Source organism: Nomascus leucogenys, chromosome 11, assembly GCF_006542625.1.
Source record: "Nomascus leucogenys isolate Asia chromosome 11, Asia_NLE_v1, whole genome shotgun sequence".
Lineage (NCBI taxonomy): Eukaryota > Metazoa > Chordata > Mammalia > Primates > Hylobatidae > Nomascus > Nomascus leucogenys.
This window is the reverse complement of record NC_044391.1, coordinates 44,413,107-44,533,049: the sequence shown is the minus strand read 5'-3', so window position 1 is coordinate 44,533,049 and position 119,943 is coordinate 44,413,107. Positions and strand designations below refer to the sequence as shown.

The following is a 119,943-nucleotide window of genomic DNA, read 5'->3' as shown; positions in this document are numbered from 1 at the left end:
AACCATTGCTTACATTTGTTAGCATCTGGCATTTCTTTTGTAAAACCCAAAGACAAATTGAATACTTCTAGTAAGAGTGAAAGATTTAAATTTTAGCCTCTATGACATATATGTTGTTTCAGAGATTCTTCTATTCTGAAACAAGAAGAATTCTGTACAAGGAAAAGCTGAACTAAAAATCAAAAGTCTTGCTTTAATTTTTAAAGTGCTTATTCATTAATCAAATAAATTATGCTCATATGCAAGATTTTTTTTTCTTTTCTTTTTTTTTTTAAACGAGATAGGGCCTTGCTCTGCTGCCAAGGCTGGAGTGCAGTAGTGCAATCTTAGTGTTGCAGCCTCAATCTCCTGGACTTACGCGATCCTCCTACTTCAGCCTCCTGAGTAGCTGGAACTATAGGCACATGCACAGGCACATGTCCAGCTAAATTTAAAAATTTCTGTAGAGGTGAAGTTTCACTGTGTTGCTCAGGCTGATCTCAAACTCCTGAGCTCAAGCAATTCTCCAGATTTGGCCTCCTAAAGTGCTGGGATTACAGGTGTGAACCACTATGACCAGCTGAATTTTTTTTTTGAAATAAAAATTTGAGTAGCAATTGTATAGACTCAGAGTCAATTACATTTAATGTGTTTTTTTTTTTTTTGCTAGTCCCAAACCATTAAGGACCAATGAGATAAACTAATATACATCACGCTGAGGTGTAGAAGTTTTTCTTTATGCCGAGGAGCTAATGTTCTGGATCCAATGACCCAATGAGAACGTCTAGCTTACTTTTTAGCATCCATATCCCAAGGAGGGTTTGTCAATGCAAACTCCTTTTCATATATAAAATCACTCTGAAGAGGTCTTTTGTTTCTAAATGTTCACCAATTACGTGGGTGGATATTTTAAAGCTGTCTAATTTGTACTGGGAAGGTTGGCATGGGAAGCTCATTTTATGAGCCAGCATTACCTTAATATTGAAACCAGACAAAATAATTACAGGTAAAAAAAACTACAGACTGATATCCTACATAAACATAGACCCCAAAATGCTCAAGAAAATGTTAGCAACTTAGATGCAGCAATATATAAAAAGGATAATGCATCATGACTAAGTGGGATTAATTCTAGGAAGGCAAGGTGGCTCAATATTTAAATCTAAATTAATGTAATTCATTATATCAATAGATAAAATAAGAAAAATTATAGGATCATCCCAATAGATGCAGAAAAAGCACTTAACAAAATTCAATATTCATTCATGATAAAAACTGTAAGAAAATATCCTCAACTTAACAAGGGACATTTATGAAAATCCTATGGCTGACATCATTCTTAATGGTTGTCCTAGTTAGTTTGGTCTGTGATATAGTTTGGCTGTGTCCCCACCCAAATCTCATCTTCAATTCCCATGAGTTGTGGGAGGGACCCAGTGGGAGGTAATTGAATCATGGGGACAGGTCTTTCTCATGCTGTTCTTGTGATAGCAAATAAGTCTCATGAGATCTGATGGTATTATAAGGGGGAGTTTCCCTGCACAAGCTGCCTTTTTGCCTGCTGCCATCCATGTTAGACGTGACTTGCTCCTTCTTGCTGTCCACCATGATTGTGAGGACTCCCCAGCCACATGGAACTGTAAGTCCATTAAACCTCTTTTTCTTTCCAGTCTCAGGTATGTCTTTATTAGCATGTGAAAATGGACTAATACAGTCTGCTGTAACAGAATACAGATTGAGTAGCTTAAACAATAGACATTTATTTTTCACAGTCTGGAGTCCCAGAAGTCCAAGATCAAGGTCCCAGCAGATCTGGTGTCTGGCAAAGGCACTCTTCCTTGTTTGCAGATGGCTGTCTTCTCATTGAATTCTCACATGGCCAAGAGAATGGTGAAAGACTAAGTGCTTTCCCCTAAGCTCAGGAATAAGTGAAAATTGTCTGCTCTCACCACTGCTATCACCTTACCAGAGGTCATAGACAGGGCAATAAGGAAAGAAAGAGAAAAGACAGATATTTAAAATGAAGAAATAAAACTGTTGCTTTCTATAGATGAGAATTTGTAACATAAGAAATCCCCAAAGAATATACAAAATGGCTACTGGAATTTATAAGAGAGTTTAGCCAGGTTGTGGGATACAAGCTGAATATTCATAAATCAGTTGTATTTATATATATTCGTAATAAAAAAGGACATTAAAATTAAAAATCACTTTGCAACGGCACTCAAATTATTAATTACTTAGGTGTAAGTCTAACAAAATATGTGCAAAATATGCTGAAAATTAAAATATTGATGATAGAATCACAATCTTTAAAGAAAGAAGTATCTGTGTTCATGGATTGGAAGACTCAATATTGTTAGGGTGCCAGTTATTCCCAAGTTGATTATAGATTCAGTGCAATCCTAATAAAAATTTTAGCAGACTTTTTCTTTTATAGAAACCAGCAAATGACCGAGCACAGTGGCTCACACCTGTAATCCCAGCACTTTGGAAGGCCAAGGCCAGCAGATCATGAGGTCAAAAGATCAAGAGCATCCTGGCCAACATGGTGAAACCTCGTCTCTACTAAAAATACAAAAATTAGTCAAGCGTGGTGGCACGCACCTGTAGTCCCAGCTACTCAGGAGGCTGAGGCAGGAGAATTGCTTGAACTCGGGAGGTAGAGGTGGCAGTGAGCCAAGATCGTGCCACTGCACTTCAGCCTGGTGACAGAGCGAGACTCCATCTAAAAAAAAAAAAAAAAAAAGAAACCAGCAAACATACCCTACATTTATATGGGAAAGCAAAAGATAGTCAAAACATTTTGCAAAAGAAAAAAGTTGGAAGAATCAACACTGCTAACTAATTTCAAATCTTACAAGCCACAGTAATCAAGCCAGTATGGTACTGGTCAAAGGATAGACACAGATTAATGGAGCACACAAGAGCAGGAGTTGTCAAACTGTGGCCTCCAGGACTAATCTCACTGGCCGTTTCTGTAAATAATATTTTATTGAAATAAAATAATACTTTATTAAAATACAGCTATGCTCACTTATTTACATGTTGTCTATGGCTGCTGTTGTACTATAATGGTAGAATTGAGTAATTGTGACAGAGACTGTATGGCCTGCAAAGCCTAAAATCTTACTTATCTGTCCCCTTAGAGGAAAAGCTGGTGAACACTTCAAATGGAATCCAGACATAGAACAACATATACATGGTTAAATGACTTTTTTTTTTTTTTGAGATGGAGTTTCACTCTTGTCCAGGCTGGAGTACAGTGGCATAATCTTGGCTCATTGCAGCCTCCGATTCCCGGGTTTAAGTGATTCTCCTGCCTCAGCCGCCTGAGTAGCTGAGATTACAGGTGCGCGCCACCATGCTGGCTAATTTTTGTATTTTTAGTAGAGATGGGGTTTCACCATGTTAGTCAGGCTGGTCTCAAACTCCTGACCTCACGTGATCCACCCAACTGGGCCTCCCAAAGTGCTGGGATTACAGGCATGAGCCACCACGCTCAGGCTGTTAATTGACTTTTGACAAACATATGGAGGTAATTTAATGTAGAAAGGATAGGCTTTTAAAAAATGCTGCTGGAACAATTAAACATATATATGTAAAAATATGTACCTCAATGCATACCTCACACTGTGTTCAAAACTTAACTCAGAATGGATCTGAGATCTAAGTGTAAAACCTAAAACTATAAAACTTCTAGAAGAAAACACGTGAAAATCTTTGTGAGCTTGGGTTAGGCACAAATTTCTTAGCATCCAAAAAGCACAAATCAGGAAAACAAAGTTGACAAATTGGAATTAATCAAAATCAGAAACATCCAGTCTTCAAAGGACACTGTTAAGAAAATGAAAGAGAAGCCACAGTCTGAAAGAAATGTTTGTAAAACACTGTATAATAAAATACTGATATCCTTAATATGTAAAGAACTCAATAGTAAGAAAACAGGCAGGGCACAATGACTCACACCTGTAATCCCAGCAGTTTGGGAAGCCGAGGTGGGCAGATCACTTGAGCTCAGGAGTTCTAGGCCAGCCTAGGCAACATGGCAAAACCCTGTCTCTATAAAAAAAAATACAAAATTAGCTGGGTGTGATGACACATGCCCGTGGTCCCAGTTGAGGCAGGAGGATCGTTTGAGCCTGGGAGGTGGAGGTTGTAGTGAGCCGAGATAGCACTACTGCAGTCTAGCCTGGGTGCAGAGTGAGATCTTGTCAAAAAAGAAAGAAAGAAAGAAAAGAAGGAGGGAAGGGAAGGGAAGGGAAGGGAAGGGACGGGAAGGGAGGGGAGGGGAGGGGAGGGGAGGGAGGGAAGGGAAGGGAAGGGAAAAAGCAAGCAAGAAAGAACGAAAGGAGGGAGGGAAGGAGGGAGGGAAGGAAGGAAGGACAGACAGAAAAGAAAAGAAAGCAGCCTGGGTGACAGAGTGAGACAAAGAAAGAAAGAAAGAAGAAAGAAAGAAAGAAAAGAAAGAAAGAAAGAAAGAGAAAAGAGAAGGGAAGGAAGGAAAGAGGGAAGGAAGAAAGGAAAGATAGAAAAGAAAAGAAAGCAGCCTAGATGACAGAGTGAGACAAAAGAAAAGAGAAAGAAAAAAAGAAAGAAGGGAAGGGAAGGAAGGAAAGAGGGAAGGAAGGAAGGGAAGATAGAAAAGAAAAGAAAGCAGCCTGGGTGACAGAGTGAGACAAAAGAAAAGAGAAAGAAAAAAGAAAGAAAGAAGGGAAGGAAGTAAAGAGGGAAGGAAAGAAAGATAGAAAAGAAAAGAAAGCAGCCTGGGTGGCAGAGTGAGACAAAAGAAAAGAGAAAAAGAAAGAAAGAAAGAAAGAGAAGGCAGCCAAGCCCATTTAAAAAATGGACAAAATATTTGAACGTTTTATGAAGTGCAAATGCCACATAAACAATGAAAAGATCATTAGTCATCAGAGAAATGAAAATTAAAACCACAAAGAGATATCACTACACATCCATTAGTGCTGATGAGTATGCTGTGCCAATGGAACTCTCATACACTTTGGGGTGGAATGTAACAATGCAGCAACTTTGAAAAACAGTGTGACAATTTCTCATAAAGTTAAACATGTACTTACTAGATGACCCAACTCATCTTTTAGATTTTTACCCAAAAGAAATAAAAACATACACAAAGATCTACATATGAATATTTATAACAGTTTTCACCAAAAAACTGTAAACAACCTAAATGTTCATCAGTTTGTGAAGGGATAAACCAACTGTGGTATATCCATACTGCATACAGGTAGATTCCACATGATAGAATTTCATACAGTACAGTACTACGAAGCGATAAAAAGAACAAATTTCAAATACACCATGCTAACTGAAAGAAGGCAAATTTATAAAGCCACATAGGATATGTTTGAATTTATATGACACTCTGGAAAAGTTAAAACCACAGTGAGAGTCCTGGACTGGGGATTAACCACAGCGGACATGTGGGAACTTTCTGGCATGGTAGAAATGTTCTGTATTTTAATTGTGATGGTAATTGTGTACCTGGATGTGTTTGTCAGGATTCCCAAAATTATGGGTATGTCTAAAAAGGGTGAACTTCACTCTGGAAATTATAGCTCAATAAACCTGACTTTAAAAAATGGCCAAATCAGGGAAAGATTCTGAGTAAAAGTAGAAAACCTCCCTGACTTGTATTGGGAGGAAACCCAGAATTTGAGAAATAATTTAGGAGAAATTCAGAAGCCCATATAAACATTTTTATGTTCAAATATTTGTGTCTATGAAGTCTCAGGGCATCTACCTTGTGAATATCAAGGGTCTATAGCAGACACAGTGAAACACAAGCATCTAATAAGAATCTATTTTCACATAGGAGATCTATGGGTATTTAAGGGAGGAAGTAGATAATTCTGCCTGAAGGCCCAGCCAGGCCAGTCCTAACAGAGGTAGTGATATTACCTATAGAGTAGCTTCTTGGTGGATGAACGGAAGATTAAATTGAAGAGAAAATCATTCTGGACAGAAGGAACAATGTAAGGTCCTAAGATTTGAGGTAGTAAAGTGCATTCTAGGAAAGATAAGTATTTTTGAAAGATTGAAGCACAGTTATTCATTTTATTACTAACTTTTCTTATGCTTAATTTGTTTTCTTCATTCATTTCACATATTCTTGAGTGCCTACTTTGTGCCAGGTATTAGGTAAGGCTTAAGGAGGTAAAAATAAGCCTGGGAAATATGGCAAGATCCCAACTCTACTAAAAAAAAAAAATAGCCAAGTGTGTGGTGCACCTGTAGTCCCCAGCTACTCAGGAGGCTGAGGCAGGAGGATTGCTTGAGCCTGAAAAATCAAGGCTGCAGTGAGTTATGATGACACCACCGCACTCTAGCCTGGGTGACATAGCGAGATCCTGTCTCAAAAACAACAACAACAAAATAAATAAATAAATAAATTTTAAGTAAGTAAATACATAAGCCATTATTTCTGTTCTCCAGGAGATCATGGGCTAGTAGGGGAGTCCCAGCATGTGCATGCTTGTGTACACACAATAATTACTCTTGAGTATCATAAAATTTCTAAATAAGGTATTAGCATGCACATGCAAGTTGCTCAGAGAATAGAGGGTCTAACTCAATATAATGGTTGTGAGCAACTAGAGACAGGGCAAATTGCACAAAAGAAGGACATGTGAGATGAGTCTTGAAGTATGAGCAAGGTTTGTCAAGTGCACAGGGGACAGACGTCTTGCAAGACAGAGGGAATAGCATACACAAAAGCATAGCAGCAGAAGAGAACATGGCACTTGGAGAAAATGACAGGTTGTTTAGCAGTATGACTAGAGGGCACAGGACAAGGTGCGTATGAATACACAAAGAGTAGATGTGATTTAGAAAAGTGGATAAAGGAAAATCATAAGGTGTTTATGTGACATGCTAAGGAATTTGGACTTCCATAGACGGTTGGGATCTACTGAAATATTTTACTTAGAGTAATGACATGATCAGATTTGCATGTTAAAATGGTCATTTTGCCAGCATTCTTGAATATGATTTGAGGAAGGAAGAGACTAGAGATAGGGAGACTAGTTTAATGATTGCTGCAGAAATTGAAATATGGCATGCTGGGGACTTGACCTGAGGCAGTGACCATGAAAGTATAGTTTAAGGGGGCCGAATGCAGTGGCTCATGCCTATAATCCCAGCATTTTGGGAGCCCAGGCAGGTGGATCACTTGAGGTCAGAAGTTTGAGACCAGCCTGGCCAACATTGTGAAACCCTATTTCTACTAAAAATACAAAAATTAGCCAGGCACGGTGGCACATGCTGTAATCCCAGCTACTTGGGAGGCTGAGGCAGGAGAATCACTTGAACATGGGAGGCAGAGGTTGCAGTGAGCTGAGATGGCACCACTGCACTCCAGCCTGGGCAACAGAGGGAGACACCATCTCAAAACATAACAAAACAAACAAAGTATAGTTTAAGGGACATTCTTAAGGGATATCTGAGACATGGAACTAATACGCTTGGTAATCGATTGAAAGTGTATGGGAAGAGGCCTACTGAGGGGAATCCAGGGACTGAATGTATCTACCAAAGTTCTGATTAGGGTAACTGGATGTTGAATATTACAGGAGAAGAGCTGTTATTACAGGAGAAAGAGCAGATTTTAAACACAGTTGGCTAATAAGAATCTATTTTTCACGTAAGAGACCTAAAGCAGCACAAACTTAAATTAGAGAAAGATGTCAATTAAAAATATATTACAGATCTATGCTGGGTGCAGTGGCTCACTCCTCTAATCCCAGCACTTTGGGAGGCCGAGGCAGGTGGATCACCTGAGGTCAGGAGTTCAAGACCAGCCTGGCCAACATGGTGAAACTCTGTCTCTATTAAAAATTAAAAATTTAGCCAGGAATGGTGGCACACACCTGTAGTCCCACCTACTCGGGAGGCTGAGGCACAAGAATCACTTGAACCTGAGAGGTGGAGGTGAGCTGAGATGGTGCCACTACACTCCAGCCTGGGCGACAGAGCAAGACTCTGTCTCGAAAATCCGTATGAGATACAAGAAAAAAAAATATATCTATATATATGTATTTTTTTCTTGTATCTCATATGGATTTTGAGATATATATATCTCATACGGACACACACACACACACACACACACACACACACACACAATCTAGATTCCATTCTCCTCTTTCCCAGCCAGGGACATATATAGATAGAGATATATATATCTGTCGCCCAGGCTGGAGTGCATATATATATTTGCTACTTCTCATTCAGACAAAAACAAAATGGAATTAGAGACCTTTCAGACTCTGTCCAATTTACGCCTGAACTGTTTCACCGGTGATACAATGGTTACCTTAGAAATGAGCTAAATAGAAAGTTGTTTCCTTTTGTGTTTGGAATAATTGTCTTGTTGCCTAGGAAGATACATTCGAACCTTAGGCTCTCTGTGAAAGGTTACCACCTCTTCCTCTCTGTTAGTTTATTTCAATTCTGCTTTGAGATTTCCACTGAAATCTTAAGACATGTTGTTCCAGGTTTGTTTGAAATGCCTCTATCTTTAATAGCTTCTACAATTATAACAATAGTTATCAAGTGTCTGCTATGCACCAGGCACTGTGCTAGGTGATTTAGTGATGTGATTTCTTTTCTTTTAATTCTCAGAGTCCGTATGAGATACAAGTTAGTTCGGTCATTTTGAAGATAAGAAGTAGAAGCTCTGTTAGCTTAAGAGTCTTGCACCAGGTCTCCTAACCAGTTAGTGAAAAAAAAAAACAGTATGTATATATTAGGTCCACCTGACTCCAAAGACCTGGAAATTTCCAGAGTCATATTGATTAGAGTCACACATAAAAAAATAAAAATTTTTAATGAAAAAATTTAAACATAAACCAAAGGGGAGAGAATAGTATAATAAATCCCCACGTACGTTCACTCAGCTTCTGCAATTATTTAACTCATAGCCAATCTCGTTTCATCTTTGCCTTCTACTATTTCCTCCCTCCTTCCCCTACTATTAGATTATTTTGTAGCAAATCCTAGACAGTATATCATTTTATTTGTAAATATTTCTCTATGTAGCTTTAAAAGATAAATATTCTTTCTAAAAACCCACTAATCATAATACTATTATTGCACCAAAAGATAGGCAATAAATTCCTTAATATCATCAAATATATATAGTTAGTGTTCATATTTTCCTGGTTGTGTTATACATTCTTTTTACAGTTGGTTGTTTGAATTAGGATAATTAGAGCTAATTTTTACTTGAGGCACATTGTTTAAATTAGTTAAACCTCGTCTCAGTTCAATCTATTTATCGTTGTATTCGCATGCATAAAAGCTAGGAAAAACTCAGCGACAAACTGTGAATAAATTACTGAATCAGTGAGTGAGCAGTCTGTCTCTATTTTTGATGTAGACCAGGACAGACAAGGTAGTCAGTCCCAGTGGTGATCTGTGTGAAGTAAATAATCACATTGGTTCCTTAACCAACGTGCAAAGTTTCACAGTGTTTGACCAGCTATGACACATCAGATTATTGTGGTTTCCTTGGCTAACTGAGATCAGCAGGGACTCCCTTTTTGGGACCTGTGGACCACACCCCCAAGCATAAAAAAATTTTTCAAAACCTTAAATTCCTTCAAAAAAATTTCAGGACCTAGCTAGCCCCCAAAAGTAAAAACAATAAACGACAACAACAAAATAACGACAGCTTAAAACAATAGCCCCCAAAATAAAAATCACAGGATGTTTGTTTCTCTATAAAAAAAAAAAACATAACAACTTAATGTATGTCCCTGTCATCTTCAGAAACCCAGACCCCCACCAAACAAATCCACTGGCACATAAACTTCAAATTAAACAAAACAAAACAAACAAAAAGAAACAAAACCAAACAAAAACAAAAAAAAAAGGACTAAACTCTGACTGCCATTCTTTGTTCTAAATTTCTTCCTCAGGGCCCTATAAAAAGTCACACCCATAAGCCAGAGCTAACATTCTTTTGTGTTGACCCAAATTTTATTTTTATTTCTATTTTTTATTTTTTATTATACTTTAAGTTCTAGGGTACATGTGCACAATGTGCAGGTTTGTTACATATGTATACATGTGCCATGTTGGTGTGCTGCACCCATTAACTCGTCATTTACATTAGGTATATCTCCTAATGCTATCCCTTCCTCCTCCCCCCACCTCACGATAGGCCCTGGTGTGTGATGCTCCCCTTCCTGTGTCCAAGTGTTCTCATTGTTCAATTCCCACCTATGAGTGAGAACATGTGGTGTTTAGTTTTCTGTCCTTGCGATAGTTTGCTGAGAATGGTGGTTTCCAGTTTCATCCATGTCCCTACAAAGGACATGAACTCATCCTTTTTTATGGCTGCATAGTATTCCATGGTGTATATCTGCCACATTTTCTTAATCCAGTCTATCATTGATGGACATTTGGGTTGGTTCCAAGTCTTTGCTATTGTGAATAGTGCCGCAATAAACATACATGTGCATGTGTCTTTATAGCAGCATGATTTATAATCCTTTGGGTAGATACCCAGTAATGGGATGGCTGGGTCAAATGGTATTTCTAGTTCTAGATCCTTGAGGAATTGCCACACTGTCTTCCACAATGGTTGAACTAGTTTACAATCCCACCAACAGTGTAAAAGTGTTCCTATTTCTCCACATCCTCTCCAGCACCTGTTGTTTCCTGATTTTTTAATGATGGCCATTCTAACTGGTGTGAGATGGTATCTCATTGTGGTTTTGATTTGCGTTTCTCTGATGGCCAGTGCTGATGAGCATTTTTTCATGTGTCTGTTGGCTGCATAAATGTCTTCTTTTGAGAAGTGGCTGTTCATGTCCTTTGCCCACTTTTTGATGGGGTTGTTTGTTTTTTTCTTGTATATTTGTTTGAGTTTTTTGTAGATTCTGGATATTAGCCCTTTGTCAGATGAGTAGATTGCAAAAATTTTCTCCCATTCTGTAGGTTGCCTGTTCACTCTGATGGTAGTTTCTTTTGCTGTGCAGAAGCTCTTTAGTTTAATTAGATCCCATTTGTCAATTTTGGCTTTTGTTGCCATTGCTTTTGGTGTTTTAGACATGAAGTCCTTGCCCATGCCTATGTCCTGAATGGTATTGCCTAGGTTTTCTTCTAGAGTTTTTATGGTTTCAGGTCTAACATTTAAGTCTTTAATCCATCTTGAATTAATTTTTGTATAAGGTATAAGGAAGGGATCCAATTTCAGCTTTCTACATATGGCTAGCCAGTTTTCCCAGCACCATTTATTAAATAGAGAATCCTTTCCCCATTTCTTCTTGTTGTCAGGTTTGTCAAAGATCAGATGGTTGTAGATGTGTGGTATTATTTCTGAGGGCTCTGTTCTGTTCCATTGGTCTATATATATATCTGTTTTGGTACCAGTACCATGGTGTTTTGGTTACCGTAGCCTTGCAGTATAGTTTGAAGTCAGGTAGCGTGATGCCTCCAGCTTTGTTCTTTTGGCTTAGGATTGTCTTGGCAATGCGGGCTCTTAAAGTAGTTTTTTCCAATTCTGTGAAGAAAGTCATTGGTAGCTTGATGGAGATGGCATTGAATCTATAAATTACCTTGGGCAGTATGGCCATTTTCACAATATTGATTCTTCCTATCCATGAGCATGGAATGTTCTTCCATTTGTTTGTGTCCTCTTTTATTTCGTTGAGCAGTGGTTTGTAGTTCTCCTTGAAGAGATCCTTCACATCCCTTGTAAGTTGGATTCCTAGGTGTTTTATTCTCTTTGAAGCAATTATGAATGGGAGTTCACTCATGATTTGGCTCTCTGTTTGTCTGTTATTGGTGTATAAGAATGCTTGTGATTTTTGCACATTGATTTTGTATCCTGAGACTTTGCTGAAGTTGCTTATCAGCTTAAGGAGATTTTGGGCTGAGATGATGGGGTTTTCTAAATATACAATCATGGTGTTGACCCAAAATTTTAAACAGAGCTTCTCTTCCTTAACTAATTGCAAATCAGAAAATCTCAAAATATCCTTAGGACCTGTAAGCCCCCACATCAAGATGTTCTATCCTTTTTAGGTCAAACCAATATTTAACCTTCATATATTAATTGATAATTGTTGCCTATAACTTCTGCTTTCCTAAAATTTACCCCTGCCTTTAAAAACTCTTACTTGCGGCTAGGCATGGTGGCTCATGCCTGTGATCCCAGCACTTTGGGAGGCCAAGGCGGGCAGATCACGAGGTCAGGAGATTGAGACCATCCTGGCTAACATGGTGAAACCCTGTCTCTACTAAAAATACAAAAATTAGCCAGCGTGGTGGTGCATGTCTGTATTCCCAGCTACTCAGGAGGCTGAGGCAGGAGAATCCCTTGAACCGGGAAGGTGGGGGTTGCAGTGAGCCGAGATCGTGCCACTGCATTCCAGCCTGGGCGACAGAGTAAGACTCCACCTCAAAAACCAACAAGCAAAGAAACAAAAACCCTTACTTGCCAGCCACTGGGGAGACAGGGTCTTAAATGTGAGTTGCCTGATTCTCCTTGCTTGGTGCCCTGCAAATAAACATCCTTTGTCTGGCTGCAAACCTTGGTATAGATTTTTGGCCTTACTGCGCCAGGCTAGTGGACCCCAGTTCGTTTCAATTACAACTGCTTCCAAAACAAATTAAAGACTTAATGAGCCCAGAATTTGAATGTAGATCTATGAGATTAAAATGTCACATGATTAAAAATATAAGAGCTGCATATATTTAGTTTCTACACAACACCAAGTCATGCCTGGGTGTCAAAATCCATTTAATGGTGCTCAAGTTTTTTTTTTTTTTTTTTTTTTTTTTTGAGACGGAGTCTCGCTCTGTCACCCGGGCTGGAGTGCAGTGGCGCAATCTCGGCTCACTGCAAGCTCCGCCTCCCGGGTTCACGCCATTCTCCTGCCTCAGCCTCTCCGAGTAGCTGGGACTACAGGCGCCCGCCACCACGCCCGGCTAATTTTTTTGTATTTTTAGTAGAGACAGGGTTTCACCGTGTTCTCAATCTCCTGACCTCGTGATCCGCCCGCCTCGGCCTCCCAAAGTGCTGGGATTACAAGCGTGAGCCACCGCGCCCGGCTGGTGCTCAAGTTTTTGAAGCAGGTAATGCTTGTCTCTAATGCCCTCCCTCTCCCTTTACTTCTTTCCCTGCTCCATTGTGGCTGGGGTCCATGTTTCCCTGTCTTCCTGGAGTTCCCTTCTAGAACACTTATTTAAGACTGGTCCGACTCCAAATTCACACCTTTTCCAAAATTGGTCATTCTGTACCTCACCCTCCAACCAAAACCCCTTTCTGTCAGGACAAGCTAACGTGGTGGAAAGCTTATGTTCTCTGGAGCCCAAAAAGTATGGGGTGGAATCTCTTCTCCACCACTGTGTGACCTTGATCAAGTTGTTTAACTTCTCTAAGCATCGGTTTGCTGACTTGTAAAATAATAAAATTACCTGTCCAGGCGCAGTGGCTCACGCCTGTAATCCCAGCACTTTGGGAGGCCGAGGAGGGAGAATCACGAGGTCAAGAGATTGAGACCATCCTGGCTAACCAACATGGTGAAACCCCTTCTCTACTAAAAATGCAAAAATTAGCTGGGCATAGTGGCGCACAACTGTAGTCCCAGGTACTCGGGAGGCTGAGGCAGGAGAATCGCTTGAACCCGGGAGGCAGAGGTTGCAGTGAGCAAGATCATGCCATTGTACTCCAGCCTAGTCAACAAGAGGGAACCTCCATCTTAAAAAAAAAAAAAAAAAAAAAAAAAAGTAGAAAAGACTGCTCAGAATTAGCCTCTCTGGGAGTTGGAGAAGAACCTTCTTCTAAATTTCCACAGTTAATTGGTGTTTCATAGCATGGTCATGGGCAAGCGGAGGTAGATCCAGGACTTCCTGGGTGGAGTTGAGTGTTGCATGAATTCAGCAGATTGTTCTGGGGGCCTTTCCATCACGTTTGAAATGTGACTTCTCTTGGCAGCCAGTCAGTGAGACAATGACGTTCTCTAGTCATTGAGAGGCAGATTTAAAATGGTACTTTGGGGAGGGGTGTGGTGGCTGATGCCTGTAATCCCAGCATTTTGGGAGGCCGAGGCAGGTGGATCACTTGAGGTCAGGAGTTTGAGACCAGCCTGGGCAACATGGCAAAACCCCATCTCAACTAAAAAAATAAAAAAATAAGCCAGGCATGGTGGTACACACCTGTAATCCCAGCTACTTGGGAGACTGAGGCAGGGGAATCACTTGAATTCGGGAGGCGGGGGTTGCAGTGAGCCAAGATCATGCCACTGACTCCAGCCTGGGTGACAGAGATAAAATAAAGTAAAATAAAATGGTGCTTGGGAAGCCTGGGGTTCCGATAATGATGGAGAAGGAATAGGAGAGCAGAGGGGCTTGAGGCCCTCTTTGCTCCACTTCAGATCTGTCAGGTTGGCTTTGTTTGGTGTCATTTGTTACTGTGAAGGAAACTTCATTTGGAAAAAGAACAAAAAGCTTTGCTCCTAAACACACACACACACCCACACACGCACACACACACATGCACGCGTGCCAGCAAACCACTATCTTGGATATTCTGCTCAAGGAGAAGTTAAAGAGGAATCATGGGGAGAGAGAGCAGGTGGGCAGAAAACAGTAAGGCCTTATGTGTACTATAATACTGTATTACTAGTAACAGGTATTCCCAGTGAAGTTCAAAATATATGTGTTCAAGTGTGGTTGGTAGAACCTTTGGATGAGTGATTCTCAACCCTGGCTGCACATTGTAATCACCTAGGGAGTGTTAAAAAAATCCTAGGGCCTACGTTTCATCCCATAGTCTCAAGATCCTTGGTTATTAACCCAGCTCTGGTTGCTAGTAATTAAAAACATATATCAATACAGTAGCAATAGAATAATTATATATTATATAAATACACATATAGGCATAAAATAAACGTACAAAAATTGTAGGGAAGTAGCATAATTATAGAGTTGAATTATTAAGAATGTCTACAAATAATGGCATCTTGGGATATCTTCTCAATTTTATGTTCTTCTTTGCTCATGAAGACACAAGATAAATGGCCATCAGCCTTCCTGGTGTTGTGTCAGATAAACAGATATCATAAAACAAACGTTTATAATTATGTCTATATTAACCAGAGAAATAATGACATACATTCATCTTCATGATCTATTACTGGCTCTTAGTTACAATAAAGAAAATTTTAAAGTGTTATCCTTCAGGTAAATTATCTGATGTTAAATACTTGCTCCAAAATGTGACTATAAGAGGGTATTGGTCATGGTATTGGAAAACACAAGGCCATAAATGTCCACTCTGCTTGAATAACGTTACAAGAAAGAATAAGCGTTAAATAACTTCAGAAACCATTTATTTTAAATTTACTCCAAAGTGTGTTATTTTTCAAGATGACAAAATTTAATAGCCCACAACCAACTATAATATTAAAATCTACATTAGGGCCAGGTGCAGTGGCTCACGCCTGTAATCCCAGCACTTTGGGAGGCTGAAGTGGGTGGATCACCTGAGGTCAGGAGTTTGAGACCAGCCTGGCCAACATGGCGAAACCCCATCTCTACTAAAAGTACAAAAATTAGCCGGGTGTGGTGGTAGTCACCTGTAATCCCAGCCACTCAGGAGGCTGAGGCAGGAGAATCCCTTGAACCTGGGATATGGCAGTTGCAGTGAGCTGAGATCATGCCACTGCACTCCAGCCTGGGTGACAAGAGCAAGACTCCATCTCAAAGAAAAAAAAAGCTATATATTTTTTATATTATATATAATATATAAGATATAAGAGTAATAGAAATATAAGAGTAATTTTATAACATTAAAATAAAAAAATAGGAGCTTCTTTCTTTTTTTTTTTTTTTGAAACGGAGTCTCACTCTGTTGCCCAGGCTAGAGTGCAATGTTGTGGTCTCTGCAACCTCCACCTCCCGGGTTCAAACAACTCTCCTGCCTCTGCCTCCCAAGTAGCTGGGATTACAGGCACCCGCCACCAAGCCTGGCTAATTTTTTTGTGTATTTTTAGTAGAGATGAGGTTTCACCATGTTGGCCAGGCTGGTATCGAACTCCTGAGCTCGTGATCCTCCCGCCTCAGCCTCCCAAAGTCCTAGGATTACAGGTGTGAGCCACCACGCCCAGCTGGAACTTCTTACTTTTCAAGCATTTGAAATGGATGTTTCCTAATTTTCCTGCTTTTCAGCATTAGAAATGGTATGATGATAGAACCATAAAATAAATTGTCCTAAAAAGTCCACCAAAACCCATGGATGTGAAACATGGAATATTTAGAACACACACCCTTCTGAGTTCATAGGGTGAAATTCTTCCTCCTTGATGCAACTGCTTTGAAGGGAGCATTCTTTCCTTCGGAACCATGGCCTTTGTTGTTATGGACCAAATAGCTTTCCTGAAACTTCATCTGTGGGTGCTGGTACCCCCTTCATCATGGGAGCACGGTCTGTGAAAGTGAAGATCAGACTCCTTACCCCATACAGACTGTTTCATTTTGAGAGTAACACAGGTTAAGATGGGCACTTCTGGCCGGGAGTGGTGGCTCACGCCTGTAATCCCCGCACCCTGGGAGGCCAAGGCAGGCAGATCACGAGGTCAAGAGATCAAGACCATCCTGGCTAAGACGGTGAAACCCCATCTCTACTAAAAATACAAAAAATTAGCCGGGCATGGTGGCGGGCGCCTGTAATCCCAGCTACTCGCGAGGCTGAGGCAGGAGAATGGCGTGAACCCGGGAGGCGGAGCTTGCAGTGAGCCGAGATCGCACCACTGCACTCCAGTCTGGGCGACAGAGCTAGACTCTGTCTCAAAAAAAAAAAAAAAAAAAAAAAAAAAGATGGGCACTTCTGAAATTTGAAAATGGTCTTCCAGATTCAAATGTGGACCATGTGCATCCCATTTGAAAAAGCCTCTAAGAAATGATGGTTGGGAGAGGGTGGCTATGGGGAGGTTGATGGAAGGTACTAGAGTGTTCTTGTACTGGACAAAGTCACCCGTCTGTATTCTTAGGTCTAGAAAAGTTTTAGCCAAGAAGATTCAGGCAGAATTTTTCCATTCCTAGTGGTACTTAGTAAGGTCATTTATAAATGCAAATATTTATTTTGAGAAACAAATAAATGTTACAAAATATTTCCCTCTTGTGCATCAAATAACATTTTCCATAGGGCAATAGGCAGGGGAAGAAATGAACATTTATTGAATACCTATTGTGGTCCACACACTATATAAATTATTTTTATATGTTTTATCTCCTTTAATCCTCCTTTAATGCCAGGTAAAAAATGTTATTCTATGGATTACAAATTAAAGTTTCAGAGAAGATAACTTACCCAAAGTCATCAATCAGAGGAATAGTGATGCCAAGATTCAAATTATAGCCTGAATTCAAAGTTCACATTCTTTAATTTCACCAAACTGCTTTTTTTCTTTTTCTTTTTTTTTTTTTTTATTTGAGACGGAGTCTTGCTCTGTCTCCCAGGCTGGAGTGCACTGGCGGGATCTCGGCTCACTGTAAGCTCGGCCTCCCGAGTTCACGCCATTCTCCTGCCTCAGCCTCTGGAGCAGCTGGGACTACAGGCACCCGCCACCGCGCCCGGCTAATTTTTTGTATTTTTAGTAGAGACGGGGTTTCACCGTGTTAGCCAGGATGGTCTCTATCTCCTGACCTTGTGGTCCGCCCGCCTCGGCCTCCCAAAGTGCTGGGATTACAGGCTTGAGCCACCGCGCCTGGCCTTTTTTTCTAAAAGGTATAATGAACTAAACCACATGAAAGCAAATGAATGACAGAATCAGAGTTTGTTGGAGGTTGGGGAGGGGGCTACAGTATAGTGTAGTGAGTAAGTAAATGGACTTGGGAGTCAGACAGACCTGAATCCCAGATTCTTCACTCAGCAGCCCACTGAGTTTGGGCAAGTTATATCCTTCACAGGAACTATTCTAAGTATTAAATGACAGAGTGATAAATAAAATCTTTGGCAGATACCATCACAAAGAAGATGAGAAAAAAAATATTTGGCAGAGCATGGCACATAGTAAGTGCATGATAAATGCTGGCTATAATTGTTTCCATTTTTAGAAATGTGAATACTCTGTTCCAACACTCTTATGAAATAAAAGCTGAGGTCCGGAGAGTCTAAGTGAATTTCTCAAAGACACAAGATGAACCACTGACATAACTAGAATTGGAATTCAGCTATTTTGTGTCCTGGCATATTCTCAGTATCTTTCTAAGACATTGTGCTTCACAGGAGGATTTCAAGAGCTTTGGAGATAGTCATCTTTTTTTCTTTTCTTTCTTTTTTTTTTTGAGACTGAATTTCGCTCTTGTTACCCAGGCTGGAGTGCAGTGGCATGATCTTGGCTCACAGCAACCTCCACCTCCCAGGTTCAAGTGATTCTCATGCCGCAGCCTCCTGAGTAGCAGGGATTACAGGTGCCTGCCACCATGCCCGGCTAATTTTTTGTGTTTTTAGTAGAGATGGTGTTTCTCCATGTTGGTCAGGCTGATCTCAAACTCCCGACCTCAGATGATCTGCCCACCTCGGCCTCCCGAAGTGTTGGAATTACAAGCGTGAGCCACCGTGTCCGGCCGAGATAGTCAACCTAATGGCCATGTTTTGCCAACCACATGAAACAGAATATTTGAAACTAATACTATTCTTGAAAAATCCAGGATGCGAACACTGTTATGAGTTCAATAAACATAACTTCTCCTTCTTCCTTTCTAACAGAACCTCAATTTTATCCATGTATCCACTCCTTCTCCATCTCTAGAAGTAAATTCTGTTTAGTCTGAAACAGTAGTCCTCAGACTATATAATACATGGAGGACTTGTTAAAACTCAGATTGCTGGACCCCACCCTCAGCATTTCTGATTCTGTAGATGTTCATTTCTAACAGGTTTCCAGGTTCCCAGCAGCTTAAACTGCTGCTCTGAGGACCATGTTTTGAGAATCAAGGGTTTAGGACCATCAGTGGCAGCTCCGTGTTCTAGGGACAGGCAAGTGTAGTAAGTTGGCCCAATCAGACTAAAGGCAAAGATTTGTGTTCCTTGGTGGGAGGATTTCCTCTCTGCTGTTGTAGATGAATAGTGAACAATATTGCTCCAGTCCTTGCAATTGGCCATCTTATCACCATGAGGAGAGAACTAGCTTCAGTAAAAAGCCAGCACTGTAGATGGAAGAGCAGAGAGATGGATAGAGCCCAAGCATTTGATGACATCATTGAGCCAGTGAATCAGCTAAGCCGGAGGCTTGATCTTCCTCTGTACCTTCTGGTATGAGAGGTTGTGCAAATGTTCTAGTTTAAGCTAGATCAAATCAGAACTTCTGTTATTTTGGCCACACTTAACTACCTAAAGTCAGGTAAATTCTTAAGACAATAAAATGAAAACTTGTATTTGAAAATAAGAAATATTTTAACTTAATGCCAGCTTTTTTTCATCCAAATAGCTGGCAACTGTAGCTTTCATTAATGAGATAATACACACTTAAATACAAATCTATTTCTGTGCTTTACCTCACAGAAAGTGCTCAATAAAAGCACAGCCCTATTCTTAATGTTTTCTTGATATACTGTGGGCAGGAAAAACAATTGTCTTTCAAAAGACTCACTGTGATTAGTTAGTAGTTGTCAGTGAGAAACGTACTTCAGGATATTACTAAATTAGGAAACACTTGAAATTCTTAGACAAGATAAATTCATTTTATGTCAGTTGATCCACATAATCTTAACTATTGCCAGCTTTTTAGAGCCTCTATTCTGTTTTATAAATATAGGTAGGAGTAAATAAGTTAATCCAACTCCTTTATGTTATCATATTGTTACTGTAAATAGCTGCAACTGTGGTAAGGATATTAAAAAGAAAAAAATGATGAAATAACATACTAGGTCCTCCTAACATCACAGAACTGGAATATATATATATATATATTTACCCAGTCCATTTCTGATACAATTCCATTTAAGGCTTCTCTGTGTAAAGGTCATTTTATTGTGGCATAAGTATTTGGTTCTCTTTCAGAAAATATATATTACCTGAGGACAGAGCTGATCTAAATCTTTACATCATTTGGAAGGGGACCAATAACAAAGTTTGAGCTTTTCTGTTTCCCCTACACCAAAGAACAGGGTGAGTAGTAGTAACAGCATTTGTTGCTACTTTGCTCTGCTTCAGACATTGTGCTAAGTGCTTCACGGTAACTTTTGTTTCATTCGATCATTAATTCATTCAACATATATTTTTGGAACACCTAACATTTGCCAGTCTACTGTGTCAGAATGTTCTATAGAACGTTTTCTGCTAGAATGTTCATCAGGGTGAAAAAGAAGAGCAGTCTAATTTTGGATTCCAGGGCAAGAGTCATATTGCCCAGGACATAGGAGATGAAGAAGATAAGAATCGTGTTTCCCTCCTTTTTATTTCCTGAGTTTCTGCTCCCAGCATGATATACTGTGTTTCTCAAAGGGTATTCATTGTAATTTCAACAAGATAATGATAATAGATGTTATTTTAAAAGTTGTCATGGCTAAAATTTTGAGGAAGAAACAGGAGTTCAACCATTAAACAGGATTCTTGCTACAGAAGTTCTCAGTGCCTTTAGTAAGCTTTGGGGAACTCCAAGAAGGAGGCACATTTTGCACTATTTCTCAAACTTATTTGACCATAACCTCTGCACCCACCAAGCCCCATGGGAGGGGCTTACAGTGTCAGGGCTTCATGGTACACACTTCAGGAAAGGGCTCATCCAAGCTATTTTTGCTTTTAAAAGTTTGTCATTTCTCCTTCCACTTCTAAACTCTTTCATGCTCTGAAATCTCAGGGTTTTATTCTCCACTACTGCAAACTCATCACCTTCCTGCCAACCTTTCACATCTTCAACCTATCTAGTTGAACCTCACAGATATTTCTAGTCAGACCTCACAGACATTTCTAGTCACATTTGGGATATCTATAATAGACATTTAGCTATGATGCAGGAGATGCAGAGCAACAGAGTGAGGAGGAGAGAATCTCAGGGACCACAGCAAGTGAGGATCTCAGGAGGAAATGAAGAATAACCAGGCCTCCTTTGTCACACTGGGTAACAACTGGTAACAACTTTGAACAAGACTCCTATGCTCAATGAACAGAACATTTTACTTTCAGATCAGAGTCCGATCCCTTCATTTTACAGATAAGAAAACTGAGAACACACATCTTACAAGAGCTATGTGAGCTTTCAGCTCAAGCCTGACTTCTGGTTCAAGGCTCTTTCCATTCTCCCACTCTGCATCTTTTATAATCTCTCTGGGTCTTCTCATTATCTTACTTCAGCCTCAAAATTCCACTTGCTCAGATCTCTGGTATCTCCTAGGCAAGGAAAAAGAGGGATGAAGATTTCCTCTGCAGGCACACATAGGCTGCCAACACTAGGCTATTCATCCGAATAAGGAAAACATTCTCAGTTTCTGCAAACACAAGATGCAAATTGCACAGGAATAAAAACAAGCTTATATTAAAGCCTGGCTATGTCTTTGGCTGAGCTGGATGGATCTGAAGAACTGGCTCACCAGGAGAGGTCAACTTGATCCATCCAACTATGCTACAGCTATTCTGTGTGGAAATCTCAATAGGTGATGGAAGTGGCCAAAATTAGGTTCTATTAGGGTTAGTGGTGGCTTGGGCCACCTGAGGAATGTAGGGCACTTAAGGATTCCATGCTTCAGGGCCAGCCTTGGGGAAACTGGGAATTGACTGACCTTTCTTTTAAGTGACCTCATACCCACACCTTCTTCCAAGGTTCCTTCCTCTCCTTCCATCTCTAAGCCCTGGCTTAGCCTGGAGCCACTCTCTTTCCTTTTGAATGAGGCTTCATTGAATGTGGTCCCACATTTCAGACTGTCCTTGGCCCTCTGCTCAGTTGAGGCTTAACTATCCTTTAGGGTTTCCCTTTCAGTGAGATTTCTGCAGGGGATCTGGTGTCTAACTGTTCAGGGTGGCTACTTAGTGTGTAATGTGTTACCCTTCCCAAGTACTTTCCCCATTTTCTCACTCTTGGCTACTCTCTCCACATTTACAATATCTCAGTGTGATAAATAGACCCTGTGATGGAATGTTCATATACTCCAGTCAGCCTGTAACGCAGGCAGCAAGGGAACACACACCTAGCATCCCCTCTTGGTTAAGATGCACAGGAAGGCAATTCAGAGCCTCTTTTTCTGAAACAGAAGGAGCTTCCCATTGGCCACTGTTGCGTCTTTGGACAAAACTCTGACAGATGGGATTTGAGGTTAAGTAAACCTGTCTTTGTCCCTCAACAATCATCATGTTACCAGAGGTTCATCCACATTTTCAGAGAACCTGATTTTTCCATGAGTTATTCAGAGAAAGATCTTTCTGGGAGATTTTTATTTCACAGTATCATCAAACAACTGTTATAGTTCACTTTTCCCTTGTTTATAAGGACTAGTGTTATCTGTAGCAGTATTAAACATTATCCTATTTTATGGCTGATAGGTTAAATTATGTAGTAGTAGATACTGTCATCAACTATTCCTAAGCCAGAAAGCTTGAAAATCCAGCTGGTTTTCATTCTCTACACTCAACCCCATTCCTGCCCTCTACCCCCAGCCCTGCTGGGACATTCTCTTCCCAGAAGTGCTCTCTCCACAGTGTCAGTGATAATATATCCTAGAGCGAAACCAGCAGGACTGACCAGAAACCACTTAGTCCAGAAAAAAACTCTCTCACCACCACCTTCAGGCCAAGCACATGGAGGCATCTAATGTATGTAGACTCTGACTCACAGTAGGGACTTAATAAATGGTTGTTGATTTTAAATCTCAATACAGCTGAGGAACGATTTGCAATGAAACAGACAGGCAGAGTTGCTTTAAAATTGCAGAGCATGAAAAAGTCTGTGTGAGTCATCAGGGAAATGCAAATTAAAGCTACAATGAGATAGCACTACACACCCACCAGAATAGCTAGAATTTAAAAGACTGATAATACAAATATTGGCAAGGATGTGGAGCAACTGGAACTCTCATATTCCACTGGTGGGTGTGTAAGTGATACAATTACTTTGGAAAGTCATTTGGCAGTATTATATAAAGGAGAGCATATGCCTACCTTCCTCCCAACAATACCCCTCCTGGATATATACCACAGAAGAGTAAGTAGATGTGCACCAAGAGGCATGTACAAGAATACTCCAAATGGCATTCTTCATAATAGTCTTGACTGAAAAGAACCCAAATATCCATCAGCTGTGGGACTGTCAAACAAACCATGGCATATTCATATAGTAGAATACCTTACAGTAATGAAAATGAACAAACTACAATTCCAATAAGAAATATAGATGACTTCCTTCCTTCCTTCCCTCCTTCCTTTCTTCCTTTCCTTCCTTCTTTCTTCCTCCTCCTTCCTTCCTCCCTCCTTCCTCCTTCCTTCTCTTCTTCTTTCCTTTCCTTCCCTCCGTGGCCCAGGCTGCAATCTACTCAGCTCGCTGCTGCCCGCGCTGCGAACTGCCTGGGACTGCCGCCGCACGCCACCGCTGCCTGCTTTTTCTCCTTTGGCTGCAGGCGCGCGGTCGCCATGTTGGCCACGCTGCTCGCCAGCTCCTGACGCCGAGTGCTCTGCCCGCCTCAGCCTCCCGAGCCCCTGCCCGGCCACCGCCCCGTCTGGGACGTGGGGAGCACCTCTGCCCGGCCGCCCCGTCCGGGAAGAGGTGAGGGGCCTCTGCCCGGCCGCCCCGTCTGGGAAGTGAGGAGCACCTCTGCCCGGCCGCCCCGTCTGAGAAGTGAGGAGCGCCTCCGCCCGGCCGCCCCGTCCAGGAAGAAGTGAGGAGCGCCTCTGCCCGGCTGCCCCGTCTGGGAGGTGAGGAGAACCTCTGCCCAGCCACCCATCGTCTGGGAGGTGAGGAGCGCCTCTGCCCGGCCGCCGCGTCTGGGAAGTGAGGAGCGCCTCTGCCCGGCCGCCCCGTCTGGGAAGTGAGGAGCGCCTCTCCCCGGCCGCCCCGTCTGGGAAGTGAGGAGCGCCTCTGCCCGGCCGCCCGTCTGGGAAGTGAGGAGCGCCTCTGCCCGGCCACCCACCGTCTGGGAAGTGAGGAGCGCCTCTGCCCGGCCACCCACCGTCTGGGAAGTGAGGAGCGCCTCTGCCCGGCCACCCACCGTCTGGGAAGTGAGGAGCGCCTCTGCCCGGCCGCCCCGTCTGGGAAGTGAGGAGAGCCTCTGCCCGGCCACCCATCGTCTGGGAAGTGAGGAGCGCCTCTGCCCGGCCACCCATCGTCTGGGAAGTGAGGAGCGCCTCTGCCCGGCCACCCCGTCTGGGAAGTGAGGAGCGCCTCTGCCCGGCCACCTCATCTGTGAAATGAGGAGCGCCTCTGCCCGGCCACCTATCGTCTGGGAGGTGAGGAGCGCCTCTGCCCGGCCGCCCCGTCCGGGAAGAAGTGAGGAGCGCCTCTGCCCGGCCGCCCCGTCCGGGAAGAAGTGAGGAGCGCCTCTGCCCGGCCGCCCCGTCCGGGAAGAAGTGAGGAGCGCCTCTGCCCGGCCGCCCCGTCTGGGAAGTGAGGAGCGCCTCTGCCCGGCCGCCCCGTCCAGGAAGAAGTGAGGAGCGCCTCTGCCCGGCCGCCCCATCCGGGAAGAAGTGAGGAGCGCCTCTGCCCGGCCACCCCGTCCGGGAAGAAGTGAGGAGCGCCTCTGCCCGGCCGCCCCGTCCGGGAAGAAGTGAGGAGCGCCTCTGCCCGGCCGCCCCTTCCGGGAAGAAGTGAGGAGCGCCTCTGCCCGGCCGCCCCGTCTGGGAAGTGAGGAGCGCCTCTGCCCGGCCGCCCCGTCCGGGAAGAAGTGAGGAGCGCCTCTGCCCGGCCGCCCCATCTGGGAAGAAGTGAGGAGCGCCTCTGCCCGGCTGCCCCGTCTGGGAAGTGAGGAGCGCCTCTGCCCGGCCACCCACCGTCTGGGAAGTGAGGAGCGCCTCTGCCCGGCCACCCCGTCTGGGAAGTGAGGAGCGCCTCTGCCCGGCCGCCCTGTCTGGGAAGTGAGGAGCGCCTCTGCCCGGCCGCCCCGTCTAGGAAGTGAGGAGAGCCTCTGCCCGGCCACCCATTGTCTGGGAAGTGAGGAGCGCCTCTGCCCGGCCGCCCCGTGTCTGGGAAGAAGTGAGGAGTGCCTCTGCCCGGCCCCTCCGTCTGGGAGGTCTACCACGGAGGCCAGAAGCAATGTGGGGGCTGGACCTGGTGGCTCACGCTGTGGTCCCGGCACTCTGGGGGGCGAGGCGGGTTGATCACTTCGGGCTAGGAGTTCGAGACCAGTCTGGCCAACTTGGCGAAACATGAAAAATACAACAGACAAACCAACCAACCAACTCAGTGACAACAAAACAGGTCTACCCTGGAGTCATACTCTAATTTTTTCTATTTTCCTCCCCTTCTGATCCTTTATCCCACTTTCTTTTTCTTCCTCTTCCTTCTCCCTCTTCTTTGTCAAATAGAGGATTGAGTTATTATCACTGATCCACATAAAGTCCCTCTCTACCTTATTTTAACTCCCACCCCCCATTTCTATTCCCCGACTTCCCATGTGTAACCTTCCTAATATGTTTGATACGCATCTTTTTGTTTGTATGTATTTTTAGAAAATGTTTATTGTTTTTGTGTGCAAAAAAAAATTAATAAAAAAAAGAAATATAGATGGACTCCACAAACACAAAATTTATAGAGAAAAACCAGACACACAAGCATATATCCCATATGATTCCACTTACATGAAATTTAGCAGGCATAGATGAACTAAAGCATCATGAGTCAAAACAGATGTTGTCTTTGAGAATAAGAGACAGGATGATGATTGGCAGGGGGTCCAAGGGAGCTCCTGGATTGCATCAATATTCTTTTTCTTGACCCGGTTGCAGTGTTTGCCTGTAAAAATCCACTGAACTAATCATATTTTTGTTATCTCTACTTTCCTATATGTATATTATACTTCGATTTTTTTTTACATAAGTTCCAGTTGCAGAGCTTGTAGGACTGATCCAGGTCAACATAGCCTGCCCTCTTTGACCCTTTAGATTCATCTTATTTCCTTGAACAGTTGCTTTGATTCTTCTCAGCCCTGGTTGTGTCTTACTGTTCATGGTCCCCAGAGCTTGAGTCCTTCCTGGATACTGTTCCAGGCTCAGATATCTACATTTCCTCCCACTGCCCTCCCCATTTTTTTCCCCTAAAGCCCCACACTTTCTTAGAGACCTAACCAATTAATCTTAGCTAAGTTGCTGATGACTAATGTGGCTTCTCCTCCTGGTGTAACTCAACTTTGAAAAACACCCTCAAGAGTGCTTTAAAGGTTAGTATCATGGTCCAACCCACAGGGGTAGAGGTTTTTTGGATGATGCCCTTTCAATGACAGGGTAGCTGGCCCTGGACATGTCTATGCTGAGGACTTGCTTCAGGTAAGCAGAGAAGATGAGAGAATGGGTGCTTTGCCTCTGCCAGGATAACGGGGGTTTTGATAATGGGATGGGTCACTTCCACATGGTGGTAGAGGAAATGGAAGCCACACTTGTTCTTATTGAACATTGGTGATGTACTCTCTTGCTGAATTTTTTTTTTTTTTGGCATAAGTATCAGGGTGTGGTGCTGATGACTAAGTAGATGAGAACAAAATTGAAAAAATGGAAGTATTACTCATATATTGGACTCCCTTAGCACAGAGTTACAAACCAGCGAGAGTCAGCTGGCAAAACTTTTGGGGGGTATGCCTCTTTCTGGCATTTCATCCCTCCTCTTGCAGCTGGGCCGAGTTCCCAAACTCACCCTCCCTTCATCCAGTGCTTGTGCTTGTTGAATTGCTTTGTGGGAACCACTTAGCAAAGAAACCAAGGAAGTGTGTGCCTTGATTGCTGCCTCTGCTCTCTGGGTGAGGGGTTAGCACATGGGAAATGATTTTGGAAAGATAAAAGGTGATACACAATGAAGTGTTAAACTGAATACAATTGAAATTCACTGCATCTAACGAATGTAGCCAGTGGTCAGAAACGGGAGAAGTCACATTTTCCCATCCTTGGCCTGTATGCTCGGGGACAGCTGTGTAAATCTGAAAAAGATTCAAACCCAACCAATATAAGATGGAGGAGGAAAATGGCCATCTTTTCATGTGCTCCTTTAACCTGTCTTTTTGAAGGTCCTCCACTGGCCAAGCACTATACTATTGCAGGGGGTCCAAAGATGACAAAAAAAGTTCAGCCTCTTCTGGGGGAGTCAGTTTATCGCATTTACCTACGTATTTTCCCCATGTTATTTTCTGTTCTCTGGGCCACCATTTGTCAGAGAAAATCTGTATACAAGTTCATGCTTCTATACTAAATACTCATTAGCAAGGTCTTTTGCTTGTCAGCAATAACCAGAGCTTCTCTGTGGAATTTATGAGAACATTTTAAGAATTTTGCATAATGCATTAGCTAAAAGTGAAAGGAAGAATGTTTAACTGAGGTTCACTTAGGCAGAATTAACAATAAGCAAGGTACAATCTGCTGTCTCTTCATCTGAAGAAATAATGTGCACTTCTGCTTTTTTTTTTTTTTTAAGACAGAGTCTCACTCTGTTGCCAGGCTGGAGTGCAGTGGCACGATCTTGGCTCACTGCAACTTGTGTCTCCCGGGTTCAAGCGATTCTCCTGCCTCAGCCTCCTAGTAGCTGGCACTACAGGTGCCCGCTACCATGCCCGGCTAGCTTTTCGTATTTTTGTAGAGATGGGGTTTCACCATGTTGGCCAGGATGGTCTTGATTTCCTGACCTCTTGATCTGCCTGCCTCGGCCTCCCAAAGTACGGAATTACATGCGTGAGCCACTGTGCCCGGCCACACTTCTGTTTTTTTTTTGTTTGTTTTTTTTTAATAAAACCAACACTTGTTTATTATAGAACATTTGGTAATTTGAAAACATGTATGAAGAAGAAGATAAAATTCACTTATGATTTCTCCATGCTTATACATTGCTGATATATCCTCCTGACATGAACACTTGCCAGATTGTGACCATGTCATGTACTGTACAGTTTGTAAACGTCTGTTTCATCTAACGTGATGAAAGAAATGTCTTTTTCCCATGTCATCAAATATTTTTCAAAAACATGATATATAAAAGCTGCATAATAATCCTCTTCTGACAGGAATTCTTCTAGAAGACATTGGTTAATAAAATGTCTCAGAAGATAAATGTGGATATTTTTCATTTCCAGTCATGTGAGGGTAGCAGTTAGTCACTATGTTTTCCACTCCTATCTATACGACTTGCTCGTAAATATGAACCAGGTTGGTGCAGCTATTAAAAGACAAGAGAAAGGAGACTTTTTCCCCTTAAAATATAACATTATAAAGTTTTAATTTATGTCTTCTTTTTTAAGATGCAAAGAATGTTTTCTTCTTTTGAGAGATGTTATTCCTAGAAAAACCTGTAACCAATCTTAAAGGATAAAATTCTCTTCACAAAATTCAGTTGGTCTAGCTTCTTTCACTGAATGCATGATTCTGGAAGTCTACGTATTGGTTTACACAGAGGTGAAAGGTACAACCATTTACTTAGAATAGGTGATGGAGATGGGAATTTTGGGGACTCTGGGAACAGCTGCAGTTGGACCTCACAGATGTTGAATGCAAACACTGGGAAATGGAGCAATTCAGTGCAGCTGCAGGAAATGGATTATCTCATTGTCCTTTCGACAACAGGACCTCATTGATCCCCATCTTTGTTACGGTGACTCATTCCACTGTCTCTACTTCTGCCGCTCCTTTGTTACCTATTACTTCACCATCCACTTTGTACGTCTTGACGCTACCTAATGGCTTCAGTTTACTGAAAACTTGCCCTTTTTATAGCTTCTCCGGGCTTCTTTCTACTGATTGATTTTTTTAGCTTCTGCTTCCACCACATGATTTTCTCTTCCTATTTCCAGTTCAAATTCTTGAAAGAGAGTGGGTGTTCATGTCAGGTCACCTCTTGAGGTTGGCTGCCCTTGGGTTATACAGTTCATGAAGGGGGTTGTATGGTATAGATCATGGCTCAGGTTGCTGCCTCAGCTGGGTCCACTGGCTGGGGTAGTTCCCTTAAAAAGGGAATCTGATATAGCAAGCCCTTAAATGACCTCTCAGGCACACCCTTTTTGTTTTGACTTCATTTCTTTGATTTTTTTTTTCTTAAAGTATGTTTAACATACCACAAAAGCAACATTTTGACATATTTTTCATGTTTTTTTAAGCAAATTCTTTTTAATTTAAAATAATCATGTTATCTATTTTAACTGTTTTAACAATAGTTGTTGTCCAGTTGACATTAATAGAAATATATAATATTTGAACTAGGCCGGGCATGGTGGCTCATGCCTATAATCCTAGCGCTTTGGGAGGCCAAAGTGGGTGGATCACTTGAGGCCAAGTTTGAGACCAGCCTGGCCAACATGGTGAAACTGTGTTTCTACCAAAAAAATACAAAAAGTAACCAGGCATGGTGGCACACGCCTGTAGCCCCAGCAAGTCAGGAGGCTGAGGCACGAGAATCGCTTGAACCCAGGAGGTGGAGGTTACAGTGAGCTAAGATGGTGCCACTGCACTCCAGCCTGGGTGACAGAATGAGACTCTGTCTCAAAAACAAAACAAAACAAAGAAAGAAAAAGAAAAAGAAAAAAAGAGAAAAATATTTGAACTAAATTTTTCTTAAAGTTCCTGAAATTTAATGTCATAGGGAAAATGTTTATGTTTATAATGTTCAACTGGCACTTTTATACAGTTATTTGCAAGAAGATAAATGCATTTTAATAGTTTAGAATTATGCATGTGGATATCAGAGACTAGCAAAGATGAGCAGGAAAGATCTGGAATATGTTGACTTTTATAAAGTAGGTTAAAAGCATTTTCCTTTTGAAACAGAATGTTCTCAGGCATTTTTTTCTGGTGCTTTGCGATTAAAATATAAATGGTTATGTGTAAAACTTAACTGCAGACTGTTATTGTTGGAAATTATTTTTGTATGCACAAATTGTGATGGAAAGGAGAGTAGACTGGAAACATAAATTTGTGCTTTTGTTTTACTCTGACTTAGAGGGAAGACAACTTAAATTGCCTTCTATACTACCTTACCACTGCAAAATGGGAAGTGAAGTCAGGCAGTAAACTGCTTCCTGTCTTCTTGCAGGAAGGAAACAAATTATATATAAATATACATAGCCAAACTTCAGTTTCTCTCCACTCAATCTATCCTATGCACGGCCCTGATTTGGCACTAGTAAAATGTTATATTATTTCCCTTTTGTCAACCTTGGGTGTATATTAGAACCACTTGGGAAGCTTTTTTAGAAACCCAATGACTAGCCTCACACACCAATTTTTTGATTTATTTAATGTGGGGTGTGGTTTGAGTACTGATAATTTTGAAAGGCATCCTAAGTGATTCTAATGAGCAAACAGGAAGCCACAAGGCAAAACGAGAAAATCTGAACAACTGAGCTTGCCTTCAAGGTATTCTATTATCTATCTGCAACCTAGCTTGCCAGGCTTGGCTGACCCAAGTTGCCTCCCATGCCCTCTGAACATTGCTTGTGCTTCCCCTCTTGTGTTATTTCTGCAGGCATTCTAGGAGTTACTTTCTCACCATTTTATCTGGTTCAAATTCCTCCCCATTTTTCTAGACCCAGCCCATTTTGCGTTTTTCATGAAGCCTTCCCTGACTGCCCTTGACTGCAATGCTTGCATCCTCCTCTGAAAACACAGCGGTTATTGCCTAGAAAATCATTTGAACAATGAATCAATTATGTACTGCCTTATGTCACTTATCTCCACTGCTGCATTAAATAATTAATCTTTGCTTAATCTTTCATCTGTTTGTTATCCAGCTACCTATACTATAAGCAAGCTTCTAGCATTCATCTATATCCTTGACAAGCCACGTGCCTTGTATAGTACAGGAAGTCAATAATATTTACCTCTCCCTTCCATCCTGACTTCCACAGGTTTGGTTTGAGATTCTCTCCTGGAATCTTGTCCTGGTCTTGGCTGGGCTTCCTGCCACCAGTAACTTTGGCTCTTCAAATCAGGTCAACACATTACTGGCACACATGGCCAATGACCAGTAAAACTGATGGTGTGTGTGTGTGTGTGTGTGTGCGCGCACGCAGGTGTGCACTCTTTTGCCCACTCTTGTTTCTCTCTATCTTATGATCTGGCTGACTGGGTTTCTTTCCTTCCTTGGTCCCTCACTCTCCTACTCAATGGGACTTGATGGCAGAATTCAATGTCTCAAGTTTTGACTGCTTGTGTTCTCTAAGATGAATAACATGCTGCCTGGATCTTCCTGTCCCTATTTCTTTGAGTAAACACTTGTCCTGAGCAGGCTCTGGCCAAGGGGGCCTAAAATTAAGTCAGTCTGATCTGTTAAGAGTTTCCTCTCTACCCTGTTTTTTTTTGTTTTGTTTTGTTTTGTTTTGTTTTTTTTTTTGATTCTCACCATTTAAAGGAAACCTGATTGCATTGTCCACATGATTAAAAGCTGTTGTTGGTCCCTCATTGCCTTTAGAAGAAAATCTAAACCTGAGCTATCCAATATGGGAGTTGTTAAAGTTAAAATTAAAAATTAATGCCAGACATGGTGGTTCACACCTGTAATCCCAGCACTTTGGGAGGCTGAGGTGGGAGGATCACTTAAGCACTGTAAATAAATACATTGAGCCCTTCAGTCACACCATATTTCAAGTATTTGATAGCCACATGTGGCTAATGGCTACTATTTTGGACAACACAAATATAGAACATTTTCACCAGGGCAGAAAGCTCTGCTGGACAGTGCTTTTCTGAATATCTTAGTGTAGCTTGTGAGGTCTTTTACAATCTTACCTCAACCTTTTGCTCCAGCCCAATTTTTGGTTGTTCCTCATCATTTAACCCCATCTATCTTCTCAATGTTCCACAATGGCTCTGTGCCCTTTCACAGCTCCATGCCTTTGAACATGGTGTTCTCCCTTTCTGAAATACCCTTTGACTTTCTTCTCTGGCAAACTCCTATTTACCTTTTAAGATCCAACTCAAACATCACCTTCCTTGTGGAGTTCACTGACTTTCCTAAAGAGTCATTTCTTGTCCTCTGTTTCCATTGCTCATTGAACCAATCTCTATTGTCCTTATCACTGTAGTTTGTTATTATTTACTCATTAATCTGATCCTCCCTTTGGAGGGGGGATCCTATCTGTTTTAGCAATCTGCCCTAATAATTACCTGAAATTGTTTGCTTGATACCCTTTTGATATCAGGTAATATATCTTCTTATTTATGTGCTTGTTATTTATGAGTTCAGCATGTTTGAAAAGTTCACTTAGTGTTTCTGGAGAAATCCTGCCCGTTTCTAGTGTAAAGCTAAAATGAACTTCCTGTCTTCTAGGGTGGAGGCCAGTTTTTCTTCTAATTAATCCTGACCAGACTTGAGAAGGATGTGGTAGGAGGGGTTTACAAGGTCAAAAACAGCAGGATTGTCTGCAGGAGCAGCTTCAGGTGTTCTCAAGTTCCAGTTGTTATACAAAATATTTAGTATATGTTCAGAGAAAAAGTAGGGAGGAATGATGGAAAAAATAAAAACAACCCCCATGGAAAGAAAACTGAGGCATCGTATTTGATTTTTTCCAGGCTAAGCCCAAAAGCAATGATGTGGTGAGGGGGAAGTTTGTATTTCCATTTTGCAGAAACGTAATTTTTTTTTCCTCTCGGGATTTGATAAGATTTTGATAAATTTTTGTGAATTTAATTACAGGGAAGTAAATCCTACTGATTAGTAAATTATCAATTTTTTTCTCTTTTCTCACAAAAAAGAAACAAATTGATAGACTTCACATCACCCGGTAAGGCTTATTTTTTTCTGAGAAGGCCATAAGCCCTAACGGCTCAGAATCTAAGAGACCTTCGCTGATTGTCATCGCCTAGCGGCAACCGCAAACCTTACAAGTCAATCATCTTCCCTCGGACGCCCGGATCACGCCCATTGCTCAGACCACACCCACTCAAGTCGCCTCATGGCTCCGCCCCAGGCCCAGCAGAAGAAGATTCTCATTGGTGGAGAAGTTGTTCTGATCCCGCCCCGGACGACGGCGATAGACTGAACTGGAGTGGGGCGGTGGTGGTTGGCTGCTTGAGGACGGGTCCCTGGTCGTGCCTGTCAGAGAGGCTGGCGGCAGTGGCGGCTCTCCTGGCTGGGTTGTCAGTCAGTGAGAGGAGGGGGAAGATGGCTCGCCGGGACCCGTTCTGCTAGGAAGAAGGGGAGCAGGTGGTGCTGCCACTCGGGAGGAAGCAGAGCAGCCGCCGTCGCTGTCGCTGAGAGTCTCACGAGTCGAGGTCCTGCAGGTGGAGCTCCGATAGCCGCTCTGGTGAGTCCAGCCGAGAGACCCACGCCGGGCCCCCAGGGCGTCCGGCAACCGATAACTTTTTTTTGTCAGGGAGGAGCCGGGGCGAGGCGGCGGCGAGGACAGGACCGGGACTTTGTCCCCGGGGCTGCGGCTCCACTGGGGGTAACGGCTCCCGCGCGAGGCGCCACGGGTGGGCGCGAGGGGCGTCTGGCGGGCGGGTGGGCTGCGGCCGGGGGCTGCTCGCCCCGAAGTTGGGCGCAGCCTGCCCGCTGCCTGGAGGGCGGCAGCTTTGTGCGCGCGACTCGGGTCTTTCCTTCCCGGCGAGGAGCAGTACATCCTCCTGCCGTGACCCGGGTGCCGCCGCCTGGCCCCACCGGCCGCCTCTCTGCCGGGTGGGCCTGGGGCGGGAGTCCCCCGTCCCCTCCCTGCCGCGACGGATGCTCCGGCCTCTGCCTCCTCTCCCTCCCGCGCCCTCTACTCCGGCGAGGCCGCCACTGTCTGTCCGGTCTGGTGGCCACAATGGTCACTGTCGACCCCCCGCCCCCGCCCCTTGGAGAGCAGCGTTGGCCTGAGTCGTTCTTTGGTCCCCTGCAGGGCGGAGAGGTTCAGACAGCAGCCACGCTTCCTTCCTTGGTTATTACGCTGAAGATCTCTTCTTGAGCTCTTGCCCCTTCTTTCTATGAGTTATTCCTCCCCTGAGGCTCATTTTAACATACTCGGGAATCCTCGGGGGTTTGGCTGAAAATGGTTGCATTAAAACACCCCCAAGTTTGTACGCTTCAGCGAAATTTGCCGTCCGCCCGTCAGCTTGCACATGTGTGCTTTGTGAGTTTAGACATTCCTGAAAGATTTTAATTTTGCCTAAGTGGTTTAGTACTGCACAGAATCTGTTCTCTGAGAAATACACGATCACAAGCCTGGCAGCCACGGCGCTCTTCAGGTAGGGGGAATTTGTTCCACCGGCAGCTACTCCTTATCTCAGAGACTGCACTACAGGCAGTAGAGCCAAGCTGACCTTTTGCAAATTATTTATCCTTGGATCACACAGTAGTTTTTGGAGCAGGTGGGCCACCTCTTTGGTTCATGTAACACTTTACAGTTTGAGGTTTTCAGCTTTCAAATCTTATTAGCGTAAAGTCAGAAAGACTGGGAGGCTTGTTTTCCATGAGAACATTCTACTGCTAACATCCACAGGCACCCCACCTCCCCCGACATTTCTAAGTATTTTTTTTCTTTAGGTGAATACATTTTAAGGTTTACAGGATGAATAGTAGTCTAAACCACCATATTTCTGAAGTGCAGGCAAAGGCAAGGAAGGAAAAACATTTAAGATCTGCTTGGCCAATAGTAGCTTCAAAGTCAGCTATTCAAATCAGTTCAATCAAACCAAGTGGCAAGGGGGAAAAGCATCACATATTTAGGAAACAAATTCTGGATTTGGCTCGTTTATCCTTATTCGATTTATTGAAATTACCATGAGGGATTAGAAGGATTAGAAACCTTCTTAGTCATCGGCATTAGCAGTACCTGGATACAGACACCCGATAACGCATTAGCTGGGTCAGCGTTTATCCTTGTCTACTTCCTTTCTTTGTTGTATTTCTGTTTTATGAAATTTGCTCTGGGTTGTATTTTTTAGACTGGTGTCTTTTTGACAATGAGTTTAAATATATGTACTGTTTTATTCAGCATCCTGTTGCCTAATATTTATTTTATAATGGATCTTAAGAAATTTTAAGAAATCTTAGTATTCAAGACCTATTTTGTGGTATCGTTTATATTTTATAACTAATTGAAATTATGTCAAACGTAAATTTATTTTTTCTCCCTTCCAGGGTGAGTAGGTACTAGGGATACAGAAATGAATGTCATGCCCTTGTCTTCAAGGAATTTACTATCTAATGTACAAGATGTTAGTAACATTACAGTAAATTAACAATTATAATACTATGTAGTCAGTGGGAATAGAGATATGCCTAGTGTAGTAGGAGAGTTTAGAGTAGGAGATAGTTAACTTCCCTTGAGTGTAGGTGGAGTTGGGAGCACACAGCCAAGTTGTGAAGGATGATATAATTTTGCCAAGTGCAGGAGGTAAGTAACTTCCCAAGGAGGCCTGAGAAACTGTGGCAATTTAGATAAGTCATTGACAATGACAAGTCAGTGTCCATTGACATTGGCAGTTGACAAAGTCAATAACATTGACATTGATATGGCTTGAATGCAGGGGTTAGTAGGGAAATGGTGCCAGATGAAGATAGTGAGGGTGGTAGAGGGCCAGATCAGGGAATGGTATCCTTAGCTAAAGGGATTGGATTGAACGTTCTAGATGAGAAGCCATTTATTGGATTTGTATTTTAGACCTTTACTGTGGCAGAGTGAGGGAAAAACTAACAGGTCCTAATCACCTATGAGAAGAAAGGAGGACTCAGGACTCTGAAGGTTTGACTTGGGGTTCTGTTGATTGGAAATGAGGAACACAAAAATGGAAGGAGGACGATAAATTCTGTTTTGGCTATTTTGAATTTGAGGAAGCAGTGGAACTTCAGGTGACGATATAGACAGAGGTTTGTTTCTATGGATGTGAAAATCAGGATTAGAGAGATGATTGGGGGTTGAATTGAAGCTATATTGATTTGATTGTGATGAAATGACTCAGGGAAAGCCTTTAGCCTGATGAAAGTGGCAGCTAGAGAACAGACTCTCATAAATAGCAGAAGTAGGGAGAAGAATAGCCTGAAAGTTAGAGGAATAGTAGCTAGCAAGGTAGGAGGACCATCAGGAAAGATGCCAAGGGTGGGGAGATTTTCCAATGGAGGAGGAACAGGTTAACAATTTTGAATGCTGTAAGGAGGTGTCAAGTTAGGAGAGGGCCCCAGTGACGACTGAATTTGTCAGGAGTCCATAGGTAACTTTAACAAGAACAGTTTTAACTGAGTGGTGGTTCAGAAACCAGGCTTCAGAAGATTGAGAAAGAATGGGTGTGATAAAGTAGACATGCTTAAGTGAGACTTTTCAAGAGAACTGAAATAAAGAAGGGAGAAAATGATAGCTATAGCTTTTATTGAGTAGTGGTTCTCAATCTTGACCGTGCATTTACAATAATGTAATAATAATTTACAATAATCTCAGGAGCTTTAAAGAATTTTGTTTTCCAGAGGGAATCCCTATACCAATTTGGTGTGGGGGGATGTTGAACCCAGATATCAATATTTATTTCAACAGCTTTTCTATTGAAGTATAATTGACATATACTACATATATTTAAAGTGTACAATTTGATATTTGACATATGTTTATACTTGCAAAACCATCACCATAATCAAAATAATATTCACCTCCAAAAGTTTCCTATGTGCCTTTATAATCTTTTCCTCTTATCCCCAGGAAACCACTGTCTACTTTGTGTCATTATTGATTACTTGCATTGATACTTTTTTGTAGTTCCTTAAGTAATTCCAGTGTGCAGCCATGGTTGAAAACCATTGCAGAGTGATATTGTTTGAGGGAATGTTATGTTTGTTTGTTTACACGCATAAGGAAAGAGTGAGTAGAGACAAGTAGGAAGAGATTCTTAAGCAATTCAGGAAAGGTGAGATAATTATTGGAACTAAGACCCTAAGGAGATAGAAGTGAATGGAATTCAGAACTTTGACTAGTATGAAAGGAAGACATTTCTGGAAGTGACATCTCTAAGAATATAATGTTAAAGACAGTATATTTCTTTGTTATCGTCACCAAAGTTGGCATATAGTATCCAAATTGGTTCCCTGAAGTACTTCTGAAGTACTTAAAAAAATTAGAGAGCATCTTAATATTGTGAAAATGGATACCCCTCAGAACAATTCCTTAAATGGAGCCCGAGATCCCTGGCATCATCATGTAACGCTTTGTCATTTTTTGGAGGGGAGCAGATGGAATTAGCAGTTTGACTATTGCTTATTGTTGAGAGCCAAGTCCTGCCAGAGTCTTTTTGGTCTTCTCAGAGTTAGGCTGCATATCTGCACTAAGGAAAAAGAACATTTAACACTTGAAAATCTCCTATTTAAAGTATATTTGCTCAGAAGAAATCTTGTTTGCTTGCCCTTTGGATATATACCTTTTAAATACACTGGAGGATAAAATCATTCCTCTGTCTCCTAAATGAGACAGAGAAGAGTTGTGACTAGAAGTTCTCAAAGGCCCACATTTTCTATCTTGAGGGAAGGTAATACCTATCCTCACCTCACCACTTTTTTTTTTTTCTTTTTAAAATTTCTGGCTCAGGATTTAGATATAGGTAAAATCTGAGTCCTGCTGGTTCTGAAGTCCAGGGCTTGTTCCTCAGCCTTGACTCTTAGCTTTCATAGGGGCTGAAAACAGAATAGCTTATCCAAATATTATTTGGCGTTGTAACTTGGTCATAAATAAAGAGGAAGTGAAAAGTTTTGGCTGATTGTCTTCTAGAGTTCTGAAAATTTCTTTCATTGTGATTAAAGAATTAAAGTATGATTCTTTTCTAGAAAGGAAAGGCATCCCTAATTTTGGTGCAGCCTAAAAGAGTAGAAATATCAATGTTAGCATGATTTTGGTTATTATTATTGTTGTCACAGCCATATTGTAAACATTCTATATTTTCTTAGTTACTAATATAATAATCATTGTAGGAAATTTGAAAAATTCAGGAAAGCATAAATGGTAAATAACACTTATAATGTCTCCACCCAGAGATACTTATTTCTTTTGTGAAATACCTATTAGTGTCCTTTGTCTATTATAATACTGGAGATTTTTAGAAACTAAGTTATGAGAGCTCTTTGTATATACAAACTATTAGGCCTTTGTCAAATTACATTGCAAATAATTTCCCTAGTTTGTCATTTTTATCTTAATTTTGTTTTTGATGTGAATTTTCTTTTTAAACAGATTGCTAACATTTTAATGTGTTTAAACCTATCAAATTTTTCTTTTATGATACCTCGCCACTTAGAAAGGGCTTGCATTCCCAAATTATATGACTATTCACCTCCATTTCCTTATATTAATTTCACAGTTTTAAAAAAAATTTACATCTTTAGTCTGTTTGCGGTGTATTTTAACGTAGAGTGATGGTTGTTATTTTAATGCTATTTGTTAAACAATTATCTTCTTCAGAGGTTTTAAATACCAAATCATGTGTGTATACTCTGTCTATAGATATGGATATATGACTTTTTCTAGGTTTTTCTATTTAGTTTAATTGGGCTATTTCTTTTTGCTCTAGTAATTCCAAACTGTCTTAATTATTGTGAGTTTTTAATGTATTTCACTAAATGGTTGTGTGAACACCTATTATTGTCTTTGTCAAAACATTTTCAGCATTTCTCATATATTTCTTTATTCATGTTACATTAAAGGCAGTTAAGATCCTAAAAGAACCTCACTGGAATATCTGAGTTAATTTTCTAGAGAAAGTTGTACTATATTAATACAATGTTATCACTTATTGAAGTCATCTTTTATGACTCAAAGATGTAGTTTTGAGTTTTCTTCATATATTTTATAGTTTGTAGTTTTCTTCATGTGGGTTCTGCCCATTTTTCAAGTGGTATTTTTAATATTTTAAAACTTATTGATTCTATTGGGAACGGAACTTTTAAAATTATTTTATAAAGAGGATTAAATGTACCTGATGGAACATAGAAAGATGGCTAATTCTCATATACTGTTTTCTAACTGGTCATTTTATGAAACTCTTAATTCTGATGGTTTTTATTGTGTTTTGTAGTAACTAAATTACAGCATGTGTAAATGGTGTAAATGATTTTGTCTTCTTGCTAACACTTAATCCTTATTTCTTTTTCTTAGGACATTGATCAGAACTTCTAGAATAATGTTAAGTTATAGTAGTGAACAGTGAGGATCCTTGGCTTATTTCTCATTTTAAATGCCTTTAGGGTTTCATAGTTCTGTATTCAAAATTTTTATTTATGGTATGTTAAGGAAATAGTCTTCTATGCCTTTTCAGGGGGAACCAAGATAGTTATTCAGTTTGATCACATGCCCTCTTAATGTACCTTGAGATGATCATATAGTTTTCCTTCTTTTACCCATTGGTTGATGAATTGTGTTAGATTTCCAAGTAGCTTTCATCAAACAATTGCTGTCTTAGGGATAAAGGCAACTTGATAATAGCATATCTCTTTAAAATAGTGCTATATTTGATTTGCTATATGAGATTGATCTTTAGTATTCCTTTTGTATTACCTTTTTAAGGTTTTGATTTCTGAATATGCCAGCTTTGTAAAAAGAGAGACTGAGAGAGAAGCTTTCCATCTTTGCATGTGCTCTGGCAATTAATCTTTTCCTTGGAAGATTTGAAATAGATTGGCTCTAAAAATGTCTAGGTCTTTTTGGACTGAATACAATTATAAAGGTCTTAATATGTGCTTACGTACTAAGTATTTTGCATAATTAATTTAATTTAGTCCCCATATAACTTTATGAGGTGAAGATTATTATTTCTATTCTACTGATAAACTGAGACTCAGAGGTTAAGACAGTCATTCACCATCAATAAAGCACACAAAGTTTAAACTCAATTCCTATCGGATATAATAGCCCATGTTTTCTAATCAGTACCCTAATGTTTTTCTTAATTAGGACTCTTTCTTCACCCCATATTACTGAGAAGTAAATTTAATCATTTTATTTGAGCATCTTATTAAGTATTTTTCCTCTCTGCACACTTAGTTTTAATTTTTGGTAACCCTATTATAATTATCACTGGTCTGTTCTGTGTTGATGTGTCATATCTTTTGCTATTTTAATAAATACTGTGATCTTGAAGTGAGGTAGGATAGGGTGGGGGAACTTAAAATTGTTGTTCTTATAATGCGCTTAATATAATTTACATTTTAATTGTTGAGTGTTCAAGATCAATTTGCATTCCTGAATCCTGTTTGTACCTTGTAAGAATGTTAAGTGTACCACATACAAGAGATCAAAGAGTTTTGGAAACACAGTACTTTTCCATTTTAGTTTGAATTATTTTTGTTGTGAGCCTTGCATCAGGGTAGCTTTTTAGTAGTAATGTTAAGTGATATTTGTTTGGTGTGCATTTTCTTGAACAAAGAGTCTTTTGGTAGTTGACAAACATTAGTTGCTTTCTCATATAAATACATAGAATTCATTCAGTCATTTGTAGTTGACTTAATGAAAACATTATATATGAGTTATTAAACTGTACCATGAAATCTACTGGAATATTTATATTTACTCTTATGTTGAGTGATGTATAGGCTTGGAAATTTAAGAGAATAATGTAAGCCTTAGAAGTGCTTAAATTGGCCGGGTGCAGTGGCTCACACCTGTAATCCCAGCACTTTGGGAGGCCGAGGTGGGCGGATCACGAGGTCAAGAGATCGAGACCATCCTGGCTAACATGGTGAAACTCCGTCTCTACTAAAAATACAAAAAAATTAGCCGGGCGTGGTGGCGGGTGCCTGTAGTCCCATCTACTTGGGAGGCTGAGGCAGAAGAATGGCATGAGCTTGCAGTGAGCCGAGATTGCACCACTGCACTCCAGCCTGGGTGACAGAGCAAGACTCCGTCTCAAAAAAAAAGTGCTTAAATTGGGAAAGCAATCGTAAACTCTGTATTTATCTTTTTGTTCCCTCTCTATAAATTAACATTTAATTAATTCTGTTAGGGTTTTGGTTATAATCAGCACACCCAGACTGCACTCCCCATGCCCTTCCTATGGGGACAATCTGAACCTCTTAAACCTGCCAGACACATACATGCTCTTTTGTTCTAAATTTCAAGGTTCCTGCTGATTTGTTAATCAGTATATGTCACAGTAGTGGACAAGGTGACAAATAGACCCTGCAGCAGTGTACACATTAGTAGTTAAGAAAAGGGAGAGACTATTTTGGAAAATCATGAAACTTCAAGTGAGTCCTGATAGGGAAATGGAGAGGAAGGTGAAAATATTATAGAAATGGATGGGGGAAGAAGGGAAGATAAAAATGTGTAAATCAAATAGATTGTTGGAGAAATATAGAAAATTGGAAGAATGGTTACATGGGTGGTAGAACCAGAATATTCAAGTCAGTGAGGTCAAGAAGTAGAGTTTGAGAAAGGAAGACTCTTGCTTCAGGTTACAGAAAAATAATGACCATAGAGAAAGAGCTGGTAGAGTTGTCATTTATAAGGTCATGGAGAGTAGATGATGAGACCCAAATTTATACTGTAAAAGGGGTTAAGGAATAAATTTATGGTGAGCAGTTGGAAGTGGTGTAGTAGATTAAGCTACCAAATCAGAAAAGTAATTAGTGAAGAGTAAATAAGGATGGAGTAACTAGGGCGTTAGAATCTGATGAAGCCTTACTCCTGTGCCCCCTCTTTTCAGAACTATAAGATCGTGAAATGCATTCTCGGTTGTCCAAATGATAAATATTTTGTCAGTGGTATGATAAAGTGAATGATACTTAGAGGTATCATTCATTGAGTACCTTTTGTTTGCCAGTGCTTTATTTGCATTATTTTTAATCCTTAAAACATCCCTAAAAGGTAGATGTTATTATCTATCGTTCACAGTTGAGGAAACTGAGACTTAGAAAGTTTAAGTAACTTGTTGAAAATTGGCCTGGGTTTTTTGGACTCCAGAGTCAGCATTCTTTTCATTATACCATGTTGCTTCCTTTATTTATTGAGCTATATTAAAACACTGGGGGCTTATAAGAGGAATATAGGTGGGATTCCTCTGCTTGTAGAAAGTAGTAGAAGAGGCCGGGCGCTGTGGCTTTCACCTATAATCCCAGCACTTTGGGAGGCCAAGGCGGGCGGATCACGAGGTCAGAAGATCGAGACCATCCTGACTAACATGGTGAAACCCTGTCTCTACTAAAAATACAAAAAATTAGCCGGGCATGGCGGCATGCCCTTGTAGTCCCAGCTACTCGGGAGGATGAGGCAGGAGAATCGCTTGAACTCGGGAGGCAGTGGTTGCAGTGAGCCGAGATTGCACCATTGCACTCCAGCCTGAGCAACACAGCGAGACTCCATCTCAAAAACAAAACAAAACAAAAAAAGCGGTAGAAGAGAAATCCTAATTATGCTTGCTGTAATTTGTATTGACTATATTTTTATTTAAAATGTTTTTATAAAGGGAATCCTTCTAGTAAGCTCCCCTACTATACTCATAATATCTAATTTTTAACAATTGCTGTTATTTGGAGATGAGATTTTTTTTTTACCCATGATAATGGTGGGCTGAGAGGAAAGGAAGGACAGGCCAAGAACAAGCATGTAAAGAAAAATAAGACTAAAACTTGTTATTTTCACTATGAGAACTTCAAATATGTGATACAATTTTAGGTAGCACCTCAGAAAGGCCAGCCTCTTCGTGGAAATCATATTGAGCTAGTCCCAAGATGGTAATTAGAGCAGATACTCTCCATATATAATATAATAAATAATAATATATATAATAAGATATAATAAAATAAATAATATAAATAAAGCACCAGATTATAGGGCTCCAAAGAATTTATTGTAATATAGTGTGATTTATTGAATTTAGATTTCATCAGTCAGGAATTAGTTATTGGTGAAAGGGTCTAAGCAGATGTTTGGTTTTTCTATAATAAACGCTTTCTTCAAAAACAATGTGTAATTGAAAAAGAAATGCTTAAAATACTTTAGGGATTAAACATTCTTATAGGACTTTCAAGTAAAGTACTTTGGGAGGAACCAAGATAGAAATTTTTGCTGTGCTAATTTTAGCCTCACATTCAGCTACAAAACAACGTCTAGGTTACATTCTGCTATACTAGTATAAGACAGTATTATTGAAAACTTTATTTTAAAAATAATTTTATAATTCAGCCTCTGCTAAAACAAATTGACTCTTAGCCCAGTTAATATGAATCAGCATGGTCATACTGAACTATTTATTTCTGCTTTGGTTACTATAATGTTTTTAAACCAAGAAAAACAACTATATTCATAATATCCACATAGTTTCTGACTGGGGAGAATCAAATAGAATTTTGTACAGTCAAGATCTGTTGTTTTTATTATTATGGCCCTATTAGCACACATTACCACCATTAACTGTATTTACTTACATTTTCTCATTGCACTTCCCTCTTTGCCCTACTATTTTCTATTGAACATCTGAGCCTCTATTAAAGGTTGAAAGTCTCATTCCAACATATTAAAGGGCAGCGACTCCCTCTAAGACATTAACTCCCAAGTTATTTGGAATTTGATTCTCTTAACATTTCTGTCTTTCTTTGTCCCCAACATTGCAAAAAGGAAAGCACTTAGAATGCAAAGAACTTTAAGGAATCAAAGTAGAGCTGTGCTTTGGAAACCATATTTCCATATGCTATTATGTTTGGGAGAGAGGAAAGAGGGGTTATTGATAGCAAAATGAAAGATAATGTTTACATTGGGCTTTCTTTTACATTCCTCCTCATTTTTTCTCATAGCATTTATTTATTTTATTTTATTGTTTATATTCTGATTTACCTTGAATTGTTTTAAAAGGACTTAAGGCACACTCATTTTTGCCGTTTTAGGTTTATTTGTCTCTCCTAATAGACTGTGAATCCCCTAAGTCAGCTATGTCGTATTCATTTTTGTAAATCTAGTATCTAGGACATAGTTGGCATTTAATAGTTTATGAATAAATGGATGATATTTAACCACCTTAATATAAGAAAAAAAAGAGCCAGGTTGGTTGCTGAACCCTAGCTTACTGCAGCTTTAGTGGTATTATGGGCTGCATTGTGTCCCATCCAAAATTCATAAGTTGAAGGCCTAACCCCCAGTACCTCAGAATGTAGCATCATTTGGAAATAGGGTCTTTAGAGAGGCAGTTAAGTTAAAATGAGGTAATTAGGATGGGCCCTAATTCAGTATGATTGGTGTCCTTGTAAGAACAGGAAATTTGGATAGGCCGTACAGAAGGAAGACAATGTGAAGACATAGGGAGAAGACCGCCATCTATGAGCCATGGGGAAAGACCTGAAACTATTCTCTCAGAGCTCTAAGAAGGAACCAACCCTCCTGAATCTTAATCTTAGACTCCTAGCCTAGAGAACTGTGAGAAAATTAATTTCTGTTGTTTAAGCCACCCAGTCTGTGGTACTTTGTTACGGCAGCCCTAGCAAACAAATATATGGCTTTTATACTTGGATGTAGCAAAATCTCAAATACTCTTAATTTGCCTATTCCCAAGAAACAGTTTGCCAAGGCTAATGTCAAAGCCTCAAAAATTTATATACTTCCCCTAGGTAAAACATGGAAGAGAAAAATTTGGATAGCTTAATGAAGAAAGTAATAACTATTTGACTCCTCCTTCATCTTTCCCAATACAGCCAAGGGCAAGCAACTGGCTAATTCCTTAATTTAATTGAATTTGTTTAGTTTGGTAAGGAGAAAGTGTTCACAGGGTATTTGTGTTGCTAGGTGTTCAAGAGCCTCTCCCTGGTTGCTTCTTCACGGTAGAAAATGGAAGAGGAAGACTAAATAAAATACTTTTTAATATGATGTTGATTTGAGCTAATTGCTTGTGTATAATCTTAGTCACATTATTTTACTTGTGTTATAGTCAACAGGGGCAAAACAGCATGTCTTTTACATGCCCATTGCTGTGGTAGTGCTGTATCCTTTGATCATCAACTAGTCATACTGAGTTGCCACAGTGGTTTTCAACATTTTTTCATTACATGCTGTAGCCACAAACTATATATATATATATGTGTGTGTGTATGTGTGTATATATACAATTTTTACCATTATTTCTTCTTGACATTTTTAATTGAGTTATATATCAAGTAGTGCTGTGTTCAGTCAATTTTTATAGTGCTTTCAGATACTTTGTGAAGAGAAAATTTCAAACATATACAAAAGCAAAACATTTGCTCTTTCATTGTTTGGAGACAGTTTTCCCAGAGTTCTGAAAGTAGGGTAAACTAAATTAGAGAACTGAACAAAGGTCTCAGCCCCAGAATTAAAAAAAAAAAAATGTTTGCCATAAAGCAAAGGAAACCAAAACCAAACAGAAAACCTCTGACTTAGGGGCAAATAAGAATTTTGTTCTAATTTTGGCATTTCAACTTCAATCACACCCATGTTTTTGGATCACTCTTGTTACCAGTATGTAGGCACTGTGGTAAATACCAGTTGATAGATTTTTCTCATCTTTTTTCTTTTCCTTCATTCCAACTGAGAAAAATACTGCAACCACATGCTAACAAGTGGCAGAGCTGGGTCTAAGTAAATTGAATACTTTTTCTCCAGTACCCTACCATGTTCTTTGACCACCCTATAGTTCTCAACCTGGCTGCCAAACACAATCATCTGAATAATTTGCTTTTCCCTACCAATTTATTTTAAAATGAAAATATCCTACTTTTCAATTTAGAATGAAAATATTAGGAAGAAGAAAAGAGTAAACAAGAGTAAATTATTTATGAGACAAGGGAAAGGTTTTGAACTGTTTTAGGTGCCATGGGTAGGGATTGCTGATAGCATGGTGATTAGAATGGGGTCTTTGGAATTGGGCTGCATGGGTTCTAACCCTAACTTAACCACTTTGGTAGTGTGTGATCTTGGGCAAGTTATTTCTTTAAGTGTTAGCTTTCTTTTTTGTGAAATAGAGGTTATGTTAATTTACCAGCTAGGATGGCTATGAGAATTAAATTAAAATTCTGATAAATTGCTTAGCATAGTGCCAGAAACATAAGTGCTTGAGGAATGTTAGTCATTATCACAACATTATCTATGGACATCTACCATTGCTATGTATGACACATTTGGTCACATTGAGTGTTTTCCAGACCATATTCCCAATGATGCCAGTTGTGTATGGACAGCAAAGGATCCCATGGTCAAATACATTTAGGAAAATATTTCATTCCAAATGCCTTTCTTAGAGATTAATAATACAGATTTAGCATATTAAAGGCTCTGAAAAGTCCTTTGATAAAAAAAAATTCTTTAACTTTGTCAAGTAGTTAAATTTTCACAAGGAAAGCCTTTTTTTTCTGCTGTCCTCTAAGGTCTGTCTTCATGTGGCTTCTTATGCAGATGTCTATCCCTCAGCTCTTGTAGCATGGTGGTTACCCACTAAGAGGGATTATTCAAGAGGACAGGTCCTAGGTGGAAGCTCTTATTAAGTCTGTCCTTGCAGCACCTTGCTAAATTCCACTGGCAAAAACATGTCACTTTGCCAAGCCCAGCATTGATGTGGAGGAGGACTACACAAAGGACTAAATAACAGGAGAGATCATTTGTCGAAGGTCGTAGATATAATAGTAATAGTGTACCACATATTTTTTAAAAAGGTCCATGATATATTAGGTGAAAAATAATCAAGTTTTGATAGAATGATTGTATTTTTATGTTAAAATCAAAATATAAATGGACTATGTATACATGTATGTATATATGTGCATATATACATATGTACGTGTTTTGATAGAGCAGATATATTTTGTTTGGTTGGGCAGATATCTATATAGATATAGATAGGTACCTATCTATACAAATATATTATTTGGTTGATATATTTTTCTTGGTTGAGGAGATACATTTGTTTTGGTTTAGATATACTTCTCAATACTTTTTAAGAGTAGAGAGTTTTCAGAACTGCTGATTATATAGTATATGTGTAGAAAAAAGTTTGAAATAATATAAAGTTAACAGAATTTTCTTTTGAAGAGTAGGATAGCAGCAGTGAGAAGGATGATTATTTATTTTAATTATGTGGAAAAGATTTAAGTGCAGCAATTTAAAAAAATCTCCAGTAAAGAAAAATATTAGCAGGGATGGGAGATCAGTTTTCTTCCTAGGTGTTCATAGTTTTTGTGTATGTTTTATTTTCTTTCTTGGCGGAATTTTTATAATCTTTTATAGTTGCATAGTGAGCAGAACCCTTGTTTTAAACTTTTCATTGTTGATTTTGTGTATTTCTGATAATTTTCTCATGATTGCCCTTGCAATTATTCCTCTAGAAAATGTAAGGTGCTACCTTGACTTACTTTCCTCTCGTCTATTCCCTGCTTTTCCTTTGCCATCTGGATTACAATTGCCTTAAGGACACAGATCATATTTTACTATTTGTTTGCTAATAGTGCAAACTAATAGAAACACTTTGCATTATACTCAGTAGGCACTCAAGGGCTTGCTGAATTATTAGTGTTGCAATTTGAACATATAGTAGTATTGACTTTTTGCATATATGAAAATATTGAATGAGTTTCCCCTTAATATGACCTCCCATTCTATGTTTGTTTTTGCTACTTCTATTTCTTTGTTCTTACTCTGATTCTGCCCAGCCTACTGTCTGGATAAATTATATGAACAGGCTGTCGACTTGACATCCTGTTCTAGTGAATACGTAGAAAGCATTTCTAATCACCATGTTATTTAATATGCAGTTGTGTGATAATCATGTTAATGAATGTGATTGAGGTAATTATTATAGTTCAGCATTTTTACACTGATCTCTTAAAATCTGTTAACAAACTTTATCGTTTGTATGTTAGTTATCAGGGCTTACCGAAGTTTGATTCACTGAGGTAATACTTGAATCACTTAGTATGTGCTATAATTATATTTTGTAAAAGGTGGTACAAACATTTTGGAAAGCTTTATTACAGCAATAACTGCTCTTGTAGATTTTTACCCAATATTAAATGTAAAATAATTTGTTTGTGATATTTTTATGTTTAGTGAAATACATAACATATTAATGGACTTTTAAGATTTCTTATAACATTCTAATAAGAGGTTTTCTAAGTCAAGATTATCTGCATCAATCAGTCTTTAAAATAATCAGATGAGGCCGGGCGCGGTGGCTCACGCTTGTAATCCCAGCACTTTGGGAGGCCGAGGCAGGCGGATCACGAGGCCAGGAGATCGAGACTACGGTGAAACTCCGTCTCTACTAAAAAAAAAAAAAAAAATTAGCCGGGCGTGGTGGCGGGCGCCTGTAGTCCCAGCTACTCGGAGAGGCTGAGGCAGGAGAATGGCGTGAACCTGGGAGGCGGAGCTTGCAGTGAGCTGAGATTGCGCCACTGCACTCCAGCCTGGGTGACAGAGCGAGACTCCATCTCAAAAAAAAAAAAAAATAAAAAAATAAAAAAAAAATAAATAAATAAATAATAAATAAATAAAATAAAATAATCAGATGATGCTGTTATGGTTCACAGATGCAGTGCCAGTTCTCTCCTGGCAGCTTACCTTACCAACACAGGCATTTCATTAATAAGAGCCCCAAGTTTTTCCTAGGTAGGGTGTAAAAGCTGAGGAGTGAAAGGAAGACAGAGAAGAGAAGCATAGGCAAAGACATGGAGCCTGGAGTGGCATGGATTATTTTGGAGAATAGTGTTAAGTAAAATTTGGATAGGTAAATTATGACCATATTATAGGGAAAGTTTGATGTAGAAGATTTGTGAGGTCTGATGTCATGGTGTGTTCAGGAGAAAAGAAGTTTCGGCAAGATTATATGGCAGCAACATGCATGGTGCACCGGAGAAGGGAAGAAATCAGGAGCCAGAAGGCTGTGTGATCAGCACATGCAGAGGAAATAAGGGCCCAGACTCAGGGTGTTGCTGTGGAGATGAAGAGCAGATGGTAAATTTGACAGGCATTATAAAGGGTGAAATTTATTCCTCTATTCACTAAATATTTATTAGATACTTGCTGTATGTGACTTATGCTTATAGTATCTGGACTGAAATTTGCCTGTAGTTACTACTACAGTTTAAAACTTTAAAATTATGTTATATAATTTTTATTTGAAAAAAATTAAAAAAAAGTTGAACCACTGAGTCATGTGCTATATTAATGTCAATAAGAAGTGCTCATCGTAGTGCCATGGTTCCCAGAGATCTCACCATTCTGTCTGTTCTTATCTAAAAGAAATCTAAATTGTTAATAAATTGTACATGATCTTAGTCGAGGCTATTTGAATGCTAGCTCAAAAAAGAGGGAGAATATTTGCAATAGAAATCCAAGAGCAGTAACTGTTGGCCTCAGAAGTTTCACAGCATTGTGTTTGCTGCATTCTTTTGGTCAACATGGTTGTTAAAAAATAGTTCTGCCTAACTTCTCTCATTAGAGTCCAAATCAGATATCCCTTCCCTGGAAAAAATGTTCTTCTAAAGTCCTGGAGGATCTTGTCTATGGCCATAACACCTTGAACGTGCCTGATCTTGTCTGAAGTCCTGGAGGATCTGAGAAGAATAGGAAGATAGAAATGGGAAATGAGAAGAAAGAACTTGTTACCTTCTAATTGTTCTAGCTTTTCTAACAGAAACACACTGGGCTGGTTGCCATAGCACACTGATATCCCAACATGATCTTATTTGTCCTTGGGGTAGGCAAAAGATGGTTTAGCCAAAAACCATTTTATTGAGTAAAAACCTATGTTCTATTCTTGATAATCAGACACTTGTTTTGTGATTTTTGGGGAAAATAGGCCTAAGTAATAGGCCTTTGGAAAGACTTCCCAAACCTCTCTTACTGTGAATTATATTACTTCTCTTGGTGCCTTGAGAGGCAGCTTTATTTACTTGATGACCTAGGTAGGCAGTGAGGCATCAATACGTCTTTTTAAACAACTCTTCTTTATACCTTCCTCCTTCACAATTGATTGGTCAGTTTCTAAGCAGCAAAATCCTAAAATTAAATTAATTTTATTCTGTAACATAATCTGAACATTTCTCTCTGCTCTATTTTCCTGAAATTCACCCAGGAATTCTTGATAATCTTCTGGTAGCGCTTAATTTAACTACAGCAATGGCCTCATTGCATAGGAGAGAAGTTTAAAATTTCGTGATGTGTCACAATCCATTTATAGAAATTTGGTTGCTCTATAAATTTATAGAAACTTAAGTTTCATAATGATATATAAAACAAATGGTTATAAAAAGTTTTATAGTAGTTTGTAGTTAGTTCTTAATGATGAAGGGGATGATGTAAAAAAATAGTAGGAATAAGGAAATTTTTAGAGTTTTACAGTGAAAGTTACAAATACTTTTAAAATATTCTTATAAAATAATTAAAATGTTATGTGTCTCTGATGACAACACTAAAAGATAAATTTTGGTAATTTTTATTAATAACATAATGTGGGAATTGAAGAATAAGACATTTGACTTAGAAAGGTTTTATTGTACATTGAAAATATAAAAAATTAATGTTATACAGACTAATTGGGCTAGTGAAATACTACATAGACTCCTAGCAAGCCTTCTAATGTAATTTTAAATATTCTGCTCTGGAACATGTTTGGCAAAAATAGGAAGTTAGTTACACAGCAGGAAACATGTATTTTAATTTTGTCTCTTTTACCTTTGAGAAGAATAAAGTTTTTACAAATGCAAGTATATTTTGAATATTACTAGAGATGTCTAATCAGATTTATAAAGCTTGCAGAGTTACATAATCAAGTCTTTGGCATAGATGTTAATAGGTTACATATTAGATATGAAATGTGGGGGTGGGTTAGCAACTTGTAGAGAGCCTCTTGCTGCTTGCTGGTAGAGAGAAACAGTTTTTAAATCATTTTGTAGTCAGTTTGCTTTTTGTCCTATCTAAGCTTTACTGATACCTTTAGTCATAACTGTTATTCATCTTGAAGCCTAGGGCTAATGGAAACTTTTTTTTACAATTGTACTGTATGTGGTAAGGTCAAAGAAAAGCTTATGTCAGCTAGTAAACACTGTTGGCTTTTTAATTTTTTATTTCTTTAAGTACTTATCCTACAATAGTACTCCAAACCTTAGCATCACACAGTATACCCATGTAACAAACCTGCATATGTACCTCCTGAATCTAAAATAAAAGTTGAAATAAAAAAATTATCCTATACTTTATAGAATTCCATTGTTCTCTTTCCTACATAATGCATTGATATTTCAGGATTCATTTTTAATGTTTGTATATTTTCACTTCTTTTTTTTTTTTTTTTGACATGGAGTCTCACTCTGTCATCCAGGCTGGAGTGCAGTGGTACGATCCCAGCTTACTGAAACCTCTGCCTCCCAGGTTCAAGCGATTCTTCTATCTCAGCCTCCCAAGTACCTGGGATCACAGGCACATGCCACCATGCCTGGCTAATTTTTGTATTTTTAGTACGGAGGGGTTTCACTGTGTTGGCCAGGCTTTCTCAAACTCCTAACCTCAAGTGATCTTCTGGCCTCAGCCTCCCAAAGTGCTGGGATTACAGGCGTGAGCCACCACACCCAGCCATACTTTCTCTTCTAAAGATATTCTTACTTTTATAGTTAAAAGGAACTTACCAGGGGCCAGGCACGGTGGCTCATGTCTGTAATCATATTGGATGGTACTTGATATTCACATGACATCGTGTTGACGTTAGCTTTGATCAAGGGAGTGCTTGCCCGGTTTCACCACTATACAGTTACTCTTTTCCTCTTTCCATACTCTCTTTTTTTGCAAGTGAATAGCTATGTCCAGTGCACTCTCAATGGGGGAGCAAGGACTAAGCTCTACCTCCTGGAAGAGATAGTGTCTACATCTGTTATTGGGAGTTCTTCCGTAAGGAAGCTTTATCTCCTATTCTCTTACTTATTTAATCATTTATTTATATGAGTATGGCCTCATGTATATTTATTTTATACTTTGGGTTATAATTCAATACTACATTATTTGTTCTGTTGCTCAGATTGTTCCAGCTTTGGCCCCTGGGTGTTCTTTCAGGTTGGCTTAATATTTAAGAGTATAAAGAGTCCCTAACCCAAATGTTTGAAAACAGGTGGTCTAGGCTATGATCATAGACTTTGATCATAGGATTGAGTAGCTGAGGCAGGGAGGAAGAAAATATTGTAGGAGGAGAATTCTAGGAATTAAAATTTCTAGGAATTAAGACTTCAAGTAAGAAAAAAAATCACCAAGATTTAAGCAGGAGTTGTTTGAAAGCATGACAGTGAGCTAGGAGCTAAGATCATGCACAAATGAAGGGGAGGGACCGAGCAGGGCCAGGGCATGGGGTGGATTAATTGATAGATGATGGTGACAGAGTTTCAAAGCAGCTTTGGGTGGATGGTTGAAGGAGGAAGAGAATGATCTTGAGTGGTAATAAGAAGGAAGGAGAACACCTACTTTACCTCTAGGCCCAGTGTTTTCTTTCAGGGATGTGTGAGGAAATGCAATCGCTATTTGGTAAGGCTGCATGCAGGGAAACTAGTGTCTCATGAAAAGAAGAAAGCAACATTTGAAGAACTGTTGAAGATATAGAGGATTTTGCTGGTAATAGACTGTAAATTCCGGAGGACACAATGGAAGTATATCCTCCATCCAGAATTAGGATGGGATGGAAGATGGGAGCAAAATAGAAGATGCACAAAGAGTTATGATGACTAGTGTGTGAGAGATGAGTGTCATATAGGTGTCTGTAGCTTCTTGTGGTGCTGGACATAAACAGAGATGAAGGGAATAATGACTTTAGTCCTGGTGGACCTAAGGCAGACAGTGGTGGTGAGACTGTGAAAGTTTCAGGGTAGGGAGGCATGTCATAGACTCCCTTTTGAGTTCTGCAGGAGACAGAGAAGTTTGGGGAGGAACAATTTTATTCCTTGAATGCGTGCTAAACAGGTGAGTGTCCATATGAGCTCAGCTATGCAATGAGGGCTCCCATTTGATCTCTATCAAGTGGAAGATAAGAGACCCAGGGCTGACTGGTGTTACTAATGTATAATATACACACAGAAAAATGTACAAATTATGAAATGTTTAGCTTGGCAAATTTTCACCAAATGTATACACTTGAGTAACCAGCACCTAGATCAAGAAACAGACTGTTATCAGAACCGACAAGATAGGCCCCTCAGGAACAGCCACTGTCCCAACTTCTAACACAAATGGATTCGTTTTATCTGTTCTTGAAATTTACATAAATGTAATTATACAGTATGTACTCTGTTTTCCTGCATTCTTTTATCCAACACTGTAACACAGATATAGTTTATTCATTCAAAGTTATATTTTGTTGTATAGAATTTCAGATATTGTACAGTATACCGTAATTTATTCATTCAACTATTGATGGACATTTGGTTTGTTTCTAGTTTCTGACTATTAAAAAAAACCTGATCTAGCCAAGCATGTGGTACACTCCTGTAGTCTCAGCTGCTTGAGAGGCTGAGGTGGGAGGATCCCTTGAGCCCAGGAATTTGAGGCTACAGTGAGCTGTGATAGCGCCATTACACTCTAGCCCGGGTAACAGAGTGAGACCCTGTCTCTAAAAACAAAACAAAAACAAAAGCCTATTGCTCAGATGAACATTTTCTGAACATAACTTTCAGAGAACAGATGTCCTCATTTCTGTTGAGTAGTAACATGGGTAGAATTTCTGGGTTCGTAGAGTATATGTATATATCCTCAAGTTTAGAGGATATTGCTAAAGAGTTTTCCAAGATATTGTACCAATTTGCATTCACATTAGCTGTGTCTGAATATTGATTGCTCCATATCTTTTTCAACACTTGTGTGATCTTTCATTTTAGCTACACATGTGATAACTTTCTGTCCTAATTTATTAAACAATGGAATTCATACAAAAGAAAACTTTTGTGCATTTATATTGGCTTTGCTTTACAAATATACATAACATAAAAAAGTAGATACAGGCAGACAGAAAATGAGAGTAAGACAAGGAGAATCAGTTATGAAACTCACAGTATTCATAATATAAAAACAAACAAGTTACTCCAAAGGAGAGGTTTTCCTGGTACTAAAAACTTAAGATGTGAATTTTCTAGACTCTGTTGGCTTTTAAGGAGGATAAATGTGATCTAGCAGTGCTTTGGTAACATTTTGGACATGATTTCAAAGCCCAGTTTCTCCAAACAGACAGTTCTATAAAATCAATAATACAGTACATATATGTGGTTTTCTGTTAGTCTGACTTGATCCAAGGAGAAATATTTTTTATTTTAAAAGTAAAATGCATATTACCCAAGTAATCTTTTATGAGTGAATGAATGAATGAATGACCAAAAAATGTTTTAATCGTGTTTTTTATGAGAATTAGACAGCAGAAACCTTAGAATGTATTCTTTGACAAGAACCTGTGTTGTTCATTAAGGCATATCTGGATACTTTCATAGACAGCTGAGCAGAGTTTATAAGAATTAGTAATAATAATAAAAATATTGCATAGTAATAATACTTTGTTGCCAGGAATGGAAATAACTGCTTTTATTTGCATCTTAAAATGTACTCCTCACAATAACTCCTTGCAAATAGGTACTATCATTATCCCTATTTTGCAGATTAAAAAAAAGTAAGGCAAATATATCTTGCCCAAGGTTATACTGCAAGTAAGTAATAGAATCAGAATTCATTTCTGGCTACTCTACCTGAGTTTCTACTACCTTATAATGCTGATGAAAATTAAGTAGCCTAATGAAGGATTTGTGACTGAATTTGGAAGTTAGGAAGTTCAGATAGAGCTCAAGTTTTCTGTCAGGAAATAGTTTCCAAGTCTACTCCCATACAAATGGATAGGTGAAGAAAAATATATTGTATTTTGACAAACATTTTGCTTGAGATAAAACTGTTCTGCATTTCCTTTAGCTTATTTCTTTAAATGTATACTTAAGTAAATCCCAATCTTCTGAATAACTGTTGTCAAATATGGTCATTTTGAATATTGTCACTTTTACTCCTTAAAAAATGAATATTACACTTTCAAGAAACCAAATGGCTTGCCTAGTTACTGTTGTAAAGAACTGAAATATAAGCAAATTAAATTACTTTAATGCTTTCTATAAAGTCAATTTTGGATGCGTGTCTTCTTATATTTTCACAGTTTTGAAATATTTTCTGCCTTCTTTTAAGATAAATGATCTTTTTGAAATTATTTTATTGAAACTAGGGAAAAATGTCCAATATGTTTTGCAGCTGGCATTCCTGAAAACTAAATGAAAATTGCAGAGCGAATTTCATCATGTTATGATATTTATACTTTTGTGAAAATTCTTGCATTTTAAGGCTTGTTTGTGCACATTGGTTTTGAAATGAATTTAGTAATTAATGTTTGAAACTCATTTCACAAATATGAAGTAAAAACTTTATAGGATTATCTCTGTTCATAGTAATCTGACTAAATAAAATATATTCAAAACGTTAACATTTTTCTATGTTAATTTTCAGGTTGAAGGTTTAGAACAGATGTGGAAAAATGTTTACTTCAGAGAAAGGGGTTGTGGAGGAATGGTTGTCAGAGTTTAAGGTAATATTTACTGTTCTACTACTATAGTAATTATATTCCAAAGAAGTTTTGTCTGGGGTTTAAATTCCAGTGATTTTTGTGTTTTATATGACTGAAAGGCTAAATATCTGTGGAAGAAGTATTTTCTATCAAATCTCAATAGAGAGTTATTTACACATAGTAATCTTTTCTAGGAACTTGATTCCTTTTTTCTCCCAAGTGGTTCAAAGAGTTTATTCATTTGTTTATTTTCTTTCTTTCATGGCAATACCACAAAGTAGTTAAAGTCTCTGAATGTTGATGTCATTCTCCAACGACCATCAATGATTCATTGTCAAAATGTTTCTTCTAGTTTGGAGGCAGTGGAACTGGGTGTGACCAACAATGAGGAGAGGATGGGAAGATATTTGCTCAACTTTATACCAGTGAATCTTTCTCTAGTTGGCTAACCCAGTGGCTATATAAGGGGTGTAAAACCTTTGATTAGTTAATGAAGAAAATAAAACTTATATTTTCTTGTCTCATGAACTTTTCTCTAGGATAGCTAAAATAGTATTTCTTTAATGAGCTAATTACTTTTCTCTGTCCTTATGTGACACATAATTATGTGCACTTGCATGATCATGAACCACAGGAATGAAGAGTTTGGGCTGCAACTATCAGTTTGATTTTGTCCAGCCCAAACAGCCCAAGACCTATAAGGACAAAGTTACAGTTTGACAAAGTCAGGCTTATTGGCTTGTTGCATTGAGAGAGATTGCCCAACAGACACCATGGGACCATCTCACCAAACCAAAGAAAAGATAAAATTATAGTAATTTGGAGGAAGGGTAGAGTTTAGGTGAAATTTAAATGAAACAGTATTCTGGTAGACTCAAAACAAAGCAGGGCTGTTTATAATGGGGTGAACATCTGGTCTGGCCTTCAAAGTAGACCCAGGATCTTGTTATCTTGAAAACTACAAAGTCAACGTATATTTGAAATGTTATGTTCAGAAACTCCATATTTATATCTCTGCACCTGGGTTGAAAATCAAGGCTGCTTCTCTGTGTCAAAGTGACTTAGATGCTCTAGGCAAGAGTGGGATGTTTTGTTCTTACTGATACATGTTCAACAACAAACTTTTTTATAATCTGTGATTTTAGATAACAAGTCGTCTTAGTAAGTAAGAACTTAGTAGTCACTCATAGAAGGAGATTGTTAGGACATTTTTCAGTTGCAGTGTGTATTTAGGAAAAGCACCGTTTCCTGTTAATTTTAACAGCTGGCCTTGTCTCTTTTATCTAATCCTGATGAATAGCTGGGCAGACTTTTACTTTCTCAGCTTTTATAGCCATGAATTGAGCATCCTTCTATGGATTCCCCAAGTCATCATGAAGTGACATAGAATGTTACAGAAGTGCTTTCTACATATTTTAATAACTTGTGGCCAGATGTGGTGGCTCATGTCTGTAATCCCAGCACTTTGAGAGGCAGAGATGGAAGGATTGCTTAAGGCCAGGAGTTTAAGACCAGCCTAGGCAACATAGCAAGACCCCCTCTCTACAAAAAAAAAAAAAAAAAAATTAGCTGGGCATGTTGGTGCATGCCTGTAGCCCCAGCTACTTGGGAGGATCACTTGAGCCCAGGAATTCAAAGATGCAGTGAGCTATGATGGCACCACTGCTATCCAGTCTGCTGACAGAGTGAGACTTTTGTCTCTAAAAGAAAACAAAACAAAACAAAAAACTTTGATTAAATATTGTGTGTGTGTGTGTGTGTGTGTGTGTTTCCTGCCTGTATTATCTCTGTGTTTAAAATAGTCTGTTATCACGGCTTTTTTTTTTTGGCAGATTGATGGAAATTGTCAAGTTTTAACAGCTGAATGCTATTTCTTCTAGGGCATTCTTATGTTTAATGATGAAGTAAAATACGCAAAAGCAAATATCGCTAGCTATCCATTCTTTAGGATGGGAGTTGTGGAAAGAGAGCATGTTAAAGGGTGGGTTGTAGGGGTAAGATCAGCTAGTAAGGTAAATAATGGAAAACCATGACTGATCTCCTTCCCTTTCCATCTGTTCATTTATTCCCTTCCCCTCCTGGTTTGGATATATAGACACCTAGGAAGTGCAGTACCGAGGAGTGAGGGGCAGAGTAGCGGTTATTGGCAGTAGTGTCTGAGGAAGTAGGTGGCTGGGGTGAAGGGCTGCAGAGGTGGCGTGTAGAAGAATAGCCAGGGTAGTTACATTGGCAGATTGGTTACATTTTGCAAATAAGTCGATTGAACAAATAAGTAAATATTTTGAGGATAATGGGAGTTAAATTTCTATCTGTCTGAAAAAGGAATTACAATCATGGAACAGCAAAAGCCAAGAACTCTAAGGTGTTGTACTGGAATCATTATGAACTCATGGGTTCTAAGTATGCATATGATATATATATATATGTGTGTGTGTGTGTCTGTACATATATGCATACATATATCTCCTAGCTTTGTTCACTGGGAGGACCTAGAAACAATGGCACCCCGGTCGCAGTGAGTACACTAAGCACCCGGATCTTGTTTTGCAAATACCATCTCCCACTACAAGAAACCAGAGTATGAATAAATAGGTAATATTATTTAAGTAATATTTTATCAATATAACATATTATATTTTATTATATGGGTATATTATGTACCCATATAATATTTTGGGTAGCAATTTTGTGCTAAATATTAATAATTTTGTGCTACCAAAATATATATAATATATATATATATTTTGTGCTACCAAAAAATATTGTGGGTAGCAATATTTTATTAACATTTTTAATAAATTTAATGCAAGCATAGGAAACTTTTCCTTTAGGAGGAGAGAGTGAAATCATGGCCTGCAGGAAATAAAATGTAGTTTAAGTAGTTTCTCCTGCCCAACCCCAAGATTAACTTTACCCAATTTTGAACCAATTTGATATTCAAATGTTTTAAATTATCTTCAAATCTGTATTATAGCCAGTTCAAGGAAGGGTATTTCCCATTCCTTGGTTAATTTGGTAGGCATTCCTGATAATTATTTGGAGTGTTATTCTAAATTGAGTTAATGTATGTTGAATTCAGCTCTATGTTTGACAAAGAGAAGAAGGTTATCAGGCAAAATCAGCAGCATACAGAGGTAATAGAATATAGAAAAGTGCTTGGGAACATGTCTGCTAAGTACTTTTAAAATTAGAGGAACGTATCTTTTGAAATCTCTTGTGTTAAATTACATATTTTTGTTAAAATATTTAAGAAAGGTTTTGGTTACATACGTATTTCTAGAAAAGCTTCTGCTTGGTTGTTTTATTTAATAACCATGATGCTAAAAAGGCCAAGTCATGATGATTGAGTAAGTGAGCTGAAAGAAACACTTTGACTTAATTCTAATTCTCCCCAAGCTGGTTTTATGATGTTGGGCATAACCTCTCCGGGTCTCATATTTTCATCAGAAAAGTTAAAGTACTGTAAGTGGTTTACGAAGATGATTTTTAGCTCTACACTCTTCCACAGTCAGTCTGAACTCCTAACCTCACCTAACATCTCTCAGATGTGTAGAGATGAAATTTTTGAAATTGAAAATTTGGTAAAATTATTCATTGTCTGCTCTAGCTATGGACTCTGATTAGTATTTTCTTTTTTTAAAATTTGAGACAGGGTCTCACACTGTCACCCAAGCTGGAGTGCAGTGGCACAATCTTGACTCACTGTAACCTCCACCTCCCGGGTTCAAGTGATTCTCATGCCTCAGCCTTCTGAATAGTTGGGATTACAGGTGTGCACCACCATGCCCAGCTAATTGTTGTATTTTTATTAGAGCTGGGGTCTCGCCATGTTAGCGAGGCTGGCCTCGAACTCCTGACCTCAAGTTATCCGCTTGCCTTGGCCTCCCAAAAGTGTTGGGATTACAGGCGTGAGCCACCACGCTTGTCCTATTTTCTTTATGTACCAACTAAATGATTAGTCTAGGATTTCATTATTTTAAGATTTCATGAATAGTTCAAGCTCTATCTTTTCAAAGATTTATTTATAAAATATTATCTTTCAGATTGTGTTATTTTTGTTACTGCTGTGTGGTAGATTTATCTAGCAGATTTCCGGACTCCTGATTTTTTTAAATTTTCTGATAGTTGCTGAATCTCAATATGTGACTCAAAATCAAATCTTATGTGTGATGCTGTTGAACAGGATTGTTTTAATTACTGGTTCTTCATCCATCTGTCCATCTTCATTAATTCTCTACTACTCAACCCATATCACCTTACATTTTTGAAAAACCATCTGTCAAATGATACTTTAGTATGAGGCATCTGTCTTCAATTTTTTTTTTTTTTTTTGAGTCAGAGTCTCGTTCTGTCACCCAGGCTGGAGTGCAGTGGCATGATCTCAGCTCACTGCAACCTCTGCCTCCCGGGTTCTAGCGATTCTCCTGCCTAAGCCTCCCGAGTAGCAGGGACTACAGGCGCGTGGCACCACACACCTGGCTAATTTTTGTATTTTTACTAAAGACAGGGTTTCACCATGTTGGCCAGGCTGGTCTTTAACTCCTGACCTCGTGATCCACTTGCCTCAGGCTCCCAAAGTGCTGGGATTACAGGCATGAGCCATCGTGCCCAGTCAAATTTTGCCAAGAATAATATACCAACATTATTTTCCATTAGGTGCTTTTCTTTTTTTTTTTTTTTATTATACTTTAGGTTTTAGGGTACATGTGCACAATGTGCAGGTTTGTTACATATGTATCCATGTGCCATGTTGATTTCCTCGACCATTAACTTGTCATTTAGCATTAGGTATATCTCCTAATGCTGTTCCTCCCCCCTCCCCCCACCCCACAACAGTCCCCGGAATGTGATATTCCCCTTCCTGTGTCCATGAGTTCTCATTGTTCAATTCCCACCTATGAGTGAGAACATGCGGTGTTTGGTTTTTTGTCCTTGCGATAGTTTACTGAGAATGATGTTTTCCAGTTTCATCCATGTCCCTACAAAGGACACGAACTCATCATTTTTTATGGCTGCATAGTATTCCATGGTGTATATGTGCCACATTTTCTTAATCCAGTCTATCGTTGTTGGACATTTGGGTTGGTTCCAACTCTTTGCTATTGTGAATAGTGCCGCAATAAACATACGTGTGCATGTGTCTTTATAGCAGCATGATTTATAGTCCTTTGGGTATACACCCAGTAATGGGATGGCTGGGTCAAATGGTATTTCTAGTTCTAGATCCCTGAGGAATCGCCACACTGACTTCCACAATGGTTGAACTAGTTTACAGTCCCACCAACAGTGTAAAAGTGTTCCTATTTCTCCACATCCTCTCCAGCACCTGTTGTTTCCTGATTTTTTAATGATGGCCATTCTAACTGGTGTGAGATGGTATCTCACTGTGGTTTTGATTTGCATTTCTCTGATGGCCAGTGATGATGAGCATTTCTTCATGTGTTTTTTGGCTGCATACATGTCTTCTTTTGAGAAGTGTCTGTTCATGTCCTTTGCCCACTTTTTGATGGGGTTGTTTGTTTTTTTCTTGTAAATTTGTTTGAGTTCATTGTAGATTCTGGATATTAGCCCTTTGTCAGATGAGTAGGTTGCAAAAATTTTCTCCCATTCTGTAGGTTGCCTGTTCACTCTGATGGTAGTTTCTTTTGCTGTGCAGAAGCTCTTTAGTTTAATTAGATCCCATTTGTCAATTTTGGCTTTCGTTGCCATTGCTTTTGGTGTTTTAGACATGAAGTCCTTGCCCACGCCTATGTCCTGAATGGTATTGCCTAGGTTTTCTTGTAGGATTTTAATGGTTTTAGGTCTAACATTTAGGTCTTTAATCCATCTTGAATTAATTTTTGTATAAGGTGTAAGGAAGGGATCCAGTTTCAGCTTTCTACATATGGCTAGCCAGTTTTCCCAGCACCATTTATTAAATAGGGAATCCTTTCCCCATTTCTTGTTTTTGTCAGGTTTGTCAAAGATCAGATAGTTGTAGATATGCGGCATCATTTGTGAGGGCTCTGTTCTGTTCCATTGATCTATATCTCTGTTGTGGTACCAGTACCATGCTGTTTTGGTTACTGTAGCCTTGTAGTATAGTTTGAAGTCAGGTAGCATGATGCCTCCAGCTTTGTTCTTTTGGCTTAGGATTGACTTGGCGATGCGGGCTCTTTTTTGGTTCCATATGAACTTTAAAGTAGTTTTTTCCAATTCTGTGAAGAAAGTCATTGGTAGCTTGATGGGGATGGCATTGAATCTATAAATTACTTTGGGCAGTATGGCCATTTCCACGATATTGATTCTTCCAACCCATGAGCATGGAATGTTCTTCCATTTGTTTGTATCCTCTTTTATTTCATTGAGCAGTGGTTTGTAGTTCTCCTTGAAGAGGTCCTTCACATCCCTTGTAAGCTGGATTCCTAGGTATTTTATTCTCTTTGAAGCAATTGTGAATGGGAGTTCACTCATGATTTGGCTCTCTGTTTGTCTGTGATTGGTGTACAAGAATGCTTGTGATTTTTGTACATTGATTTTGTATCCTGAGACTTTGCTGAAGTTGCTAATCAGCTTAAGGAGATTTTGGGCTAAGACAATGGGATTTTCTAGATATACAATCATGTCATCTGCAAACAGGGACAGTTTGACTTCCTCTTTTCCTAACTGAATACCCTTTATTTCCTTCTCCTGCCTGATTGCTCTGGCCAGAACTTCCAGCACTATGTTGAATAGGAGCGGTGAGAGAAGGCATCCCTGTCTTGTGCCAGTTTTCAGAGGGAATGCTTCCAGTTTTTGCCCATTCAGTATGATATTGGCTGTGGGTTTGTCGTATATAGCTCTTATTATTTTGAGATACTTCCCATCAATACCTAATTTATTGAGAGTTTTTAGCATGAAGAGTTGTTGAATTTTGTCAAAGGCCTTTTCTGCATCTATTGAGATAATCATGTGGTTTTTGTCTTTGGTTCTGTTTATATGCTGGATTACATTTATTGATTTGCGTATGTTGAACCAGCCTTGCATCCCAGAAACCAACGAGAACAAAGACACAACATACCAGAATCTCTGGGACACATTCAAAGCAGTGTGTAGAGGGAAATTTATAGCACTAAATGCCCACAAGAGAAAGCAGGAAAGATCCAAAATTGACACCCTAACATCACAATTAAAAGAACTTGAAAAGCAAGAGCAAACACATTCAAAAGCTAGCAGAAGGCTAGAAATAACTAAAATCAGAGCAGAACTGAAGGAAATAGAGACACAAAAAACCCTTCAAAAAATTAATGAATCCAGGAGCTGGTTTTTTGAGAAGATCAACAAAACTGATAGACCGCTAGTAAGACTAATAAAGAAGAAAAGAGAGAAGAATCAAATAGATGCAATAAAAAATGGAAAAGGGGATATCACCACCGATCCCACAGAAATACAATCTACCATCAGAGAATACTACAAACACCTCTATGCAAATAAACTAGAAAATCTAGAAGAAATGGATAAATTCCTCGACAAATACACCCTCCCAAGACTAAATCAGGAAGAAGTCGAATCTCTGAATAGACCAATAACAGGTTCTGAAATTGTGGCAAAGAGTCCAGGACCTGATGGATTCACAGCTGAATTCTACCAGAGGTACAAGGAGGAACTGGTACCATTCCTTCTGAAACTATTCCAATCGATAGAAAAAGAGGGAATCCGCCCTAACACATTTTATGAAGCCAGCATCGTCCTGATACCAAAGCCAGGCAGAGACACAACCAAAAAAGAGAATTTTAGACCAATATCCTTGATGAACATTGATGCAAAAATCCTCAATAAAATACTGGCAAACCGAATCCAGCAGCACATCAAAAAGCTTATACAACATTAGGTGCTTTTCAACTGCAGTTATGCCTTCTGAAATGTGAGAAAGCTAATCTAGTGTTTAAGAAGGTCAGTACCTTTGAACTAGTACAGTGCAAGAAAATTTAAATGTTTTTGCTATAATAGTATTTAAATTCATTTGGCTCTTTTAGATCTTGTTTTTTAAAGCACCATTCATGAACACATTTTCTCCCTGTCTACAGACAAAATTAACTTTTCCCACATTCATTAAATAAAATGATGACAGAATTGTGAATAAAAGGTATTATTACTGCACTAATTTTTAAGATACCCTTCCTTTCATTTATCAGTGGTAGCCTGGGTCCATGGTATTTTCCAGAGCTTGTCTTTTCAGAAAAACAGCTGTCTTTTTGCCTTTGGGTGTTTCACAGAAAATATTTTACCTCGTGACGGTCAGCTAATATATAAGCTGAACATTGTAATTCATGTTTTTAACGAATGATCTAGTTAGTAATCTTTCTATTCACTAATAATTTTTTTAAAGATTTATATTTTGGTTCATTTATTCTTCAATTTTATAGTTAGACATATATATTAGACATGTATACATAGTTACATATGTTAGACATCAATGTGTTTTAAATATATATAATGCATTTTATACATAATTTAGATTTATTTTTATTCACAGGATTAGGAATCTGCTGTTTATTTGACTGTTATTCCCTTTTATATAAATTCCCCCAGTATTAGGTTACTCTTGATCAAATGACGGAAATGGAATGTTGCCTGGAGATCTTTTGTGTCATGCTTTTGAAATATTGAAGAATGCCTTAATCTCTTCTTTATGTAAGCAGTTGCAGTAAAACCTTTTTACCCCCCTCTGGAGGACTGTGAAAGGTTTCCAAATAGTCCACATTTGCTTACCCTTCTGGTAAATAAAACTCTCTTATTAAAGTTAAAAAAAATTCTATTCACTTATATACCCCAAGGTGAAATATGACCCACTTTTAAAGAATCTACCAAAGTATAAGCAATGGCAATTTTTATTTCTTATTTTGTTTATCTATAATATGTTCCCTCAGCAAAGATTTGCGTATGAGGGCTTGTGGTGAGTGCTGTGGTTGGAGAGATGATAAGACAGTTCTTGCCCTCAAGGAGCTCACAGTAAAGTGAAAATGAATCAAATGGCTTTATTTTAAAAATTTATGCTGTTTAATTTATGCACACATCCACCTATACACTAATCATAACCCATATTAAATTTTGAAATACTAGGATATGAGACATATAAGGAATAATGTATATTTTAGAGTGAGTTAGGAATATCCTGAGACATGGTATCTACTGCAGGATTGGCAACGATTGACTGAAGGAAGTAATTTGGGTGAGATAGAATAATGACTTAGGAAACAGATATCGCTGAGGATGGGGTGTGCTCCAGAAGGACAGGTTTTTATCATTATGATAATGAAATGTTTCTGTTCATATTTCCCTAGTCTTTTATTCAAAATCATCTGACTTACTACTGGAGTTTTATCTCTTCCCATTCCTCTCTCGTCATGGTGTTCGTTCTGAATAGGTGGTGCTGGCAAGCTGTGACTAATTGTCTGTATTTTAAATGGCATTAGGAAAATTCGTTTGTTGGTAGTGCAGATATTTTTTTCTCTAGCTCTGAAAAGTCTAAATTTTCCCTTCAATTGGTAAAGTAGAACAGCCTTCCCATGCTTAACAGTCAGAGTATGTAACTCCGGAGTTAATTTGACCCTGTCTCATTCTGTTGCCCAGCCTGGAGTGTAATGCCACAATCATGGCTCGCTGCAGCCTTGACCTCCCAGGCTCAAGCCATCCTCCCACCTTAGCTTCTCGAGTAGCCAAGACTACAGGCATGTGCCACCATGCCCAGCTAATTTTGTCTGTTTTTTGTAGAGACGAGGTCTCACTATATTGCCCAGGCTGGTCTTGAACTCCTGGGGTCAAGCAATCCTCCTGCTTCAGCCTCCCAAAGTGCTAGGATTACAGGCATGAGTCACTGCACCTGGCCTATATTCTCATCTCTAATCCCAAACTATGATCAAAGATGAAGTGTTGATGTTAGTTTATGTCCTTGTTGATAAGAGGATAAAGTATATTTTTTGTTTTATTTTGAATTTTTTTGAGATATAATTAATATAACATAAAATTTACTAATTTAAGGTAAACATGTTTACCTTGCCTTGGTTTTTGATATATTCACAGTGTTGTACAACCAATGCCAGCATCTAATTCCAGTACATTTCCATCACCCCAAAAAGAAACTTCATACCTGTTAGTCACTCCTAATCTTCTCCCGTCTGCAGTCCTGGCAACAACTAATTTACTTTCTGCATCTATGGATTTGCCTATTCTGGACATTTCATAAAAGTAAAATGTATTTTTTTAATTTGTTTAGACATTACCAGAAACATCTTTACCAAATTATGCCACAAATTTGAAAGACAAGAGTTCTTTAGTTTCATCTCTCTATAAAGTTATCCAAGAGCCACAAAGTGAGGTAAGTACTTTTATGATTTATTGTGCTAGTATTATTGACTTGATTGATTTTTAATTTTTTATTGTGAAATAGATATAAAAGGGTAAGAAAATGTATATGTTTAAAGAACAATACTGAAATGAACTCTAGTGTACCATTCCCCAAGCCAAGAAATATAATTTATTACCATATTCCAGAAGCCATCTCTGAACATTTTCTCTCTTGCTAGAGGTAGCTTTGAAAAGTCTATGTCACTGCATTTCATTTTATTCATTCAGCAAGTATTTGAGTGCCCATTATGCGCCATCGGCTATGCTAGGCAATAGAGAATCAAATTGAGTAACACATGGTTTTTATCCTGAAAGAGGAAAGTGGGAGAAAATAAGTAAACACATGGTTTCAAGGCAATCCTTAATCCAGTCTACGGATAAGCACAAGTTTTCCAGGTGGCAAGTTAAAAGAATATTCCATGCAGTGGGGATAGTATACGGAGGCTCAGAAAATGCAAGGCATTTAAAGAATGGCACATAGTTTAGCCTGGCTAGTGCCTTTCCCAGTCTTTCCTCTTGCCCCACTACCACTCTTTATTTTTTCAGATGGCTAATTTAGATTTTTTTTTTTTTTTTTTGAGACAGGGTCTCATTTTGTTGCCCAGACTGGAGTGCAGTGGTGTGATCATGGCTCACTGCAGCCTTGACCTCCCAGGTTCAAGCGATCCTGTCACCTCAGCACCCCCAATAGCTGGTACTTCAGTTGTGCACCATCACACCTCGCCAATTTTTGTATTTTTGGTAGAGATGGGGTTTCACCATGTTGCCCAGGCTGGTCCCGAACTCCTGGGCTCAAGCAATCCATCCACCTCAGCCTCCCAAAGTGCTGGGATTACAGGCATGAGGCACTGCGCCTCACTAGCTGCGCATTTAGTTTGAAGGTAATAAAATAATCTATACTCCATATTCTGCTGCCTGTAAATCCTACCATTCATAGTAGAAATAGAAAAAACATTGGAAATAGGATGAAAAGTAAAAAGGTATGGCATTTGGAAAAAGGTGGATAGGCTAACGCAGTAGTTAACAAGAGAGGGTAAGGCTGTGATAGGAGCTGAATCTAGAAAGCTAGGTTTAGGACGTAACCATGGTGGGCCTCAAATTCCATCTTTAGCTGTTTAGACTTTTTTTGCACTGAGGGGTTAGGAAGGTGGCTATGTGGAGGATAGATTGGCAAATGAAAAAATGGGGAACGCAAGAAGACTAGGAAGCTATGACAGTAGCCTAGGAGGGAGCTGTTGAGAACCTAAACTTGGGCAGTGTCAGGAGGGGTGGAAAGAGGTATGGTAGAAGAGAGGGATCTAAAGTACATAATTCCTTTTGTACTTGAGTTTGATTGATGGCGTGATAGACTCTAACAGCAGATTCAGTGGTAAAGTAACATATCCTGGAGTCCAGTCCAATATGGATCTATGTATCTCTGGGATGAAACTACCAGAATTGAGGGAGGCTCTTCTTTTGAGTAGTTAACCTCTTTTGGAGGGGGTGTAGAATATCCCACTCCTACTGGTTATACTATAATGCATATCATGAATTTTAGGTGCTGAAGGGATTAGGGAGTATATTGAGAAGCCAAAAAACTTTAACTGGAATAACTGAATTGAACAATCATATTTGTCTTGTCTCTTCCTTCTCCCCAAAGCTTCTTAACTTGTATAGAATGCACAGGTAGACTGTTTTCTTGAAGGATTTTACTTTTTAAATATTGAGTGAAAGCTGTTTTAAGGTTTTCCATGTTTGGTTTAGAATTATTTCACCAAATAGGGTAAGTATAGCCATGTGCTTTATGTTTTTTAACAAATTAAATCTTGTTGATCATTTATTATTTATTATTTTGAGAAGCTTAAAAATTATTCCTCTGATGAAGTATGTTTTAACTAGGCTACTTTGGAAAGTGTTTGTAGGATAAATTTATGATTGGCTAGATTAGTTTATAGCATTCCTTTTATTCAGATAACTCTAGTGAATATAGCTGTAATGGTTCAGAGCAGTGTTTCTCAAACTACTAGTGATGATGGACCAGTTTTTTTTAAAAATTATAATCTGTCACAGATATATATGTGTATCTAAAATACATGACTAACATGCAACTCACACCATGTGTGAAGCACCACACAAATTTGATATTCCCTAACTGATGTATACTCTGATAAATCTGCTAATCACTCACTTGGATGTTGTAACAATATTAAGTTGCTATAAAAGTTTCTAAATATTTCCTCTCAATTTCTGTATTTATATTGTTGGAGATTGGTAACAGTTTGTGGATGATCCTCAGGACCACAGTTTCCGAAGCATTGGTTCTGGTCTTGCGTGTTAGTTTGTTTCATGCTTTTATTCTGGTTCATGTGGTGAAGACAGTGTGTATTCTGTATTCTTAAAAAAACCACTCGCTCTTTCAAATATATTCGGAAGTGCTTCCAAAATATAACAGTGTGATCTACTTTAACATTGTAACCTCCCTTTTGCTGTTTAGAATATTTTGTGTCTTAATTTGAAAATATTCCTAACAAGTTGATATTATTGTTTTCCAGAATTTTTGAAATTTGAGATATTGTTTCTGGTATTATTTGAAGTTCAACAAATTTGGCATTTAAACTTCACTAATAGTACTTTTTCATTATTCAGTTTTATTCATTTAATAAATATTTATTAAACACATATAATGTGTCAGGAACCACTTAGGAAGTACGAGAACAAAATAGACTAAATTCTTGATCTTGTAGATTAAAACTTGTTTTCTAGTTAGTGAGATAGACATTAAACAAATAGCTAAACATATAATACTATGTCAGTTAGTGATAAAGCTATAAGGATAAATAAAATGAAGTAAGGGAAATATGTGTTGGGACTGAGGAAGTTGGCGATTGACTCAAGATCCAAACGAATTAGGAGTTGGGGTGGAATCAGGGGCAAGAGTCTTCCAGGAGAGGGAACTGTAGGTGGAAAGGCCCTGCGACATGTGATGTGTTCAAGAAACTTATAAAGAGGCAGTTTATATGGGTACAGTGCAGTTTGCTTAAATGGCGCTAGTTTAGTTGACTATAACTTTGAGACAGGCCTATGAGTAGAGGTTAATACTAGTTAAGTCTGTTATGAAATCAGCTGTTTTTGAAAGACCTACGTAAAGTCTCCTTGGAGTTCTAGGAGTCGGGAGTCCAGAGAGTGGAGAGGTCCGGTACCAGTAGCTGCTGGTTCCTGAATAGTAGCGTTCTCCAACTTTTCCGCATCCTTTTCTTACCCAATGTTCCTGAGTAATTGTTCAATGCAAAAAATTTTGCAAGATTTTCCTTCTAAATTTACCAAAACTTGACTCTTTTCCTGCTTAGTCATTAAAGAACATTTTCCTTACTTAGTCACTAAAGAGCATTTTTGAGTCATATGCCTGTTACCACTAGAAATCTCTCTTATGATACAGACTTGTTACTTATGAATGGATTGTTGTAAAAATCCACTTGCAGCTTAGTTGTTTTAGAACTCAAAATATGTTTTTCAGTGGAGAGATGACACATGGTGACTAGGTTCTCATTAAACCCATAAAAGCCCATTTAACACATGTAAATATACTTGAGGTACAGTCTCTCTTAATAGTACTGTAAAACCTAACCATCGTAAATAATACAGTTTCCATGAAAAAAAAACATTAAAAAATGCAACCCAGACACCAGGAACACAGCAGGTTCTAATGCTCCTTTGCTTGCTTCAAATATAGTCAAGTGAGATATGTCAAACACTGTCTATATTTCCCACGCTGTTTATCATTTTATTCTTCCTGACATTTTTCAGGTATATTAGTAAAGAAGTCAAAATACCTGGCTCCAGGTCTGACCCTTGTGAGTCATGTGATTTTGGTCATAGTAGATAGCCTCTTTGTCTTAGTTTCCTTCTGTGGAAAGCGTGGATAATGATAGTGTTGTGGGAATTTAATGGGTTTATGTATGTGTAAGTACTTTGTAATCTGTGACACACTATGCAGATACTGATATTTATCTGTACTAATTTCAGATGCATAATTTCATCTAATCTTGTTGCAATATATTTCTACCTCCCCTTTGAATCTGTCTTAAGTTATACTTTCGTATGGCAAAAACTCTAAATTTTGGATTTTAAATGGGTTATAAAGCCTTTTGAGTATGTTTTGATTAAAATTATATGTTCATACAAACTGTCTTGAATAAAATTTCAAATAAGATTTCATAATTTTGCAATGTTTGTTAGACTATCTCAACTGATTTAGCTTTCTGAGGGATTTAGAGATGAGGGATGTTATGCCACAATTCAAGATTATTGATGTGGGTCCACAAAGAAAATTTTAAAAACTCCACCCTGAAAGCTAAATATCCCTAACCAGTCATTCTTTCTTCCAGCCACCTCTATCCCCATTCCAAATTCCTACGCTAAAAACTTTTCTTGTTGTCTCTGAATGGGATGACTTTGCCTCCTGCCCCTCTGTTTTTCTGTTACCTTTCCATGGCCACAGTGGACATCTGTTGCCCTCTAAAGACCATTTCAAGAGTGGAAAAAGTATTCCTTGTGGAAGATTAACTGTCAGAAGTTAGGTAATTTTTCAATAGGAAAGACTAGTTTGACTTAGTCAGTGTTTATTGAAGTATAACTTTTGTTATACCTTTTATAAATAATATTGACTTTAATTATATTCAGTTTACATATTTCACTTACTTGAAATCAAAACATCCACTGTAAATTAGTTTCTGTTCATTACCATTATTGGTTGTAGAAAATCTGTTTAGTATATTTAAATTTGTTGCCTTAGTGAAGTATAGTTCATTGGATATATATAATAAATAGCCTGATAATTTGCTTGAAAAATCAGTACCTTGTGAACAGTACCTTGTGAATCTCTTAACATATTTGATTATGACTTGTGTGCAATCATTGTATATGCTTTAAGAGAATACTTACCTATAAGAGGGTCTTACCTTGCCTATCTGATTTTTTAAAGCCCATTATAAAGTTACAGTCAGCTCTATTAACTGGATAATGTTAAGAGTGTGGTGGGAGAGGAAAAGGTTGTAGATGACTCCAAATTATGTTTAAAATAAAATTACAGCAATATTTAGATTATCCAGGGCCAATTAGTCATGGTTACAATAGGGGTCTAGATCCAGGGGGGTCTGTAGTTATTTAGCCCCCCTATGCACCAATGATTGCTGCCAGATGCTGCCATATAATAAACTCAGGAGGAGGGAAATATGACAGTAACTACCTAGGATTCCCATTCAATTTCTTCAACCCCATAGTCAATCCTTTATATATTGGCATGTGTTTTACCAGGAAGAAAGGATATTTTAGGAAGAAACTCCCTACAACTTAGCTATTTTAAGAATTTAAAAAGATACAATTTTTACTAATCTGAGAAAACCTTTTATACTTCATATAGTAGTTCCATTCAAATACAGTCCAGTTCTTGAATTAACATTTCGTCTTTCTTCCAGTTGCTAGAACCTGTCTGTCACCAGCTCTTTGAATTCTATCGCAGTGGAGAAGAGCAGTTGCTTCAATTTACGCTGCAATTTCTCCCAGAACTAATTTGGTGCTACCTTGCCGTCTCAGCCAGCAGAAATGTGCATAGCAGTGGATGCATTGAAGCTCTTCTTCTAGGGGTTTACAATTTGGTTTGTATTTAATGGAGTTAACAGAATCTTTTTTGACAAAATCAAATATATAACCTGTACAACTGCTTTTCATTTTAATAAAGCTAGTGTTTGTTTTTTCATACATCAAATGACTTGTAGCCCATTCTTCCAAATATAACTTTCTGGGGGTTGGGAGACATACAAGCATACATGTAATTATGTAACTATACCTTTATGGATTGATTGAAGGTTGAAAATCAGACCATTTCATTTCTTTTATAGAGATATCTGAAAATATCAGTGTTGCATTTTAAATTTTGTAAACTTAAAGTCCATTGTCTATAAATGATCTGTTTCTGACCTTCACAGAAAGTTTGGGAGAAAAGATTTACTCTAATATTCACCAATCATAGTTCCATAAAATCTAGACTGTCTCCGGAGTGTACAAGATTGTTTTAACATACAGCTTGCATTACTAATAGAGTTTGTATATTAATTCGTATGGTATTCTAGATACTTAAGTTTTGTACCTATCAAAATGGAAAAGAAATGTAAGGTCATTTTCTTCACATATTTCATATTTAAATGATTACTTCACTTAGCAAATATAACTTGTTACATGAGGAAGATCAAGGATTATTAAGACACTGTATCTGTATCTCAGCCATCCTGAAAATTATGTTACATATGTTTTTTAAGTGGAAGGCTGTACAGTTTAACTACCGATGTTGATGAATAATAATGGATTATCATGGTTTAAGATTTTAACTTAAAATTCCTTTCTATTCAGGTATTTTTCAAAAAAATGTTTTAGACTATTTAAATTTAGTTTGTAAATTTATATGTAAGAAAGTATGTATTTTAATATATTTTCTTTCACTTCTATAGGAAATAGTTGACAAACAGGGACATACCAAAGTATTGAGTTTTACGATTCCATCTTTATCCAAACCATCTGTATACCATGAAGTAAGTGACATTTTATCATAGTAAGTTTATTGACCCTAAGCTTTGATATTGCCACAAGTTATAATCTAGTTATTTAGGAAAAAATTTGATCAATTTATTAGTACTTGCAAAAGTATAAACACCCACAAAGTATTTACTATTTCCAAATTGAGATAAGAAATCAAAATAATTGAACATCAAACTAAAATCTGCTAATAAGAGATCTATTGAAAGTATTCTTTTTGAAATATTTTTTACTCTTCCTGATGGATGGCTACTTGTGTGTGTTGGCCGGGGGGCTGGGAGGGGGTGGTGGGTGGGCAATTGTGTATTTCCATGGTAGAATTTGTGAAATTAAGCTACTTTTTATTTCTCATTTGTGGTCTGTTTTAAAATTAGTTATTAAATCTTTGAGCAGAAAATTTGGTAGGCAGCCTAAATATGTTTAAGATATATGATGTTCTTCATGGTAGATTTTTAGTGATATATATATATTCAAATATCACCTTTTCAGCAGAATAGCTTTTTTTTTCTTTATTCAAATGTCTTTTCTCTAGCCTTCCAGCATTGGGTCCATGGCTCTGACCGAGAGTGCACTATCCCAGCATGGTTTGTCAAAAGTGGTATACAGTGGACCTCATCCTCAAAGGGAGATGCTGACAGCACAGAATAGGTATACCGTGGGGATAAAAATTCTTATCTTACTCCACTGATTTTTTAAGAAAATTATTTCAGTAGACTTATAAATAATGTTTAATGAGTTGTGTGTGACAATTTATTTGAATATTGAGTCATTTTATACAAGAGAAACAGATTTAGATTTGTCACTGTGCTTTGCTTCAGGTGTCAGCTGGAACACTGAATTTTAAAGACAGGTTTCATATGGCTGTTACTTGGAAAGTCTTTTTTTCCTTGTAATTTTTCATTATTGGTATGCTTATACTGTGCAGGTCTGTTCTGTAACATTATATCTCTCCCCAAGGAGTGCCCTCTCCCCTATTATAGTTGACTTCTTAGAATTCTAAAGATTTGTTAATATTCTTTTTGTTTGTCTTTAGGTTTGAAGTGTTGACATTCCTTTTGTTGTGTTACAATGCTGCCTTAACCTATATGCCCAGTGTTTCTCTTCAGTCACTGTGTCAAATTTGTTCAAGGTAAAGTAAAATTCAAGTGCTTCTAATATTGAAATATATGAATCTATGATTGCTAGTCTGGTACATACCTAAGTTATTTTTGTTTTGTGTAATCATTTGTTTAAAACATTAAATAAGTTAATAATGTAAAGCTCAGCCTACCCAACACATGGAAAGTTCCCTATAATTGATAGTCACAAAAAACATGATAAAGGGCTGGATGTGATAGCTCATGTCTGTAATTTCAGCACTTTGAGAACCTGAGGTGGGAGTATTGCATGAGCCCAGGAGTTCAAGACCAGCTTGGGCAACATAGCAAGACCCCTGTCTCTATAAAAAATTTTAAAAAGTCAGCTGGCCGGGCGCGGTGGCTCATGCTGTATCCAGCACTTGGGGGCGAGGGGGGATCACGAGGTCAGGAGATCGAGACCACGGTGAACCCGTCTCTACTAAAATACAAAAATTAGCTGGGCGTGGTGGCGGGCGCCTGTAGTCCCAGCTACTCGGAGAGGCTGAGGCAGGAGAATGGCGTGAACCCGGGAGGTGGAGCTTGCAGTGAGCCGAGATCGCGCCACTGCACTCCAGCCTGGGTGAAAGAGCAAGACTCCGTCTCAAAAAAAAAAATAAAAAAAAAAAATAAAAAAAATAAAAAGTCAGCTGGGCATGGCATGGTGGTGCATGCCTGTAGTCCCAGCTACCTGGGAGGTTGAGGTGGGAGGATTGCTTGAGCCCCGGAGGTTGAGGCTACAGTGAGCTATGATTGCACCACTGCACTCCACTCTGGGCGACAGAGCAAGACCCTGTCTCAAAAACAAAGAACACAAACAAAAACAACAAAAACAAGAACATGATGAAGAATGTAAAGCTGAATAACATTTAAATTGACTATTTAATCAGAAAAGGGTTATAGTATATAGCTAAATGATACAGCTGTTATGACCTTTCAAGTTTTGGCATGTGGTTGGCTTCTTTTTGTTTGCATTTATTTATTTTTACTGTGCTCTAATTGGGAACTAAGAAATAAGTAAGAGATACTGGTTCTTAAACTTTTCTTGTTAAAAGTAAATTGAGCCAAGGGGTTATAAAATAAATTATATCCTTGAGTGTAGTATATTCACATTTAAAAAATCCTGATTTAAAAGAGTAGTTAATGATAGTATATATGGTATGATTTCCTGATTGGCTGAATATGACCAGAATATTAACAATGATTATCTCTAGTTGGTGGAATTGTGGTTTATTTTAATTTTCTCGTTTGTGATTTTTTTGTGATTTTCTAAATTTTTGGTAATGTGAATGTTACTTTTTTTAAAAAACAAGAAACAAAACGAACAAAAATAACAGATTATTCCCCTCAATAATTCAAGTAAATAAGAGATATTATAGAACTAAGGAACTTGTGAAATAATTTCTATTTGAGGAATTTATTTAGAAAATGCAACTTATCCTGAGTGTATTAGTCCATTTTCATACTGCTATGAAGAAATACCTGAGACAGGGTAATTTATAAAGGAAAAGATGTTTAGTGGACTCACAGTTCCACATGGCTGGGGAGCCTCACAATCATGGTGGAAAGTAAAGGAGGAACAAAGGCACGTCTTACATGGCAGCAGGCAAGAGAGCATATGCAGGAGAACTCCCCTTTATGAAACCATCAGATCTCATGAGACTTACTCACTATCGCGAGAACAGCATGGGAAAACCCGCTCCCATGATTCAATTCCCGCCCCCGCCCCCCGCCGACTGGGTACCTCCCATGACATGTGGAGATTATGGGAGCTACATACAGTTCAAGATAAGATTTGAGTAGGGACACAGCCAAACCATATCACAGAGGGAGGGATCACTGAGCAATACTTAGGAATGAAATGAAAACAAAATAAATAAAAAATCAGAACTTGATACTGAATAGGATAGAAAGCCATGCAGAATCAGCGGAGGAAGAGAATTCACAAGACAAAGGGCTTGGTAGAGAAGATAGAGACGTGAAGTCTTTCAGGTGTTTTCCAATTAGAGCATAATTACATATCCTAACCTTAAAAGATGGTACCAATGGTTCATCTCTCCCACTTACCAAGTCGTTCTAAGGTGTTTTTTGCTTTAAATTGTTTAAAGGCAGAAATGTCCAGACTTTTGAATTTCACAGATCTGTAAAATCTCAAAAAAGGTGGAACAGCTGTGTTATTTACATAAGTGTTGCTAACTTTTTATTTTGCCAAGTCATTATATTATAAATATCTACCATCAACATTATTTAACAAAAGGGAGACTATTTTAATATCAAAAAGGCGGGAGGGTGGAAGGGAAGGAAAATAATTTATAAATTAAAAATGGGATAAGTTTAGCTTTCCTTGCTTTTCATTTCACTATGGTCTAGTGAAAACTCTGTTATCGACTAAAATGGGTATAAGGACCAACATTCAGAAATACTGGTTTAAGGAGTAACAATGCAGCAATTTTCACCTCTAGAACTTAGAACACACTGCAAAGTCCAGGTCCTACTTTGAAGCAGTGTATTAGATGGTAGGATCCAGGAATGCCTATATATGTATCTATTTGTATTTTTATCTATTATATATAAATGTATTTTTTGAAGCTCCATAGATGTTCTAATACAATGCCCAACGACTCTTGACGTTTCCCTGAAACTACTGATGGAAAAGTTAGAAAAGAGCATGTGTCACTGATTTTTGTCCTATCTAACTCTAATGTAGCACATTCTAATATAATTACTTTTACATTATGAGTAGAAAATTCCTAATATACCAATTTTACCTGACCAGGAACCTGAATAATTCTTCAACAGAGAACACAAGTAAAAACTGGCTTTAAAAACAAAGAGAAACAGATTATTTTAAAACTAGCCATAGGATTTTGGCCAAGGAAGTTTTGGTAGAAATAGATCAATTTATGCCACAAGAGAAATTAATTTCATATAAATGTCCACCAGCTGTAAAAAAAAAACAAGGGTGGGGGAAAAGATCTAAGTAATTTAAAAGACTTAAGCTATCTAAATAATGCTAACCCTTAACTACAATGCATTATATTAGAGGAACTCTATCAAATTTATCATTCCTGTCATTTTTAGTTGTTTATGTTTTTAAATTTTCATTTTAAATTCCCTATTAACTGTATTCTCAATGACAAAATCCAGTTACTTATTTCTCTTACCTACTGGCTTTCTTAATCATTTATCAGATATTCTAATTAGAAGGTTTTGTACATTTCTAAGAGGAAAAGAATTATAAAACACTTTTGTTAATCATGTTAAGCCTAGTTCATATCTATGGAAAGAAAATTGGTTACAGAACTGTGGTGATAAGTAAGTTAGAAACGGTTATGCCAGTTAAAGTACAAGAACTTCTTAATGATCTTAGCACTAACGCAGGTTTACCTGAAGATGAAAGTGATCCTGCTGTTACATGGGCCATCTAATCCTGTTTGCCATGTGATAGTTGTTTTAGATTGCTGCTCAATTTGGTTGATGATTATACCAAAATGATTGACTGGGTCATCTAGGAGAAAGGATACATAAATACAATCAGAAAAAATTCATGGGATATATGAACTAGATTCAGTGACAAATGTGTTACAGTCTTTTTTAATCTTCTGATTTTAATTAGTTATGAAAATAATTAAAACAATCTTGAACACTTCCCACCCTCCACCTATGCTCACACAAATTCATTCTACTGAGCAAAAATCTGTTCAGTTACTATAAGCTTTGCCTTCCTGATTCAGACTGATTGATGGCCAGCTTGATAGCCTGTTTTCTTCCTACATAGTATGTGTGAACAACTTGAAGAAGAGATCTGACAGCAAGCAAGAGCTAAACTGAATAAGCTATAGTCAAGAAGCTTTTGTTCTCTGCTAGTACTAAACATATATGGCACTATGAAAAGAAATATACTCACCAATGCTACAAAGAAGTTTTGCTAGTATATGCCAGAGTCCTCTAAGTTTGAGGAAATGATTTCTTTCCGTTGGACATTTAATACAAGGCTGTTTAACAAATGGCTTATCTTTTTTGATGTGGAATATAAATATTAAGAATGAAACTATGCTCAGCTATTAAGTTAAATTCTCTCCCATTGTCTAAGGGACAGCTCTGATTTTTGTTTAGCTAGTGAGTCATCTAACTGACGAACCTGGATATGGATAGCTGTGAGTTCCTGATCAGTGTATTTGTTTCTGTGTACCTGTAATGAATCCCTGCCTCTCTCCTCACTTCTAGGCCAATTTTTCTGACCACCTGAACAGATTGTTTTCTGTCAATTAAGGGCAGCTTTGTTACGAGTAAGCCATTTTGCTCCTGACTAATAAAATTTATATAAATATAAAGCACTTAATGCAGCATCAGCCACTTCATTATCATCTAGTAAATGACAGCTGGCATATTATTGTACCCCATCAGTGAGCACACACATTCACTATGGATGCATATAAGTCATTGCTTTCATTTTTTTTCTCACCTGTTTGCTATGACTGTATCAACAATTCTAGAGCATATCTGATATTAGGTCATTTCTGGTTGAAAGAACCTATGGCAAATTTTTCAGTTGCTTGTTATTTTATTTGGAAACTTCTTTTTACCAGTATCTAAATCTTGCCCATCCTTCACAACCCAACTAAAATAATCTTTCCTCCAACTATGTGAGCATGATTTTTTGTGTGTGATCTTCACTTGAGAAACATGACAGAAGATGCAGACTTTATTAAGCTCTTAAAGAGCAGAACAAGCAGGACAGAAAAGTGCTCATTACTATTCAGGCAATTCTTCCACTTTCTCTTTTCTCCTTTCCCCTCTTTCTATTCTCCTGGACTTTTCCTCTCCACTTCTCTCTGCCCCCTCTTTTTTTTTTTTTTTTTTTTTTTTTGAGATGGGGTCTTGCTCTGTTGCCCAGGCTGGAGTGCAGTGGCACAATCTCTGCTCACTGTAACCTCCGCCTCCCAGGCTCAAGCAATTCTTGTGCCTCAGCATCCTGAGTAGCTGTGACTACAGGCAAATGCCACCATGCCCAGCTAATTGCTTGTATTTTTAGTAGAGACAGGGTTTCGCCATGTTGCCCAGGTGGGTCTCAAACTCCTGAGCTCAGGCACTCCAGGGGCCTCAGCCTCCCAAAGTGTTTACAGATGTAAGCCACCACACCCGGCCTGTTTCCCCTTTTCAGCCAAGTTTCTACTCACTAGCCTGATGATCTGAATAATAATCTGATAATAATATTATTATATTATATTTAATATTATAATTATATATTTATATATAAATATATTATCTGAATATATTTATATTATCTGATAATAACCTTTCTTTTCTACTTTTGGTTCTGGTCTACCATGAATAAGTAAACTCACTGGAATGGGTCTTCCTAATCATTGTATGGTTTGTAACTGAGGCTATATTAACAATCTCAAAAGTTTATTTTTATTCTAAGAATGATACACGTGTCTCTCGCCAGAGAATGAGAATCACAACAAGAGTTTTTCTCACTTACACATTGATGCTAAGAACTTCTCCAAGAAATATATTGACCAAATACACCTTCCAGAAGGGATTTTATTTTCACATGCCTTGTGAATTTGGCAGAGTAAATTTAATACAGACATAGCTGTTATGGCACTCAGCTGCTCTTTTGTAAGGGCATATCCTTATGTTTGGATTTGTGAAGGGAAATCAGAGAACTTCAGGACATAGCCGTGATGAACAGAGGAGCCAGGCATTCATGTGGCATATAGCTTTATTGCTTTGTTTTTTTGGCATTTAAGTTTAGTGAAGGGTATATGGGCAAACAATATCCTTGAAGATAGGAATCAGAAAAAACTTAATTCAGAGAATTCTTAAGTACCAAAATAAAGGAGTACAGAAAAGCGATGCCGTTACCAGTTAATGATGCAGAGGGATAGGACTAGACTATTTTGGGTCTCAGCTCAAATGATATCTCCTTGGAGAGGCTTTCCGTGACCATCATTCCTAAAGTAGCACTTTCCCACCCTAGTTTATTTCCTTGTAGCACTCATAACACTATAATTGTTTGTTCTTTTGATATAGACTATCAACTGCTAGAAACTTCATGAGGTCTGGAATTTTGTTTTGTTCACTGCTGTATCACAAGAGCTTAGAAGTGCCTGGCATATGATAGAACCTCAATAACTGTTGAATGAATGAATGATAGATGAGCTCTTCAACTCAGATTTATGATTTGATAAGTAGAGTTAGGATTAAAGGAAATAATTGGGTTTTTACTTTGAAAAAATCTTTCATTGGTAAATAAAATCACCAGTTTTAGTTTTCTTAGTTATAAAACATTAACCATTTGCATTTCTGAATAAACGTTTAATTTCAGCCTCTGATAGATGATCACTTATTTCCTTACAAGTAGCTAGTATAGAAAATGAGAGAATCTGGAATTTTATTTCCTTTGTAAATCTTTCATGTGTGTTGGTATTTGAGAGAATTGTCTCTGTAATTCTTACATAAAGTAAATTTAAAAGATGAGTGACCACCCTAGAGCCATGCAAATATTTTTTTAAGTTGTATAATAACAACAATAACTTATCTATGTTCTGTTTCCTGAACCCTATACTATTTCCTTCCTGATTCCTAAACCTGTATATTCAATCCAGGAACCATCTCTGTCAACATGTCCCATAGATACCGTGTAAGTTTTAGGACTCTTCCTATGGCAGCCAACTGATATCTATATCAAACTAAATTATACCAAAGGGGCCAGATGCGGTGGCTCATGCCTGTAATCCTAGAACTTTGGGAGGCCGAGGCGGGCAGATCACTTGAGGTCAGGAGTTTGAGACCGGCCTGGCCAACATGGCAAAATCCCACCTCTACTAAAAATACAAAAATTAGCCAGATATAGTGGTGGGTGCCTGTAATCCCTTCTACATGGGAGGCTGAGTCAGGAGAATCACTTGAACCCGGGATGTGGAGGTTGCAATGAGCTGAGATCATCGTGCCACTACCCTCCAGCCTGGGTGACAGAGCGAGACTCCATCTCAAAAAAAAAAAACAAACAAACCCAGATTTTTGTACCTAGGAAGAGCAGTCATGGAACTGGCCTCAGGATGGCCAGATGGTGGCTCACTCCTGTAATCCCAGCACTTTGGGAGGCCATGGCAGGTGGATCACTTGAGATCAAGAGCTTGAGACCAACCTGGCCAACATGGTGAAGCCCTGTCTCTAATAGAAATACACACACACACACACACACACACACACACACACACACACACACAAAATAAACAGGTGTGGTGTGGGAGGCTGAGGCATGAGAGTCACTTGAGCCCCAGAGGTGGAGGGTGCAGTAAGCAGAGATTGCACCACTGCACTCCAGCCTGGGCAACAGAGTGAGACTCCATCTTAAAAAACAAACAAACAAAAAGAACTGGCCTCAGGATCAGCTGGATCCAGAGACTCAAGATATTTTTAGGATATTCCCTCCCATCTCATCATCTTCATTTGTTGGCACTGTACTTTGTTTTTGCAGATAGGCTTCTTCCATGTGGTAAGAACAGTGACCTCAGGCAGCTAAAGGCTTACATTGTCTACTTTTTTTTTTTTTTTTTTTGAGATGGAGTCTCACTCTGTCTCCCAGGCTGGAGTGCAGTGGCGTGATCCCAGCTCATTGCAACCTCTGCCTCCTGGGTTCAAGCAATTCTCCTGCCTCAGCCTCCTGAGTAGCTGGGATTACAGGCGCATGGCACCATGCTGGGCCAATTTTTGTATTTTTAGTAGAAATGGGGTTTCACCATGCTGGCCAGGCTCGTCTTGAAACCTAACCTTGTGATCCATCTGCCTTGGCCTCCCAAAGTGCTGAGATTACAGGCGTGAGCCACTGTGCCAGGCCCTTACATTGTGTACTTTTGGTGACCTCAGCAGAAAGAACTTCTCCCAGCTTCAGTATTAAAAACATCCAGCAAAGGGTGTGCCAGCCTGAGACTTCTACATATCCCTTTGGGGCCATGTTGAGTAATATAATTGGAAGAGTATTCTGTCAGGTTAAATATTGCTTTGGTTTTATTAACACAGATAAACAATGATAACTTAAATAAAGTAGATATTTATTTCTCTCTCACATAAAAGTCCAAGCTGGTAGGTGGTCTCAGAGGTAGATTGCTTATGTTTCCAGTGTGTTCAAGTTGCTTCTGTCTGGGGATTCTGCCATTTCCTATGGTATTGCCCTTGTTGATATGGTCTCAGATCACTACTATTACAACTGCCTTCTATCCTGCAAGCAGGGAGAAAGGGAGTGAACGGCATGTAGCTGCTTTTTAGGAGGATGACATAGAAGTTTTTTTAGGGGTATGACCCGGAAGTTTTACCAGGTTGGTTAATACACCATTGCCTAGAACTTAGTCACATGATCACATCTAAGTGCAAGGAAAGCTAGAAAACGTAGTCTCTAGTGGAGCGGCTGCCGTTCCTAGCTAAAATTGCTGGGGGAAAGGAAGGGAATGTGACTTATATGTATGTATTATTAAAAATAGATATGGAGGTAGTGATCTCTGTAATAGTTTTATTAGCAGCCTCACCATAATCATGTGATTATTCTTGATTATATAGGGAAAGACTAGTTCCTAAAGGGAAGAGGGATGGCAGTGCTTGTAATAGAAGATAGGGATGGTGGCATGGCAGACAAAATTGATACTATACCACGGTACCTAAAAATCAACATATCTGAAACAGTATATTCCAGTGTTCCTATTTGTTCTAACTCAGTTAATGACACCATCATGTGGTCAGCTATTCAAACTAAATGTGGAAATAATTATCCACTCTTCTTATTTCTTTGGTCTCACCTTCTTTATACTTCCTAGATAGGACTCCAAACCTACCCTTCCTCCTTCTACCCACCATTATGTCTTGTATTCAGTCCTCCTTCATCTCACTGCTGGGATCCTCATCCCACCCATCTCCAGTTTCAATGAACTCTTCCAATATAGCCAGAGTGATGTTATCAGAAGACCAATCTGATTTTGGTACTCCTTTGCTTAAAACAAAACAAAACATCTTTAGTTGCTTACCAGTGTCTATGTGGTAAAACCTAGCAGGTTATAAGATATTCATGATCTGGCTCCATGATGTGATGAGCTTCTCTAGTATTTCCTAGTGTCCTAGCCCTCTATCCTGCTAAAATGTCCACAGTCTCCTCAATGTCATGCTGTTTCATCCCACCTCTGCCTTTGAACTTTCCTGTTTTCCACTTGGAAAAATATCACTTTTTCTTCAAGACTCAATTCAAAGGAATCTCTTTTCTGAGAATTCCTCTCTGACTCTCCACTTCTTCCACCTGAGTTTACCATTCTCTCCTTTACCACCTCTTGAACTTGTTCATTGAAAACATTTGCTTACTACACAGTCTCCATGATTAGATTGTGAGTCCCTGTGGGTGCTACATCCATCATGTATATCTCTAGAGTCTGACACAGTATCAGTCTTTAGTAAATATTTACAGAATGAATAAATGAATTAATTGAAAATTTCTTTCATCCGTTGGTTCTCTATTATTTACAACCATACAACCATCCCTATCATAAAAGTGTAAGATGTAAGAAAGTAAAATTTTTTGTTTGCTTCTTTAGTTAATAAGAGTAACAGAAGTCTCTATTCTAGTTTGGGCATACATTTTTGTAAATTCAAACAAAACTTGAATTTGTTTTATTTCCCATGCAGCTAATTTTTCTGTTTCCCTGCTTACTTTTTACTCTTGGTTCTAAAAAGTTCTGGGATCCTCTAATATCAAATGCATTTATGTTGATTTTTTAAAGTTGCTCTGAATTAATGACATTCTTGGGGAATATTTTTGAAATGGTCTGTGGCATACTTGACATTTTAAAGTAAAGGCTTTGATTCATTGAGTAGAGGAAATAACTTTAAGTTCTAGGTAGTGAGTGCAGGGGAAGAGTGAGTAAATAATTACAATCTGTTGGCTAGTACTATATTAAGTGAAGCTCATATTATATCAAGCATAGAATATTATGTGAAAGCATCTATTTTCTAGTAAATTTGTTTATTAAAAATAAGAACTTACTGTTTATTTTAAAAACAGTGCATGCTGACCAACATGGTGAAACCCCATCTCTACTAAATACAGAAAAATCAGGTGGGCATGGTGGCACAGTCCTGTAGTCCCAGATACTTGGGAGGCTGAGTCAGGAGAATTGCTTGAACCTGGTAGGCAGAGGTGGCAGTGAACCAAGATCACGTCACTGCACTCCAGCCTGGGCAACAAGAGGGAAACTCCATATCAAAAACAAAAACAAGAAACAAACAAACAATAAAACAGTGCATGTTGTCAGAAAGTTCAAAAATACATGTAAATATAAAGAAGAAAATAGATCCATAATCCCACAGATCAGAGATAACTATGACTTTTTAATGTTCTTTTTGCAGCGACACACACTATATGCCTATTTGTTTATTGCAAAATGGGATTATGCTGCATCTGTTGTTTTGGACAGTTTTTTTCCCTGTCATTTAAATAGATTTTCAAAACATTGTGTTTAGTTTCTATAGTATTCTCTGAATGATTTATATAATTGTTCTCCTGTGTTGGACTTTAGGTTGCTTCCTTTTCGTTATAATAAATACTCCTTAGCTTTAGTACTCCTTAAATATTCCTCACTATAATACGTATTTCTGGAGCTGAGTGTGATACCTGTAATCTCAGCGACTGGGAGGCTGAGGTGGGAGGATCATTTGAGGTCAGGAGTTCAAGACCAGCCTGGACAACATAGCAAGACCCCATCTCAAAAAAAAAAATTTTTAAACAGCTAGGTGTGGTGACATGCACTTGTACTCGGGAGGCTGAGATGGGGAGATTGCTGGAACCCAGGAGTTCAAGGCTGCAGTGAGCCATGATCATGCCACTACATTCCAGCCTAGGCACACAGCAAGACCGTGACTTTAAAAAACTAATAATAATAAATATTTCTTTTTTTTTTTTTTTTTTTAGTTTCCATGTCTTCTTTTTATTTTTATTTTTTTACTTTAAGTTCTGGGACACATGTGCTGAACGTGCAGGTTTGTTACATAGGTATACATGTGCCAAGAAATAAATATTTATTTACATGTCATTTTGTTTATGGTAGTTTCTTGAAAAAAAAAAAAGAAAAGGTAAGATCTATTGATCTTTCTTTAGGGTTCTACCTTTGGTTTCATGTTTAGGTAGCATGCAAAGAGTATGTAACTATTTGCTTATGTTTTATTTCCTTTGTGGTTTTTAAACATTAACAGTTATAATCTATCTGAAGTTTATTATGGTATACTGTATGGAGTTTGAGTCTAATTTATAGAATTTTTTTGGATCCTGCAGTTTGTGTCAAGAACTTTGTCAGGAATTGTGGATCATACCACACATCTATTTATGACAAATAGTGCCAAGTTTCTTTTGTCTTTCTTTCTTTCTTTCTTTCTCTCTCTCTCTCTCTCTCTCTCTCTTTCTTTCTTTAATGGAATCTCACTCTGTCACCCAGGCTGGAGTGCAGTGGCTCGATCTTGGCTTACTGCAACCTCCACCTCCCAGGTTCAAGTGATTGTGCTGCCTCAGCCTCCCTAGTAGCTGGGAATACAGGCACATGCCACCATACCCGGCTAATTTTTGTATTTTTACTAGAGACAGGGTTTTACCATATTGGCCAGGCTGGTCTCGAACTCCTGGACTAGGTGATCCACCTGCCTTGGCCTCCCAAAGTGTTGAGATTACAAGCATGAGCCACTGAGCCTGGGCAGTGCCAAGTTTCATGTAGTAGGTTTAGCGGTACCCAAAAATTATTGGTAATTAATTGACCAAAATTAGTGAACTAACCAGTAAGTGAATCTGGTTCACTTAACTCTGTGTATCAACATACCTCAGCTTTATATGTTTTTTCCTGGTATAACTTACTCAGGAATATATTACAGACAAATGTTCTGTTTGGAAAGATTCTTTGTTTCATAAATATTAGGTTTGTTATGAAAGTGTACCTAGTACATTGTTGGCTTATAAATGTTAAAATAAATCACGTAAGTTTTTACCAATTTTACAAATACATTTATTTTGGTTTTTCTAGAATCTGTGTTTGTGGATATCCTCGACAACATGTAAGAAAATACAAAGGTATAAGTAGCAGGATACCAGTTTCTTCAGGATTCATGGTGCAAATGTTAACAGGGATTTATTTTGCCTTGTAAGTATCTCATCATATGCAAAATAAACATTTAATTTCTTTGGAAAATTATAGTCTGTTAATCTATTGTCACCATATTATAATGTCAATAGATAAGTGATTTGCATACTTTTTGTGAAATATGAAGATCTAGATAATAGTTTTAAAGTATTAAAACTATATTTTAATACTTTAAAACTATTATCTAAGTTTAAAACATATCTTTTAAAGTTCTGAAGAATTTTTAACCAACTAAAACACTTTATCATCTTTCTTAAATTCAAGGACGGAATGAAAATTAGTAACACTTAAATATATTCATGGTCCCTTTCTTCATTTTTTTTTTGCTATAATTTCCATATAGCTTTTTTTCCTCAAGAAATATATTTTTCCATTGCCAGAAACTTTAGCTCTTAAAAAAATTTCAGAGCCTCTTTGATTAGAAATAGTTTATTATTAGCTTTCTATTAGTTTCTAATATTGGCACTCAGTCTCAGTCTTACCTAATGACCTGGGTACTAATATTTTTCTTTGAACCCTATCTTTTACTTTATAATTCTCTTATTATACGTATCTCATTTACTTTGCGTTATATTCACTTGATACTTTTAATTTTCTCTACTAGAGTATAAACTTTTTGAAGGCAGAATTTATAAACTTTTTAAAGGCAGAATTTATGGTCTATGGGCCCAGTCTGGCCTGATGCCTGTTTTTGTCAAGTTTTTTGCAATACAGTCATGCCTGTTTGTTTATGTATTGTCTATAGCTGCTTTTGTGTTGCAATGGCAGAGTTGAATAGTTGAGATTGTACGGCCCACAAGCCTAAAATACCTATTGTCTGGCCCATTAAGAAAAAATTTTCTGACCCTTGTGTTAGACCATTAATATTGTCCCACAGTTCTTGGATGCTGTGATCTACTTTATCTTTTTTCTTTGTGTTTCAGTTTGAGTAATTTCTGTTAGCTATATCTTCAGCATTTATGGATTTTTTTCCTTGACTAGGTCAAGTCTAGAAAGGAGACCACTGAAGGCATTTTTCATCTCTGTTACCGTGTTTTATTTCTAACCATTTCATTAGACTCTTTCTTGTAGTTCCCATCTCTTTGCTGAAATCTTCATCTGTTCATGCATGTTGTCCGTCTTTTCCACTAGAGCCTTTAGTATATTAGTCATAGTTATTTTAATTTCCCAAATAACTTCAACGTTTAGGTCATCTATGAATTTAGTTCCACTGCTTGCTTTATCTCTTGACAGAGTTCGTCTTGTTTGTTTTGCTTTTTATGTGCCTTGTAATTTTTGATTGTCCATGATTTTGTTTAGCAGTAGGACGGTAGAGACTGACGTAAATATTATTTATGACAGGAAATGGGCATGCCTCTTCTAGGCTGCTAGTGGAATTATTATAGGCAGAAGTGACCTAGGATTGGGTTCTGTTGTTATGGTTACCCTCAGGGCACCGTCTACTTCAAATTCCACTGGTGCTACCTGGTACTTAGGTGGAGAGCTGGATTGCTGGAGGGTTTTTCTTAATACTCCTGCTTCATCCTCAGCTTTCAGCCTTCCCTGTATGCCTCCACTGCAGATAGGTTTCTCTCCATGTTCTCGCTCCTTCCTCCAGCAGTGGAGTTCTGTTGCTTGGTTCTGGGTGTGCACTAGCCTGGTGGTGGCTGGTGGGGTGGGGGGGGGGGTGTGTGGAAATGGGGGGAGGTAGTGTTCTCTGTTGTCCTGGTCCAGCCTCAGTTTTAGGCTGATCCCATGTCCCTGCATCTCTGGGATGGGAGTTTCTCAGTGGTCCTTCCCCTTCATTAATGACCCCTCTACTTATCTCAGCATAGAATGAGAGGTTTTTTGCTTTTTTTCTTTTTTTCTTACCTCAGAGCCGAATTGGTCTTCACTTGCACCCTGTGGGGTGAAAGGGTTTGCTGCTCTTTCTCCAAAGGCTTTAAAATTTTTGTTCCGTGTGCTAAAGGCATCTGGCTGGGTCTTTGTACTTTTCTCACAGGAGTGGTTACTCTTTTCCTTCAGGCCTATACCATCAAGGGCAGTTTTCTCTGACCTGCCGTTTCTAGTTTTTCTTGTGAGTGCCTAAAGGAGATTTACTGCGAAGAGCCTGTGGTGGATACAGGCTCCCACTTGTATGTGCTTTTAGAGATTCTGTACTCTCCTGCTAGGCCATGAGGTACCTTTTAGCCATCTGGCTTCTAGGAATTTGTTAAGAAGATTAGCTAAATGTTTCTTACCTGCTTGTATTGTGGCCCATCTCTCCTTAGAGGCACCTGTGTCCCTTTAGGGTTCTGGCTACGTGGATGCCCTTGTTACCTCAGCTCTTTGATGGATTCATGAGAATTTATAATTTTATAGATTACCTGGCTTTATCTTGTTTTTATGGAGGGAGCAATGTTCTTGCCAGTTTTTAGGCCTCGCTTGGACTCTTGATGTAATTTGTACCTCTTTGTTTTATTGGAAATTGCTCATGCCACTATATCTCTGTTCATTTTTGTAATTTAGCTGATTTTTAGGAAGGGTTTGGCATATCTTTGAAAATTATGCATACAAACACACTCACACATGCACACACACACATGCACAGACACACACTCACACACACATGCACGCACACACACACTCACACACACATGCATGCACACTTTCCCTCATGTTGCTCTGCTATTTGCAACATGTAGCAAATACACTTCTAAGTGATTATCAAAATGCAAAGAAATAACTACTCAGGATACTGCAAGCCACATTGGTTGTAGATTCGCATTAAAAACTGTGGGAGTTACAGAGTAATTTGGCCATAAAGTGTTCTGAACATTATTCTAAGGTATATAATTTATTATTCTCTGATTTGCTTTGAAAGTATAAAGTGCTTTGAAATTGCCTTAGCTTTTTTTATTTCTGTTCTATAAATAGTCATGTTCTTTAGAGACGAAATGTACATCTATAAAATTTTCTTTGCTATTAATAGGCATTTAGATGCAATTGAAAGGAATTCAAAGATTTAAAAATACATTTTTAAGAGGAGTAGAATGTTAAGCAATGTGCTAATATGATCTTTTATTTTCTTCAGTAAAGATAGTTTCTCATTGTATTTTGTTCAGTTATAAATAATTATAATTTCTTCATTTAATTCATCTAATTTTATAGTTATAATGGAGAATGGGATCTAGCTCAAAAAGCACTGGATGATATTATATACAGAGCCCAGCTAGAATTATATCCAGAGCCATTGCTGGTAGGTGCCTGACTTATTTATGTAAATTTTATAATTTAAGATTTCTCAATTTAGAACTATAAATTGAGAGAGAGCTATTCATAATTCATTAATATGTCATTAATACTCAGTGTATTCATGCTCTGGTTATACATGGAAGTTTTATAACTTAGAAAAGTAACAAATACTTTTTTTTTTAAATTTTCTTTGAGATGGAGTTTCATTCTTGTTGCCCAGGCTGGAGTGCAATGGCACGATCTCGGCTCTCCGCAACCTCCGCCTCCTGGGTTCGAGCGATTCTCCTGCCTCAGCCTCCCGAGTAGCTGGGATTACAGGCACGTGCCACCATGCCCAGCTAATTTTTTGTATTTTTAGTAGAGACGGGATTTATTCATGTTGGTCAGGCTGATCTCAAACTCCTGACCTCAGGTGATCAGCCCCCCTCGGCCTCCCAAATTGCTGGGATTACAGGCGTGAGCCACTGCACCCGGCCAAAATAAAAATTTTTATTAGACCAACTTCCTAGACACCTAACAGTCTTTTTAACTTATGAGAATTGTTCTCCTTAACATAGTTTAGCTGCATTTATTAATTAAAATTAGGCATTTGGAAATATAATTGAATATTTTGAAATTTTTAACTTCGTCATTTACATATTGTTGTAACCATGAATTTCCCTCTGAGCCTCCTATTCTTATCTTAGAGGATTTCTGTATCATCTTATAAAATGCTTGGGAAGAGCATCTTTGTATAAGCCTGTTTAGCATCATGTTTTATCTAAGGGTTAGATAATACATCTGCTCATGTTGATCTTCAACTATATTTTTTCTCCTTAGGTTGCTAATGCAATAAAGGCTTCATTGCCTCATGGTCCCGTGAAATCTAATAAGGAAGGTACAAGGTGTATTCAAGTTGAAATCACACCAACTTCCTCTCGAATATCAAGAAATGCAGTAACCAGCATGTCAATAAGGGGTCATAGGTGGAAAAGACATGGTAAGAAATACGTAACTCTTCAAGTCAAACCATTGTTGATTGTTTTACATTTTTCACTGTACTTATGGTGCTATAACTTCTAACTTCAGTAAATAGTAGTCTGGAAGAAAGAGCTGTGGAGTTGCCCTTAACTCCTAATTTATTATCTAGGAGCAATAGGCAATAAGAAAAATGGAGCCCCTTATGTTACACATATGAATGAAAATTTATTTAAAAATCATATTCATTTTGAAATTGTTATTTCAGTAGGAGCGTAAGGAAAATGCATTTTAAAATTACTCATACATTTTGGGCTTGTATTCAAAAGTATTTGCAAATATTCCTTAATTAATATTTCTGATTTCTCAATTAACTCTTAAGCAGGTGAATTTACATATTGAAGTAGAACAACTAATAGGGACTTTAAACACTTTGTCTGGACTTTCTGGTAAAGAATGCCATAGTATTGATGCAACACTAGTTGTTTGTATTTTCTTGAAGTTAATTTTTTTTCAAGATTGTGTGTGTGTGTGTGTATATATATATATATCCCTTCTTGTCTGCTTCATTTTATTATTTTAAAATTTTACTGGAAGTCAATTTCATTCACTATGGCTTTTTCAGTGCTTTCCCATTTCCCTCCCTTGTCTTTTAATTTATTGTTATTTAATTTCATATTCTTTGTATAACTTCCCTCCTGTCTAGAAGTTATTGTAGTGTCAACAACCAGTCTAAGAAGGAAATTATCACCTTCCTCAGAAGGTAACCATGGTGGGAAGCGAAAAGCTACTTCTTTACCCTAAGCAAACATGTGTATTAGAGGTAAAACAAAATCCATTCTCTGTTTTCTTCTTCCTGTAAACTGAGGTGAAAATAGTAGTTCCTTTTGGTATATTTAGTACCGGTTCTGTTGTGGTTTCTATAGAGAAAATGGGAAAGGAGAAGAATGGAGCTATTTATGGTAAACTAGAAAGTTGATGATGAGAACAGTTGCCATTGTTTTCACTTAAAGAATCTAGGTGATTGTATGTCAAAAAAGAATAATGATTATCCAGCTTACCTAGTGATCATTTTTGGTGTTTTTAAAGTGTAGCAATTCTTGGAAGTTCCATAGGAAAGCATAAAAGAGGCGGTGATGTTTGCCAATAGCAAATTATGCCACCATTTAAAACATACAGTCTAAACATACTTCAGCTTCTTCAGTGAAAATTATGCTACTCAATGGGGCTAGATTACAGGTAGAAAGTAATTTAATTACATATGGTTTACCCTGAGATTGGTTTTTCTGTTTTGGCATTAATGTGTGAAAACAGGCACGGAGGCAATGAAGCAGATCATAGTGGTTACTGTGGCCATAATTGCTTCTAAGCTACTGCTAAAGGAAGCACAAGAATGAATTTTAATTTCTTTTCCACTTTCCTTCTTGCTATTTAGGTAGACATATTGGGAATTTGGGAGATAAATGTAGGTCCTGCAGTTAAAAATGTCAAATATTGATGTTCCCTTGTATTTGTGCATATGTGTTGTATGAGAGAGAGTATGTGTGCATGTCCAGGCATACATTTAAACGAGGAGGTCTGTACCCTGCAACAAAATGGAAGCCATTTCCCGGAAATATTTTATAGGAAAAAAATTACAAAACAAGAGAAAAGACTGCTTGAATGTATTGTTTCTAGCAGATTCTTAAATATCTTCCAGATTGCATTTTGGCTGCCACTTGAGGGGTTAGCACTCTGTCTTAGGATTGTACCCTCATTAAAGTAGCATTCTTATCACTTGTCCCCCTTTACAATTCTAACACTTGGGAAACTCCTGTTTATTATAACAATAAAGTCACAGATGAGAATATAGAAGTGAATGAACTATAAAAAGTAAGTCACATGCATGGAACAGATACAGAATACAGCTTAGCCTTGTTTATCACTCTTCTTTAGTGTGAATTCCCTTTATCTAGTGGACTCTAAAATACTCCTAAGTCCTTCTTATTTGCCTCTGCAGGTAGTTTGCAGTCTCCTCCCTTTTTAGGGTAGTCTTGGCTTTCCCTTCTAGAGCAGTAAAGTTACCATGTTCGGCTGAATTTAAAAGGTTTCTATTTTCCATCCTCATGGTCCTGCTTCCTACTTGAACACATTATTGTTCTAGGCTCTCTAACAGGCACTGGCTTCCTGTGGGGAAGGTAGACACCTTTGCTGTACTTCTTAGATATATAGACAATTCTCAAATTATAAATAGATTTTTAAATTTAATTGTGTTAATATGTAAATTCTATTGTTAATATTTATATATAAATCAAAACAAAATTTGTTTATACATTTCTTTAGAAACAATGTTTAAAGGGCTTGTAGATCCCAGGGTGAGCCACAACAGCCTTTTTATCTCATGATGTTTCTGAAACATAGGACTATGGAATGTAAGTTCAGTTTATGGCTGTGTGAAAATACATTTAGAGTTTCTATATTTAATGGAACTCTAAATGTGTTTCCCATTCCACCCACTCATATCCCTACTATTCCCTCACCACACCAACCTTCACAGTACGACGAATTTCTTCCCAAACCCTCAACTGTATCTATCATACAGTAGAAACAAGGAATATCCCACCCTAAGCCAGTGGTGATGAGGATTGGGAAAGGAGAAGGGACAAGAACCATGAACTTTAAGACATATTCTTTTTTTTCTCTTTCTCCTTGCCTCTTTGTTTTCCTAGTTTTTGGGAAGAAGAAAGCAATTGGCCCCCTTTTTTTTTTTCTGTTGGAGCTCTTCTCTTTTTCTTTTACTTATTTGTCTTTATTTATTATTGCACTTCCTTTAATTTCTCCTCTTTCTATCTTTTCTGGGTAGAAGAGGGAAAGGAGTGAATGAGGTTTTCTCATGGAAGAAGCCAAGTAAAACTTGCCTTTTTGCTTTTTTTTTCCATCTCCCTTTACCATGAAAGAATATACGTAATTAAGCCATGTGAATGTACTGGTGTGTTTGCATATCTGAGTCACCAAGAATTATTACACAGCCAACAAATACATTAAATTAGAGCAATTAGTGGACATTTATTCTCTTTTATTATCAGTAACAGAAGAATCTTTCAATTTTCTTTACAGCCCAATCTCACATTGTAGTGTTTTTAAAATGAATTTTGAAAAGTTTTAATTGTTCACATTTTAAAATATTTTAAAGCTATTCTAGAATGTATTTTAGGATTCTCTAATGCTTCATAGATCTGCCATTTTTTTCTTAAGGTTAAGAATTATTCACAACATGTTTTAATAGAAAGTATTATAATGGAAGTTTAAAAATTACTTTATCCTTCACATTTCTACACATTTCAGAATACACATCCCTGGCCATGGTTTTGCTGTTGTTATCAACTCAAGTTTCTAGAATTGTATTTTGACCAGTCCTGTTATTTGCTTGGCTCTGTTTTTTATTTTTATTTTTTTAGTAAACTTTATTTTTTAGAGCAGTTTTAGGTTAACAGCCAAATTGAGTGGAAAATAAGAGAGTTCTTAAATACCTCATGACCCCACATTCATAGCCTCCACCAGTATATCAACATCCCGCACCAGAGTGGTACGTTTGTAAGGACCTATAATTTAAATTTTGACCAGACAGTGCATCCTCATGTCAATTAAATAGGATGATTTTTAAAGAAAGGTTGGTTTCAACTGAGGTATTATATCTGTTTGACAACTAATGGTGTGTTTGCTTGATTTGCCCCACTTTTCAGTTTAAGTTAAACCATTGTATGGATATGGCTTAACTTAATGTGTTTTTCAAATTTTTTAAACTTTGTGTTTAAATCTTTGAGAAAATTCTAACGACTTCGTAATTTTATGTCAGTAAATATGTTTGGAAAATAAAATTACAATGTAGAATTGCTGCTTTTGACTTTTAAGGAACATAATTTCAGAATTAAAAGCTTTATGTGTTGCTTATTCTTTTATGCATATTGTGTTTAATTTAGTCTATAGATGGCAAATAATTCAAGGCAAAGGTGTATTTTTTCAAACATAGATTTTCAAGTCACCTACAAATTGAGGGCTGTCTGGAAGTCATAATTTGAAAGTAAAACACAGTTGGAGAAAGATAGTAATAAAATAAACTTTAAAAAGCATTCAATAAGTTTAGAGAAGACTGAATAGATTATGACCATAATAAAAGTCAAAATGAAAATTCCAGTAAGAAAAATGGGGGAAAATTTAGTAAAATAATTCATTAATTTTTCAAGTTAATAATTAAAATTCAATTTTACTTAAATATTTATTTCCTTTTAAAAATAAAAAGTTAAAGGAAAATAGAAAGTTATTTCTTTATAATCATGCTTTAATTCTCCAGTCATTCTTAAATGTCGTTTCCAAAGATACCTTCATCATCTACCATTTCAGCTATTTAAAAAAGCCCCTTTTCTTAAGTCCCTGAAAAGTTCTCTACCACTCCAGTATTCTAGTATACAATTTATACTTGTTTATTTCCTTCTGTTTTTCCATTCCTTCCTCCTTTTCTAGAGCAAATCTAATTGCTATTTTCTCGCTGTTCACCACAACTACTACTACAATGATTACTCATTCTTCTTTCACTTTTTAAGAAATTATCTATACTTGGAACAATGTAAGAGATTTCCTCCTTTCTTTCAAAATAGTTATTGTAATACCAGTCATTCATTCTATAAAAGTCCCCTAATTAAGTTATAGTTCCAAATAATGAGTGCTTATATTTTTTGCCAACTAATCAAAAGGCTTATCCAGTGGAATCTTGATTTTTTTATTGCTGCCCATCATTCTTCCCACTTGTGCCTTTGTGAGATAATGAGACAAGTAAGTGAAAACATTTGGTATACTTTAAAGCACTACATAAAGGTAGATTATTAATTAATTAAGAACAGTTTTGTTTGTTTTACTAGCTACACAATAAGTATATTCTTAGTAAGTTTTTATTAGCTAGTTTGCTATTCAAATTGTCCTGTGATTCTTTAGTACTTTCTCAAAACTGTAAGTTTTTGAAACTTGTAATTTGGATTTTCTCAATTTGAGTTAAACTTGTTTAGTTTGATTATAGCATCAAATGCAAAAGTACACATGTTATATGATAGTAACAATTACTTTAAAGATTTTTTTGTATGTTCTGTGGTACTGGGGTACAGTACTCTAACTTTATTATCTAACGTGTATATCACTATTACAGTAAGGATTTTAAAAATATTGTTATTGTTTCAATCCCAAGTTAACATAAAAATAGAAATTACATAGACAAAATTTATGTTTCTTATTTATGTACAGTTATAACTGTTTGCAACTAGTAGGTATCAATAATAAAAGGAATGTTTATAAACAAGATACTTTCAATGTTTCCCTACTTTTGGTCCTGGAATATGTTAAATGGTTTATTTTAATAACAATGCATTTAATTATTTTCAGTTAGGGGATCCAAGAGTACAAAATTTTAAGTAGTAAAAAAGAATTAAAAATAGCAACTGTATATATTTTTAAGTCTTCTAACTTGATGCAAAATAAATACTGCAAGAATTTTAGAATATTTAATTATATGCAGTGTTTATGTGAAAAATCAGACTAAATGAAATTTATGTAGTTGAAATAAAAAGAAAGTACAGTTTCATGTTGTTAAAGCAGTTTTATTGCATTTTTCAGCATTTAAAATAATCGCTTCTGTTTAACGGATGCCATCATATTTAAATAAAGTTAAATGATTATAACAGAGTTCAAAGAGATTAAAAAAAACAAAGAAGTGATTTGTTTCATAATTTGCTTATTCAGTGGTTTAGTACTAGCTTATTAGATGAAAAAGGAAAAGAATAAAAGATTGCAATTCATATTGGAAAACATTTAAAACTGGTTATTGATTTAGAAAATTTTAATAAATTTTTACTGTATAATAACATTGATAAAGCAAGGAAGTACTAATTGTTGAACAAATCTGAAAAATTGTAATGGGTGTATTTTAGTAAAATTATAAATAATAATTGTTTATAAATATTTTTAAGCATTTATGGTTGTCTTTCTAGATACTACAAAAGGTAAATTGTAATAAATCTTGAAATGGAACATTTGTTTTGTAAATCTGATTTTACATCTATGAGAAAAGTCTTCAGTTGAGGAGAAATAATGTTGCTAACAGTTAAGAAGCATTTTGAAAAACAAAGAAATGGTAATAATTTTAAACCCCAAAGTAGTGAACTTTAAAGAATTGTCTATTGGAATAATTTTTACATCGGCAATTAAAAATTTATAATGTATATGTTTTTATTTTAAAGGTTGTCTATACTTATTAAGGAAATTTAGAAAATAAAAAATTATCTGGCAGTTTTATTTTAAAAAATGTAAATACTTTTAGTATCGTTTTGAGAAGCTCCATTACTTTCAGATTCTAAAATGCTATTTGAGGAACAGATTTTCTTTCCCAATATAGAAGATAAAACATTTGGACAAAAATAAGCATTTCTTTCTTACCAAAAATTTTGTGAATTTCAACTGGCATTTTCAATATGGAACTTCCATGGAGGACAAAATAAAATATTAGGAAATATTAGATTAGTCAAGGAAAAAAGACATATTAACCAAAGAGCTGAAATACGTTGATATGTTTGACACATGTGGATATTAAGTTTGAGAGAGGAAAGAAAGACTGTGTACAGAATCCTGACTTAGACAATTTTTGAAGAAAAAAACTCTCATTTTATTTCCAGGTAAAATGAAGTTAAAAAATTTTCCAGCCAGAGACAGAATTATTGGTCTTATGAGGCAAAAAAAACTTGTTTGTAAATTATTGTATTCTACATTTTTACTAAGGGGGACTTACATAAATCTTGCTGTAGTTAAGAAAGTTATTTATTATTATTGATTATTGAGCACTCCTGCTTTCTCCACCTTTTTATGAGCATTTGCTGCACATTGCACACCAAGGAAGAAATAAGCTTTTACAGGTAGTTTTGTAATAGATGTTGCTGACCTGTTTTTGGTCTGTGCTATGTGGTCATGAGGATCTGTAATAATCATAAAGGATTCACCTGGTCCTGCAGCAGCCTTATGTTGCAATTCTCTATTGGATTTTATTTAAAACTTGAGACTTAATAAAGATGACAAAAGGAGTTACTGAGAGTAATTGAATCCACCTCAATAAGGAGAATTCTGTCATTTACCATGTATACAACTAAAGCTAAAGATCTGACTGTTTTTCTCTTATGGAAACTGCTAATAGCTCCTAACTGGTGTGTCTATATAAATTGTCTTGTTCCAGACTGTTTTTCTGTATGCCCCAGGCTGCTCTTTTCTTACCTAGAAAGTCTACTTAACTGCTTCAGAGCTCAGATTTTGACATCTTAGTCTTTGTTTTTGCCCTTGCTCAGAGTGCAGCCCTTTAACTGCAGGGTCCCATCCTGTGTTTCTGTGATAGCTTTCCTTTCCTCTAATCTGCCTTGTAAGTACTGGCCCAGGTTAAGCATTGCCACAGTGCTGTTCTTTCTGACTTGGGACACAATTCATGCTCAGTATTTTGTGTTATGTGAATGTGACTTCTATTGATAAAAAAGACTAGTAAAGTATGAAAGTATGCAAATAGTTTTTCCATGTAGCTGTCAATGGCTATCCACTGTAATCACAATAAAATCCAGACTTCGTACTATGGCATATATGACCCTGGTGATATGACGTCTTGACTACTGCTTTGACCTCACTTTAAGACCACTCTCACCCTGGTTCATTAGACACCTTCATTCTAACACTTCAACATACTAAGCCATTCTGCCTTAGGGGCATTGTCTAGTTATTTGGAGTATTTGAGCTGGAATTTGAATAGTGAAAGGTACCTTGACTTCCCTTACTCCACATTGTTGTGTGGCTAGCAGTTTTTCATCATTCAAACCTCAGCTTAAACATCTCTTCTTCAAAGAGGTTTTCCCAGACCACCCATCTAAGTACTTTTATCCCCTACTACCCTACTTACTCTTTCCCATCTTATTTTTTTATTGCATTTTCTGCTATTTAAATTCTCTTGTTTACTTGGTTCCGATATTACAGTGTGAGCTCTGTTCCCTTATTATATAGTGAGGGAAGAATCTATCTTTTTGGCTGTTGTATCCCCAGCATCTAAAACAACGTCTGACATATTACAGGTGCTCAACAAATTTCAGTTGAATGCATGAATAAGTGAGCAAATGATAAAGAAATGTATAACATAGGGTGAGCAAGTTGTTCTTTCTTTTCCTGTTTTGTTGAAGAACAGTATAACAACATGATAGTAAACTAGGTTAGGGGATATTTACTTATAATTCCAGTATTTAAAGAATTTTCATTTAGTTTTTTCTATGCATGTATGTTTTCATGGTTGTACTCTATTTAAATGTTTTTGGTATTTTGTTTTTGTTTAGTTAATATTGTCAGACATTTTCCCTAGTTCTCCTAGTAAATACAGTTATTTTAATGGCTACATAATATCACATTGAGTTGATATTCCATCATTTGCTTAATCATTCTTCTAATATGTTAAGAAATTTGCTTCTGAGTTTTGCTATTATAAATAACACTGTAAGGAATAGCTTAATGAATACAGATAACATTTTTCTCCATTGAACAGAATATATTATAAACATAAAATGACTACATTAAAGGATATTTGTTCTGGTATTTTATGGCATTTAAAATATCTACATCTCATAAATTGTAAAAGAATGTGTATGACTTTGTTTTGGGGTTTATTCTAAGTTAAAATATTTTTCGTAATTCATGTAAAAAATTGTATGATGCAGACAAATAATAAATTATATTTTTAAAGCTTCAGCTTATTTTCACAAATAAGTTCATAAGCACCCCATGTCATAGCCAGATGCCTTTAGACTCAAAGTAATCTGAGTACAGAGATTTATAAATTCTATGAATAAATAAATTATTCTTTTATTAAAATTATCACCTTTAGTAAATATGGCAGCCATAAAACAAATAAAAGCAAAAGCTAAGGTGGTTTTGTAAGTGACATAATAGAATAGATATTTGGGATTATAAATGACATTTGAGAGAAATCACAACTTTTCGTCATCAGTTTTAATAATATTTGCAATTTGCTTCACTTTTTTTCTTAAAGCTGGAAGAAATTTTTTTGGGCAAAATTGTTTGAGTACCTTTGAGAACTAATTTGGAAATGTCTATTAAAAGTATTCTTTAACTTTAATTTCTACATGTGGAGAGTTTACCTATTTGTGCATATAGGGGGTTACACAAATAAAATATATCCTGAGAAGTTTCTCTTTGGATCTTTTTTGAGCTTTTTGAATTATTTGAAGTCAAGTACTTGTTTTTTGTTGTTTTTTTTTAAGGTGTGGATTAATCATGACTCCATTTGCATAGATTGTTAAGTTCTGGGATAAACAAAATCTATTTTATTACGTATTTATATTCCCTTACAGCATCTTCTATATAATTTTCTTAAAGAAAGGATTAAGTTCTACACTTTAGCTATATATGCCATCCTCTGGATAACATAATAAACATAGATTTTGAAAATGATCCTTTTGACCTAAGCATCTTGCTAAACCTACTTTTAGAGATGGCTCCTTCACTTTTCCAAAACAAAGAGGCTTTGCTTTTCTTTGACATGCAAAAATTCTTATTAGCATAAGCTATATGTATTTCATTTATCCAGTCAAGTAACACATTCACAGCTTACCCTTCTCATGTCTTCTGTATGTTTTCTCACTTTTATTTATTCTAATCATTTAATCTCGTAACAGAATATTCACTCAATTCATCAAAAAAAGATGTATTGAGTGCCTACTATATACAAGCTACTTTTCCAGGTACTAGATATATAGTAGTGACTAGACGAAAATTTTAAAAACTCCTTCCTCATGGAACTTAGGTCTAGGAAACAAGATAAATAAATAACTGTAGGTTAGAGAGTGTTAAGCGCTAAGAAGAAGAAACAAGGAAGAGGGTATGTGAAACGTGGGGGCTATTAACACTTTGGATAGGTTGACCAAGGGAGACTTCACTGTAAAGGAAATTTTTGAAAAAGATATGAAGTAAGGAAATGAGCCATTCAGCCACCAGGAGAAGACAGCAGCCAGGAAAGCAGTAAGACAGTGTGGGTGGGAATGTCGGGTCACAGAGTTATATAGGGAAAGAAGTCGGAGAGCTGATAGAGAGCAAGATTAGGTAACAAATGTTTGTTTAGATTACTTAATTATCTTTCTTTATTCTGTAATTTTCCTGAGAATTATGTTTCTTTGCTTTCTAGCTCTGTACAGAATTACTTGCTCTTCTTGTAAATTTAATAAGCAGTTTAAAAAATCTGCCATTGTTAACTATTTTTGAGTAATAACAAATATCAATTAATTAGGTAAAGACTTGTGCTTGTGGGAAAACACATGATCTCATTTTTCTACTTGCCATTTAATCCCATGATTTTTTTTAATGTAATATCATTACTTCTTGGGCTGCAGACCTTTATTCTGATAAATGTGATTACATTTCAGTTGCCTAGTACTGCTTTATGTAATATTCTCCGTGTCATTTTCTAGTTTTTCTTGCAAAATCCTAAATTTCTGCAATTGAAGCACCATTTTAGATTAACAGCTTTCATTGGCATCTCTTAAAAAATTGACCCAATTAAAAAAAAAAACAGACCTAAACTCAAGAGTTATTACTTTCCTAGGATTTCTTCCAGACTTTTCTTTTCTCTGGCTCTCCATTCAAAGTAAATTATTTGCTTTTTGTAAAATGGCCAGGAATCTACACGAATAAATTAAACCTAACTGTGGGATGTCAGAGGATATTTAACTCAAATGGACTCAAATGAATTGAAGAGTTAGAATTAGTATTTATAGTATGTTAGAAGAGACATTTGAAGTTAAAAGATTTTACTGGTTAGCTTCCCCCACTGAATAGTTGTGTAGCTCTTCCTGAACTTCAGTTTCCTTGTCTGTAAATGGGAATCAAATTGCCTACTTCAGAGGCTCACTAATAGATTGTTGTGAGATTACAGTTGAATAATATATGTGAACACTCTCAAGAAAGCGACGTAGGGCAATTCAATGTAAGTATTGTTCTGTATTCTATTAGGCCACCTATGCTTAGCTTTTAAATTTTTGTTAAATTTTAATATTCACTGCCTTTTTTATGTCTGGATAATTTCCAAAGTTTAATTTTTTTTTTTTTTTTTTTTGGACTGGAGATCCCTTCAGTAGATCTTTTGTGAAACAGATCTACATTCTACAATGTAAATAAACAAAGTCTTGGCTGTCACTCCACAGTGCCATGGTGATTTTATCACAGTTGCAGTGACCTCTGGCATGTATCTCAATAAGAATTTATTTGCTCTCACTTGAAAGACAGTTGTTAGCAATTGGAAACAGGCTTGGTTGGAGATTTTTAGTTTCATTAAACCTTTATTACAGAGCACCCAGAAGCAGCAGTGCACTACTACGTCACCAACATTCTTCAGCCTATCTAGGAAATAAAAACTTCATTTAGAGCCTTTAGTCAAAAGCCTATGAAGCACTAATTAAGGGGAAATAATTATACCAGCATGTTGGCTCAGCAGTGCGAGGCACCATGAAGCTTTGAGGAGGGGCTCCCAGAAGTGCATATTGCTGCTTGGTATGGAGTATCCAAGGCACCGTAACAACTTTTATCTTAAGTTTTTAAAATTTGAAAGAATCAGAATAGAGCAGTTATTCCCAGACTTTGTTACACATTAGTCACCTGGGGCTTTTAAAAAATCTTATGCCCAGGTCATATCTCACCCTAATTATAAATTAGAATATTTGGGGGTTGGAGCCAGGCATCAGCAGTTTTTAAAGATGCACAGGTGATACCAATGTGCAGCTAAGTTAGGGAACCACAGGAATATGTGGCTCTGGCCTTTGTTCTTTTACTACCTGTTACTGTTTCTCAGCCTTTAGCATCATTAGTGGGAGTCTGATAATACTATCACTAAAGTATTTGAAAACAGTAGGTGATGTCCCATAAGCAGGTTTGTGGTCTACAGTTTTTAAAAAGTATATGCTGTTTTACATGGTCTTATGTTGCTTTGAACTTTGTTTCACTACTGTCACCTTCTAGGTATATTTATGTTACTTTTTCCCATTTACATGAATAACTCCTTGTAACATTATGCCTTTCTCATTTAAGACTAGAATAAAATCATGTCTACAGGTATTAACTAGTTAGGAGTTTTGTTTCTTTGTTTCATTTGTAATGGCTGTTTTCAGATAAAGGGCTGACAGCGAATTTGTTTTTCCAAATCCATTTTTATTTTTCTCCAGTCTAGTAATGAACTAAATTTATGAAATTGGTATGAGTCTGAATAAATCAACTGCTTAACTATATCACAGCCACATTAATATTTACTGTTAATAATAGATGATGTATATGTGAGACAAAAACTATACCTGTGGCATTACTAACCGTGATACCATATGTGAATAAGCATTTTCCCAAATATCATGGTTTATTAAGTCAGTCTCAATGTAGCCTAATAAAAAAACTAGAATTTTAAGAGTACAAAGGGGAACTTCTATGTGGCTTGGTTTCTAATGTTGACAAAAGCTAAAGGTTTGGATGTAGATCCTTGAACATTTGCCTAAGACTTGACATAAATTTAGGTGGTCACCATGTTATCTTAAAAACACTAGAAAATTGCCCAAAGAACACAAAAAGAACAATTTAAAAACAAATTTTATTTTGATTTATTAGAAAATTTATCTTTCATATTCCATGTGAAATGTGTGTGTGTGAAAAAATGCAGAACGTGAATTGATGCTCTATGAATTTTTTGTTTATCATTTAAAATTAAAGAATATGACCCTATTGTCTCTGGTGCCATCAGAGTATTATAAATTACGGAAATTACTACAGTGCAAATATTTGGCTTAATTCATAACATTCAGTCATCTAATTTTTGTTTTGAGTCTTTTGCTTTTTTCATTTCACATTTTTGTTTTGTTTTCATCCATCATTTTGTCTTATCATCTTCAATTCTAGAGCAACCTGACAACAATAATGATGCTACTGAATTGGGCATCCTTGTCATTCCTGAGATTAGTGTCACAAATGTGGCCGGAGAGAGAACCGGGAATGGGGAAAAAGGCAGAACACTAGGAGAGATTGATGCTCAGCATATACAGGGTGTGCAGGAAACAGCCACAGATCCTAGAACTGAGAGCAAAGGCTTGCCAGAGATCAGGAGGCAAAAATCTGTAAGAAAAATGATGGAGGATGGAATAAACTCACCTGGCAGAGTGCAGTTTTAGCAGAGCACTTTATAGCTGCACTCCAAGGTATCTTAAGGCAAAGGGCCACTGATGCATGTTAAGCAGCAGTTGCACAGTCACAAAAATTTTGCATGTAATCTAATCCAAATGCATGAATTATGCACCACATTTCTCAATGACTCTTAATGCTCTTTGGAATGATTATACCTATATTGTCTTTGAGTAAATTGTTATGAAAAATGAGGCAGAAAATTCCTTCTAAAATAATTTTCTGCTTACGTTTGGAATTCTAAAATTACTTTTTCAGCTTTGTCTTTTTGCCATCTTTGTTATGAAGGATAATGTATATAGAATTTTATGTTTGAGCTTGTGATATTTATAGTCTAGATTTTTTTAATTTGATAAAATAATCTACAATATAGAGTGCAACCTTCTAAAAAAGTCTTTAAAGTATTCTAATACCAATTTTTTAAAAGTTCCTTGGTAAGAGCTTTGATTTTATACTGCTTTGCTACTGAAGGAGAGTTCACCCCTAGTTTTACTGTGTGATAATATTTCTAATTGTTTCTTATCTTTTGCATGAATAGGAGAATTCTTTCTAAAAACATAATGGGGTATGGTTTATGGCATGCTTTTTGTTTAATACACTATAAATTATGTCATTTAATTACAGTGAACTATTTTTGACATTTTTATAATAAATGTTTTGATTTATCCTTTGATTTTCTATAATCTGTTGCTTTATAAATTATGCTAAAGCTTAATTTATTTAAAGTGTAACTGATTTGGTGTTAATCATTTAAAAATATTGCTTAAAATACTTAATGTTAATTAATCTTTGTCATTTCTTTGTTTAGGAAATACAGAATTAACAGGTCAAGAAGAACTGATGGAGATATCTGAAGTTGACGAGGGATTTTATTCCAGGGCTGCGTCTAGTACCAGCCAGTCGGGTTTATCAAACAGTAGTCACAATTGTAGTAACAAGACAAGTATAGGAAAGAACCACAGACGGTCAGGAGGAAGCAAAACTGGAGGAAAAGAAAAAGAAACTACAGGGGAATCTTGCAAAGATCACTTTGCTCGAAAACAAACTCAGAGAGCCCAAAGTGAGAATCTTGAGCTTCTCTCTTTGAAGAGACTTACTTTAACAACCAGCCAATCCCTACCTAAGCCTAGTAGCCATGGTTTGGCTAAGACCGCAGCGACTGTATTTAGTAAATCCTTTGAACAAGTCAGTGGTGTCACAGTCCCACATAACCCATCATCTGCTGTTGGTTGTGGGGCTGGGACAGATGCCAATAGGTTTTCCGCTTGTAGTCTCCAAGAAGAAAAGCTTATTTACGTTTCAGAAAGAACTGAACTTCCAATGAAGCATCAATCAGGTCAGCAGAGACCTCCTAGTATTAGCATTACTCTGTCCACAGATTAATTAGTAACATATTTTTCTCCCATAACCCAGTGAACCTGGAAATACAACTTTGCTTCTTTATGAAAGTACCCTGGGTCTTTCATCCATATTCTTGACAGGAGCCCTGATGTCTTAAATTCTGAAGGCTCCCCTGACTTTATGAAGGGAAGATTGTCTAGGTTGCAGTAAGTTGAAATATGGTTTTGTTATTTCTTGATTAAGATTTTTTCCCATTGGTTTGAGTCTTTTTTTTTTCCCTCCTCTTATTTGTTATTGTTGCCCTAAGATTGTCAGTGACAATAAATTTTGACAGGTTGTCTAATCAAGCTGGTTATGTCTCATGTGAGGTTGTAAGGTGGTTTTTCTTGTTTTGGTTTGGTTTGGTTTTTTAATAGCTCCTATTCTGGTGGCTGTGTGTTTGGCCTTCAGAGTCAAAGGGAGTCTCCATGTATGGGAACTGTTTTATAGAGGATGGGGCAGAGGCACAACTCCAGGAATTCTCCAACTCCTGGTCAGGCAGCCAATCTGAAAAACAGGCGTGTGGAAACACAAAAATGATGTGTATGAAAAGCAGCTGATGAAAATATTTGTAAGCAGATCATCTTTATGATTAGAACAATTTGCTCAAAGTCCTGGAAAATGCCTGGTAACCTAGTACCTAGAATATTATATGATTCCAGGGGATGGGTAGAGGCATTTCTGTTGTTATCTTTGAAACATTTTTGTATCAAAAATCAGATTGCTGGTAGGTGTGTTGTTTTGAAGTGTTTGATCTGGATTTAGCAGGTGAAGATCCCTTTCAATTATTAAGGTATAATAGGCCGTAAAGCTGATTTACCCTACTGCTGGACTTTGGAAATCCTAGTTAGTTTGGACTCCTGTAATTCAGAGCATATGTCATTGGAAGACTTCCTGGAAATCAGTGTAAATCTTGCAACACAGCTCTCAAGATGCCGCTGTATAATATGGAATTGTTTGTCTGCAAATGCATTTTTCATCTATAAAATGTCATGAAAGAAAATAAAGATAGTGAAATATGGACAAAGGACATTTATATATTAACTAAAGTTGTTTATGTTTGTGTTCTTAAATTTAAAATACGAAAAAAAAAATGTCTTTCTTGTTAGTGAACAGGCCTATTTTAAATATCTTAGTATGATATCAAAAGAATAATCGATTTAGTTACCTCCCAACTAAAAAGTAAAAATAAAAAAGACGATATGGCAGAAGTTGAAACAAACTTGTGTGTATCTGTATGTGACCTCTAGATGGAAATAAAAGTTTGGTGTTTGCTAGCGGTGGTCCTTTTGGCTATGGTTGCGGTTCCCCTGTAAAGCAAGTGTACTTAAGTCATCATTCAGAGTGAGAGAGAGAAAGCAGGGCTGAGGCTGAGTCAGCTGACTGTTGAGGAAGGCCTAAGGAGCTGTCCAGTTCTTGGCTCTTTTTCACTGTGACTACACAGCGGTTTCCTTCTTCATAGTCCCTCGCTGTAGTCACCAAGAGAGCATGCTAGTGTTTTCCTCTTGTACCTGCTTATGCAGAGCTCAGATATATGAAAAATTTGTATGCTTTGAAGGCTGCCAAAGCATTTATACTCTGAACATAGTTTTGACTGCAACTGCTTTGGCTACCAGTTTAAACCGAATTCTTCAAAAAGCGTGAACTCGTTTTCATTCATTAGCCCTGTTTACAATGTGGATTTTGACATAAATGAATTTGATTTTTTTTTAGCTCCAGTAACATAATGGAATAAGATCTATTGCCATAAATTGTAGTTAAGAACTGTAAGGCAATCAGGCAGTGAAACTTGATATTGTATTAACTTAATAGGAACCCTGTGTACAATTTAAAATATTTGTAAAATGTCACTGTGAATTTACAGGCGTCTTTTTGTCATTCTTTAACAATGAATTTCCCCTGTGCATAGTTATTAATGGTATTGGTATTATTAAAAACTAATTTGTAAGATTGGCATTTTAAGCAAGTTGAGGTGCTTAGGAAACATTGTAGAATAAGTTTGAGGAAATGTTAGCTGACACAGCTGAGAGATCAGATTTTCATGTTCTACCACTGTAATGGAACCTCATTTAGACCTCTCTAGACCTTTGCTAGCTGTGTGGTCTGTGGACCAGTAAGTAGGATTGGTGTTATCTGGTATCTTGTTAAAAATGCAGAATTTCGTGCCACTCTAGGTCTACTAAATTAGAATTTGCATTCTTAACAAGGTTCCCAAGTGATTTTTATGAGAAGAAAGTAAGAGTGCAAACAAATTACTTGTCTAATATGTAGAATTCCCAGTGGTCTCACAGCCCTAGATCAAATGTGTCAGACACCAGATCATTATAATCTTCATTGGTTTTGACAGCTAATTAATTAGTTTAATAATATTGACATATGGCTTCTTAAGTATTTGAATTCTAAATTGCTAATGATCCTTATTTTTGCAGTAAAAAAGTAACACTTTATATTTTTCTTGTTAACTATAAATTGAATCAGAGCTGTAAATGCCTGAAATTTTAAGTATGAAAAGGGGCGCCACCCTTTTATATACTGCACAACAAATTTGCATTTGTATATTCTCTTAAAAAAATCTCTGAAGGCTTACTCAGTGAAATGGTCCTGATTTTTTGCTTCAAATGATTTGCACTAATTGATTTTCTGGAGAGTGGAGTTATGCTAACAAGAAAATTCTTTTATAGTTCCTTTGATACTATTTCAAATAAGGATTACACATTGAAAGTTTTTATAGAAATTATGAAAATTGGATAATCTTAACTATGGTAACCATTACTATTATCCATACTACTTTCTCCCCACTTAACTTTCAAATTTGAAAGTTGGGGTAGCTTTTGTAGGTCACTTTCTTATAAAGATGCTGATGGTCACAGACCTCCTAAGTATCCAGAATAATATTTTTATCATGAGAAGGACTCCACACAAAACTGGGGTCTTGCACCCCATATTTCAGAGGATCTGAACAGAAATTGTGGCTTCATTGCACATTTTAAATCTCTATAGATTCTTGAAATCACCCAACCTCTCACATTTGAAAACCCAACGGCCTGGAGTATTCTGGTGGCACTGGAGCCAGCACTAGCTTTTTGGAATCCAAGTGGGGAGAGAAACAAAGTAGACTTTTCAAGGGACTGTCCCAGACTACCCAGGGCAAATGTCTTCCCTTCCCTTCCTGAAGCCACAGGAAAGCACCCTGGAGTCCTTTGTATACCATTATGGAAATTTTTAAGGCAAGCTCTCTAGACTTGAAGAGTTGGAATTCTCAGCATTTAAATGATGACTGAAGTTTGTTTTGAAAAAGCAATATTTCATTGCCCTTTTCAATTGTGAAGCAACTGCTCAGCAGATATTACTCATTTTTTTAAAAAGTTGAATTAAAGGGAAATATATTTTTAAAACCAAAATAGATCAAAATGATCCCAGTTTTAAGGAATTTTGCCTATTTTGGAAGAATAAAACTAAAATGTTAAAACTTGAATTATGGAGAACAGATGTACTCTGAGACATAATTTTAAACAAATATTTAAAATAAGGCAGGTTAACATTTGCGTTTAGGCACAATAAATCTATATTAAAGGGAAGCACATCAAGGAAATATATATATGTTGCATAATGTAACTGAAAAATATTTTTTAAAAACCACTTAAAAAGAAAAATAATTTGATGGGTACTTTAAGCATTGTAGATAGAAATTAATGTATAATAGTGTCTTCCCAGTCTTTGTATGAAAAATTAAAATTCTCTAGTCCTTTAATGAGCATGAATTTATACTTCTACATTTGTTGCTTAGTAAAATTGTACTCAGTACATTGAGTTATTCAGATTTATGTTTAATATTGTTAAATTCTTCATCAGAGAGCATAAATATATTGTCTTCTATACTTTGTAACTTGTGCATGTCTAAAGAAACTAACAATGAACATTTTGGGAGATGTTTTTGTGTTTTTTTATAGTAGAGTTTTAGAGTACATTTGTCTTAATAGGAAGTTTTTACCATAAACCCAAGATTTTATTTCACGTATTGTTGCTTTCTCTTATATGGAACTTATTGTGTACCTCTTACCTTTATTTCTAATCATTTAGTGATACTAATCTTTTCATAGTAAATATATTTGTTTCTAATTGTATTCCTAGAGCTTACATTCCTAAAGAATAAACTATGACTTTGGATATTTTTATGTGTTCCCTACCTTCTTAAGGCTATGGAAATAAACTGGAGTTTAGTTTTTTGAATTTTTGTATATTTGTGTAAATGTTCTCCATAAGCAGTACTTTATACAACAAGTGTTGCCTCTTGTTTTATTGAAATAAAACTGAAAAAAATATTTTTTCCAGATCAGTTTACTCATTTAAAAAATTGTTATAAAAATTTGCAGAAGTTATGATCTGAAGGAAGAGAGTAAAGGAGGAAGACTTAGGTGAGTTGAGCCATTGAGAGCTTTTGGGGGTAAGTGATAAGACAATGACCTCATTCCTGGCTTTGTGATTTACATGTCATACGGCTGAGGAGTATGACAGGTCCACTTGTATTCATCCAAAGATGAAGATGAGCTCTATGGGCCATGCCCCAGGGACGGATTATTTGTTATATCAGAAGCACAGGCATATTTAGGTAACATCACTTTGTCCTTCTAACTTTAGAATCTTTATTGCCATGTGTGGTGAGTAGTAGTCTCAACTACTCAGGAGGCTCACTCGAGCCCAGGAATTTGAGACCAGCCTGGGCAATATAACGAGATCTTATCTCTTGAAGCAGAAGAAGAAAAAGAAAGAGTCTATATCTCTTGAGTACAGAGATTATATGCCCCTAGTACCTAGAGAGGACTTTGTGCATGGTAGGTAGGTATCTAGACATTTAATGAATAAATGAGTTAGGTTGATGTTAGCTTTGGAAAACAATCAAGGATAAGTCTTCAGTGTTTTCTTTAACAGTACAATTTTAAAATTTTGTTTGTTGGCTTTAGGAAATCTCAGTGGCATTACATGAATTGCATTATAGCATGCACTTAGAAAAAAGAACTTACGGCTGGGCGCGGTGGCTCACGCCTGTAATCCCAGCCTTTTGGGAGGCCGAGGTGGGTGGATCACCTGAAGTCAGGAGTTCAAGAGCAGCCTGACCAACATGGCGAAACCCCATCTCTACTAAAAATGCAAAAATTAGCCAGGCATAGTGGCGGGCACCTGTAGTCCCAGCTACTCAGGAGGCTGAGGCAGGGGAATCACTTGAATCTGCGAGGTGGAGGCTGCAGTGAGCCGAGATCGTGCCACTGTACTCCAGCCTGGGCAACAGAGTGAGACTCTATCTCAAAAAAAAAAAAAAAAAAAAAAAGGAAACAAGAACCTATTAGACACTTGAAAAATTCCTGGCTTGTAGTTGATTATATGTTTGGTTAATTCCATTTCATCTAAAGAACTAAGTAATTTAGGAAATGTGTTCTTAACTGCTCTTAGAAGGGTACTTGTAGAGAACCAGAGTGGTGATTTTGTAAGCAGTATTTTGTCCTATACAATATGCACTCTTCCAGTAACTCCAGTAGTCCACATAGTTGACTCACCTCCTACAACCCGACTTTGTTAATATCAAGATAACTGTTTTATAATTGTAGAGAAAGATTTTTTACAACCAGTTGTAGTTGTTTTATTATTTTCTTTGCATTATGTTACTGTGATACTAGTGATAGCTAATATGTATAATTAAAATGATCATCTTATCCTCGAAATCATCCTATAAAGTGCATAGAATCCCCATTTTACAGAAGAGGAAACTGAAGCTCTCAATAGGGTAGAGGACTTGGCTAAGGTCACCTAGCTGCTGAGTGGCAAAACTCGGCCTTGAACACAGGTCTTAGGATTCTCACTTTTGTATCGCTTGGTAAAAGAAGATACTAATTAAATCCTACCTAATGGAGATGTATTTAAAATTCACTCACCCCATCTGTCTTACAGGTGATAGTTTTAAGGTAAGATAAAATCAAAGTGTTCTAAAACTAAATCATAATACATTTTACAGAATTAGAGATAATTGTGTTTTAGTGGTCAAACAATGCTCGTTATTCTGTTAGTAAAAGCATGGTAAAATGCAAATTAAAATAAGATTTCTGTCTTTTTTTTTCCTGTCAGATTGATAAAGATGAAAAAGATTGATTCTAGTATTGACATTGGTATGGGGAAATCATTAGTCACTGAGATGATTAGCAGGGCTGTAGATTGGTACAAATGAATTGGTGGGCAGTTCAACAGGATCTATCAGACTTAAAGTGTACCTCATACCCTCTGAAGCAGCCATCCTACTCTTCTGTATTTATTCCATTCTCTGTATTCTACTGAAAATTTAGCACAAATGCATAAACATAAGCATGGAAGGTATTCATTGCAGTATTGCTTGTAATAGCAAAAACAAGCCAGCAAATCTAAATATCTATTAATAGGGGAATAGATAAATTATGGTACATACATACAGTGGAATATAATGTAGCCATTAAAAAGAATGCAGATCTGTATGTGATGATTTACATTGATTATACAGTGTATGATCCCACTTGCATTATAAATGTGTGCAGTCATATGAGTGTGTGTATATGTGTAATACACACTTATGTTTGCTAGTATGGGGGAGGAGAGCATTGTTTCTCAAAGTGTGGTCTAAAGACAGCCTGCATTAGGAAATTTTTTTTTTTAAACGGGGATTCCTGGGCTTTGTGCTAATTTCCCTGAATCAGAATCACTGTGAGTGAAGCATGGAAACCTGTATTTCTAACAGGTTCCTCAGTTGATGGCTTATACAAATGTAAAATATGGTCTAGTAGCTGACAGCAATGAATTGGATATCTGGTAGTGGATTGTAGTTAGAAAGGGCAAACTTCTTGAAGAGATCTTGTATTTTAAATGAGGCCTATCTAAGATAAAGCCAGTTGATTAACATTATCAACATAGAACTGTTAATGAAGGTGAATTGGCCTGACGTAGAAAAATGATTCTGCCGTACAGGAGTACACACCAATTAAATGAGCAAGCCTTTTAAAAAATCGTTGTTGAACTTCCCAAATATCAGATGACTTGTTAATAAAGCACAAGTAAATAATAGGACTTTTTGTGGTAAGAGAAAGCGCCACCTTGATTTGATTGTGTGTCAGAACCAGAAAGTAAGATTATTTGTAGGGCTTTGGGATCTATGCTCAAATGGTTTAAGGTATGTCTGTCAAGGCAGGGAACTGATTGGGATTAGCAAAGTTGATAGTTCAGAATTAGTGGATACAGCAAGCAAGGTTCTTGAACATTCCTGAAAAGTCAACTGTTGTTTGAGAAACAAGCTGTTTGCCCAGGTGAGCAGGGCTTCACCTGTAGGAATTGTCTTCAACCTTAGGAATTTCCTCTACGAACAACAACAACAACAACAACAAAATAGGGATTGTTCTTGTTTTTATTTGCTTTGTTTTGTTTCTAATCTTATCTTTCCTGGGCAAAGATTTCCTGGAATAAACAACTAAGTTATGTTGACATACATGGGCTACAGTCTTATCCAAGCTGTATTGACACTGATGGATTCAGTTTGTTTTTCTTAGCTCTGTCTATTCAAAGACTATAAGTCAATATTATGTATATAGCAATTGACAGGTCATAAGTGCGGCATGCTAACTGATTGTACCACTGGAGCTCCAACAATCGATGTATCTTTGGTGACGTCTTAGTGTTCTGCTGAAGATCGCAAAGATTTCTTCTGAAGCTTCTTGACCTCTATAACACTTGGTTCACACTTGTTAAGTGTTCTAATATAATCCACATCACATTGTGCTGTGACTTATCTTTCTCATATCTGTCTCCCCCACTAGACCACAGCCCTGTGGGAATATAATATAACTAATACATAATGGTGAATAAAGATTTGTTTTACTAGATAGAATATAAATCGAATCCAGGAAATCGGTGGCAGCATAGGAGAGACTGTGTTGCTTCTCTTCCATTCAGTAGAAGTCTTTGAAACTCCTTTTATTCTCTAATATTCTTCATGGAGATGAAAATGAAGGTTGTAAAGCTTTACTTTGATTATTTTAAGCATGCCTGCATAAAAGTGTTTTGAGAAGTAAATTATGCATCGTGTTTCTCTTTAGTTAGAGTATGAATGGTGTGAAGAATTTTCTGGGCTAATGTTTGACATTTATTATTCACTCCTGTAGATTTGCGGTGAATATGAATGGTATCTGGACTAATCAGAAAACAACGTAGGAAAGGCCTAACTTCAACACTGACTTCTTGCTCCTTGTCTCACTTGCTTCCTTTTGTAGAAACTACAAGTATATTTAACTTTTGTATCCTAGATCCACTACTACTTACTGAAAGCCTATCATGCATTTATCTTTAAACTTTTACTCTCTTCATTTAGCCAACATATTTCTACTTCTATGTTGCCTGCTGTGCTGTGTAATTTTCTACAAACATTTTCACCTCCAAATCCCTTGAAATGAAACCCTCTGGAAGAGCATCACCACCTTTTCTTCTTCTATTCTAATTCCCCTCTAGTTTCCCCTCTAGTTTAAGACTTTTGTTCCAATATTTATTCTTTCCTTAAGCCTTTAAATTCATTTATATCCACCAAGTTGAATTTGATGAGACAGGATATGTTTGAAAGAAGGACAAACCAAACAAGCAAGCAAACCCGTGAATACTTGTACAATAGGACATAATATACATTTCCCAGTTCCCTGAAGGGGGTAAAATTGAGACTGGTTATACAAGCAGTATTGCACAGCATGCTGATGCTAGCTAGACGTAGCCTACAGTGTTTTAGCTTCACTCAAAGATGGTTCTGGAGGACAGTGAGGAAATGAACTTTTTCCAGGGAGAATAAATATGAGCAGTATTTCTAGTCTGCTTTGCACCGAAAGTGAGCCATCCCAAGATACAGATATACACCATTTATACCTGGCCAGGTGGTTGGAAACACGGATGTAATAAGATTGGAGGTTGAGTGACGAAAATTGGGAGCTAAACATATTGGACTTCTTAAAATAGGCTTAGATAGCAAGAATAATTGTTTCCTACAGACATATTAAACAAAGGCCCTATGGTGAAGGAGGTGTTAAATAATCAGATGGTCAAGATGACTTTGAGGATATCAGTAAATCTCTTTGGTATTCCAGCCTTTGTTCAACCAGTTTATGAGCAAAGCGGCTATACTGGAAGGATAGGGCTACACACGAACTTCAACAATACAGGCCTCCTTTCATCAAGGCTGTCCTTCTTACTGCCAGGAGCCGAACTGGCCAGCAGCAGTGACCATCCTAAGATACAACATCTGAGGGTGACCAGATAGTTAGTGGCAGATTGATTATATCAAATATTTTCTTTCATGGAGAGACAACTATTTGTCCTCATGGAATAGACCCTTACTCTGGATCTGGGTTTAAGTTTGCCTTCCCTAAGCACCATGCTTGTGTGTGCAATAATGAGCTTCCTGTTCACCATTATGATTTTACCCAAAATATTGCTTCTAAGAAACATTTTACAATGTAATAAGTGAGGTAGAGGTAGAATTACACTTTCAGTCATGGGAAACTAGGTAATTAACATCAAAATTTCCATTGGCACCTAGATAATCCAGCAAAAACTCTAAAACGTGAAAATCTAGGCCAGGCGTGGTGGCTCATGCCTGTAATCCCAGCACTTTGGGAAGCCAAGATGGGTGGATCACCTAAAGTCAGAAATTCAAGACCAGCTGGCCAACATGGTGAAAGCCCGTCTCTACTAAAAATACAAAAAAATTAACCAGGCCTAGTAGCACATGCCTGTAATCCCAGCTACTCAGGAGGCTGCGGCAGGAGAATCGCTTGAACCTGACAAGCGGAGGTTGCGGTGAGCCGAGATAGCACCACTGCACTCCAGCCTGGGCAACAGAGGAAGATTCTGTCTCTAAATAAATAAACATGAAAATCTAGAGAGGCAAGCAATAAGGCAAGCATTGGCACAACTTCTTTCCTGGAGGTATTGGCTGATTCTAGAAGAAGCATTTAAGGGGATAAGCGTGCTTCTTACTGCTCCAGGATATTAGGAGGACAAAAACTGAATACCAGTGCCTGCCAAGTCATAAAAGAGGGCTTAGGAAATTCCCATGCTTTGGGCTGGGACCCAAAAAAGCTCCACCACAGGAGTAAGAGTGAATTGAAAGTGCATCAACTCTCTCCCATACACAGGGAATTCAGCACGGATTCAAACCATCCCAATTCCTGAAATCAGATTAAAAATAATCCCCTAAATGCTTGGTAATAAACAAATGCTCCGTGGAGGTGGAAAAAAACCCATCATCTTAAGCCTCAAGTTCTACAATTTTTCAAATACAGTCTTCACAAGAGAAAAGAAAAATAACCAGACACTTCTACGGCAGAGCAACACTCATTGAGAACAAGCAGCTTTGGATAAAATTGCTTAAAACCTCTGTTTGAAGCCATTGAAGAACTTTCAGCTAAACAGGACTCTAGAAGACAAAACGCCGGAGAGAAGTTGTGCAGAAAACAGGCTGAGATGCTATCCTTAGCCCTGATTTTAAAGCTGGGCTTTGGCTAGTGTCTGGGAACTTGGATTACCGGAATGTTCCCACCATTCCCTAACTGATAAGGGGGTTTGCTCTTTGTAAACTATATAAACAACATGGTTTATGCTGAATTCCTGCTTTCCTTCTAGGAGTCTGGAATTATGATTTGTGCTAGGCAGAGGGTGCGTCTGTCACTAGCTTCCAATACAAACTTTGGGCAGTAAGACTCTAACGAGCATCCCTGGCAGACAACATTTCACACCTGTTGTCACAATTCAGTACTGAAGTAATTAATCACAGCCTGTGTGATTCCACAGGCAAAGGATTCTTGGAAGCTTGCGTCAGGTTTCCTCTAGACTTCACCCCATGTCCTTTTCCCCTTTGCTGATTTTGCTTTGTAGTACTTTGCTCTAATAAATCATAGCCATGAGTATGACTGTATGCTGAGCCTTGTGAGTGCTTCTGTTGAATCACTGAAGCTGGGGTGCTGGTGTGGTCTTGGGGACTCCCAGTACAGAAATATTTTAACAGAGAAGTGAGCAGACATTCTGTAGCTACTTCTTCCTTTATGGAATTTGCCAATTCTGGGTAAAAGGCCCAAGAAGAGAGTTACTGCTAAGAATCAGAGAAGCAAACAAGTTATGGAAACCGCACAGGACTGGAGAAACAAAAAGAACAGGGCCTTTAAACCAGTCAGCACTTGGGAGAGCAGAGATCCTAGTAAGACAGGAAGTTCAGAGAAGTGAGCCTGGCACTTTCCTTGTTTTCCTCTTGAGTATTTGCTGAATTCTTGTATTGCTCAGAGAGGAAAAAAAAAAAAAAAGGCAGAAACTTGCTGAAAGCCAGAAAAAAGATTTTTAGTTTTTTTGCGTCATGGCATTGAGAGATAAAAATGTTATTTCAGGACCCTTCAAGAGGGAAAGCCCCTAGTACATATCCCAGGATCTCATTTAAGAACTCTGTAGAGATACAAACAGGAGAATCAGAGTAAATTATACCTTATAAAAATCGTAACTTAGCTTCAAGTCAACTGAATGATTGATTGAATTAATGCGGTCTGCCTGCCACCACTCTATCTTCCCACCAGGAATATATCATGCAGATACTATAAAATGTATCATACCTAATAGCTAACATTGTGTCAAAAATTACAAAGAATGTTAAAAATCTGAACTATGAGGGAAAAGGCAATAAAAACATCCACAGATGACCCAGTTATTAGTGTTATCAGAGACAGACTTAAAAAATAGCTTTGATTAATGAGTAAAGATGGAGAATTTCATAAGAATCAGAATCTATTTTAAAAATCCAAAATTCTAGAATTAATGCAAAACATATATCTATGCATATTGAAGAATGGATTAATCAAAAGAAAGAGATTGTCAGACTGGATTTTTTTTTTCAAAAGATCAAACTATATGGTGATTACAAGAGACATGCCTTTGATTCAAAGACACAAGACACAAATAGGTTTAAAATAAAAGGATACAAAGTGCTATACCATGCAAACAGCAACCATCTAAGAGAGTCAGAATGGCTACACTAATATCAGACCATTAGACTTTAAATCAAACAAACAAAAAATGTTGTTAGAGATAAAGAGAGAAATTTTATAATGATGAAAAGGTCAACTATCACAAAAATATAACAATTATGAACTTGCATGCACCTAACCCCAAAATACATGAAGCAAAAATTAACAGAATTGAAGGGAGAAACAGACAATTTGGTAGCAGTTGGAGATTTCAATATTTTACTTTCAGTAATGGATCAATACCTAGGTAGAAGATAAAGATTTATCCCAATAATTCAAGGTTGATGAATTAGCTTCCTAGAACTGTTGTAACAAAACACCACAAACTGTATGACTTAATACAAGAGAATTTATTCTCTCATGGTTCTGAAGGCTGTGTGAAATCAAGGTGTCAGCAGGAAAATATCCCCTTGGAAGGCTCTAAAAAATCTTTTCTTGCTACTTCCTAACTTGTGGTGGCTCCTGGCAGGTCTTGGCTTGTAGCTGCATCACTCCAGTCTCTACTTCTGTTGTCACAGGGCTTTCTTTCCTGTGTATTTTCATATGACCTTTTTATAAGAACACCAGTTACTGGATTTAGGGTTCCAATAATCCATTGTGACTCCAACTTAGCTAATTACATCTGCAAAGATTCTATTTCCAAATAAGGTGAAATTCTGAGGTTTTAGGCCAATGTGTTTTGGGGGGTCATCATTCAATCCCATACAGTCGTCTCTGTGGCTCCCCAAAATTCACATTCATCCCACATGCAAAATACATTTACCCAATCTCAGCATCCTCCAAAGTCTTAGCCCATTCCAGCATCACTTATAAGTTCAAAATCTCATCTAAATATCATCAACTAAAAAAGTCTTAAGTCTCATTATCAAAATTAGGTATTGGTGAGAATCTTGGTGTGGTTCAGCCTGGGGAAAATTTCTCATCTGTGGACCTGTAAAACCAGAAAATAAGGTATCTGCTTCCAAAATACAATGGTGGGACAAACATAAGACAGATATTTCTAATCAAAAAGGGAGAAATTTTAAGGAATAAAGGGGCCTCTGATACCCAACAGGTTTCCTGATTCCATTAAGATTCAAGATCTAAGAATAATTCTCTGTGACTTGATGCTCCATCTTCTGGGTTGCAGCAATAATGACCCCATCTACTGCATCCATGGCTCAGTCCTTGAAGCCAGCCTTCTTTCATTTTACCCCATCTTTACCCGTTTTAGTACAGGCTGGCAGTGTTCCTACTGGCACAAAATCCTCAAAAACCTGTCTGTTTCCTATGCAGCTCGTGGGCATTCAAGCCATTAGACAAGGGGGTCTTGCATAGATTTGCTTCCAGATAACTCCATCTCTATTTGTGGCTTCTGATAAGATGGTTGATTGTATCTGTAAGTCACATATCTCATCAACAAACTTTTGTCCACCATGCCTTTGGTGTTCTCTCCAGACCATATTTTCTCATCTTTTGCTATCTAGATAGGCTGAGAATTTTTTCAGGCAGCAAATGCTGGTTCCTTTCACATAATAGTTCCCTTCTCAATTCATCTCATACCTCTTGCATTTTACTATAAGAAGCAAGGAGAAATAAGATCACATCTTCCACACTTTGCTTGCAAATGTTCTCCACTAAATCTCCAAGTTTACATCTCACAATTTTTACTTTCCATCCAAATCTAGAACACAGTTCAGCCAACTCTACTGCCACTTTATAACAGTAATCACCTTTCCTCCAGTTTTTCAATCATGTGTTTCAATTCCTTCTGACCTCACCAGAAGCATCTTCAATGTTCACATTTTTACCATCAGTCTAATCATGATGACATATGTGTTATCTAAAATGATAGAAGCTCTACTATTCTCTTCTTTTCCATCTGAGCCCTCACCAAAATCACCTTTAACGCCCGTATTTCCACCAGCAAACTTTTTAAAGCAATTTAGGTTTTCTATCATGTATCTCAAAATTCTTTCAGCCTCTACCCATTAACCAATTCCAAAGTCACTTCTACAATTTCAGATATTTGTTATGGCAGCACCCCATGCCCTGGTACTAAAATCTATATTAATTTCCTATGGCTACTGTAACAAATTACCTTAAACTGTGTGGCTTAAAACAACAGAAATTTATTCTCTCACAGTTCTGGAGGCTAAAAGCCTGAATTCAAGGCCTGTGCTCCCTTTGAAGGGTCTAGGAGTGTCACCACTTAATCCTATATGACTTCATCCTAATTTCATTTGCAGAGACACTATTTCCAGGTAAGATTATATTCTGAGATTCCATCTTTCACGTTATGATGCAAACTGTGGGTTTATCTCACATGTTCTTTATCAGAATGAGGAGGTTGCTCGATATTTGTAGTTTGTTCAGTGTTTTTAAAATCATCATGAATGAATGTTGAATTTTGTCAAATGTTTTCTCTGTAAGTATTGAGACGAACATGTAGTTTTTGTCATTTATTCTATTAATATGGGGTAGTACATTAATTTATTTTTTGAATGATAAACCAACCTTGCATTCCTGGAGTGAAGCCCACTTGGTAATGGTGTAAAATTCTTTACACCATAAAAATTCTTTTTATGTTTCTTTGATTACCTGATTTGCTAGTATTTTGTTGAGGAGTGTTACATCTCTACTCATGGGGAATATTACTCTGTATTTTTATTTTCTTATGATATTTTTTCTGGCCTTGTGTCAGGGTAACAGTGGCTTCAAATAATGAGTTCCCCCCTCTTCTATTTTTTGGAAGAAATTGTGGGGTATTGTTATGAATTATTCTTTAAATGTTTGGCGGAATTCACCAGGGAAACCACTAGGCCTTCAACCACAGTATCTTCTTTGTGCAAAGCTTTTATTGATTACTAGTTTATCTCTTTACTTTTATAGATCTGTTTTGATTTTCTATTTCTTTTCTTCTTTCTTTTCTTTCTTTTTTTTTTTACTTTGTTTCTAATTCTTTTTTTATTATTATACTTTACCTTTTAGGGTACATGTGCACAACATGCAGGTTTGTTACATATGTATACATGTGCCATGTTGGTGTGCTGTACCCATTAACTCGTCATTTAGCATTAGGTATATCTCCTAATGCTATCCCTCCCGCCTCCTCCAACCCCACAACAGTCCCCGGTGTGTGATGTTCCCCTTCCTGTGTCCATGTGTTCTCATTGTTCAAATCCCACCTATGAATGAGAACAAGCGGTGCTTGGTTTTTTGTCCTTGCGATAGTTTGCTGAGAATGATGGTTTCCAGCTTCATCCATGTCCCTACAAAGGACATGAACTCATCATTTTTTATGGCTGCAT

General features: G+C 37.5%; 1 protein-coding gene across 3 annotated transcripts; it reads left to right on the top strand.

Annotated features, from left to right (window-relative positions):
• The first annotated feature begins 33,098 nt into the window (after positions 1-33,098).
• Positions 33,099-108,912, top strand: FAM126A (family with sequence similarity 126 member A). 3 transcript variants are annotated; one of them, XM_030822215.1, is made up of 12 exons: positions 33,099-33,369; positions 55,507-55,585; positions 65,799-65,900; positions 71,383-71,562; positions 72,412-72,492; positions 73,029-73,144; positions 73,530-73,625; positions 85,668-85,784; positions 88,914-89,001; positions 89,817-89,976; positions 102,939-103,153; positions 104,026-108,912. In XM_030822215.1, exons 2-12 carry the CDS (start codon positions 55,535-55,537, stop codon positions 104,038-104,040), a joined length of 1,221 nt encoding a protein of 406 aa, XP_030678075.1. In that variant the 5' UTR covers positions 33,099-33,369; positions 55,507-55,534; the 3' UTR covers positions 104,041-108,912. The 3 variants fall into 3 exon arrangements, with proteins under 3 accessions (XP_030678075.1, XP_030678074.1, XP_003252696.2); XM_030822214.1 differs by having other exon boundaries at positions 102,939-103,234; XM_003252648.4 differs by lacking the exon at positions 102,939-103,153.
• The last annotated feature ends 11,031 nt before the right edge of the window (positions 108,913-119,943 follow it).

Bases quoted from the DNA above. Each gene is read 5' to 3' on its own strand.
- FAM126A (XM_003252648.4), top strand. From the start codon at position 55,535: ATGTTTACTTCAGAGAAAGGGGTTGTGGAGGAATGGTTGTCAGAGTTT. The intron at 55,586-65,798 runs GTAATATTTACT...TAATTTGTTTAG, and splicing joins AATGGTTGTCAGAGTTTAAG to ACATTACCAGAAACATCTTT. The intron at 72,493-73,028 runs GTAAGTGACATT...TCTTTTCTCTAG, and splicing joins AACCATCTGTATACCATGAA to CCTTCCAGCATTGGGTCCAT.